We start from the raw sequence: 144,179 nt of genomic DNA, 5'->3' as shown, positions 1-144,179 counted from the left end.
CTCTCTCAAACCAGTGTCCTCCTTCCTTTAAAACAATGACTAAGAATAGCAATAATCCTGAGAGGCTGTGGATCTACTCAGTGCTTCAGACTTGTAATGAAGACCAGACATTAGACTCCTAGAGCTTTTGTAAGTGCCAGGTGGGGATAGGGGTCTGCCTGTGATTGCAGTTTGAGAAAGCAGAGGCAGGGTATCTCCCCAGAGCAAACTGGTTAGCAAGAGTAGCCATGTTTCACTGAGGGACCTTGCCTCACTGAATAAGATGAAAGACCAGTGGAGATTTGTTTCCAACATCACCCAGCGGTCTCCACATGCATACATGTGCACCCATACACATGCAAAGCATGCATGCATACAGAGAGAGAGAGAGAGAGAGAGAGAGAGAGAGAGAGAGAGAGAGAGAGAGAGAGAGAGAGAAAGGGAAGAAGAAAAAATAGGATAGCCAGGACTACATGTAAAGTTTAACTGATGATTCAATGTATCAACTCTATACTAGAAATACATTATTCTAGAACATAAAATCATTACGGAAATACACCTTGGGCTTAATATTTAGGGAATTTATTATATTTCCACACTCTATTGGTTTCATGTGCATGAGATTAAACTTCTCAGGAATCCAAACTTTGGTCTGGAAATATTTAGAATAATTATATATTCAAAGAAATAATTATGATTACAAATTTAACACCTATCTTTTTGTGTTATTCTCTATGACCACTCGGTAATAATAAGGATAAGCCAATAAAATTCATCTTTGGTAAAATGAGGTAAATAATGTGTATAGCAGTGCCTGATAGAAACATTTGAGAGAAAAATAATTGTTCGTACTACCCAACAGTAATCCCTGTAAGCAGCAATAATGATCAGAATTACAAAATATCTCATAATGTTCAATAGTGACACTTACATCTTGGGGGTGATGAACACTAATGTAATTGGGTTTAAGTTCCAATAAAAAAGGCATTCGTGGCTGGTACTGTCTATGGCTGGTGAGGCCATGAACCCTAGAAGAAAAGCAACTAGTACCACTTTATTAAACAAGTATAATTTCTAACTGCATTCTAAATACCTATCTTTATACTCAAAGATAAGTGTAGTTCACACATATCACCTCCATTTTTTTTGCAGCAAACAGAAACTATTAGAGAAGATCATTACTATTAAAAATGTAGAGAGCGGTTGGGGATTTAGCTCAGTGGTAGAGTACTTGCCTAGCAAGCACAGGGCCCTGGGTCCAGTCCTCAGCTCTGAAAAAAATGTAAAGAATAAATTACAACTCAACCCCAGTTAACTCAACAATACAACTCAGCACCTAAGGCCCAGGGACCATTGCAGAAGAGGCGACAGAAAGATTAGAAAAGCCAGAGGACCAGGATGGGATTTCTGATGTGAAGTCGTGTCTTCTATATGTGACAGGTAAGCTTCACACAGGAAATCCCAACAAATATGGTTGCCTGAAAAATAACACCACCTGACATGCCAGTGTAGACTCACAAGGCTTCATGCTTAGAAGAAGAGCTATAGACAATTAATGGATGCTGAGAGAGGAAGAATCACTTTTCTCCAAGGACAAGGCCACTGAAAGGTTAGCCAATCTCAAGATGTCAGCCCTAAACACATATGAGCAACAGTAAATGGTGTTAGCAGGTTTTATTTATAAACTTCTCTCTCTCTCTCTCTCTCTCTCTCTCTCTCTCTCTCTCTCTCTCTCTCTCTCTCTCCACAATTATAATTAAATAATTAGAGCCATGAATTTGAGGGGTGGGAGGATCATGGGAGGAATTGGATGGAGGAAAGAGAGAGAAATGTAAATACAGCTCACATTGATGAAATTCTCAATCATGAAATGAAATTATATATAAGGTAATGTTTGAGAATTAGCTTTTTACCTGTTTCAAAATACACATAATCATGATATTTTAAGTAAAAGAAGCAATTGCCAAAACATAATTTAGAAGCCATAGGAAATGTAGCAGGTGACCATATTCCCAAATAATATTTTACATAATTATTAAGATCACTATATTTTACCTTATTTTACCATTAAGATTGGAGGTGAAAAAATTAATTCCATGGCACATTTCTTATCAAAGACTAGAGAAATTCTAACACTTAAACCAACTCTTTCTTTAATACCACCCTATGCTGTGGGATGTTCTGTATGTCCTGTGGGAGCCCATTCTCGGGTTCCTCATGGCTTTACCCAGCAGGTCCACATAGAGGATGATTAGGACCACAATCCTGAGTGCAGGTGTCTGAGATGGTCTGCACTTGGCTATGCTGGGGAATGGTCTGTATGTCAAGTTGCTGTGATTGGTCAATAAATAAAACCTGATTGGCCGTGGCTAGGCAGGAAGTATAGGAGGGACTAACAGAGAGGAGAAATAAAAGAACTGGAAGGCAGAAAGAGTCACTGCCAGCTGCCGACAGGACAAGAAGCATGTGAAAATGCCGGTAAGCCATGAGCCACGTGGCAAGGTATAGATTTGTGGGAATGGATTAATTTAAGATATAAGAACAGATAGCAAGAAGCCTGCCACAGCCATACAGTTTGTAAGCAATATAAGTCTCTGTGTTTACTTGGTTGGGTCTGAGCGGCTGTGGGACTGGCGAGTGAGAGAGATTTGTCCTGACTGTGGGCAAGGCAGGAAAACTATAGCTACAACCCTACTGTGTACTTCACACCCTCCGTAATACTGAAATGGGCTTTTGTTCTTTTTCTGCTTATTATCAAAATCTGTGAATCTGAGTGATTGTCATAGGTTCTTTGGTACAGGCTAAATACATTACTTAAGAGGGTCAAAAAGTCTTGCAACAGAAGTACTTTTACCATGCCAGAAATACTAGCATTCAGGTCACCTCTTTGGATGCCAAAATCTCTCCAACTGGCTTCTACTAAAGGGCCTCGAAGTTGCCATGGTGAGGAAATGAGACCTGCAGTGAGAGCACTCATTAGTGTGTACATTAATTCTACCTTTGAAAAGGAGGAGCAGTGGGGCTTGAAAGCACATGATACAGAAGAACAACAGCTAGATAGCCTGGCATAAGGAACATGGCTAGAGAAGACACCGTGGTAGCACAGCAAAGGATGGCTGTGGGCAACCAAAATGATGCCTTGAGGACCGTGTTGGAGGGAAAGCCTGGAGAAAGAGCCTGTGACATAGATGTGGTATGCTGCCAACTGATCCCCACTACCTGTGTCAACTCAGTTTTTCAAGGTTGTATGCTGGGGATGTCTTTCTGTTGCTGTGAATGTGTTGCTCTGATTGATTGATAAATAAAACGCTGAATGGCCAGTAGCCAGGCAGGAAGTATAGTATAGATGGGATAAGCAGAGAGAAGAATTCTGGGAAGTGGAGGGCGGAGTCAGGAGACGCTGCCAGCCTCGGCCATGAGAAACAAGATGTGAGGGCAGAACTGGGAAAAGGTACCAAGCCATGTGGCTAAACATAAATAAGAATTATGGGTTAATTTAAGACATAAAAACTAGATAGCAAAAATCCTGAGCCATTAGGCCAAACAGTTTAAATAATATAAGCGTCTGTGTGTTTATTTGGATCTGAGTGGCTAAGGGCCTGGATGGGACTGGAGATAACTCTAGCTACAGTTGTATATAAGATGAATCTTAAAAGATCTTATTAATTAAAAAAAAAAAAAACCCTGGAGCCAGATATTGGGGTAAAAGCTGAAAGATCAGAGGGATAAAACAAGCCACAGCTAACCTCACCTCGCCAACTTCTCCTATTTCCATAAATCCTCAGACTGAAAGCTTCTGAGTTCTCATCCCCAAGGGTCTCAGTTGAACTGCTTAAAAGCTCTAGTTCCTGGTCCTATATACCTTTCTGATTCCTGCCATCATTTTCTGGGGTTAAAGCCATGTGCCCTTCCCAAGCAAAGACATGAGATCTCAAGTGCTGGGATTAAAGGTGTCTGTCACCACATCTGACTTTGTTCTCAGTGTGGCCTTGAACTCATAGAAATACAGATGGATCGCTGCCTCCCAAGTGGTAGATAGGCTTAAAGGCATGTGTGCCACCATTTTCTGGCCTCTGTCTAATCTAGTGACTGTTCTGTTCTGTGACCCCCAGATAAGTTTTTTAGGGCACACAATATATCAATGACAGTTGTATATTTCACCCGGATGCAAGCCCTCAACTACAATTCATGCAATTCAACTCCTGCAAAGGAAGAGGGCACAAGTTAAAGAGGAGTAACTGTGACTGACTTAAGGTAGCAAATGTCACTGTGCCTTTAGAATTCTTTTGCAATTCTCTTGACTCTATGTGGTTAAATTTCATATGTGTTAAAATAACTTGCTATATTATAGAACAAAAGTAAACTATGTCAAACACAAAAGAAGTAGTAGTAGGAGACACGCTCAAGACTAACCCGGTCATAGAGATGAGTGAGCTGCTGCAAGTCAGGATGGCCAGGAAACCTACATCACATATTGTTAGCTCTGTCACAGCAAGAAGGTAGCTTAAATTACTCGATTTACAGTTTCTTCCTCTACAAATAACTACAGTAACACCCACATCAGAGTACAGATATATAGGAACTGCCCAGCAGGGTGCGCAGAAAAAACGGCAACTTGATAAGCAGCTATTACTATGACTGCTGCATTTCGAGCACTTAGAGAAAGCACATATTTTGTGTATCTCTGGCACCTAAAAAGCACAGATTTTGTGACCCTTAGGACTGACTGAGAGTGTTTCACTGAAGAGACAGGGTATGTGATGGTGTTTGGATGTTGAGGAGATTCCTTAGGTGGAAAGAATTCTGTGCATGGAAGAAGGTCATATTTCATGAAACAAGATAGCAGATAAGAAGGTGGAAATACCCATGACATCTCTTAAAGAGTCAATAATAAAGTGATCTCACAAGAGATCCAGATTATATAGACATGGATAGTAAGGAGCCTGATATGTTAAAGTTTATGGAAGATAACTGATAACAGGTTGAGCTATCCTTAATGAGCTGGTGTTTGCAGAAAAAGGAGGCAGCACTTAGGGAAAGCTCTCAGTGCTGACATTTATATTTTAATTTTTTTAAAAAAATTGTGTGTTTGCATGTGTCTGTGTGTGGGTGTGTGCATATGAGTGCAGGTGCCTGCAGAGGTCACAGGGGATCATCAGCTCTCCTAGAGGTGCAGTTAAAGGCATTGTAAGCCACTCAACATAGGTGCTATGAACCACATTTAGGTACGCTGTAATAGCAATGTGTGCTCTTAACCTCTGAGCAATCTTTCCAGCCCCCAGGGCTAGCATTTTCATAGAATATCAAAGACCTATTCTTATAAATTGTCAGACTCTTCCTCAACATAGAATTGAGATCCCCGCTCTATTCTTCACTAGCAGAGCTACCTGCAGTAGGGACCATGTCTAGAAAAGATGGAACATGTGATTGGTAAACAAGAGAGTCTGTTGAAAGGCAAAAGTCATTGCTGAAGAAGATGCTCAGATATGTTGTTGACAAGTGATGGAAGATTATTTTTCTTTCTTTATGATTAAATACCTAACTTGCAAAAATAGACTTAGGTTTCAATCAAACAGCATTATAAAACAGCATTGTAAAACATAATGTTTACTGTACTATGTTACATAAATATTAAATGTCATATTTGCTGTTGCTTACTACGCAATATATTCATGCTTCAAATATTTTATTAAACATATTGCAATTGCATAACATTTTAATCAATTGACTTGGGACAGGGTGTCCTGGGTTTGATAATAAGCAAAAGAGATATCCTGCTTGTCAATATAAATATAAATATAAAACAACAGCCTCACCTCAAGGAAAATAGGTCATAGTTTATTCTGAGCCAACTATGAGTGACCATGGCCCAAGAACACACTTGGGTTGTTCAAAATAACATGTGCCAGTATAGAAACAGTTTCATTATGAGTCTACAATTACAGAGTAATAAACAAAAATCATAAACTAAGGCTCTTACTCCAGGATCTTGGTGGGAATGTGAGATAGGTAGAAAGTTACAACAGAATGGGATTTTCTGTCTTAGATTTCATATATTATCTTAGCTATGGGGCTGAAGGTTTTACCAGATAGTGATAGGATGTTGTGCCAGACACAGGTGAGCCATGAATAGTTATTTAAGAAACTAAAGATAGAACCTGTAACATTCCAGCTCTCCACCATTATGGAGTTCCAACTAACACTGTAGAATCCTTGATATCAGGGTAGTTTGTTTTCTGGGATTGTCAGTTCACATCATATCGCTTTGCCATCTGGTGCAAAGCACTCTGAACGTTTTTGTTGACAGATAACATCATTGATGAATGTAAGAAATTTATGGAAGTAAATTTTTCTGAGCTGTGGAATGTGACAAGCTCCATGTCCTATCTGAGCTAGGCCAACCTAACAGCAAAACTTCGGGGTGTCTCCCCTCCCCTTTGTTTTGTTTTGTTTAATTGTATGTGTTTAGCTTAGAGAAGCAAATACTCAGTAAGGGTATGTCAGTAAACCTTGAAAGTAACAAAAAAAGACTGGCATATGCAAAGTGGAGACTATTATTTGTAGTGACACAAGGTAGAAATAATTCTAGGAGTTGAACAAAGAAAAAGGCCAGTGCTATCTAAGAAAGCAATTTCAAGAATGAGATGAGAATAGCTAATCCTGCTTCATAATGATGGAAGATCATGGCCATAAGGCAAAAAGGAGTAACCAATTAACTACTTCAGTGATTTTTTTCTGATTTATATGCCAGCATCACAGGAAGATTTGCTAGAGCTAGGCTGCACCCAGAGTCCCACCTCACATTGATTCAGCACAAAGTCTAGCCATAAATTCCACAGACATTGACGTCTCTGTTAGGCAGCAGGATTGCAAAAGCAAGCTTAGCTATGGCAAGTCTTAGTGGTGCCACATCATCTTTCTTATCACTGAATAGGAGAGAGACACAAAATCGCTCTGGTAAGACCATGATGTGTTACTATGAATGGAGGTAATCAAATTTCCAGGCAGAAGAGACAAGGAGAAAGGATGCTGTGAATCTAGCTGCCAGACAACAGATACTTCCTTGTGATGAAAAAATTATTTTAAACTAGTAGTATGTAAGAAAATAAATAAATCAAATGCTCCAGCCTTACCTGTAACTACATACACCTACCCTGGTCTCAAGCGCAATACAACTTACACACTTCCATTCTATCTATAATCATTTCTCAAAAATTTTAATTATAAACTGCATCACACCTCAACGATTTCAGCCAATGAAATCAATTTCCCAATTTCCTCCCCTTTATCTTTTATAACCACGAACCTACTCAACAGGCCTCAAGTCTAAAGTTTTCCCTTAATTCCTCAAAAATGATTTATTGTTTTTTCTATTCTGCCTCCATAATGATTTAAAATAGCTCAAGAATTCAATTTATCTAATTTATTCTAATGAATTAACTACTTTTGTTACTTCTTCAAAAGAAAAATCAAACAGAGTGAGGAGTGTAAATCCATTGATAAACCCTTCCAAATGATAGAATATGTCTGTTAGAAAACATGACTGTGCACTTACTTAAATATATTGTACAAGTGTTCAAAAATCATTTCTGAAACTTTTGAAAAACTTCAAGCCTAGAATCAAGGATAGAGATTCAGGCTTAACATTTATATGCATCCAAACAACAATTGGTAAAGCTAACTTTTTTTTTTAGTACATTCCTCTACTTTATTTGATACCAGCCACATAGAAGGCACACTACTGTGTTCTAGAAGAGACAAAGAAAATTCCAACTGGATGATTATGTCTCTTTGGAGCTTTCACTCTATTGAAGACTGGATGAGATGATGAGAGTAATCCTCAGAGGCAGAGTGCTATTTTCAAGGCATATGGCCCAACATGGCGACTCTGGAGAAAGCTCAAATGGAGAAGGAGAATGAGGAAAGGATGGTAAAAAATAATGATGAAAAGTGCAAGAAACCAAAATACTATACCTTGTAAGTAGTTCTTTCAATCTAGATAAGGTTAGATATAGATTCTTCAAAGTAGTTATATCTGTGTAAGAGAATTTAATTATTTTTCCTTTCAATTCACTTTTTCAAATTTCTCCAGTTTTCCAAAATCATTTTTTGCTCATATTTTTGCTCTCTGATTGTTCTCTATGCTCATCTTGACATGGTTTTAGAAAGGCTATCTATTTCAGTAGTGCTTCCCAAGCTGTCAGCTTTGGATGGGGATGGAAAATGTGCTATTGAATCTGTGTGGGAGCATTGAGAAGTTTGCTTAACCAAATGCTGAAAACCTTTCATGCAAGAACTATATTCTAAACTCACAGTCCCTAGATAGAACATAAACCACATAACTGGGGATCTCAAGCAAAACAAAAAGGTCGATCTTCTTGTTCAAAACAAAAGTATTTCAAGAAATCTAAAGAAAAGCATTCAACTAAGGGACCTGTATCACTGCAGAGATCGTCTGTTCACATCAGCAGCTATAGATTTCTATCACTGCACAGACTGTATGTCCTGTGTAGACACTCATCAAAAAACTCAACACATCCATGCATGATGGTGTGAACCTTTAATCCAAGCACTCAGGAGGCAGAGGCAGTCAGATCTCTGTGCGTTTGAGGTCAGTCTGGTCTACAAAGTGAGTTCTAGGACAGCCGGGGCTGCACAGAGAAACCCTGTCTTGAAAAACAAAACAAAAGAAAACAAACAAACAAGAAACTCAGCAGCAGAAATCAACAACCAATAAGAAAGATTGTCTGAAGGCCAATCAGTCCAGCAGCCAGGCCTTCAACAGTTTAATTATCTGTATTAAACCTGAAAAACTGAGAACTTAATGCCAAATGGGGTTCACAGATAAAATAAAACAATCCAGTTAAATTGTTTTATGTATTTATTATGGGTTTTTTGCTTTTGAGCCAGGTTATTGCTATATAAACAAGACTGACTTTGAACAATCCACTTGTTTCAGCTTCTCTAATGCTAGGATTGTAGGTATGTGCTACAGTGATCAGTGTACATAACTGATTTTTATATTATAAGCATATTTCATAATTACATGAAATATTTGGAACATAATATTTGAAACAAAGTTATGCTAAACATAATTTCTATCTGAAATTCAAATTAAACAGGGAACCTAAATTTTACTAACTACAATTTTGATAATTTAGTTGCAAATTTATATCATTTAACTCTTTATAAAGCATATTGCTCTATATTGTAGTGCCTTGTAAGAAAATAACCTTATTAAATATGCTATGATAATTTTATAAGGTTATTAATAAAAATATTATTATTGCTACAATGAAATGCTCCCTTAGAATCCACACACAAGAAAATTCCCTCAGGTTATATTTTTACATATACTTATATTTCACCACTGTGTTAAAGGATGATTACCATGAGAGGCATTGATGCTTCTGATATTTCTCTTTGTTTTGGCTTCATAGATGGAGCTGTGGAATACATCTCCTGTAAGAACATATATATGGATATAGATATATATAGAGGGAAAAGGTAATGGTTTATCTAACATGGCAACCTTATTATTGGTTGTATTTTCTATTATCTCTCATTCACTGCTCTTTCTATCTGCATCTCAATATCCTCATGCATATTTTGTTTTATTTTTTTCACTTCACTCCATTACTTTATACATTTTTTTTTCTGAGCAGTCATTTTAGAGAATGAATAAAATGACCAAATGTACAATCATTACCAAACTGCCTGACAAATTTACACATCATTTGTAAGGTCAAGTTGCTTACTATCTCTATTGTACCATACATTTAATAATTTAAATGTATTCAGACTAAAAGTCAATAAATAAAAATACTATTAATCATCAAATTTGAATTTAAGGAAAGGACTTAAAACAAGATTGCATGTGGATTTTATAAAATTGCCAACCAAAAATGAGTTCAAAAAATGACATAAAGGCAAACACCATTTTTAAAGGAAGATGTTAACATGAAGTTTAGATGTCTAAAAAGCATTTTAAGTTCACAAAAATATGTATCTTTATACACATATTTATTTAGTAAATATTTTTATTTTATTAAAAGAAGTTTAAATTGAAAAGCATATCAAATACACTATGTAATTAAGTGAAAGGCATTCAATATTGCAATAATTTTATTGTTGATCATATAGTATTGTCTAAAGCTAAGGGCTTTGGTTCATTTGTTATGTGAAATAAAAATAACTCTTTGTACCAAGTGACTTATTACCTTGTCTTAATAAGACTGGTACAAATCATTAACTTTTTAATGGGGTTTTTCCTTCTTTGGCTCCCTGTAAGAGACAAATAGTATTAAGTCATACCTATTGGCCCATCTATAACAAATTCAGTGAATAGGAATGTTCACTCTTCAAGCAGATTTTTTTATAGTAATCAATATACTCTTGCTAGTTTTATTATTAAAAATGTTACCATCTGAAAAGATAATATTTAAAACTTTGAAATATAAAATCAAATCTTCAATTTGAATGAGATAATGGAGGTCTCATCATAAAATTTTAATACATTGAGAGTATATGAAATTTGTCATTAATTATTGGATTGGCAAAATTTTATCCATTACTATTTATTGTATTCAAATATGTTAGAAGCAGAAAGATATTCTAGAGTGAATTCACACAGTCAGGCTTTGTAAAATGAAGTTTTCTTTTTAGACGTATTCAACCCAGGGCAATATCTACAACACTATTTTCCAATAAATGCAACTCAGTCTCCTGGTTTACAGCTATTCTCCAAGGGAATTTCAGGTCACCTTTGAGAAAGTCTGCTCTGTAAACACAAACTGTGACTAAAAAATGTCCTCAGCCCAAAATTCAGGATGTCTCTGTGCAAAAGTAATATAATATTGATAATGTATTCCAAATAAGACATTTTGACCAACTGTATAATATCTTTACAGATAATATTATCTTTACAGATAATATTAAGCTAAAGTGTATTAGTAATTTTTGTGTAAAATTCAATTCACCCGTTATTTCTTGTAAATGTTTTTTTTTTTTTAAATTTTTCTCCCATTCCAATGTGGCAAGGACTGTATCCATAATTCAAGGTAAATGACAGACATATAAAGCAAATAAAATCTGAAAAGAGAGGCTATTTTCTGATAATGTGATTGGGTGAGAAGTCTTTTCTCTCAGTGAGATGAAGGGCTTCTGTTTTCCTGACCTACCCTGTGTGGTATGTGCTATTTGACTGGAATTCCTTTGCTATAGCAAATCCTCTTTTCCCACCTTGGAGTAAGCATGATTGTTTCCTATACAATTACACTGACATTTGAACATGAGAATTTAACATCACTGATTTTAAACATGAGGGTTATGTTATTTTCTTGGTACATAGAATTAAATATATGTGCTGATTAGGGGTTTTTGTTTGTTTGTTTGTTTGTTTGTCTGTTTTTGTCAACTTGACACAAACTAGAGTTACCTTAGAGGCAATCTTAATTGAGAAATTTCTTCCATCAGATTGGCCTGTGGGCCTGTCTGTGAGGCTTTCTTCATAAAGCCAGAGTGGCTGGAGGACACAAAGAAAACAAAGCTCTCTAATTCTGCATGATCTATATGCAGATGAACTGACAGAAACAGGCATAAACACAGGGCCAGCACAGGTCTAAAGTAGATGGGGTTCTAGAGTGAACAGAGAAGTGGACTCAAGGCCACAATCCTAACCAGAAGCTATCTCCAATAGATAACCATTTGTAAATGAAAAATTGGTTTTCTCAAAAGGAGTCTCAATGGGAGAACTACTCTAAAGGGTAGATTGTATGCCCAGCAGTAGATGGCCAACTGAAAGTGAACTCAAAGGCATTTTTGAAGGTTTCTTGTCTCATAATGTCATTTCAGGGCTTTTCTCTTTACTTTTTAAATTTTCATCTCATTTCTCATTTTTATTTTCTTTAGACATGTTTTCTTCTTTCTTTTTACCCTGCAGGTCCTTTGTGTGTATGCATAAGTATATATAATACCTTCCAGTTTAATGTTTTTATGGGATTCCTGAGTGGGTCTCTGATTCTTGGGCATCGAGGCTAAATGAAGTGTCCCACCATAGGGAATAGGTTCCAAAAAGCCAGCTCATGAGCTAGGGACAAATTCTGATTCCACTGCTAGGTGCCCCACAAACAGACCAAGCTAGAAAACTGTCATCCACATGCAGAGGGCCTAGGTCGGTCCCATGCAGCTCCCTAGCTGTTGGTGTAGAGTCTGTGAGCTCCCACTAGTTCAGGTCAGCTGTTTCTGTGTTTTTTCCATCATGATCTTGATGCCCCTTGCTCATATGATCCCTCCTCCCTATCCTCTACTGGTCTGCTGGAGATTGGCCTGGTGCTTGGTGGTGGATCTCTGTATCTGCTTCCATCAATTACTTGATGAAGGTTCTATGATGACAATTAGGGTAGTCACCAATCTGATTTTAGGAGAAGGCTAAGTCAGGAACTATCGCCACTATCGCTAGAAGTCTTAGCTGGGGTCATCCTTGTGGATTCCTGGGACTTTTCCTGGCACCAGTTTTCTCCCTAACCCCATAATGGCCCCTCTATCAGGATATCTCTTTTGTTGCTCTCCCTCTCCACTCCTCCCCCAACTCAACCATCTTTATCCCTTATGTTCTCATCCTCCAGCCCCTCCTCTCTTCTCCCCACCTCATCCCCAGTTTACACAGGAGTTCTTATCTATTTACTCTTCCAAGGTCTATCCATTTCATCTGACTCCACCAGAATGGCTAAGATCATGAAAAGAAAAGAACTGACAACAAATGAGGATGTGTGAAAGAGCAGCCATCATTCACTATTGGTGGGATGGTGAGGATGTGTGAAAGAGCAGCCATCATTCACTATTGGTGGGATGGTGAGGATGTGTGAAAGGGCAACTGTCATTCGCTATTGGTGAGATTACAAACTCATGCATCCCCTGCCAAAATCAGTGGGAACGATTTCCAAAAGGCTAGAAGGAAATCTACCATTTGACCTAGCTATAGCACAGCGTGGCATTTGTCCAAAGAACTCAACATCTTACTCCAGATACTTGTTCACCAATGCTCACTGCTGCTCTCTTCACAATAGTTAAGAAATACAAACAACCACTCAGTCACGACTGGATCATAAAAATGTGCTAGAGATACGTAATAACACACATACTCTTTTCAGCTGTAAAGAGAAATGAGATAATAAAATTCCCAAATACTTGGAAATATAAAATAAACTGACTGAGGTAACACAGACCCAGAAGACAAATGTACAGCAAGTCCAGCCCTCAGGGCCTGTTACTAATAGGCTGTGTATAATTTGTGGGTAATTCATGGCGTTTTCTAATCTATTTAATCCATTTGTCTTTTGTTTTCCTCTTGTAAGGCTGAGATAATAATGTTCACTGCTGTTTATAGAACATACTCTGATGAAAACTATTATTTGGTATATAGAATATTTGAGAGACACATTCTAATAAAACAGACATTTTCTGTTTTGCAGGTATAGTCTAGTTTCACTCTTTAGCTAAGTATCTCTATTTCTTTAGTAATCTGGAAAAGAAATAATGCGATTAAATTATGTGTTGGAAGTGATATTGTAAAAAAAGAGACAATGTGTCCTCTGTTGCCTGATGACTGTAAACCATGTACAGACCCAGAGGGAGGCAAGAAGCCAAGGTAGGCTTCTTGAACTAAAATTGTTGTTTCTGAAGGGTTTTCTGCACTCCTTCTGGGAGACCTCTGGGATAACCTGTGTCCAGATTTCTGGAAGTTTCCCACATTCTTTGTCTCGTAATTCCCTCTCTCTTCAATTCCAAAATGGCAGGGCTAGACTTTCTCAGGCTGCCATCTATGTATGTGTGTATGTATGTATTGCTTTCATCTCATAACTCTTAGAACTAGATTGTCACCCATCTCGGATAATGCCCCTGACAATCTGTCTCATCATTGACCCAAAATGGTGCCAGGTGTGCAGATAAGAACATGAAAGCCCCTAGGAAACATGATCTAACTGAACACAGAAGTAAAAAATTAAAAACCAAAGAAATAGAAAGTATATGAAAAATCTCAGAATTCTAATTTACTTTCGCACGTATAAACATTGTAAAAAATAAAGCTTTTCTTTCTGAAACTATCTTTTATCATTAATGAAGATAAAAATAATCTTGGCTCATGATTATTGGAAACCATACAATGAACTAAATCATGTGATTGTATGTAATCAAGAATGGCATCATTCAGGCAGCAAAAATACATAGAATGTGGAAATCTGCTTTGAGTACAAGAACGGCAACTGGATGCAGGAGAATCCTTTGTGCATTGTGCAAAGCACAACCGCTTCGCACTGGTGAGTGGCCCTGCACAGAAGCGGTGGTGTGAAAGCGGAAACAGTTTCTGCCCCTTTAGGGTTCTGTTTCGCTTTAGAAATAATCCTATGGCTTAAAGCTGCAGAAACTTTGCTAAAGACAAAATCATTTTAAGTATAAATGCAGTTTATATCATAACATTTTCAAAATATTTTTGAGAGATTTCCAGGGAATTTGATAACATATGTATATTTTAAATGTAAGGGTTTTTTTTTTCAGCCTCATTATTGATACCACTGTTGTCCTAGGTCTTGGTGTTATTATAACTCTTTATTTTTCCCCACTGTATGTCAAATTATCTTATTCTTTTAAAATGATGAGTATAATCTTTCTTTTGTTAAAAAGTACTTATTTGGAGCTAGATAGATGGATCAGCAATAAAGAGCACTGTCTATTCACCCAAAAAACCTGGGTTTGATTGTTAGAACCCACACAGTATCTAATAATCACCTGTAACTCCAGCTCTGAGGGATCAAATGCACTCTTCTGACCTCTTCAGGCACTAGGCATGCATTTGATGCACAGATATACATGCAGGCAAAGCATTTATACATGTAAAATATATTCTTAAAAAGATTTATGTTTATTTTATGTATATGAATATTTTGACTGCATGTACGTATATGCAGTACATATGTGCCTGGTGCTTGCTGAGGTCGGAAGAGAACATCCAATCCTCTGGAACTGGAAATCCAAAGGATTGCAAGATGTTCATACTCAGAAGTCAGGCCAGGTTCTCTGTAAAAGCAGCATGTGTGCTTAACCTCTGAGCCTTCTCTCCAGCCCTGAAATTATATTTTTACTGTTGCCTACTACTGGCCTTCTTCTGTTGTGGGATGTCCTGAATGTTGTGAATATATGTTGCTATGATTGATTGATAAATAAAACTGCTGATTGGCCAGTAGCCAGGCAGGAAGTATAGGCAGGACAAGCAGAGAAGAGAATTCTGGGAAGTGGAGGGTAGAGGCAGGGAGACGCTGCCAGCTGCCTCCATGAAAAGTAAGATGTAAGGTGCAGGTAAGCCAAGAGCCACATGGCAACTTATAGATTAATAGAAATAAGTGATATAAGATATAAGAACAGTTAGCAAGAAGCCTGCCACGGCCATACAGTTTATAAGAAATATAAGTCTCTGTGTGTTTATTTGGTTGGGTCTTGAGCAGCTGCAGGACTGGCGGGTGAGAGAGATTTGTCCTGACCATGGGACAGGCAGGACCAGGAAAATTCTAGTTACATTCATCAACTCACTACAGGGTTCCTAGGAGAAATATTGTAAGAATCAGCCTACATTGGTTGTCTTATTTTAAGAAGTACTGAGAGGATTTAATTCATATTTATTGAACATCTTGCCCTTTCTTAAGCAACATTCTATATATTTACAATTTGATACTCATCTAGTTGCCATTTTGACGCTATCACTGAAGGGCCACTGTTAACCTAATGTACAGATGAGAAAACTGAATTATAGTAAAGTTAAAATATTTCCTCAAGATTGGGTGGATGCAAGTACAATGCCAGGACTCGTGATCTGGGTTGCCTCTGTGAACCTAAGTGTCTATTTTGCTAAGTACACAAATTAGGGGAGTCAAACACATTTGTGTGTCCTGAGACTTATGAGAACTAGCACATTAATTTCAGTGTGTTCTCACATTCACCCGCCCTACAGGGAAGAGGAGTGTCTATCTAAAAGAAAACAGCTCAGGTAAAGAAAGAGGAGAGAGGAGAGGACAGAGAGAGGGAGGGAGTGGGGAGCGATGAGCCATTGTATGTGGTTCCCATCACCCAGGGAGGGAAGGAGACCAATCCTACACTCTAAGATAGAAACAGCAGCGTCCAGTTTTCTTAGCCTGGCCTTGTCATCCCTCTCTCAGCCAAGCAACACAAAGCTGCCAAGCTGTTTGTATAAAACACTTCTTACATCATCTTATTCTCCTACCCCAGAAACTAAAATGACTTCGTGATCCTTAATTGAGCAAGTCCAAACTACTCCATCTGGCACTGAAGAGCCTTGTGTGGATTTTTGTTTGTTTTGTTTACCCTATCATATTTACCTGATCATCTATTCCTTCCAAACACAGATCTCTAAAACCTTGACCTCGTCCCTGACTTCCTATTTTTCTGACATCCTGTAACCCATCTCTCAGCAAAGCCCACTCTCTCTGAGGTCAGATCATGCAAACCCAATCAGTTCTTAGCTTGTTTAATACCCTCCTGGAGCCAATACCTATCAGATCTGAAACACTGAGAGAGTTACCTAACTGGTTCAACTGCTCCCACACTTGTCCTTCCACAGAATCTTCTGTTTGTAAACCTGAAACATCTATGGCAAAATAGTTAACTGCCCTCTACAAAAACGAAAAAAAGAAAGAAAAGGAAAACACAACAAATACAGTATGTAAATGTGTTCACATCAACTTGTTTAGAACTGGTTGGATTCTGGCCCATGAGATGGTTCACTGGGTAAAAGAGATTCCCACACAAACCTCACAACCCCAGTTTGAGCCCCAGATCCCATAACTGCAAGGAAAGGATCTGTTCCTGAGAACTGTCCTCTCACCTACATATACATGCCCACAGTCACATTATAGACTCACACACAATTTTATTTTTAGAAAGAAACAGTCAGGTTCTTGTAATTGATCAACAGACCCAATATTGAAATTTAACATATTTGATGGGGGTGGAGGACTTCCCTCACATCTTGCAAGCCCTAAGTTTGGTCCCCAGAAACACTAAATGAATAAGCAAATATGTATATGTATGTGTGTGTATATATATAAAATTGTGCTACAATGCATATAAACTGTATCATTTTAACTATTTAAGTATAAAATTCATGAACATCACATACACTCACATTGCTACTATACACATTAGAAATGTCATCATCTCAAGTTGTAGCTGTGTAACCACTTCCCAATTTCCCATCCCTTCGTACCCAAAAAGCACTACAGTATTTCTGTGAGTATGTCTATTCTATAACTTACAGAATTGAGAGCATATAATATTTGTCCTTCAGCATCTGGCTTACTTATTTTCATGGAATATTTTCGAAGTTCACCCATGGTGTAATAAGTATTAGAGTATCATTTCTTCTGAATGGCCAGTAATACTATATTCTGCATGTATACCATGTGCTGTTTAATGCTGTCACTGTCTGGCTGTTGTGAATGAAGGTCTGCTGTGGGATGTTCTGTATGGCAAATGTGTTGCACTGATTGGCCAGTGGCTAGGCAGGAAGTATAGGCGGGACTAACAGAGAGGAGGAAAGAAAGAACAGGAAGGCAGAAGGAGTCACTGCCAGCTGCCGCCAGGACAAGCAGCATGTGAAGATGCCGGCAAGCCACGAGCCGTGTGGCAGGGTATAGATTTGTGGAAATGGATTAATTTAAGCTATAAGAACAGTTAGCAAGAAGCCTCCCACGACCATACAGTTTGTAAGCAATATAAGTCTCTGTGTTTACTTGGTTGGGTTTGAGCAGCTGTGGGACTGGTGGGTGACAAAGATTTGTCCTGACTGTGGGCAAGGCAGGAAAACTCTAGCTACAAAGGTCCTATGGATGTTTGTGTAAAATGACTGAGATTCTACTTTCAAATCTTGCATGTGCTACAAAGGGAACTGTCGGATTTCACAGTCCTTTATTTCCTTGGAGGAACTCCTACACAGTTTCCCATTGTACCTTGCATATTGTACAATGGTTCCATTTTATGGTTAAAGATGAGAGCTCCCAGGTTCCTGTTCCAGCCACGATATCTGCTGCTTGCTAACAAGCTTTCCCCAGCAGGGTGGACTCATTGCTCTGGGACGGTAAGCTGAAATAACCTTTTTCTTCCATAAGTTGCCTTGGTCATTGTGTTTTATAACACCAATAGAAAGGCAACACTCAGAAGAAAGCAATTTGAACAATTAGACATTTCTTTGAAAGATAGAAGAACTAAAAGCATGATCTCCAGTAGTGGTTAAGGACAGCATCTCTTAATGAGATCACAGCCGATAGACGTGCTGGGGAAGGTGTTGAGGTGGACACTGAAGCACATGCACATCCACAGCGGAGCAACGTGTGTTGATGGTCGGTGGATATGTGTGGTGGGAGAGAAACTGATGGCAGTGAAAAAGAGAGGCAACCAGAGGTAACACCAAAGGTATTGCAAGTATGCCCAAGGTGATGACAATGTGGAATCTAGGGGGAAAGAAGGCACATAAGAGGCAAGGACTAGTGTTAAAGTGAATACATTCCAGGCCAGCCCGGGAACAACTCAATGTCAGAGATTTGTTCAGAACAAACAGGAAAGAATGAAATTAGGGGTTAGAAAATATAGGTTTAGATTTAATATTATGGAGAGGATTTGATATTGGTAATGGCAAATTCAGGAGTGCTATCTGAGTTATGTTAGAGGCTAAAATGATTAGATGGAAGCAGGCTTGGCATTCCTAGGATTCAGAAAGCTGAATGATCATGTGTTTGAAATCTGGATTAACCATTGACAGCTCTGAAAATGGCAGAGGGTGAAAGATCAATGTCACACGTAATCTCAATTGACAGCACTGTTTGGGAGGGTTAGGAGGTGTGGTCTTGCTGCAGGACCTATGTCACTGGGGGTGGGCTTTGAAGTTTCAAAGCCTTATTTTATTTCCAGTGTGCTCTCTCTGCTTCCTGCTTGTGGTTCAAGATATGAGTGCTGGATTCACATAAAATTAGTTAGTCCTTACACTGAGTTTTCAGAACATGTCTAATGGATACAGAGGCTCATAAAGTTGTCTAGCTGCCTTCAACTGCATCTGCCCTGCCATCATGGACTTTAACCTCTAGGATTGTAAACACAAATAAACACATTTTTTTTTCTTGTAAGTTCCTTTGGTCATGGTGTTTTATCACAGCAATATAAAAGTAACTAATACAGAGTGAGGGTAGTAAAAAGATTCCTAAATCAGTATTTAAAAGCTTCCTGGCCAAAGTGCTAGAAAGTTAATACATGTAGACCCTGTGCTGGCCAGGCAACGAAACTAGGCATTAGAATGAAGGACTTAGAAGGAATTATCTATTGGTGATAGCAACTAAGAAAGAAGGAAAATAGGTGCCCACATTCCTCACGTCTTCCTTAAAATTGAATTCTTTCATATAACTGAATTACCAGAACCTTGAGAAATCCTGTATTTGGAATAATACTGATTCACTAAGCCTACTTTTCGTCAAGTTATAATATCCTAGTTAGGAAAGGAAAATGGGTGAATAAATATGTCACGTGTTTAGATATGAAGGATGTCAGTTCAATGAAGGAGACAGACAAGGGGCAAAGTGAAAAGGCTTGTCAGAAAATTCATGAAAATGAGTAACAGTAATTACCCAAGTGATGAATTGGTGAAAATGAAAGCCTTCTGGGCCATATATGAGTTGTTCCTGGATTCAGATAAAATGAGGCCCACCTCACACTGATTCTTCTGAACACATCTCGTGGACAGAGAGTACATAAAACTGTTCAAAGTGCACTGGGAGTTTCAGTGATACAGTGCTTTCTAATCCTGTCTGTTGGGTTACGTTACGATAAATCATGTCACCGGGAAGGTTCCTCGTGGTTAATATTTTTCTAGGGATTCTGTTTAGACAGCCATGCGAGTTCTGTTCTGCTTGGGACAAAGTAGTTCTTTCATGTCACATCCACTTGTCTGAGTCACAGATGCATGTCTTTAAAGTGGAAAGTCACAGCTGCAGCTGGAAAGAAATATTAGGAAACCAGAAGTTAACACAGAACCTAGAGTATACTTGCTGTTTTCTCTTTGAATTTAGTCATAAGATTTACTCTCAGAACTAGACTGGACTGTGGCACCATTGGGTGTTTTATTGTTGTTTTTCACATCTTTGTCTGAGGAGAAAGCCTTGACAAAATAGTACTTGTCAGTCATAATACTTCCTATAACAACAGCCAGTATTGAGAAAAAAAATGTGTTATCTTCTGGATGCCGAGCCTCAGCTCTTAAATTAGAATTGTGTTATAATAAAATCATTTACACAGATGCTCAACACACATTTTTGGCTTTGGTTTGTAGTAAAAATTTGCTCAGTAAGTTTTCGTTAAATGTGTAACAATATATGATGACATTCTCCTTTATCATATTTAAACAGAGGATAACAACACTATCTCATAAGATTATAATGAATATTAAATGATTCATGCAAAGCTATGAAATATGTAGATAACTTTATTATTAGTTATAATAATTATTATAAATATTACCTATAATAACTATTATATGTGCACAGTTGTTTTACTTGGGAACATCTTCTTCCAAAGAACCAGAACCCAGGGAAATTGAATTGAACTTACAGAAGCCAAGAGTGACCAAGAACTGTGGTTTGGCGCCTCAGAAGTCAACGGAGCCTGAACTAGGAGGATATTCAGAACTGTCTTTCCTCCTCTATTGTGAATGTCAACACACTTGTCTCATGTTATCATCTGCTTAATGACTCCTGCCTAATTACTTCTAAGGTGAAACAGTATTGTCACAGCATGTTGTAGTTCCTGTCACATGATACAACTATCTAGCTACAGAGGAGAGAAAATTTTAATTTTGAAGTTTTTAAATTTTAATTTTAAAGGTTTAAAGTTTAATTTTATTCAGTAATATTCTCCTGACCTAGGTAGTTTAGAGTGGGGGTGTGATTTTAAACTGAAGGCCATCCTTCCTCATAAAGCTTGTGACTGTATCAAGAGAAAGGAATACTTCCTGTACCAGGGGAAATTCCTACTGTATCTTACTCCTGATTTCTCAGCAGTCTTTCTTTCCATGGCTCTAAGGCCACTCTTCCTATGATGTTACTATCTGATTTAGGCATAACAAGGCACACTCTGAATCCTTGTACTTAGAGGAACTTGATCTTGTTTTTGAATCAGGCAGGTCTACTCAAGGTCCACTATTCTGTGGCTGTGTTTAAGGGAAATGATCCCCACTCTGTGCCATGTATACATCTGAGGTTGGGGCACAGAGAGAAATAAGAATATTCCCTCCAGTTGGTATTCCTTTTAGAAGCATGTGGACACATAGGGATAACGCCACACTGAGGAAAGCACTGACAGAATGGTCTTCCTGGCCATTACAATATCTCAACCCCACAGTGCCCAGTGTTTACATGGTGAGTACTTAGTAAAGGTTTCCACTGAACATTGTACTAGTTCCAAGCACCACTAATGATAAGCTTACTTCCACCCCAGATGATAACAGATCAACATCCTGTCTAGATGACACATCTGCTCATAAATATCCTGTGACTACATCCAGATGTGGTTCTCCATGATATGTTTGTTCTCTCAGATACTGAGAATCCACTATGGATGCAGGTAGGTGAAAAGCAGGGGGAAAGGTAGCTATAATTAGCCTGTTGTTTGCATGAGAAAGAAAGCCAGAAACACACATTTTAACCATAGCATAAATCATTTTCTATAAAATGGAATAGTGGGGATCTCCAGCCTGGTCATGGAGTAAATTCTAGGCCTCATATCTGCTTTTGTTTACTCTAAAATAAGGATATTCATAGTTAATTTTCCCCTTTGGATATGTCTGAAAGGGGCAAAGATAGAATTTTTTTTGTAGGGCTATCTAATTGCTTACTTCCTCCATTTCTGTTAATGTGATTTTAATAAACTGAATGTTGAATTAACAGTTGAGCAGTAACAGATACTTTTCTAGGCTTGAGGGGTCTCTGACAAGTCAAATATTCATTCCTTTGCTTGTTAATTTATTTCTGAGATCTTCACAATATAATAATCTGAAATATAAATCTTGGATCAAAAACAGTGAAACCTAACTGATATTTCTGCCAATAATTTTTCTTGGTGCCCTGCTGATAACTTTATTCCTTTATTGACTGGTTCCTGCTAAGTCCTCAACTGATGACAGGTGAATTCTTCTCTACTTTCTTCTGTAGCATCCCAGTGGGTAGTCCTTTAAAATACCTGAACAGAGAATCATCAATATCTAAATAAACACTAGTGTTTAATCTATATATCCATACCAATCTTTAATATATTATTTATTTCAGTTAACATATCATAATATTACTTATGGGGTAAAATATGCTATTTTATATTTTATATCATTATGTTGGAAGTCTTTAACTTATGATGATGAACGATTTCCAAAGTGCAATCATTGTATTTTTTCTGCTGATGAACTTGGGGGTAACAATGGGATGAAGAAGGAGCTTTTATTAACATGACCTACTGCATCCCTTCCTCCTGCTAATTGGGTGATGGAATGTTCTTCACAAAGTAGTGTTGCTGGATTTTTTCCTGTGTCCTGGCCTGCCATGGTGGGGACAAATCTCTCCCACTCTCATCCCCCACGTAAACACACAGAGGCTTATATTAATTATAACTGCATGGCCATGGCTCAAGCTTTTAGCTAGCTAGCTCTATGTCTTAAATTAGCCCATAACTATTAATCTATGTAATGCCACATGTTCCGTGGCTTTACCTGCGTCATATTACATGTTGCTCCTTAGGTGGCTTGCTGGTATATCCTCCACCTTCTTCCTGTTTCTCTCTTTGAATTTCCTGCCTATCTCTAAGCTGCCTTTATCAACCAATCAGAACGACACATATTCGCAGCATACAGAAAAACATTCCCCCATCAAAGTAGTAAAGAGAGAAATTGTCTTATTAGGGCTTCTATTGCTATGATGAAGCACCATGATGAAAGCAACTTGGGGAGGAAAGGATTTCCTTGACTATACTGTTCATCATTGAAGGAGGTCAGGACAGGAATTCAAACAGGACAGGAACCTGGAGGCAGGAGCTGATGCAGAGACTATGGAGGAGTGTTTCCTGCTGACTTTCTCCCTATGGCTTGCTCAGCTCGTTTTTTTTTTTTTTTTTTTTTTTTTTTTTTTGTAGAACCCAGGACCACCAGTCCAGGGGTGGTGCTGCTCACAAGAGGCTGAGCTGTTATCTTTCAATCACTAATTAATAAAATGCTCTACAGCTTACAGCCCAAACTTATGGAGACATTTTCTCAATCAAGATTCCATCTTCTCAGAAGACAATAGCTTGTGTCAAGTTGACATACAAACAGCCAGCAGAGGAAACAAATGTTAGGTGGCTGTTTTAACACTGAAGTTAGGGTTAGGGAGAAGGATTGGGTTTGATAAATGTGCAGTATTTGGATTCTCTATTAGGACTCTGTGTCAGTTTCCCAGTGCCTGCTGAATCCGCCTACTACACCTCCTTTGTTTCCTAGTTAATTCTTAGTAGACCTCAGATATTTTAAATTAGTGACCCAGGTTTTCTTATATACTTAGAATTTGAGTTCAGAGCAGGAAACAGCAGAATTACTGTAAGGCAACATGCTCCCACCACACATGCAGTTATTTGATGTTTTCTCACTACAACCTCAGTATTGGTAATCAGTTAGCCTAAGCCTCAAAATCCAGCAGCAGGTTCATCAAGGACTTGTTTATATGGTTGCAGAACTACCATTTTCCCTCCCTGCGGTGGGTGGGAAAGCTCTCTCTAGACTTGGTCCTCACCTGGTTAGCTAGTCCCTCATTCACTGAGGTTCTCTTACTTCCTGCCCATCCATCACTTGGTACTAAAATAGGTTATAAGTTAATGTTTTTGTTTGAATCTGAGGCACTCCCCCTCTTGAATGACTTTTTCTGAGTACACAAAGTTTTAGCAGGAACAAAAAGACTATATTGGGAACTGGACTACAGGTCAGTCAGGTTATATTTTGGCAAAGAATCTGGCAAAGATTTAACTCATGTCCTGATAACTTGGGTAAGGCTGAATTCAAAAGTAACCAACTAATTCTTTTAAAAGAGGAAATGTCAAGGCAGGACAATACTGATGTTATATCATGGTCCTTTTTGAGTGTTCTTATTCACCTCTACAGTGATAGGAAGAGAAAGCAACAAGTGAAACAAGAATTAACTTTTTAAAAGGAAAGGTGTGTGAGCAAGCTTAAAGCTGTGAACAAGTACATAGATGAAACATCTGTTCCTATAAAGGAGATTAGCACCATTAAAAAGACTCTTCCTACTGTCTACTAGGACAATAAGAAAGGTGTCCTGAAGGCAAGATCCATATTTGATTCCCCAGTTAGTGTTCTCTAGAGGAGCAGCTCTGATAGAATGAATACATACTGAAGATAGTATTATTGGATTAGTTTACACAATACAGTGTAGGTATGTAACAATGGCTGGCTCACATTGGTGATGAGAGCCTAGTAGCTGCTCACTCCTCAAGGATGGAGGCCTTAGAGGTCCCAATCTGGTGGGGAAGGCCTCGAGGGTTCTTGGAGAGCCACTGGTGTTCAGTCCATGTTAGAAGCCTGAAGAATGTGCCTTCTGCAATCAGCGAAGGAATGCAGCAGCAGTAACAGCAGAATAGATAAATTCGCAAACAGGGCAGATGAACTTGCCAGTGACAGGTGTAGGAAAGCACACAGAAAAGCAAGGATTTTCCTTTACTGTTGGCTTTATCTGGGCAATCACTCAGAAGCTGCTGTCCACATTTCTCCCACTTACATAAGCCCAATCAAGATCATCCCTCACACATATGCACAATGCATTTTCAGAACCAGTCAAGTAAACAGCCAAGATTAACCATTAATTACACGTATATTGCAATTTTGCAAATAGTAGAACAATGGCCTCAATACAAAATTCTCATCCACAGAGGAATGTCACACATAAAGCATATGAGAGACTATTAAACACAGCAAAAGAATCAATCTTTCCTTTCCACTGACGTGCAGGGTTTTCTGTGAGGATATGTTGAGTGGGGAGGACCACATATTTAGGAAAACATAGGAATAATCCAAAAAGAGAGATTTGATCAAGAGAAAGAGGTGAAATGGGGAAAAGAAAGACTTATATGTATGATTACCTTAAGGAAGGGGGCCTAGAGAAGTAGCTGAACCAAGGTGTTGGTGGGCCTGGATCTCAGAAGTGAAGGAACAAGGTGTAGGACTGGGCCAGATGAGGATGGAAGAGCCAAGGTAAAGCATCACACTGGCAAAATAATGCAATGGATGACAACTCTAACCTCAGAGCTATGCTTTACACTCTTCAACTATTTCTTCTTTCGTAAGTGAATGACTGCATGCTATCACTGGGCTAGTCCTGCAAAGCACACAACTTATATTAGGATCTAAGACACTGTGCCTGCCATAAAGGGCAATTCTCAGTCAATTCCAATTTTCTACTTTACTTTCTCTTCTCTTGTCTTGGCTCCTGTACATGCATATAGTTTGGTTTTGTAGTTCCCAACTTCCAGATTTAATGTCTCATTTTGATTTCAAGTAAATATATTGTAACCAGAATTTACAAAACAATGAAATCTGTTGATGACATATTTAACCTATACCTATAATTTTGAAAAGTGCTACATTTTACATGCAATGTCAATAACAGCAATGTATAAAATATTACTTTTGTAACATAAACATTTACATACAGCCATCCCTGAAGACATGATACGACTATAGATCAGTGGTTCTCAACTTCCTAATGTTGTGACTCTTTAATACAGTTAATTATGTTGTGGTGACCACCAACCATAAAATTATTTTCACTACTACTTCATAACTGCAATTTTGCTACTATTATGAATCATAGTGTAAATGTCCGTGCTTTCTGATGGACTTAGGCAACCCCTCAGAAAGAGTCATTCAACTGTCCCCAAAGGGGTTGTGACCCACAGGTTGAGAACCACTGTTGTAGATGTTTCATCTGCAAGTGCAGAGGAACTTAATCAGCTTTATTGACTCTGAAACACGTTTGTTAAGACTGTGATTTACTATAAAATATTGAAAAAATTCTTCACAAATGTCATAAATATGTACAGTGTGATGGAATTGGATTCCTAGAACTCAAAGCACATAAAACTACTAAAATGTTTAGTATTTGTAGGTAATCCAGGAGCCTGTCATGTAGATAATTATAGATTTGGTTCACCTTCATCATGCCTGGCTGTACGACAGAAGACATTAAATAAGTTTCAGCTGTGAAGGCCACATAATGGGGCTTGTAGTCTGCTATCCTCCAAACACCAGAAAATTCTTCAATCATTGGAACATTTTGTAAATACTGTGAGGTGGTATGCTGAAGGGCACCAATCAGACTGGAACTGAAAACCTGGGCAGGTTAAAACACACCAGAGAACTTCAGTAATAGTCCCAGAAAACAATGAACTAACTATCAACCGTCACACATTGTTGGCAGAGAGGTCAGAAAAGCAGGAAGTCTTACTCATTTTAAACAGAGTATGGTAGTCAAGCCTGAAACTTAACAATATAACAACACCTTCCTTCTTAAAGAAAGTAAGTGTTGACAGGAGACAGAAAAGGGAAGAGGGCAGGGTGGCATCTTGGACTGAAGACCCGCTGAGCAGAAGTGGCAAAAACTCATCTGCTTGGGAGCTGCTCCTCTGCAGACACTCCTAGAGGACACCTTTCCAGAAAAAGCAGTTGCCACTGGTAGCTTGCTGCTGCTCTTTATTTTCTTTGTGTGTGTGCAGTTCCTTTGTATTCTCTTTTAATTATCAGAGGTTTTTAAGACTTTAGCAAGTACTGAGTGACTCTAAGGACAACAGATATGAGCGTTGCTGATGCATTTCTGCATAATCAACACAACAGAAGATATTACTGGATGCCTGTTGCTCTGTTAGTCTTGTTGGTTGTCATGATTTTTACGTAGTGCTATGTTAAAAAACCCTTACGATGACCATTCAAACTTACAACAATGCTAAAAAGCTACTGACTTCTTGGAAGTTACATTTAATATTTTAATGCATATTTAAAGTGGGAATTTTTCAGGTCATTTTAACATAAGAATAATTGATATTCTTAAAAATCAAATAATTAAAAGAATAAATACTTTATATTAAATGTCTTCCTATGCTCACTCTAAGTACTGTCACTCCATATAATTATGTTATGATGTATTATACCAACAAACTGTGACAAGATTCTGAAAGGGGTTTATCCATATTATGAAAAATGTATGCAACATAACATTTTTTGTGTGTTTGGTCTATCCCAGAGAAAGAAGAAACCATTCACAGGAGCTAATGATTTTAGCCATTAAAAATAAATTATCATTGTTTTTTTCTGGTTTTAATTAAGTCATTTTATCCTTTGCCTCTTCTCTAAATTAATTTGTTAATATTACTTAACCTTTTACAGATGCTTGAAGATCAAAAAAAAATTCTCCAATGCTGTATTATACATTTGAAGATTGGCCACAGCCCAAACTAAAAAGTGTTTCTCATTTTTCCTAAAGGAATTTAGTGATGGGGGGTGGGGGAAATTAAGAAACGAAGAAATCCTTAGTCTTTGTATCTATTTAATCCTACTTAATTACATTTTATTCCACACCTCTTTTCAGAAATATTTTGTACCAATTTTTGGATTTTAAGTGGTAAAATTGCTCAGACATAAATCAAGGAATCAGACAGGGATTAAATTCCTAGAGGTATCATCTCCTGTTATCTAGACTGTTTTGTTAATCTTTCATCCTTACCACAACCAGAGCCTGGTGTGATGCCTTGCCTATAGAAAATTCTCAATAAATTTGCTGAATCAATAACGCGTAATAACTTTATGAAATGATTTAAATGTAAGAGGAACATGACATGACTGTGACATTGATTTAAATAATTTTCCCAGAAGCCTCCCATGAAGTGTAGTAACACTGTTAAACTGATGTGATGATTCATCCAGCAGTGGATTTTGCCAACACTGGTAGGAACTGTGCTTGCTAATCTTCCCCCCCCCCCCATTCCTATTGTTAAAGGTGACTTCTTTTTTTACTAATGGCTTTATCTGCCTGCCTACAAGGCCTTGTCAGCATTTGTGTGCAAATAATGACGGACCCCTGGTAAGCACATGGAATAGCAATTTATTACATGTGGGAGAAATTCTTAAGGGATTCATGTTTGTTGAAAGCAATATAATTAAAGCAGAAAATGTTATTCAAAACATAATCTCCTTTCTTCTCAGTAAGCTTCTTCTTCTCTCCTCTAGGACACCTCTTTCTTTTATTCTGTCTGTGTTCTGTATGCGTGTCTACTACCCCCTGGATTCTTATACTTCGTGCATCTATAATTTCCTCAATTAAAGAATAAGCACTTTAAAGACAGAAAAATCTCAAACACTGCTGTTCATCCCCCCTGTGTGCTTAGCTCAATATAGGAAATCCATGAACACTTGCTGAATATGATAGTTTCGCTGATTTGTTACTAGACTTCAGACTGAGCTTTATAGATGAGGTAAAACGACATGAAGACTGCCTTGCTTTTATTAGAGGTCTTATCCTGGAAACCCTTTAACCTGGAGCTCAGAGTTCCATGTCATCCTTTGACTTTCTGAGTATAACTTGTAAAACTCTAATTTTAGTTATCTTTGGTGAAAATGGATTAGGAAAGAAAAAAAGGAGAATTCTTTATGTATAGTGTTTACATGCAAAGACATTTAAGGTGGGTCCTGTTCACTTCCTTGTGTTTCTGGTACTTCTTTCCCAGGACATTTTTCTGATTTACTGATTACAGACGGTCCTGACACCTTGAAAACAATATGACACAGGACCGTGCTCTCATCTTATCCTTCTCCTTCCATTCCTGTGCACTTCCGGCCAAGATTTTTGTCTTCACTGAGCACTTAGGGCAGCCTGAAAAGCCATAGCTTCTTTTCCCTCTCCTTTGCTCTTACACCAAATCTGACTCAGTCATTGCGGTTTTCAGCCTCACTGGCTGAACATTGGTCTGTCCCTTTCCCCTTTTACTGTTCCTGTGCATGGCATGCCTTCCTAACTATAGACGGATATCAATTTTGGTCTCATTTTTTAGAATTTTTCAGGAAGGGAATTAAATGTTAGAATATGCAGATCACCATCAGTAGACACTAGTCCATATTTTTCAGCTTGCAAGGGGGAGGCCTCACTACAGGACTCCAAGTTTAACAGTAGTTGCTGCTTATTATATCCTTACCACATACATGAGGCCAGGATGTTTTACATATGTGATTGTTAATTCATAATTCTCATCACAGTCTTAGGGAATAGATGGTATTGAGTGTGAGGAAACCATATTTCTAAACTTACCTTCTGCATGGCCAGATTTGGTAATGGATTGATATGTTTCAGAAGTTGTTCTTGCTTTCCTGTTTTAACCTTAATTCTGCTTTTTCAGGACCTGGCCATGTGTCTCCTGCATTCTCCAAGGAAGTCTGTTTTTCAGCAACTACTCAGTTTAAAAAAGTTATGTCAAGGTCCATCAGTATTCCTTGCCTGCTGTGGTTATTTGAATAAGGATGGCTCCCAGAGGCTCATATATTTGAATGCTTGGTTCCCACTTAGGGAAGGATTAGGAGATAGGGACTTGTTGGAGGAGATATGTCTTACCCATGCCAGGACCTCTCCCTATTCCTTTGCTTACTGCCTGAAGATCAGACATAAGCTCTCAGCTACTGCTCTAGGGCCATGCATGCCTGCTTTGTTTCCATGTTTCCTGCCAAGATGGTCATGAACTCTAACTCTCTGGAATTGTAAGGCCTCAAATTAAATGCTGCCTTTTATAAGTTACCTTGGTCATGTTGTTATGTCATGGCAATAGGAAAGTAGCCAAAACACCTACTTGTAAGTTCCGCAGTAGGTGTGGCCAATTTTATACATCCCCTAACCAACTAAGGATGGAAAACACTTGAAATGGAGTCATTAATGGATTCTTTCTACTTGTATTTCCCCGGTTTTTATTTTCTTTTAAGAATTGTCACTCTAGCAGGTTTCCTTCTGTCCTTGCGATCCTCTTGATCTATGTATGCATGCTTATTTAGCAAAACTGGACTCTGCATTGGCTGATGGCCCCATTCTAATTTGTTTACTCTGCATATTCTTGTATTGAAAATAGGCTGTTCTAGTTATGTTTTCTATTATGTGATAAACAACTTGACGAAATGAATGTTGGGCAGGATAGGGTTTATTTGGCTTATAGATTACAGTCCATTATCAGGGGAAGCCAAGGCAGGAACCTGGAAGCAGGAATGAAAGCAGAGACTACAGAAGAATACTACTTATTGGCTTCCTCCTCATGTGCTAATCGACTTGCTTTCTCATACAATCCAAGTCCACTTGCCCAGACATGACATCACCCACATGGGGCTGGGCTTTCCTACATCAATCATTAATCAAGAAAATACTCAGAGATATGCCTACTAACAATCTGATGGAGGCACTTTCTCAGTTAAGTTTCCTTTTTCCAGATGAAACTAGCTTATTGTTGACAAAAACAACAACAACAAACAAACCAAGATGTAAGTTATCTATATCTCTACTAAGATAGTCTCAATGTGTTTCTTCTATACACATATAGCCTTCTCCCCAAACAAATGTAAAAGAAAATTACATCTTAAGGAGTATCTTGGAGCTGGGCATGGGGGCACAGGCTTATAAAAAGCCAATCATTCTTATTCTAGAGCACAGGGGGTAAAAATCAGTATTTCAAGGTCAACCTTGAGAGTTCCGTAAGGCTAGTTTGAGCTATATGAATCCCTGTCTCAAAACAAACAACAAAGAGTTGGGGAAGGAAAAGAGGAAGAGGAGGAAGGGAAGGAAGAAGGAGGAGGAGGAGGGAAAGGAGGAGAAGGAGAAGAAGACACCTTGGGGTTGGGAAGTAGCTAAGACCTTGGGTTCAATCCCCACATGAGAATAAAAACTCTGGAGTTATATTTGAAGGCAGTGGATGCATACTTGTCAGTGCGGACATGACTTGAGTCAAAAGGGGGTGCTATGTCAATAAAGATCAGACTGCAAAAACACATAATTATATATAAAAAAGAGATTGGCAGGAACAGAAGAAAAACTTCAATCTGTAAAGCAGGATAATTCTCTACATTCTCCTGAAGCAAGGAGGCCGTAGTGGTCAGATGGCACAAACCCTGATCTGTGCTAGAATTCACTCTGACTTTTGGCCTAGGTTGTAATGTCTCATCATTCTAGACTATGTAAGTTTCATCTTCCTGCCTAAACCAGTTCATTAGTCCTGGCCTAACTCAATTACTAACAGTTTAGTATTTCCCATAAAAGTCATTTAAAGGTTCATTCCATTTTTGTGATAATGCCAGAAGATAAAAGTGTTCCTGTCTTGACCCATTGATCTAGGCTGCATTGGAATATATATATATTTAGAGAGAGAGAGAGAGAGAGAGAGAGAGAGAGAGAGAGAGAGAGAGAGAGTTAGTTATCTGCCTGCATGTGTGTGTGTATGTGTACCACATGCATGCATGGTACCTGCAGAAGCCAGAAGAGGGCGCTGGACTCCTTGTATTGGAGTTATAGACGGTTGTGAGTTGTCCTGTCGGTGCTGGGAATCGAACCTAGGTCTTCTAGAAGAGCAGCCAATGAATGCTCTTATGGACTGAACCACCTCTCCAGCTCCATAGGCTGCAATTTTAACGTTGCCTGTGATGGTTGTATCTTGACTGCTTTGTGATTATACAGGTTACTCTTAATATTCATGGCATTAACTGAGAGGTAAGGGAATAAAAACTGTTTGGGAGGCCACCAGGCAGTGGGACCAGGAACTGTCCTTAGTGCATGAGCTGGCTTTTTGGAGCCTGGGGCCTATGCAGGGACACTTTGCTCAGCCTGGGTGAAGGGAGGAGGGGACTGGACCAGCCTACCAGGCAAAGCTGAATCCCCAGGGGAGTCCTTGCCCTGGAGGAGATGGAATGGGGGGTGGGTTGGGGGGAAGGCGGAGGGGGGAGGAGGGAGGACAGGGGAATCCGTGGCTGACATGTAAAATTAAATTAAATTATAAAACAAAAAAATTAAAAAAAACATTGTTTCCTGTTGTTTCAGTTAAAGTCAAATTGCAGTCTTTGCGTCCCCCATTGCTACCTGGAGCGAGTTGCTTGTATAGCTTACCTGCTTGTTTTAAACCCTGTCCTTTCCTCTCAAGTAATCAGGACAGTCGAAAACCCATATCCAAAATGATGTGTTTGTTTTTTTTTTTTTTTAAATCCTTTCTTTCAACCACAATTTCACCTCTGTGTCTTTTTCAAACCGGCTAGGGGTTTGAACTGCAGGCTGCAGGCTGCGGGCTGCAGGCTGTGGGCTGTGGGCCAGAGGGGCCCAAGCCTTGTTCCAAGCCTGGGGCTCCAGGGTGCATTCCAGTGTCCAAGAGCCAGACGGAAAGCACCCTTGTTCGGCTCAAAGGTCCACCTTCTTCCCAGGTGAGCTTGGCTTTTTCCGGGTCCTTGCTCGCAGCGCACAGGTGTCCGGACTTGCTCGAGCGTCCCAGCCCGGCGGGCGAGGAGGGAAAGAAAGGCTGCTGTGTGCAGGGCTGGGATTTTGAGTTCAGACAGGGCGCTCGGGCCGCGCGGGCTGCGTTGTGTGGCGAATCGGGACCTGTTGCAACTCGCCGCCCCCTGGTGACACGCTCGGCACCGCCCGGGAGGTGCGGCCAGCTCCCGCCCGCGCAGGTGCGCCTCCCTCCTCCCGGCTTCCTGGGCGCCACCTTCGCAGCGGCGGCGGTGGCGGCGGCGGCGGCGGCAGCGGTGAGTGGAGTGCGGGGTCCCGACTGGCCTGTGGAGCGCGGGCATGCTCTCTGGGCCTCTTCCTTCTTTATGGACTTGGGCAGAAAGAGTTGGAAAGTTTGGAAAGTGAAGTCTCTGACTTAGTCTGTGCCGCCTAGAGGACAGGCACCGCCCACTGGGATCGCTTGGTGTATTTCCTGCTGGAGAGACGGACCCTTGGAGAGGACTGGGAAGGAAGAGGGTCTGGGGAGAACCTGGCGGGAGGGTGGAAATGGTAGGGCCAGGGGTACCAGGAAACCCAGAGCTAGGCAGCAGAGAGCTCAAGGGCCAAGCAGAAGTTGAAGAGGAAGAGAGTTTTCTAGGATCCACTTTCTGCTGGATGGTAGACCAGTTCTTTTACGATTCCAGTTGGCATGCCTTGGGTCTGTGACCTCACTGAGCTCTCCAGATGATCCTGATACACTGGGAATCTGCTCCTGTAGGTTGTGACCTTAAGAAGAACGTGTGACTGCAGGAGATGGCTCCTGGAAGGGGTCTCAGAGACTTCAGGCCTGTTCTGTCTGATGGGTTTCCAGTGGTTGAGAGGGGCGGAGAGGGTGTGTTAGTTGCTGGAAGCAAGAGTATGTAAAAAGACAATAGCGCTTTTTAGGACAGAGACAGGAGGTTATGAGAATGCTGGTGGCATGCTGGCTATGCTTAGGGTGATAAGGTTATAGATTACAAGGTCTCTGATCTAGAAGAGGTGGAGACTAAATAAATACATATCAAGAGACCAGAACACTGACAAGAAGACACGCCGGTTGCAAGCAGTTGAAGCGGGACTGTAATTTCCCACAGCCCATTTTCAGACTCAACCAACTAAAATCATTTCAGGCTACGGGCAGGCACCTCCCTTCTTTCCCTTTCTCATCCCGACAAGCCCAAGAGCCCAAGGACATCTGACTGATGCTGAATCAGTGCTGACAAGCAACAGGGAAAGGAGACAGGTGATGAGAGGCGCTTAGCAGAGAAAGCAGCTTGTAGTTTTCCAGAGTCAAGAAGGAGGGTGATTGCAAGGTGGGGCGGAGATCCGTCTGTCTTCTCCTGGCTTCCACTGTTAGTTCCAAGCATGGTAGCTGTCCCCACACCTTCAGATTGCTAATTCCACCCCTTTGCTTTTGGGGCTGGGACATCAAGGGTGTAGACTTCTATTAAGGGTGCTTGGTGCACCCTGCAGAGCCTGCCTGAAGGGATGGGTGGATCTCTTTTTTTTTTAAGCCGGGCAGGTGGAGACTGCAGCTGCTCAGAATTTACTGTGGGAAGTAGCTCAGTTGAACAGTTGGTGGAAGTGATTGCACAGATGTGGAGACAGACCACACCCCTGGTGCTGACTCAGTGATGTCTTTTGCGATTATGCTCGAGTTTATTTCATAATTTGCAGAATTCTTGGGGTGGAATAATTAGTTTATATTATTTTTCCTCTTTGTCCCGCTGTTGTATCCCTTACAGTTTATGGTGAGGCTTGTTCTTTGAGAATAGAAAAGAAACTTTTAAAAGATATTGGATAGTGTGTGTGTGTGTGTGTGTGTGTGTGTGTGTGTGTGTGTGTGGTGTGTTTCCACGTGTGTGGAGGGGAGAAGACAGCTCTGGGGAGGTGATTCCTGAATGAACCCAGGTAGTCCAGGCTTGTACCACAAAACTTTTGCTAGGCTAAGACATCTCGTGGCCCTTATGAGTATTTTTCCAAGCTGACACTCTCACCCTGCAGCCTTCTCCTGCTTACATTCCATTCAATTATACTAAATCATAACAAGTTTATAACACGGAGCATTATTTTACATTGACCTACAGAATACTGACGAGAACCTTTGGTGTCAGTGAAGCAAAGGTGTCCCCAAGTGTCAACCTGGTCATCAGACACCTTTCAAAAAGGGCCCGCTTAGTTTAATTTGACTAATTATTTGCAAAGTGACAAGTTAGCCTTGTCTAGCTGGTTAGGTAAGTGTGCTTGTTTGCCCCTTTGCAGCTCATAAGATGTTGGTGTCTGCAAATGATATCTGTTAAATACAACACCATTGTTAGATGTGAAATGTACTTCTGTTCACCTAAGTTCCACTCTGTGTGAGCTGTGTTTTTGAGCTTGGTTGGTGAATTTATCGTTTGCAGATCAAAATCTATCCCTCCTCCTCATCAAACAGTTGGAAACAGAAAACAAGGCTTAAGGATGCTGTAGATAAAGTTTTGTACAAATATCACTTAAGTCCAATGAGAATCAAAGTCAACATTTTTTCTGAGAAAATACAAGAGAGCCTTCTTTTTGAGATTGGCAGTCTCTGTCTTGAAGTATCCCAGCCCCCATATGTAGGGTACAGTCCCCAGGGAAGAGGGTACTGCCATCCATTACCAGGCTGGGTCTATGGAAGCTCCAGTGGCAGGCGTTATGTGTGGAGGCAGCATGAAGGGAGAAGCTGGGAAGAGGTTGCATTAAGAAATCAGGAAGGTGAACATATATAGAGGGAGACAAAATGGGGTCGTGAAGGAAAAGGATTTTTCAGTGGCTGTGATGCTATGGAAGGTGTATGGGGCCAAAAAATCTTGTGTGTGCATGATCGTGTGCTACATTTTATCTTGCATGTTTCAAGTGGAGGATGGGAAAAAGTCAGATATCTCCCCCCCCCTTTTTTTTGTTTTTTTGAGACAGTTTCTCTCTGTAATTTTGGTGCCTGTCCTGGATCTCGCTCTGTAGACCAGGCTGGCCTTAAATTCACAGAGATCTGCCTGGCTCTGTCTCCGGAGTGCTGGGATTAAAGGCATGTACCACCACCGCCCAGTGGTATCTCCTCTCTTGATTCCCACCTTAGTTTTTCAGACAAGGTTTCTCACTTAACCTGAAGATCACAAATTGTGCTAGACTGTTTGGCCAGAAAGTTCTAAGGATCCCATGCCCCAGCATGGGGGTTTCAGGCATGCCCCTACACCTGGCCATTACTTTGGTGCTGGGAATCCAACCCAAGTCCTCTTGTTTGCTTGGTGGCAGGTACTTGACTCTAACCACTGAACAATCTTCCTATCACCAGGTGAAAAGACACTAACAGACAGGATATTCACTGGACATGTCTATGCTGGGGAATTGGTTCATTACATGATCATGGATGATTTGAGGAATATTTTTCTCTGGGGACATCTAATTATTGTGTGATTTTTATTATGTTATATTGTCTCATTGCCCTTAGAAGAGTGGTAAGGTACTCCCTGGGGCACATGATATTTATCATTTGAGCTGCATAGCCTATAATTTTCAGACTGCTCATCCCTGGTGAAAGTGAAGTAGAAATTAATGATCAGCTTCCTTGAACGCTGGTGTAGTGTCAAGGGTAGTCTCCAATCCTGGCAGGGATCTATTCTAAAGAGTTTATACAAACATGTTACAGTGATGATGATATCAAGTGCATAATATTTGTGCTCTTCACACTGTCCATTCATAAAAAAAAAATTATCCATTGTATTCCAAGCAGTCCATTCCCGCTGAGAAAAGGAAGCAAGACACCATTCTTGGAATCAGGACACCCCCAGTTGATAGAGCTGAGTGTGATGGTAAATACACACAGATGAATGTTTCAGGTCCTGTGGATAGTGTATGGATTCATTAATCACTCGTTAAACCGAACATTAGCAGATTTGGGTTAGTTATAATTTGGATAGAGTGCTTAGTTCTACTGACTTTCAGGTTTCCCCTGGTTGTGTAATATTTGTACCATGCGATCACACCTTCCTCCCCCTGTGCTCTGAAATTCTCTGTGATCCTTTCTCACCGTGAGCACACTAAACCATTGTGAACAGTCTCCCCAAAGTGTCACCAGGAAGCTCATGGTTTCCTCTTTTCCTGTCATATTTTTATTTCAAAGGGTGTTAGCTCTACTGTCTGCTAGCTTCTGTGGTGGTATAACCAGTATTCACTGGGGAAGGAAAGGGAATTTTTGGAACACCGAAGAGTGGCATCTTCCACCCCAGAGGTTGTGATAGACTCATTCATCCTGGGGTTTTTGTCTGGGCTGTCATTGATGTGCACACAGAAGTAATGATGACTTCAATGTTTAACACCACAGTGCTCTGCATAGTGACTGTGCATAGTCTCATCTGACCCCTTTAGCAGCTGCTTCTTGCTGTTTTGAAAGAAGCGTGTTTTCCTCAAATAAATAGAATTTCTGAATTATTTGCTGGGGAAATGTGTAGCATGGCTCTGTTGCTGTGTTACCTGTGGTTTGTTCTCAGTTGCCACCTTCCCCTTCCCTTCCCACCCCTCCCCTTCCCACTCCTCCCTTTCCCATCCCTCCCCTTCCCATTTTCCCCTTCTACTGTTCATTAAAAAAAAGCCTCTTGTCTTTCTCACTCCTTTTTTTCTTGCTCTGTCTCCTCTCCCATGCTTTCCCTGTTTCTCCCATTTCTTTTTTCTACCCCATCTGTCGTTTTCTCCCCTTGCTCCCTCTAATCTCCTATCTATCTATACATTTCCTTTTTTGTGCCTGCCTGTCTTCTCTATCAGGAAAGTTTCACCTTAATAAACTATAGGTTTCCAAAAATCCATAACAGTGTACAGAAGTCAAACGCAGAGCAAATTTTAGAAAGGGAACTTCAGTACACAGTACCTATAATTTATTATATAAAAAAGACAGCCTCGCCTTGAATGTTAAGTAAAATATTAAACAATGTATTTCTAGAATTTTACATATTTACAATGATGATTCCTTTCTTTCACAATAGAAAGTATGCACAATGACCTTCTGGCTAGAATTAAGGCTGTGCTTCATTTGGCATGGCCAGTCTAAATTGTTTTTAGCTTATGAGGTGAACATCACTAAAATGTGGACTTTGGTTTTTCCATTTCCCCCAAACTTAGAAGTTCACCTTGTGTTATAATACTCAAATAATTGTGGAAGTAAGACATGAACGCAAATGATAATATAGAAACAACATGAAACGCCGATAGCTCAGTGTGCAGTGAGTTCAAATATTTGGCAATTTAATTATATGAAAGACAAAGTATTTGACGTGTCAGTGTTTATGTGAAAGAGTTCAGTCTGTTCAGAGGTCATTTGCTAGGAGCTATTAGCTGTTGATAGCTGCTGTGGGAGGGAGATTCATTCTTTTTTGAACATGTGACCACTGGTAGATTTTCCATGTTCCAGTGTATGGCTCTGTACCTGGGTACTTACGGACAGCACTAACTGGACTTAGTGGATTGTCAAAAACAAAACAAAACAAAAACAAATGAAAGAAAAGAAAAGAAAGGGGGAGGTTGACAGGGGCCATTTTGAAGAAGATTGGGGGGCATTGGAAATGGTGGTGAGGATCAGATCATGTTTCATTTATGAAATTCTCAAGAATGAAGAAAAATTAATGTCTATGTACATTTTAAAAGTCTGACAAAGGGCAGTCCATTTGTATCTATCATTCAGCCTTCTTAAAAAAATCACAGTAGTAAAACAATAATGAAGTAGATTCAAGATTTGAATATGTATGTGCAATTTCTATGTCAAGCAGAAAGACAAGCGAGCCATCAGTCCATCCATGGGAAGTGTCATAAGAAGGGCTCTGGTGGAAAGCTCTGTTCTTGCCCCAGTGGGCCAGTTCTTACCCTCTGAGAAATCAGTCACCTTGATTTAAATCCAAAGCCATGACTCAGTTCTGCAGTTAATATTGGATCTTCCAACAGCTTGACACTGCATACTTTGTGGAGTAGAGTCACTCTCATTCAGCATGTTAAATCTTGTGTGTCAAAGAACTGCAATTTGAAATGCAAGAGAAGAAAAAATGAATGAAACCTTTCCAAGGTCAAGTGGTATAAAATGAAATTCCAAAAATGTATGACCAGAGCCTTTGAGCATCCAGATTACCTATGCCACACACACGTGACCTTGTTGTGAAAACAGAACTCTTTGAGTGGCCAAAAAAGTAAACATAAAAAACAAGACTTTAAATATTTCCATAAAGATGTATGCACCTAGGCAAGTTGTACAAAGCAGGCAGCAAGGATCCAGAACTAGAGAATGGTGTGGCCATGCTCTCCCCTCCATCACTGTCAGTCTGACCCGGGCCACAAGAATGGATGAAAGTGAAGCAGAAGCATCCAGATGTATTTTCGAAGTGTGGATGGTTTAAGACCTATGACCTGAGTCTATGAGCACGGGCTTTGTTTCAGCCCTACTTCTTAGTCTCCTGGGGTAGCTCTCTTCTTAGTGACTCACAGGCCTTGACATCCAAACCCAACACCAGTTTACATACTTAAAGACAATGGTTTACTGACTGACACCTCTGTGTGTGAGTAGACTATCAACAAATGAAAGGAACCAATAAGGTTATTGTGAAAACAAGAGGAGGCTGGTTTTCAGATTTCTGCTGACAGTTTCTCGGGGGTAAAACATAAAATAAAAAACCACTTTGATTCAATTATGGCATAGATGCCTCAGGAAGCTTGATTAGAAGTGAGTCCTGAGGTCAGTGACGAGTAGGGACAGTAGACCCTGGGTGATGTCCCTGTGACAAGCAGGATCATTCTCTCATGTTAAAGTCTTACTGTGGGAGGTTTAATATTAACATTTACACCATTCCTGGCTTTTTAGTTGGACAAAGGCATCCTTGCTGACATAATTTCTACAAAATTATACCTGTCTCAAGCTTCTTTTTAAGAGCCTGAGGTTGAGCTAGGAAAATAGCTCAACAGCAAAGACCTGGCTGATCTTCCAGAGGACGGGGGTTCAGTTTCTAGTATCCACATAACCAGTTCCAGGAGATCCAGGTCCCTCTTCTGTACTCTGCAGGCAACAAACACACATGCTGCACAGACCTACATGCATATGAAACACTCAAGCATGTACATATGAAATTTTAAAATAAGCCGGCAGTTGCTTTTTCTGCCCCTGCACATTTTGACATGTAATTTACAGGCTTTCATTTTTTTCATAGATGAGGTGCACTGCTCTTGCTAAAATTATTTGAAGCATCATTTTGAGAGTTCATGGGAGAGCACATATTTGCTATGCCTCCCTGCTGTGGGATGTTCTGTATACTAAATGTGTTGCTCTGATTGGTTAATAAAACACCGATTGGCCAGCAGCCAGGCAGGAAGTATAGTACAGCTGTCAGCCTGGACAGTCACCTAATGTTCCTCTGTAAAGTTGGGGCATCTGTCTTCAGCCCACAAGCTTAGAGTCTCTCAGTCATTTCACTCTGTGTCCTGTAGAACGTCTGGCAGTTTCCTCTGCAAAGCAGGAACCTGAAGGACCACAAGCAAAGTTCAGTGGTCACCTTCCTATAGGCCCTGCTTGTCCAGTCAATCAAGCAGTCCAGGCAAGAACAATTTCTTATCCAAATGGCTATTTTTGTCAAGAAAAAGATAAACTCCATATAGAGTGTCTTCAATGCCCATCCTCCTCTCTTAAGTAAATCGGTGCTGCCAGGAGCAGATGTGTTTCACTGTCCAGAAAGTCTAAATTTTTTAAAACATTGAAAATGCCATATTCTGTAGGTCTTTGAAGTATTTGAGGATTACTTATCTATCTGAAATATATCTATGTATACATAGAAAAATTAACATGACTATAATAAGTTTACAACCAATGAGAAGACAGAACAGAAAGTCAATAAAAAGACAGATACAGAGGAATTGGGTTTCTCTCTGAGGGGAAGGACGACAGCGGCAGCGAAGGGTAAGAAAGACTGAAAACTCTAGCTATACCTCCCTATATCATGTGTCTGTAAGTGCCAACATGTCCCCCAAACAACCTTTTATTTTAAGTAGACTCAAAAAGTGGGACCTAAGTGCTTACGACACATGTCAGATATTTTAACTTCTTGCCTGTGATGTTTTTGTTTAAATATGTTGTAGGTTTTGTTAAGGTTCTGACATTTGAGGAATGGTAGAGGGTGTTGTGAAGTGAGGATGACAGCCGAGGCGAAACAAGGTGGGAGGCGTGAGGTAGACTCCCAATTTCTGCTGGACAGCTGCACAGTGAACAGAATTGAAAGTTGTTATGTAAGAGAACAGTCCTTATCTATCTCTGACAGTGTTGCCAGCTCACCTGTAAGTTAGCACACACCCCTCAGAGGCTCTTAGAGAGCTCCTGTACTGGGGAGCCAATGCACATGACAACTGTCGCACACAGCACGTGCTACCTATGAAGTAAAGTGAGGTGATGAGAGTAAGCATGGGACGAAGATGGGTCCCCTTTAGAATGAGTGGTCTAGGAGATCCCTCTAAGCAGATTAGTAGTGGTCACTAAGAAAGCAGAGTAAACCTAAACATTTCAAGCACAGGGAAGAACTGGTGCAAAAAGAGTGATTAACTGAGTGATAAATAGAAGGACTCTTCGTTGGATGTCTGGGAAAGTGCCCACAGCCAGTAGACATGTGGATGAGGAGTTTAGCAGAACAGACAGCAGCAAAGATTCTCTAGTGGTCCATGGATCTAACAGTGGGTGAGGCTGTTCTGGGGTGAGCAACGAGGTGAGGGAAAACAGGTAAGCAGAACTCCTTCATCCAAACATTGGCAACTAGGAGACAGGTACATATGATGAGCTTTGAGGGAATTCTTAACCTTTTCCAGAACCCAGCATTAGGATATGAGTCAGTGGCTTTCAGAGATCTTCCACACTCGTGGTTATCACTATTTTAAAATCATTTCCCCACACCTCCAGTGTCTCAGGGAAAAAGTGTCTTCCCTCCTGTTCTCACTTTTGCCTACTTTCACTTTAGAGAAAGAGGCATGCTTCTCAACCCCCAAGCTAGGTTCATAACTGGAGGATTGATTTATTTGATCACTGCACTATTTCCTCAAGTTGCAACACAGTCTTTTTATGCCTTTCTGACAGTGTCAGTATATTGTGATTGTGTTCAATACCCATGACCCTCTAGTATCAGCCTTGCACCCTGAACACACTCCTTCATACCCCAGTAGCTGCACCATTAGAGACAATAACAATCCCTTCTCCGTCAATTGTCATTTGCTCCTCAGGAAAGGATGGGGCTTACTAGGCAGCTTCTCTATCAGTAGTGGAAGACTCATGGGCCCAATCCTATGCAGATATCCATAGCTGCTATGTGTTCATGGTTGACACAGCAATGTCATATCTGGATGATGGCTTTTCATGTCACTCTACCCCATCCTCTGGCTCTTAAATTCTGTCTGCCTTTTGTGCTGTTCACTGGGCCTTAGCATGGGGTGGTGGAGGGGTGAGTGTCCATAGAGATAGAATGCTTAACACTGAGCACTCATCAATCTCTGTTTCTTAGCACGTTAACCAGGTTTGAGTTTCTGCATTGACCATCCTCTGCAGAAAGGACTGCTTCAGGCTGAGAGTTGTGTTGTTCTGTGAATGTAAACATACATATTTAGAAGGTAGCGTAGCAGCAAAGCAGTTGGTTCTCTCTGAAAGGATCATGCCACTGCTGCACCAATAGCAAACTTTGCCCAGTGAGCAGCACTTGTTTTCTTCAGCTAGGCAAGATCTTGGATGAGTTTTCTGCTCCCCCAGCAGTCTGCATGACATCTTTGGCACCAGGAAAGCTAAGCCAGTAGAGGGTTTCCAGCTCTGTTCGTCTTCATTTCTCTGTGTCCTCTAACCAGTATGTGGTGTCAAAATAGAGTCTGAACTCTGATACAGTTTCCTCTAGTTTATGATACACCAAACTACGTAATTGTAATTAATTTTAATACTCACTCTTCCTTGTGAAATAAGTTTACACAGAAACAAAAACCATACAAGAAACAAGAAAAATGAGTCATGCTGGCACCTCATTGGAATCACTACTTGTATTAAAAACACAGTTTAGAACCTTCATTATGATTAACTTAAATGTACAACAGCTGCCTGCAGAATGACTAATGTAATTAAGAAATGAAAATACAAGACGTCAGGAGAATGCCCCCAAATATGCAATATCTCTATTTTTTTTCTGGCACGGTTCAGTTGAAACTATTACTTGCCTTTTGAGAGCGCCTTATTGATTGCTTTCGAGTGCTCAGTATGTTTTTGTTGTTCTTTTGGAAGCCCTGTGTTTTGTATTGGCACAACACCTCCATGTAATAGAAACAGCCGTGTGCTTGAATCTTGCAAAGTTCTGCATCAATGACTCAATTTTTCAACTAGGCTGCATTATTCTCTAAGGTGTCATACTTGAGTCGCTAAGGTAGTATATCATTATTATAGTATATATCATTAGCCTAGCATTGAACAGGTATATAGTGAGCATTAAGAATTTGGCTAGACAGACACAATTGTTGCCCTCATAAAGCACAGTGAGGAGGATAGTTGATGTATTGCTGATGTGTGATCTGGGTAGGGAGTGCTGTAGCAACTCTGCCCAGGTCATTTCTTGTTAAGTTCCAATAAAGTGTAGCCTGTAGCCTATTCTGTTCTGTTCCTTCTCTCCCTCCCTCCCTTCCTTCCTTCCTTTTATTCCTTGGGGTTGGTATATCCCAACGATAGCTTTAGCTTGTGGATCGTCTGTAGTGTTTGCATTTCTGTGTAAGGATTATTAAATAGCTTTATATGGAGAGTTCTGAATCAGAGATTGCCATCAGTTAGATGCATGGGTTAGCAGGGTGGCTAAAATTAAAAATAACTTTTTCAGTGGTGGCACATGCCTTTAATCCCAGCACTTGGGAGGCAGAGACAGGCGGATCTCTGTGAGTTCAATGCCAGCCTGGGCTACCAAGTGAGTTCCAGGAAAGGTGCAAAGCTACACAGAGAAACCCTGTCTCGAAAAACCAAAATAAATAAATAAATAAATAAATAAATAAATAACTTTTTTAAAATTTATTTTTCTCCATTGCAAAATAGTGTATATTCATTAATAAACTTTTTAAATTATAAAAAAAATGTGGAAAGAAGTTCCAAAAAAAAAAAAAAAATCTCCGGTACCACTTACAGAAAACCTCCTTTGTTGAGTTCAGTGTGTTGTTGCAAGTCTGTAGTTTTACAACATGGGAGGTAGAAACTGGAGAACCCAGAGTTCAAAGCCAGCCTCTGCTCAATAGCAGACTCTAGATCACGAGGTTAGCCTCAACTACTTGATATTAACTGAGCTAGGAACTCAACAGAGCACATCTCTGCCAGCTTTACAGATAGAAGCAGGCGCCTCACCAGGAAGATATCTTCCAGTCTGTGGCAGGCTCCCAGGACAAAGGTCCTTCAGGGAAGGAATGCTACTCCCACAGGCCAGGTAGCTTATCTCCTTATCTCCAGCAGCTGGTCCATACTGTTGATTCTGGGATGGGATCTTTGCTGTTACATGGAGAGGGGTAAACAGTCTACCTGAGTTTCTAAAGCAAACTCTTAATTCTTGGAGAATGACAGGCACTTAGGAACTTAGAGGCCTCAGATATTAAAGGGCTAAGGCTCATCCTTGGACTGTCCAGTGAACACACCTAAGGTGCCTTTCCACCATACCTCCCCCTCATAATATATTCCTTCCCCACAGGGCAAGGCACTCCCCACCCCCTTCTCCAAATGCCATAGTGCATACTTCCTCCTTTTTCAGAGTGGTCCCAGAAATTCTCCTTCTCCTTCCACACCCTGCCACACTCTCTGGCATGAACTAATCCTTGTTGTCCTAAGGAGCCATCTGGCTCTGTCCTCTATCATATGTCAGACCTTTCACATTAGACCCTTCCAAACAAACCAAAAACAAAATGAAAATCCACCTTCATTTTGAGAATTATTCATTAGGTTTTTAGAAAACTTACCTTCAATTATAATTATGCTTTTTTTTTTTTCATACTATTCAGCTCACTTGTTACCTGCGATTAGTACCATAGCAAGCTTTTCTGGGTGTTATTTGAAAGGACTTCACACAGCTTCTGTCCTTCCTGCTTTATTTTTGCATTCTGATGCTATGATGTTTAGTTAACATCCATAAACAACCAGGCCGGAAGTGAAACTATACTTCCTCTTTGGGAGGTAGTGACTTGGTAGGGATAGAACTGGGATGAGACATTACCTCAGGGCCTGGGAGCTTCTTTTCCCATTTTCCCTTATCTTGCCCTGTGTATCTCTTCCATTTGGCTGTTCATAAGTTGCATCTTTTGCGATAATCCAGTGTGAAAATTTTCAAGTTGATTTTAAAATACTTATGAAAATGTGAAAGGCCCAGAATGTACTAAACCATCTTGAAGGAGAAAAAAAGTGGAGAGCTTACATTATTTGACTTGAAGCGATAGCATCCAAAAACTCTGAAACTGACATATAGATCAACAAAGACATCCGTGAATGAGAAACAAACAAACTCAGAAATAGATGGTCTTTTATGCAGTATGGGATTTTCAACGGGCAGATAAGCATTCCATGCTTTGAAGAGTATAATGGGAAACATGTCTTTTCAATAGTCTTGGAACAAATGAATCTGCATACGAAAAACAAATGCACTCTTATACTATACACAAAAGTTAACTCAAGATGAAGCATAGACCTAAAATGCGGAAGCTAAGGCCATCGTCTGCTTAGAGGAAGTGTTCCACCCAGACATAAAACCCCATTCTGTGGAGTGCTTCAGAATCCTTTGCCCTTTGATCCACTTTCCTTGTCCTTGATGCCCTTCAGCTCATGAGGATGCCAGACCGGCTCATGTCATGGACAAAATTATTACATAAGCAACTACTATTTCATTCTCTAACTTGTACTGAAGTATATTGAGCAGGTCTTATAAGAAATCCAAGCCAGGTGGATCTCTGTGAGTTCGAGGCCAGCCTGGTCTACCAAGTGAGTTCCCAGGAAAGGCGCAAAGCTACACAGAGAAACCCTGTCTTGAAAAACCAAAAAAAAAAAAAAAAAAAAGAAATCCAATATTTATAAAATTCAAGAGAGTAAAAATCTGAAAAATGATCATTTGGATTCTTCTGGCTGTAAATATTCTGTGCATTTGTAAAATTTTGGAGGAAGTGATGCCTGCTGGAGGAATGTTTAAGGTCTAGGAGCAAGCAGATGGCTCGGAATCTTATCTGAGGTCATGGGGTTAAGAGGCTGTTGGTCTAGATTACAGGAGTATTGGAGCAGGACACAGGAGAAGGGATCGGCTGGAGGAGGTATAGCCTGGCCATGGAGCTTCACTGCACAGCACACCCAGACAACAGGGAGGATCCAACTCCCACGGTGAAGCTGGGATTGTGGGAGACATCTAACTGGTCCCTAACAGACCTGAGTTCTCACCCAGGATGAGTGATGGAGGTACTTTGATTTAGTGGCACCTACCAGGTCCCATAGAAAAAAAGAAAGGCCTTAGTAAAGAAAAAAAGTGGAGGGTGCCCATTAAAGTTTTATATAGATTAATTTTCATTTTACAAATATTCACTGTACAAGATGATGAGTTTTGTTATGACATTTTACTTTCTCTGTGTGTATCTGGGTGTGCATGTGTGATTTGTATATCTTTTTTCACCCACCACCACCACCACCACCACCACCACCACCACCACCATCACTATTATTATTGACAAGATCTCTTATTTGAAACTCTCCACAGAAGCCAGGAGGGCTTCCAGTGAGTCCCAGTGACCTCCTTGCCTTTGTCTCCCCAGGGCTGAGGCCACAAGCCAGGCTATCCTGGCTAGCATTTTTTAGCATTGTTTTTAAGACTGAGCTCTGACTGAGCCATCTCCCCAGTACTGACATTTTGCTTTCTTCTTACATGAAATTATTTCTTCGGTTATCACCTAACAGCTTTAAGCAGTATTTCATGGCAGGTAAAAAGGTGAGGAGTTGCGTCTCATTTAATCTTTATGGAAACTCTTTGAGGTTAAAACTGTTAAATTTACCCAATTTTTCCAGGGGGCCCCTTGAGCCTTCGAGCCTTTGCAACACTGACCTAAGGTCTTAGCAGAAGTCAGACCTAAGCCACTCTGCTCGCTGTGCCGCCTGTATTTTCTCATCTGGTCCTTAAAATAATTCTGATTCTTTATTTCATATAATTGAGCACTTTCTGCATTAAACATTTTTATTTTTCAACTAGTTCACATTAAATAATGAGCTACACAGCTAGTACAGGCCTGTATTTGTGTAACTTCTGAATGTTAATTCGCACCTCTGAATTTACTATACTTGACCTTAAGACTGTTTTATTGGGGCAAATGGGGACTTGTATATGTTATGCAAATGTTCTATTACTGAATTGAACTCCACCCCAACTCAGTACTCTTAATGTTTATTATTTTTCCATGTTAGCACCATTTTTTTTTTAAATTTTGAATGTTATTCTGGCACCTAGTTCCAAAGTTGTGTCACTATGTTTATATTTATCCATCCAAATGTTTCCTACACTTCCTGAAGACAGACAGAGAATGGCGTACTTCAGCATAGCACAATGTATGATGGCATCAGGACAGCCATGTTCCATTCATTGTAGCTGGTAGTACTCAGAGGTTGGTAGATAGACACTCAAGAATAGGCTGGAAATTGGTAAAAGGTTGATTTACCTTATTTCTATTCTAAACATTGTGTAGAGAAATCCTGTGTTCTCTTTACCCAACTGGTTTGTTCATTTATTTATTATATTTGTTTATTTATTTGTTATTATTATTATTATTTTATTTATTTATTTTTGGTTTTTTGAGACACGGTTTCTCTGTGTACCTTTGGAGACTGTCATGACAACTGGTTTATTGCTCTTTCTTTTTGTTTTTTGCTTTTCTAGTTTTCAAGACAGGATTTCTCTGTGTAGCCCTACCTGTCCTGAAACTTGCTCTGTAGACCAGGCTGGCCTCGAACTCACGGAGATCCACCTGTCTCTGCCTCCTAGGTGCTGGGATTAATGGTGTGTGCCACCACCACCTGCCTGCTTTATTGTTATTCTTCTAAATTACTTTGTGGGAATTCCTCAGTATGGACTTCCAAATAATGTTTATGCTTTAAAGGTATCACTGCTTACTAAAGACTTTCCTGCTAATATCCAAAATTGCTATATTAGACCAGGCATGGCAAATGTATTGAATAACAGCCAATATTAATAAACCCAGAAATGATATTGATGTGAAAGCGATATTGCTAGCCCATCTCCCAATTTAAAAAGTGAAAGAAATTAAAAAAAAAAAAAAACCAATTAGATGTTGAGTGGCTGGGGTTTGCTTGGGACTAATAAAGTGAGTCTGAGATGTCCTGGCTTAGCCTTCCCAGGACCTGGCTTAGCCTTCCCAGGACCTGGCTTAGCCTTCCCAGGACCTCAAGAAGATAAGGAATCCAATCTATTCATGGGATGTATGCACCCAGCACCTGTGGCAGAGCGGTCTCCTGTCCTGACTAACCTGTGCTTTTGAGCCATTTCATCGTCAGCATAATTAGGAAGCTGCTTTAAAATCGTAATAACACTGGATACCAGGAGTACCTATTAACTTACACTTGACAGCTTATTTTAATAAGTTTGAGATTTAATTGCAGCATCTTGAATGCTTTGCCATTCTAAATTTCTAGAATCAAATTTGAAAAGAAACACGATCCTTATAAATAAAACTTTATAGGTAGAAGGGATCTAAGTTTTTCTTTTTATTTTCTGTTTTAATATATAATTTATTGAATAAAAGACTATTGCTGGTTTTGACCTGACAGAAAGATTGACCCATATGAAATTTCATTCAAACAAAATTTGTACATGGAATTATACAATGCCAGGAATCATATTTTATCTATTACTATAAACTTTCTCTAACTATAATATGAAAATATTATTCAATATTACACTTAGAAGATGTTCTGTCTTATAAAGTTTTCAAAACTACTCAAGATAACCATTAGTATTAAGTTGTCAGGGACATAAATACTGATGGATTTACATGTATTAGTGGCTTTATATATTGATTCTAAATAAACTTTAACATAAATGATTCTAAATAAAGCTAAATTGTCTTGGGATTGGTTTATGGTTAGAATTTATTCAATAATATGAATGTATGATTTTATCCAACATTTTTAGTCCATACAGATATTTCAATTGCTTAGAATAAACTTGCAGGAGTTAGGACGAAGTCTGTCATTGGTTTTAAATCTACTTCTGTATCAGGGACAGGTTAGTGTGTTCTTGCTTAAAAAGTACATGTGCTCATGGTCTTTCCATTTCAGTGACACATCTCACTTGAATTCTCCTTCATGAGAGCTGTACAGTAGAGAGGGGCAGACCACACTGGCTTCTTTCTTTCTGTGTTTTCTCACACTGTCTTGCTTGTTTAACTGTGCAGTGTTTACCCAAGTGCTCCCTTCTAACTCTGAGCTCACACTTTATCGCACTCTTCCTAAACTTGCATTTCCATGAATTGTTTTACTTTTTTCGGCCAATAGATCTTCAAATATTTTACAGCATCTCAGAGCTATAAGATGGAAGTGCACGAATAGCTGCTATTTCTTCCCTTTCTGTCCATGTGCCTCTACAGGAATCTTACTAGCATGTGCCTGTTCATTTAGATATCTGTGCTTTTCCTTACCCCAGTTTTCTTCATCAGGACTCCCTCCCCACTTGGAAACCCCCACCAGACTATATACATTTCTTCCCTCAGTCTTTATCAAAGTGCTTCGTACACCACAGAAAAAAATAAAGCCTCGAAACATTGAGACATAAAGTCCAATTTCAACATTCGTGTTTTCTGTATTTTTTAATTGAAAATTCATGCATTGTATTCAGATTGTGGTTTTCCCTCCCTCATCCTCCCAAATCCTTTCACCTAACCACCCACCCAAATCCAAGCCTTTTGTCTTTTTCTCTTTAGAAAAAAATAAAATAGAATGGGGAGGAACATCATGAAAAAGCACAAGAAACACACACACACACACACACACACACACACACACACACACACCATAAAAACACAAAATCAGAAATCATAAAATGTAAGCAAAAGACCAGGAAGATTTTAAAAAATCCAAAACAAAGTAATATGAGACAAAATGTCTACAAAAAACACTACTGAAGTTCATTTTATCTTGGCCTTCTACAACGGGTCATGGGGACTACCCTTAAGTTTGTTTCATATAACTACTAAGATTCCATTGGAGAAAACTAAGTTGTTAGCTGGAGATAACATCTTGGTTAGGGATGTAGGATGATGGCCATTTCCACCTCTCAGTGCTGGTACCCTGTCTGTCTTGAACATGTGCAACCTTGTGTGTACTGCCACAGTCTCTGTGAATTCATATGTGTATCAGTCTTCGTGTGTCTGGAACACACTGTTTCTTGGTATCTTCCACTCTCTTTAGCTCTTAAAATCTTTCTGCCCCCTCTTCTACAAAGTACCATGAGCCCAGAGGAAGGGATTAGATGGAGACATCCATTTCTGGACTGGGTGTTCCAAGGTCTCTCATTCTCTGCATGTAATCCAGCTGCAGGTCTCTGTATTACTACCTATATATTGCAGGAGGAAGCTTCTTAGATGATGGATGAGTGAAGTTTTCTAGAACAACTTGTGAAATCTATTTCTATAGCCTTTGTAACAACAGAGTTTATGTTTTGAATTTCTATTTGCTTGCCATAAATGACTCTTTAAACTTGATATCAAGAGTATTTCTATTTTTTGATGCATATACTTTATGGGTGTTTTCCTAGAATGTATCACTTCACTAGCAGTGAATCTTAGTAGTTAGTTCATCTTTTATACCACTTTGAGACTTATTTTTACCACCTCATTATTTCTATGTTAAAAGAATACATGCTTCCTAGCTGTTTTAATCATTATTAATAAAGTACTCTTTAGTTTTGTGTTTAGAGTCACACCTAATTAAGTTTGTACTCTAATGAAGCTTTCTAAATGTTCATCAAAGCTCTTCAGAATGGAATCCTAAGTCTGTAACTAAACACAGGCTCTCTTTTGTTTCAGCATGCATTTACGGGAGTGATATTACTTTGTTATTCTAAGTTAAAATTTGTTTGTACCTGTTCCCTTCAAAATTATTCCTTGTAAACAGCTCTTCTGATAAACCAGTATTGTTAGAGCCTGTCTGGAGTATAGCTGTTACCAAAGAAGGATATCAAGCATGTTATTATCCCAAGTCTTGTCTGTAATATCAAAACTCATTGTTGGATATTCCACGTGGCTTTTGCACTTTCCCACAATGGCCTCCCACTTGGCATTTCACATGTAAATATTAGATTAACCCCCTAGCATTTCTCTTTCCAGATTAGTTCATAGTGTGGTTTTGTTCCTTTATGACTATCCTTCAATGTGAAGGCTAAAATTATAGTTTTCCTTTGTGGTCATCATCTTTTTAACATCTGTGGCTTCTCAGTGTACATATAGTCCAGCAATTAATTTTGAACAATTGCCGAATTTTTATATGCATAATAAAAATGAGACATGAATGATGTTTGTAAAGGACTTTATGTAATTTACTTTGCAAATGGGTAATAGGCATCTATAATCTCTAGAGATTTAAAAGTTAAATTTTAAGAGTTAAGTAAGACTGAACCTCAAACTGGATTTTTTAAACATGAACAAGTAGTTATCTACCCCTTCGTATAACTAAATGATTGATGGGACTTCTCATTCAGCCACCAGATACTCTTTCTACATGGAGGGGTCAAATTCGAATACTGCAACATAGAAACCTAGGAAACTGTAGTTTAAACATGCATTTATTGTGAAAACAATACTGTATTTCTTTGTTGAGTGGTATTTACCAAAAAGAATGTTAATGAATATTGAAAAAGTTATGAGTTATTGGCATGTTTTGTTGATTTTGTTGTTGTTGCTGTCACAAAATATCTGAATTAGAGCAATGCATAAAGACATGTGTTTAGCTCTCTTTCAGAAGGACAGAGAGTTTGGTTTCCTATTAGGGTCTCAAGCTGTGTCAGCTCTCAGGGCAAATGTAAAAAGGATTAGGGAATGTGTGGAGGGGGCAGGTATGAAGAGAGTAGGTTAAACTGGTTTACAGCAACCCATTTTTATGGTAAAGAACTATCCCCATCCCATCCGCACCCCTCTCATGATCAACTCAGTCTCTAGAGAAAGGCTACTCATTTTTTTCTTGCTTTAATTTGTTTGGTTTTCTAAGACAGTGTTTCTCTATGTAGCCCTAGGTATCCTGGAACTCATTCTGTAGACCAGACTGGCCTTGAACTTAGAGCTCTGACCACCTCTCCCTCCTGAGTGCTGGAATTAAAGATATTTGATGACACCACCACATGAGAAGTTTACTCATGGTAGTGTTCCTGTGACCTAATCAACCCTAACAAGCCCATCTCTTGAAGGTCCTAACACATTTCATTACTGTCATATTAAATACCAAACTTTCAACACCTGAAACTTTGAAGGGGGCAGGGAACATGTTCAAACTACAGAGGATGTATGAAGAGGGAAATGTGGCAACTTTTCAACTTCACACCATTGGCATTTTGTACCATGTACTTTTTATTGTGTGTCCATTCTGTGCCTTGCAGCATATGTAGAGGGATCCTTGATCTCTCTCCCACCAGATGCCAATAGCATCCCTTCCTGCAAATAGTTGTATTTAAAAACTCTTCTAGGCCGGGCGTTGGTGGCGCACGCCTTTAATCCCAGCACTCGGGAAGCAGAGCCAGGCGGATCTCTGTGAGTTCCAGGCCAGCCTGGGCTACCAAGTGAGCTCCAGGAAAGGCGCAAAGCTACACAGAGAAACCCTGTCTCGAAAAACCAAAAAAAAAAACAAAAAACAAAAAAAACTCTTCTAGATACTGTTATCTGGTGCAATTCTCCATTAAATACTTGAAAGAAAATGTGATCAGGAAAAAACAGATACCAACAATAACTGAGAAATTTATTAACATTTGCCATGTGTTTCTGGACCATGGCAATAGATGAAACCAATTTTAATGAAGGTGTAAAATAAACAAATTTTATTTCTCCATGCTATAGCCTTCTTTTCGATGGTTGGAATGAGATGGTTTCTAGTTATACCCCTGTAGAAGGAATATCTGGACAGTGATCCATCATAATAGCATCTGAGGCAGAGACTCCCTTCTATAGAGCTCAGATGCTGAATCATACAGAAAGGGTCCAGGAATAGTTCTGGTGGGCTAGCCTTGGGTTAAGGCATTACTCAAGCCAAAGGGTCTCCAGGAAGCAGTGAAGAGCATGCCTTGTTTTATCCTCACTCCTGCCCACAAGCTGAAGGCTGAGGATTGGATCCAGACCTTGAACATAGTATTGGATTGTGTCTCCAGCACCTGCTTCTTTGAAACAGGGCCTCACTGGGCACCTCACTTGACTTTAGATTCATGATCCTCCTGCTATCCCCTCTTGAGCTCTAGAAATACAGATCTACATAAGCATGGCTAGTCTGTTGTTTTAATTTATGATTAACATGTACACTTTGTAGGCAGAGTTTCTCTGAACAATTCTGAGCCCAGGTTTGGGGACAGGTTCAGCTCCAGTAAAATGAAGAAGTGAGGCATCCCCCCACCCCTCTCTCTCGATAGCTAGCTAGCTTTGTAGCTATCTCCTCACAGTGAAAGCCTCTGCAGATGATGGATCTTGTGAGCCTTGCTCATCAACAGACCCTATTGCCTGTTCCCTCACATCTCCTCAGGGTTTGGCAGAGTGGATCTTGAGTGAGTATTGTGAGGAAGGGTAATGACTTCCAGGTTTGCCTCTCACAGATTGGATTTGAACTGGAGTGGGAGGAAGATTGAAAGAGATGAATTAAGTGTTGAATGTTAAAGTAGGTCAGAACCACTGTCAAGGCCGCTTTGGTTAAATCAGCTTTGTAGTTCTTGGAACCCAGGATGCAGCTGTGTTGTGAGCCCCACAATGGGTATCAGGACTTCAAACAGCTGAGAAGCCCCAAATCTGACTGAGATGCAGCCTGGTGTCTCTTTCTGTGAAGCAGGAAACAAGGAGTCAGATGTAGAGCCTCCAGTTACAGCAGGACTGTTTTTACCATTAGTTTGGTGGAACTGCAGAAGTCTCCTGATTTCCACACCTGGCTCCATCAGTCCATCTTATCTGCTCAGCTCAGTCTCACACTCCTAAGAGAAACCTGTTTTCCCACATACCGAGTTCTCCTCTCTGCATCCTGAATACACTCTCATTTCTGCTCTGTTCTTTTGACTGTGTTTTGGCCTTGCCTGGAATGAAAGGATCTTCTGCTGGAGGGTCAGCTTCTTTCTTGTAGCCCTAGCTTCAGCTGCAGCATGCCTCCTGCTCAGGGCTGTACGTAGCTCATTTATTATGTACCGATTTCTACTTGCTTTTATTCTTAAACTAGTGAACATGGCATGATTAATTAATGAGCATGAATATTGACTCATTTGGCCCTTTGTAATGCATGGCTTATGGCTTCATTCAGAATAATAACTAATAGTTTTATATGTATGTCTTTCTATGTACTTCAACTAAATAGTAAATTCCTGGAAGACACATGTTCTGGGCTTTTTATATTTCATCCAGTATAGTAATATATTTGTATTAATGGCTAGCCAGGCATTAATCCTATTCAAGTACTATTTTTAATGTCAAAACCAGAGTGGCTCACCAAGCCCACTCTGCTCTCAGATTTAAGTTGAGTAGATATTCTGTATCACCAGAGAAGACAGATCCATTATGTCACACGAGACACTTTAATTTGGAATGCCTTGAATTTGTAAGGGAGATCCATTTAACTGACTGTGATAGATGTTGAATTGTGGCTCTATTAATGTCATTTTGGATATAAAGTGTATCAGCTTGCCTCAAACGGTACTTAATGTAAATGTTATCAAAGTGATATATGACATAGATGATCAATATCTATGCAAAGAATTCTAACTGACCTTAATTTTCTTATCACACACTTAGGTACCTCTTGCCTCTGCACAGATGAACATTTGAAAGTACCATCGTCAAACATTGGCAACCATGGAGACCTCATCAATGCTTTCCTCACTAAATGATGAGTACAGATCTGACAACTACATCGAGCCACACTACAAGGAGTGGTACCGTGTGGCTGTGGATGCTCTGATTGAACATGGGTTAGAAGCCTACCAAGAATTCCTCGTTAAGGAGCGAGTTTCAGACTTTCTAGCTGAGGAAGAAATTAATTATATTTTGAAAAATGTCCAGAAGTTTGCACAAAATACAGAACGTGGCTCTGAAAATTCCTGTGATGGTGGCTCGTCTTCGGGGACTTATTGGCCCAATGTGTCTGATGTGGAGGCTCCAAATCTTGATTTAGGCTGGCCATATGTGATGCCCGGACTCTTAGGGAGTACCCATATAGACCTCCTCTTTCATCCCCCGAGAGCACATCTACTTACAATAAAGGAAACTGTTCGGAAGATGATAAAAGAAGCAAGAAAGGTAGTAGTACATCTATTTTGAAATGAGAAATATGAAATGTGGACAAGTGCAGTGTTGTATATGATGGACATACATGTTAATTTAAAAATCTGTGGGTGTGGCTCATGCCTTTTATTTTCAGAAAATGTACCTGTAGACATATAGAAAGCTCACACACTCCTCATCTTTTTTAAGGTTCATGTGTGTATGGTGTGTGTGCCTGTGTATGTGCACACCTGTGCCCATGTATGTGGGTGCTCATAAAGACCAAAGAAGGTATCATATGCCCTGGAGCTATAGTTACAGGCTGTTGTGAGCTTCTCAGCATAGGTACTCAGAACTGAACTTAGGTCCTCTGGAAGAGCAACAAATGTTTTTAACTATTCAGCCATCTTCCTAGCCACTACATTCCTCATATCTGGTGTATATCTGAGAGAGTAGCAGTAGGTCCCCACTAAAGGACCTATTATGAGAAATTACTTTCTCTCATAATAGACCTATGAAGCCTTTTGCCCTTTGAGATGAAGGTACATGGCCTGGAATAAGATGATTTTTGACATATTCATGTGTTTAAAGCAATTCAAGTTTTCTTACTCTTTGAAAAATATATATATTGGTGAATCTTGGCTATAGAACTAAAATCAAATTCTTATTCTCAGAATGATTCATTCTATTATTATATAAACCAGAGTTATACTTAACGGTTTTCTGAATTTTACATTAATGTATAATGTAAAATCAATATTATGACAATTTTTTTCAGCCAAAGTTCTGAAGCACTTAGCAGTTTGGGGCCTTGTACTCTTTATCAAGTACTTATATTGCCTTATAAATCTTATAAAACTTACTTTAGAGTTCAGATAAAACTGCAGAAATATCCTTTCAATCAATGAAAATTATTACTAGTTTCTGTGTTTTTCCTGTGTTTGTTTAAATGTGATGATCACCATGGAAGATATTTTTAAGAGTATGACAACATTTCTCAAGTTTAAAAGATCTGGGCTAACTGGGGCATATGTCCATATTCTCAGTAATTAAGAGATAGACTCAGCAGGACCTCAAGGCCATCTTTGGGGCCATCCTGATCTCTATAGTGAATTCTGGACCAGACAGACTTAGTAAAACACTGACTCAAGGTTTTAAAAAAAGTAAAAAAAAAAAATGGACAAGAATATGATTTCTCAATTTATAAAGTATCTATTGGGTCCATCCTTGTATAATAGAGAAATTGAGGACAGTAAACAGGCTGAGGAAACTCACAAACATGTCCTCATTTTTTTCTATGTTGACATGACACAAAAGTACTTGAAAAATACAGTTTTATGAAGTGTAAAAAATAAGGACCTCAGAATTCTCAGTGGCATTACAGTTCGTAAGACACAACTAAATACACAAGGGAGACCGTCATTCGTAAGCTACTGTTGGATGTTGGCTTTGTGAAAGCAAGGCAACCCCCGAAGCTTTGAATTCAGATAACCTCCCTTGTTAGGAGCGCTGACTCTATTAGAGTGTTATGTTGACAAAAATGCTTATCTGTTTAAATGACTAAGCATTAGCTATCAAGTGAGGACATAGAAGTGGACCAAGCTTTTAGTGAATGAATTAACCCGCTAGTCGCGTTTTCTGAACTGATATTACTAGTTTCTTATGTCTTTCTTGTGTGTGTTTAAATGTGATGATCACCATGGAAGATGTTTTTAAGAGTAGGATGACATTTCTCAAGTTTAAAAGATCTGGGCTATCCTGGGCATGGTGGCACATATTAAAAACTATCCTTTCTTTTGTGTTGGGAACAAATGATATAGTTACATTTCATAAATCAAGTGAGAATAAAAAAAATTATAATAAAAAGTGCCACTTACTAATTTTTGCTAATTTCTATCAGAGGGCATAATATACCTTGAGTCAAAGTATTAAAAGAAAACTGGTGAGTACATCAGAATGGGTGCATGCACATTGATCGGCCTCCCCGTGAGCTGTGAGACTGTAAACATAACGCAGGTAGTAACGTATGTTCTTTGGCTTTAATATCTTCTTCTTCTTCTTCTTCTTCTTCTTCTTCTTCTTCTTCTTCTTCTTCTTCTTCTTCTTCTTCTTCTTCTTCTTCTTCATGTAGCACTGTGTATTTAATGAGCCCCTAAAATAATATCTTTATCTGGAAACTCCCACTTGAATTGGGGCTTCCAGAGGAATTAAAAGTCTATACTATAAAACAAGGTTATATTCTGCTTCCTGTCCAAACAATCAAAATGACATTAAACTAAAAAGCATTTCATCGTATTATATACATGCTGAGCTAAAGAGAATTATCTGCTATTATAGATTATTATATATATTATATAAAATATATCATAAATATTTTTCAGTTGAGTATAAATTACAGAAGATAATGTTTATTACTTCAGGAGATCAGATATTCTCATCTCTTCAAATGCAGTGATTATCAAGGTCTAGTCGGCTCCATACATAAAGAAGACTGCATCAGAGATACTGTATCTCAAGGACTTTAGATGTCCTTTCAGAAGTCACTCCACTTATTTACAGATTTTGAAAGGATTCAATAGTCGGGGAATTTTGTAATATTTCTATTTTTTTTAACTCATGTTTAACCCCATAACTGGCCAAGGTCTTGTTAAAAATTTCAATGTAAGAGCAAATAATCAGCCAGATATAGCATCAGACACACATAACACCCAGATTCCAGATACTGAGGCAGGAGTATTGTGAGCTTGAGATCAGCATGGGTTCTGTAGTGTGATGCTGTCTCAAAAGGCCAAGTTAACTAACTATACAATGAGAAAAAACTACTCTGAAAGTTGGCACATGGATGTTTAAGTATGAACTGTGGTCTTCATGCCTGTCATCTCTACAACAGGAAGTCATGCCCTATTCTTTAAAAGTCATGGGAACCTGCTAACCAGTAATAAACTTTGTTTTGGATTTCTTTCAGAGGATTAATTTTCTTTATTAGTAACTCAGTATATTGTCATAATACTGCGTTGGGATGACCTTTTATCTTAATGTTTTTGAATAAGATAGATTTAAGTGGTAGAAACAAATTTCTTGCTTTAGCACTTCTCAGGACAGTCTTGAGCCTTGTAAAATTTTATAGAAATGCAATACTAAATAAATAAGGCTAGGACAAGGGGCAGCAGAGCCAGGATGTGATCCTCAAGTAAGTTAAATCCATTAGTAACTAAGCTAAGACACTTGGGAAAATAAGTGTAGTTGTTTTTTTTGTTTGTTTGTTTGTTTTTTTGTTTTTACTCTTTGGGGGCCTGCCACCAAGCTCCCAAATAAACACACACATGGAGACTTATTCTTACTTAAGAATGTCCAACCTTAGCTTGGCTTGTTTCTAGCCAGCTTTGCTAACTTAACTTAATTTATCCTGTTTCTTTTCTACGTTTTGCCTCTGGGTTTTTTACCTTTCTTTATTCTATATGCGTTTCTTTCTTATTTCATGGCTGGTTGAGTGTCTGGGTGGCTGGCCCCTAGAGTCCTCCTCTTCTTCTCCTCCTCTGGCTCCTCTCTCTTCCCAGCCTAGATTTCTCCTATTTATTCTCTCTGCCTGGCAGCCTTGCCTATCCCTCTCTCCTGCCTAGCGATTGGTTGTTCAGCTCTTTATTAGACCAATCAGGTATTTTAGACAGGCAAAAGTAACACAGCTTCACAGAGTTAAACAAATGCAACATAAATGAGTGCAGCCCACCTTTGCATCATTAAACAAATATCCTACAGCATAAATGAATGTAACACATGTTAAACTAATATTCCACAACAAATAAGTGCCTGCCTCATTATGAAAAAATCAGACATTCAGGGAAAGAGTGTCAATTCTGTGTGCTTCAGTGTCCAGCAGGTAAGGTCTTTATTGGACACCAAGCTCACCTTCCCATTCTTGGACAAAGAGATGATACTTCCACTGTATCTTATCTTGTCTGTCTTTACTCAGAAGAATGTCTGTGTCTGTGTGTGACTGGGTGTGTGACTCTGTGTATGTGTGTGGAATATATATTTACACTCACCATTTATGTTGACTTAATTTTTCCATTTGTTTTGTGCTTGGGATTGAAGCCGGTGCCTCACAGGAAACTGAGCATGCACCTTCTGCCGTTGAACTATTGACTCCAGCTCCTCAGTGTTTTTGAATGTTGCTATTGAACTTTTCTTTCTAGCTTGTGATACAGTCTATGAATCACTTTGTTTTTCTAACTAGAATATTACTTTATAGCATTTAATTATCTAGGTTTTAAAAATTTATAAATATAATTTTTTACCAGTTATTGCTTAGAAGTTGTTTTATGGTCCCTCCACTTTATTTTATGTGCTTGCTTATTTTGTTCTCTGCTGAATTTTTCACCTTGGAAAAGCCAGCTGTAGCTATTCTCATACATGTCCTCTAAAGTAATGTATTTCAGTTTCCTAAGCTCCTCTCTGTGCTGTTGGCATAGTTACATGTGTATTGTCTTCATATATTCTGATAGTGTCTAGCATGACTTTTCCCAGGCAATTATTAAGATCTCAAGAAGTACTCCCCAAATTATATATGTATATATGCTAATTACTGTGAACTCCTCTTATGCAGCGCTCCTGCTGATTACTTCAAGAAGTTATCTTTGCCTGGAGTATATTTCTTAGTAATTCTGAGGTACGCATTCCGAGAGCTGTTACTTTTGATCAAACTGCATCTCAGTGTGTTCAAAATGCTGTTTGCATTTCTGCTCCCTGCTGCATCCTCATGCTAACCCAGCTTATTTTGTGAGATAAAAAAGTCTTACACCTAGGCATATGGAATCTGGAAGGCTCGTGAGCAGAAGTGTAGTTTGGGTTAGGGTGGAGTCATTCCTGCAGCACCACATCACCGAGGTTCAGGTCTCAGCTCCACCCTGAGTCACTGTTCCTGGGAGTGTTTGTTTGGCCTTGTTAGTTGTTAGCAATACAGAAGAACATTGCTCATCACTGGGCCCCACAAATGCAGAGGTAAAGGTGAGCAGATGATGGCTGCTTTTCTCGGGAATCTGCTGTTTGTATAAAATTAGTGCTCCATTAGGTAGTTGGTCACCAGGGCTCTGCACTAATTGTGACACCAGACAAGTATTGTACCTTTTTAGATCAATATCTTCACTTACTTTGTAAAAGATATAAAGCAAAATCTTTCTGGTGTATTTTTAAAGTCCACTATCCCTTTCTAAGCCTCTGACAGTTCTCAGCAACTCAAGGTTATTGTAATGTATCATTCTCCTGGCTGAGTTAGCGTACAATGTGAGTGAGTGTCATTGTGTCACAGAGTTACTCCCCTTTGCATCACTTTGCAAGCATGTCCTGTCTAGCTAAGAGACACTTACGTATTTATCCACACCTTCATTACTCTAGGATCATCTCTCTCTCAATGATCTCAGTCTTTGTTAAGAGTTTCCTTTCTGCCTCATCTCTGTTCCCACTCTCACTGTGAATCCTTTCATTGAGTTTGACTCAAAATTAGTTCCTTCCTGGAAGTGTATTTTCTTCGTCAGATTTAATGACATCATTATTCAGTGGCATTGAACTGAGTATCTTTTACTTGAGTGAAGTGTATTCTTTGGTGGCACATATTTATGTTTGAGAATATAAGTGAAAGAAAAATAGGAAAGGAAAAGGGATGTATTTTTTTAAGCAGGGTTTCTCCGTATATCCCTGACTGTCCTGGAACTTGCTCTGTAGAAGGCTGCCCTTGAACTCAGAGATCCACTTTCATCTGCCTTTAGAATGCTGGGATTAAAGGTGTGTGCTAGCACTCCTGCTTGCCACTACATTTTACAGAAGCAAATTTTAATCACTTTGCAAAGTTAGATGCTTTCATGATGATGATGATGATGATGATGATGATGATGATGATGATGAGAATCAATAAGGACAAAGCAGAAGGAGCAGGTGGCATTGCACTAGGAAATGAAAGAACATTGACAAAGAAGAGATAACATGTCCTGATTATGGGTATTCCCCTTTAAAACACTATAGATTTGATAAGCTAAAGACCTTTGTGTTCACTGAGGCTTCATACCAAAGGTTACTTTTCAGGCTGGGTGTGGTAGAACCATATGTCTAATGGTAAGTAGAGGCAAAATATTAGCCCCATCTATGTTGTGAGTTCCAGACCAGCAAAGGCTGCACAACTAGGCACTAATGCCCAAAACCACAAGAGCAGCAGCAACAAACAAAATGAGAAATAATGTTGTTGGCTTTCTTCATACTACAGGGGCATGGCTTCCTTTGCCTGCCAGTCTTCTCAGTGAGACAGAGTGGTGCAAGTGTGCAAGGGAGTCTTGGTGGGATGATAAATGTGCAACGCGACATTCTGTATTATAGGACTCTGCTATTCAGTTTCATCATTCAGCATATACTTTTGTATCAATTATTGGGATCTTTTAAGGAGTCACCCCAAGTGATCTAGAAACATGAGCCTGATTTACCATCAGGCTTGGAAATGACATTTTTCTAAAAATTCAAAGTAGAAAAATTATGGTACAGCTATGTGTGACAGTGTACCTTTTTAATCCTAGCACTCAGGATACCGAGGCAAAAATACTGACAGGAACTCAAAGACAGCTTGGTGTACATAGTGAGTACCAGGCCATCCAGTGCTATGTAGTAAGACCTTTGTTTCAAGGATAAAAAGTAAAGAAAATAATTTAAAAAATAGATAAGAAAGAAAAACATAATACATAATTTATGTAATAAAATGCCATGAAAATAGATATTGGCAATCTTATTAGTTCTATAAATGTATATATTTAAGATTCATATTTTCTCTTCATTATTTTCAGAATGCTTATATCCTCTATGGAAAACACTGAAAATATTAGTAAATGGGATAAGAAAATAAAATTTAGCCAGTTTCCAGGTGAAAAAATTTCTTCCTTGCTAGCTAAATAAGCTAATGTAAAAGCATCAGTATCCCCAAGTATGTGCTTGTGTGTGTGTGTGTGTGTGTGTGTGTGTGTGTGTGTGTGTGTATTTTAATGCCTTTCACATATCTTTAAAGAGAGTGTTCATTTGTTAAGTACTGGATCCATATATGTATTGTGAATAATATTAAACAACCACCTCTGCCTCTTTCCGCTTCTGATTTTGCCATTATAAAATGATAGAACCTCTGTGTAGTGATGCAATAATTTAACAGTATGGAGCACCCTGGGTACAAGTGATAAGGGCTTCCCTGTTGTGTGGAAACTTGAAAATTGCCGGTAATAAGGCTGCTTAGAAGGCCTCTGGCTTTTTATTACAGTGTAGCACTGTCAATTGAGAAGAGCATTAGTGATAAGGAGGCCTACTTCATCGCTGTTCCCCCACCCATCTCTTACTTATTAGTATCCCTCGCAATAATAGTTCTCAGATGAGAGTCCCCCGGCAGGATTCCTTTAGGAATGAGTTAAGTCTCCTAACTGTGCATAAGTGTTTGCTACTAAATCATTACTTGCCTTTTGAATTTTAAAAAGCAGAAAATGTGGTCTCCTTATCTTTTTTCACAAGGCAGGACTTTCCTTTAAGTTTTACTAATTTCCTACTAGTAATCGTTTTGATTTTTGCCTCTTGGATTGGAATGCAAGGAATCTCTTAAACAAGCCAATAACTGTGAAAGAAAAAAGCATTGCCATTTGGCTAAATATCAATCCAATATTCACTACTGAAAAATCCATAATGGAAACCATCAGCAACACAGGAGTCATATTTCAGCTGACAGAAACTCTAAAGTAATTGATAGTAAAATACATGATGCTTCTGTTCTCACAAACAGGCAGAGAGAGGTAGAGAAAGTCCAAAGTCTGAAGTCACCCAGCTGATCAATAATTATAAGTACTCACAGTAGCCAGGCTCTGGACTATTATGCATTACTGTGCTCTGCCTACAGAGTTCAGGCATGGCATGTTTATTCCTTTAAAAATGGGAAAAGGCAGCCTTGATCATGGAGTCCTTCGAGAAGACTCACACCTCTGGATCTTTTTACCTTTAAATTTTCTATTATTACTGTTATTATTATTATTATCATTATTAGATTTGTTTGATTCTGTCTGTATGAGTGTTTTATTTGCATGCACATGTGTGCACCAATGCATGCCTAAGAGCAACCATGTGGGTGCTGGGAACTGAACCCAGATGTTTTGCAAGAATTGCACCCTCTCTCCAGCCCTGTCCTCTGGACTTCTGATGGCCATGGTATGGACCATTTTAAGATGGTGCCCAAGACACCATCTGGTGATGGGATCTACCAGAAGACTACAACTTACACGGTTTTGTCACAAGCCACTAGTTGTTCATATGGAAGCTTTTGTCTGTGTGTATTTTCCATCCATTTTTTTTTCTCTTAGCTGTTGGTGATTTGGCTCAGTCTTCTCACATGCCTGAAATATCATAGTGCCTTTAGGAATTTAGTGTGGAAAACATGAGGGATTTAAGAACTTGACAGTTAAAGTTACGATAGATCACCCTGTAGATGTAACCAACCATCTTATTAAATAAGAAACACAGAACCAATGTAAAGAAGAAAGCCAAGAGGTCAGAGCTCAGAGCTAAAACCTTACCCTTCCTCCTGTGGTGGTCCTACCTCTCCGAAAGAGACCTACTTCCTGTGTGTATGTCTTTACATAGTCTTTCTGTTCTGCCTTCTCATTGGTTGCAAACCCAAACACGTGACTGCCTCGTCACTGCCTGTAAGTACAGCCCTCCAGGTCTTAAAGGTGTGTGTCTCCAATGCTGGCTGTATCCTTGAACACACAGAGATCCACCTAGCTCTGTCTACCAAGTGCTGGGATTAAAGGTGTGCACCAGCACCACCACCACCACCACCACCACCACCCACCACGCTCTTTCTATGGCTCTAATAGCTCTGACCCCCAGGCAACTTTACTAACATACAATTAAAATCACATTTCAGTACAAATAAAATACCACCATATTTCCCCTTTTTTATTTTAATAAAAAGAAAACAAGCCAAAGGTTATAACTAACAAAAGAAAAACTATATACAAAAGTACAATAATGATATACAATATATACAAGTAATAAATACCAAAACAATGTCTAGTCCATTTGTATTTGACAAATCAGAGAAAACAATTCCATTATCTATCTTATTTTGTTAAGTCCAAAATGTATCTAACTCACTTTCTATCCTAATTAATCTTCAACTATAACTAACTAACTTTCAACTATAACTAACTAATCTTCAACTCCTTCAGAGACCCAAGAAGGAAATAATACTAGCTAACAAAAAAAAAAAAATAGGAAGTGCATGCAAGCAACTTCCAAAAAATTTGTGAGTTGACAGAAACAGCCAGCTGCCTGGACAGTCACTTGAGGCTCACAGAGATCCCAGATGGATTTCTGCCTCTGGAATGCTAGGATTAAAGGCGTGTGCTACCACTGCCTAACTAGTGGCTTTTCAGTTCTCTGACCCTAGATAAGTTTATTGAGGTACACAATATTTGGGGGAACACAATACCACCACATTTCCTCTCTTTTTGTCTAAAATTAAAGAAAGCTTATAACTAATACAAGAAAAATTATCCAATAAGTATATACAATATATACAGCCAAAAATTACATTAATGATGTCTAGTCCATTAACATTTGACAGATTCAGAGAAAAACTCCATTATATATATTAACAATGTCCAGTCCAGTAACATCTGATAAACTCAGACCAAAAAATTTTCATTACTTATCTTATTTAAAACAAATAGTTCCTTTTTAAAAGTAGATTCCATAATCTCCCTTTTTATCTTATTATATTCACATTCTCTCTTTTTTCTTTTCATAATACATTCAGTATTATGGCTTAGCGTATCTGACAGACTCGTTTGTGAAGTAGGATGTACACAAGGTCAACAGTTCAACTTCACATTGAGTGAGAGCAGTCCATGTACCAGAAACACCTGAATTCCACTAGTGTCGTGTCATGATTCAGGATTTTAAATTCTGGAAATTGTTGATGGTTTTTTAATTCAGCTGTCCATTCTTCTTGGCTGTGTATATATGGCTTCATCTCAGCATCCCCTTCTTCTTCCCATCCCTCTATTAAATGCCAGTCTACTATTGAGAGGCGTGAGCTTAGTTACTCCTCAAGAATAACTGTTTCAGCTGCTGTTCCATTGCACATCAGAAGCCATCAGCCCACTGCCTGTTCAGCTGCCTTTGAAGAAAAGGGCACTGTACCTTTTCCAGATTGTGAAGGCCACTTCAGGGATGGTGCCATATTGTCCTGGCTTCAGAAGAAGCCTTTTGATAAAGCCATATCCACACTTGTTTTGGCAAGAATCAGTAGTCCTTTGTTTCATGTCCTGTCTGTCCATTTTGTCCTGTTGATTCAAGGATACTTTGTTGTCCAGTGGCTAACCTTTCCCACAATGTAAATTAACTCCATATGCAGTTTCTTCAATGCCCATATTTTCTCTGAAGTAGATTGGTACTGCCAGGAGCCAACATGTCTCAAAAAAGAAAAATTTCTAAGTTATTAAAACATTTTAAATGCCATATTCTGTAGATCTCTGAAGGATTTGAAGATGACCTGTCTATCTAAAATATATCTGCTCAATTTTTAAAATATATCTAATATTCCAGGCGGTGGTGGTGCACGCCTTTAATCCCAGCACTCGGGAGGCAGAGCCAGGCGGATCTCTGTGAGTTCGAGGCCAGCCCGGGCTACCAAGTGAGCTCCTGGAAAGGCGCAAAGCTACGCAGAGAAACCCTGTCTCGAAAAACCAAAATAAATAAATAAATAAATAAATAAAATATATCTAATATAACTACAAGTTCTATTGTAATGTCTAACTACTAGCTTTTATTTCTTTATATCCTAATAGTTAGTAATAACAACATTCAAGGATCAGAAAATTGCATTACATTGTTAAATGAATGGTATAAATACAATTAGACATATACATATAGCATTTTCTAATAATATCTATTTCAAATTTGTATACAATATAAAACAATCCAATCCAATGTAAAGTATTTAAAACTAGTAATTGTCTTTTTCTTTTCTTTTCTTTTCTTTCTTTCTTTTTTCTTTTCATAAAAAAAAAAACAAGAACCTTAAATCTAATCTCCTTTGCTTAGCCTTTTCCTAACTCTTGACAACAACTTGTAACCAACCCCCCTAAACAATGAAATTTATCCCAGACCCAAAACCCATTAAAAAGACCAAAAACCACCCGCCCCACACCACCTCTTTGGGAATGTGGGCATCATATTCTTAAAATTGCTTCCTGCTGGGTATGGGCAAAGTTATCTTTGTCCTGAAAGAAAAATTTTAGGTTAATTGTCAAATTCTAGGAAAGGTAACTATTATCCAGTCTGTGTATAATGCCAAAGTTCAGGGTTTGTCTCAAGTCCTTATTCAAGTAGTCTTTGAGACTGGACCATCTCAGCTGGTCATCTCAAAATTGCTCTGAGCACCTTGTAGTTCAAAGTTGATCTGTAGATGATGTTTGTCAGCTTAGTGATATTATTATTGTCCACGTGGAATTGTTGTTGTTGTGGGGTTAGTCCTCTGATAAGGACTGGTGTTTTATGATGCTGTCATCAGATAGTGGTCTACATCTATTTTTCCCTGTACCACATAAATGTAACCCTTCTGGGCTCTCACTAAAAGCCTAAATGTTTGCCAGAGTCTCCTTTTCCTTAGTATAATCATGACTGCAACTTTCAGCTCCCTAGTGAGTGTCAAAAGTGCTTTTAGGATTTTCACTTTCTCTGTTAGATCTGGTAGATTTCCTTCTTACTCACTGCGCTGTGTGGAATCTGGTGCAAGCTTTAACTGCCTAGACACTGATTTCATGTGGATTCCCTTTTCTGTGTGGTCAGTACTCTTCAGGCTTTTTTACTTTGGTAATTATGAGCTGATATTTTTTTTCCTCTGAGACAGAACGACAGCTCTTGACCACATTAACTGTTATGCCTCAGTGTCTTGCCCTGAATTAGCAAATGAGAGCTGTGGGAGATGAGACAGGGGCAGAATCTGCCCTTATCGGGATCTTGGTTCCACAACCCTTGGCTTTGACCTTATTTATTTTAAAAGTTGTTTTCTCCGCCCAGATCAGTTTTTCTATAAGACAGTTGGTCTAATGCAAACCATTGTAGTCTGAACCTCATGTGAATTTAATAAAAATGCTTCTATCTTAGGAGTTATTAAAAGGACTTAAAACATGAAAGTAAATTATCACTAGAAAAATTCACCAGACAATTGTCTAAACTTATGTTAGTACAAAAATGCAGATATTGTTCATCTAGGGAATCTTGAAGTTTGAGTTTATTTTACTCTCATGTTGAGTCTTTTCAACATTTGTGTAGATGGGAGCTGTTCTGCATTTTGTATTTTCATGTTTTTTTTTTTCTTTTCTGTAAAGACAAGGTCTTGCTGTATAGCCCTGACTTTCCTGGAATGTGCTCTTAGACCAGGCTGGCCTCGAACTCACAAAGATCTGCCTGCCTCTCTGCTGAGTGCTGGGATTAAAGGTGTGTGCTACTACCACCTAGTTTGCATATACTTTTCTAACTTTTTTTTTAATGTAGGGCACACGAGGAAACATATTATTTCAAATGTTGTCTTAATGAAGCTCTGTGAATCAGAATTGCATATGTTATGCTTCTGTGGTTAAGATGGCACTGCTAAGAAGGGGTATTTGGACTTAGGTCCTTCAATTTTAGTATCTTAGAAAGCCCACCAAGTCCTTGAAATGCACTGCGAAAGTTTAACTCTGAGAAACTTAACAGAGTTTGTGCACTTCTGAATCTAAAGATTTATTTATTTATGTTATTTATTTATTAAGTTTTGGCATGTGTATGTGTGTGTGGCTGGGTGTATGTATATGTATCATATGTGTGCAGGAGACTGTGGAGGCCAGAAGAAGGTATTGGGCCCCATGGCACTGGGGTGGCAGGTGGCTGTTAGCTGCCCTGTGGGTGCTAGGAACCAAACAAACCAAACAGGAGCCATGAGTTCAGTTAACCACCTGGCCATCTCTCCAGCCCCAGGCTTCTGTAGCTAAAGGCTAAAGCGTGTTTTCAAGTAACACTATAAAATTAAACAATCATGTGAAATTTAGTACCAGACTGTTCCGAGATATATATATTAGTATATATATATTAATATACATTAAATCTATTTATGTTAAACATGATTGCTAAAAAGTATATAAACCCATAATTTAAGTAAATGTGAAGATCAAAATGTATATCCATAAATGAAACAAAATACAAGAATCTTATAACAGCATATTAATTATAGTTGTTTTTCAAAATATTTTACTTTTGAAAAATATGTTTGAGGAAGTGCCATGTTAACCTTCTTGGACTATATGTGGATTAATTTTTTTCCATTCACGTGTCACATTGAAATTAAAAGTTGTCCATTAGAAGCTAATCACAATTTCCTCTTTCCAGTCACATTTTTAAGTATTTATTTCAGCTGCCAACAACCTGATTTTAAAAGCTCTGCAGCTCATTCCCAGAATTAAATATTACTTTGTCTGCTGCCTTTCCATAGTTTTGTAAAAGTAGACCAATTTTGATTCAGTCAGAAGAAGGGTTTTGGGATTTATTTACATAGTTTCTGAGGCATAATCCCTGGAGGTCAAAGCCACAGGTTTCCTTGCGCTTAGTTTCACATTCATGCATATCTCTACAGAATTTTATTTTTTTTAGGGTGATATCAAGAAATTGAGGGTCTTAACAATGTAACCTCGTAGGAAATGGCACCCAAGGAGAGTACTCACTAATGACAGTTTTCAGCAATCTTTAAAAGGTGGAGCCCTGCTCTTCCGGCTTCCTGTGGGCTAGGCTTGGTGACTCCTTTAAACTGAGTAGAGCAGGGAGCAGATGAGGTGAGCTTGGGACATAAGGCAGTCTCATCTACTTCTCTCTTGCATTTCACTCTGGAGGAATCCAGCCGCTACCTCATGAGGTCACCTAGCAGCTTACATAGTGTTCTTGGAATGAGGTGCTGAGGTCACCTACAAACTGCCATGCCAATGAACCATTTTTTTGGAAACTGCACCTCCTACCAACTGCAGAGGACTTGCCCTGGAGCCAGAAGAGCCTCCTAGCACCTACCAGCTTTCCCTTACATTCCTCATCCTCTTCAGCTATGAGATAAAGATGTTACTATTTTAAGTTTTGAGGATAATTTGTTGTGCAATAACAGATAGAAAATACAGTATATTTTCCAAGAAGTCTGGTCTTTCCTGGTGAGATAATATAACTCCTGAGAATGATTATTTTTAATCATTGATTTTTCTTAGAATCATAGTCTTTTCATATTGTAGTATTTTGTTAATATACTGAATAATATGCTATATCAATACAATTTTACAACTGTAAACTACCTAATAAATCATGTAAGTACACAAAATTTTAAAAGATTAGCAAAATTTTAGTTATCAACTTGGTATTTTAATGCTTTATATTTTAAGGTATTTACTGATATAAAGGTTTACCATCACATGACACCTAAATTTCTTATTTCTCATTCCAATATGTGTACAACATATACAGATACATTAAAGTACTAATAGTCTTTTAAATTAAACCTACAGTCACAGAAAGTACATTCCTCCACTAGTGTTCCACTAAGTACAGTATGATCTGTCTTACATTGTCATTTATATTCATTGCTAAAGGGTTATTTTTTCAATAGGGAAGATTCTTTCAGGACTTCTATTTAACATTGTGTATGATGCTTCAATCATGCATTAATTTGAGTCCCGTAAACGCTATTTGTGGCATGGTCTCCACAGTCTTACATGGCTTCCCCAACTGTTCAACATCCGACGTAAGAATAGATGTGTCATGAATTTGTAAGTGTAGCCCCCACCTCTTTGGACTGTGATCATCTGTTGATTTTATGTAGACTGACAATCTCAAAGGTAAATTAGGGGAAGAAAATCAGCTTTGTGTAATTTTAACATATGTGCATGGTGTCTGCCAAGAAGTGTATGCACACACATGCCATGCAAGATGTAAAACTAGTCTGTTCAGGTGTCATATTTGAGAGGATTCACTTGAAGTGATTTTAATTAAGAATCTAAGAAATACAGCTCTACAGGGGTTTGTCCTCGGCCATCTGGTGTTTAGCTTAATATTTTTGTGGGTTATTTTTCTGGAGTACAATATGAAGCCTGTTCCTTAGGTGTTTTATTTAATAAATGGCTCAGGAAAGAGTAGCAAGTCCCTAGAAATCAGGATTAAAATAAAATAAATGATTTGTTTGGTCAAAATGTATTAGAAATGTGCGGGTGCAAACTTGTTATTATACTTTTTAGAAAGAACTTTTAGCTCATACACAGGCATAACACCTAGATTCTGGGTAAGTTTACCTGATTTTGTGTCTTAGCTCTGCTCCTTAGCTTTATCATATATTGGGGGTGATGCTGTAAGCCTCAAAGAGTATTTAAGTTGACTGTTAAAATGTTGTGGGATTCGTGTGTTGCCTGAGAATGGAAAGTAAATCTCCAGTTCCGAAGGTTAGGATTTAATTCAGCTATGGCTGGTGCCTTTGAAAATGCTTCATTGTGTAGACTGTGACAGAGAAGGAAAGTAAGGAAACACAAACAACATCTGTGCTGGGTAGTTTTATGCCAACTTAACACAAGCTAAATTCATCGAAAAGGAGGGAACCTCAATTAAGAAAATATCTCCGTAAAATCAGGCTATGGGCAAGCCTGTAGAGCATTTTCTTAATTAGTGATTGATAGGGGAGGGCCCAGCCCATGATGGGTGGTGCTATCCCTTGGCTTCTGGTCCTGCATTCTATAAAAAAGCAGGATGGCAAGCCATGAGGAGCAACCCAGTAAGCAGCACCCCTCGATGACCTGCTTCTCAGTTCCTGCCTTGTTTGAATTCCTGTCCTGACTTCCTTCCATGATGAACTGTGTCTTGGAAGGGTAAACCAAATAAACCCTTTCCTCCCCAAGTTGCTTTGGTCATGGTGTTTCATCAGAGCAATAGAAACCCTACCTAAGATCGCATCTAAACCCTGATAAATCAGAAGGGACATTATAAAGAGGTATTGAAAAAATTACTACTCCTCAGCCTGGAGAGAATGAAATTGATTAAGCTGAAACAGTTGTGAGCTGAGGACCACAGAGGGATATTCCCGTGATATCTCCAGGTCTCTTCATTTTTACCAAAGTTACATTATTCTCCCTGTGCTTCCTTGAAACATGCACATCTATGTTTATATGTGAGTTTTTATACCCTTGGATAGCTGTGCCAGTTTGGCTCTTCCTGTGTTCTACTTTAATGTGTGTAAGTAGTGTGTGCTCAAACACAATCACTCCCTTGTGAAGCCTGAACAGTTACTTATTCTGAAAATAATCACCTGATGTTCATATTTTTACCTTCTGTTTGTGTGTGTGTGTGTGTGTGTGTGTGTGTGTGTGTGTGTGTGTGTTGTGTATAATGGCTGTTTCTCTAAGGAAGGCCTTAGAACAGTGGTTCTCAACCTGTTGGTTGTGTCTCTTTTCGCAAACCTCCATCTCCAAAAATATTTACATTATGATTCACTAATAGTAGCAAAATTACAGTTATGAAATAGCAACGAAAATAATTTGTGGTTGGGAGTCACCACATGAGGGATGATACTAAGTGTTGCAGCACTTGGAAGGTTGAGATCCACTGCCCTAGAATATACTGACAGTCCATGCTGAACATCTTACCACTGTCATCTCATTCTAGTACATTTTAATGACTCCTGGGTAGTAGCTTCTAGAAGTTGTGGAAGAGTAGTACACATTTACAAGCACTTTACATTAAAACAGAATGGAAATGGCAAAATATTGTGATACTTGAAATCTCATTTTTATTGTTGTCAGGGAAACTCATGAGGTTTGAGATTACATGTCAGTCAAAGTCTTTGGAACTTGTCTAATGAAAATTAGTTTGCTGATTAAACACAACAGAATCATAGCATTTCTAAGTTTTAGAAGTCATAGTGAAATAATAGGAATTCAGAGCAGTATGAAACACATTTGACACAATTCTGACTGTATTCATCAGAAAGCCCCTGTACTATTCCTTATCTGGATCCTTTGTTTTGGGGCTGTTACCACTGCCAGGTATTTTTATCTGAGACCCGATAGGCAAATCAGTACTTCTCAGCAGAGCTGGGATACTTTCCTGGCTAATCTTCTGTTATACTGGTGTTGCAATAGTCAATGGCCTAACTTAATAGGGGACATATGGATATAACAGATGTATACCCATGCACATACTATCTGGATAGTGGTGAATTCACAGATGGAATACAATCTTGGATATCATGATTAGCCACAAGTATTATAATCTCCTTGCTGATTATGAACATCATTATTTCTGTGGTTGTGTGTTCTGGGTACTTTAAATGTTACAAGCAGAGAAGTCCAGGACAGTTATCATATCACTACCTCTGTGTAGATGCAACATACCACTGGCTAGTTTTTATATTTCAGAGGAGTCAGCGAAGGAAATGGCTAGCCTTTGTAGTCATTTAGCATGTGTTTAGAATTGGGACAATGGCCAGTAAGAATGAGGCGTTGTCCACTATCTCTGTTCATGTCCAGTAGCTTCTATACATTCGCACCGGAGTGTCCCAGACACCTTAAACTTAATATGTTCTCAACTGAGCTACTTATCTTTACTTTCTAACTAGAGACTGAATTCCTTTTCTCTGTAGGATAATGTTATCACTATCTAACACACAATCAAATTACAAACCTTGAAGTCATTTGTTTAATCTATTTTCTCCCCTTTATCTTCCCATAACCTCATGTGAAGTTTTCTCAGGACTAATTAATTCTATTACTCACATATGTCTAATTGGTTCTGTATTCACTGTCCTTGTCACTGGAGTCATTAGGGTCCAAGCCTGGATCCTAGTACCAAAAAGTAGGCTCAGCTCACTCTCCTCAGTATGCCAATTAAAGAGACACTTTATAGTAAAAATCAGATAAAGGGGATTTATTCAATGTGGCCACACTAGGGAGAGGAATAAATACAGATGCTATTTTTCATCTGTGAAAACTGAGCTCCTTGTCTGTTGGATTTCTTCTACAGAACAATTTCAGGTGTTTTTGATAAGACCTGGTACCAGGGAATGCTCGAGGTGTCATGCTTTGAGCCTTATGTCATCCAAGCACAAAGTGCGGGGACTGTGTTACCAGCTAGCAAAGTGTACCCCCCCCCCCACCTCCAACAGCACCACCAGCACCCACAACTCCTGAGAAATGCATCTTGAATTACCCCACATCTTCAGAAACTAAAACCTGGGGGTAGATCACCAAGGTTAGCACTCAGAGTCCCCGATCACAATTTTCTGAGAATCTAATTGATGTTGCTTCAAAGTATTGTCCCCAACCAGCAGAGCTGACACCTCCCCCCCCAGGAACAATGGTCTTGAATTCCCGATCTCTATGCTTCTACTTGAGTGCTGTATTTTACCTGCTGGCCAGTATTTTAAAGTGTGTTTTTGATTAGATAAAATTTGGAAATAGCCATGGGTCCCATCGTAGCTGCACAGCACAATCATCTGGGAGCTTTTAAAGAATTACTAATGCCTGTCCTAATGGCCATGAACATGAGGGGCCTCTTACAAAGTTCTCACGAGAATTTGACGTGGAGCTCAGACTGTCTCATGCTACTGAACTTCAGTAAGAAAGTGTTGGAGGGAAGGGGTAACTGAGATCCAGGATCCAGGAGGCTCCAGCTGTACTCCTACTACCCTTGAGACAAGAGTTCAGTGGGGTGAACAATAAAGATGCCCCACAGTGAGCACAGGATTGGACAAGGATAGGAGACACACTGTCACATTTTCATATGTCAGAAGTAATGCCAGGCATGGCTTGATGCTAGCCATCTTCTTACTGTGTCTACTTGTGGTAGAAGGAGCCAATGAACTGCCTGGTGCCAAAATTTCAAATTAGTTGTGTACAAAGTAATGATATTTATAATTTCAAAAGCACAGTTCCAACTGCAAAGGGAATAACAGATCATTAATTCTAACACCAAATATGAGAGGTCATGGCCTAGCAAAGCCAATTCAGGTTGCCCCAAATAAAATGTTCCAATATGGTAACAGTTTTGTCAGCTTTGTATAGTAATAGGACAATGAAAGTCATAAAGCAAGGAATTTAAAAATACCTTAATGTATAGACCAGATAGACAGGTTATAGAAAAGCAGAAGAGCTCCCATAGAGGCCTCAGGTATTATTTGATGACATTCTTAGCTTTTGGATGGTGAGAGCTAGGGATCTATTTGCACATTCCAAATGGGATTTTACCCAATAGAATGAGAATGTCTACACAAGAGGTAGATAACAAATGGGTATTTAGTGAGTTAAATATGACACAACATAATATTTGTTGCTCACTAGCTGTGAATCTGTAACATTCCAGCTCTCCATAGCTGAAGTTCTAACTAGTCTATCAATCTTATAAAGACTTTAACACACATAGATGTGCAGCTTTTACAACATATATGAAGACATGAATGTGAAATTACTGCCACAGCACATTTAAACTTACTGAGGGGACTTTCCTTCAGTTATCTTTATCTAAAAAGCACACACTGGAGCAAGTGAGATAGCTCAGTGATTAACAGCACTTGCTCTTCTTTCAGAGTACCAAAGTTTGGTTCCCAGCCCCCACATCAAGTGTCTCACAACCACCTGTAAATCCAGCTCCAAGGGATTTAATGTCTCTGCCTCTCTGGACACCTGCATGCACATGGTGAACATAAACTCATGCAGGCACATACATATACACACATTAAAAGTGAATAAATCTTTCTTTAAAACAAGAACAAAGAGAATGGAATAGACTGATGAGAGAAGAAGGGGGCACTCCCAGCCTCATCTGACCCCATGCCAGAACACCAGAGTCTCTAGGGGCTCCCTATCAAATTGCTCCATCTCTTTAGCCTCAGCACAAAGATCACTTGTAATGTGAGCTTTGCCTGATGGGACTTTGCTCTCTCTGAAGATTATGGGGGCAGGGCATAAAAAGGTGTTGTTGAAGGACAGTCATTAGTTTATCTTTTATTTTATATTTATCAAGGATAAAATTGCTTTTATACTCAAAATGGAGTTCTTAAAACATAATGTCAGTGCTGATTATTCCATGGATCCTGTTAATCATTGGTGACCAAAGAGTTATAAAGCCCTGCTACAGATTCAAGTATGTCATTGACAAAACATGGGAATACACACTTATACAGACACACACACACACACACACACACACACACACACACACACACACACGCATCGATTGCTATTGCTTGCTTTAGGAAGACTTAATAAGTTCTTAACAGACTCTTCAGGTCACAGCCAAATATGAGAATCTTTTTTTTTTTTTTTTTTTTTTTTTGGTCTTTCGAGACAGGGTTTCTCTGTGTAGCTTTGAGCCTTTCCTGGGATTCACTTGGTAGCCCAGGCTGGCCTCGAACTCATAGAGATCCACCTGGCTCTGCCTCCCGAGTGCTGGGATTAAAGGCGTGTGCCACCACTGCCCGGCCAAATATGAGAAACTTTAACTGTTCCCTTAAACAGGGAAGTGAGTGATGCCGGAACTGAAGGATATGATAGGCATTCCCTTCTCCCGGCCCTGTGCTACTAGTAAGAAAGTACGTGAGTGTTGAACTGCAAGAACCGTAGCCACATGTGCAGCAAAGTACTTGGTAAGGGTGGTATGCTGAATATTGAAGGCAATATAGTTGTGTATTCGGACATTAAAAGGCAATCATAGGTCAAAATTTGCATTTTTCAATAGAACATGATGGTTCTTCGACACTGGAAATCTTTGTTGACTTAATGGCAATCTCAGGTATCCTTCACTTGAGGAAGACCTGAGTATCTTTCTATCCTAGCTCAACTAGGGTTCTTGAATAGTCTGAAAAGACCCTGAGGCTAAAGGTAATAAGTACTTTGAAATATACTTCTATTGGTCCTACTTTCAGGCTATCACCCTTAAATACTGTTACCTTCTTGGAATTTGTGCTCCATGTGTAGCTTCCCTAAAACTAAATCAATGCAGAGAGAAATCTAGTAAAGACACCATGTCCATGTAAAAAGTAAGAAAAGTGGTTCTCACTTAACAGTGGTTTTCATGTTTACAAATTTGCCTCTCTATGCACAATTTTCTTTTGCAACAACTTTTTGTCTAATATAATATGGTAAGTAGCATTTAGTCTTATCCCTTCTTATATTAAAGAATTTCCTAATATGTGAATAAAATGTATCATGAATCACATGTTGGCAGAAGAAAGCATTTTAAAATGCTGTGGTAACTCAGCATTGTATGATATAGAAATGTAATAGAAAGTAATATGGGGGCTCTTCTTAAAAATAGCCTTGCTTTCTTTATTCGTTCCTGAAAAACCAGAACAGAGAGAAAACAAAGGCAGTTGCTAATTAAAAGTAAACCATTGATATACTAAGCCTTTCCTTGACATGACCTGGGAGACAATGCATTTTGAGCATACAGATGGTTTTTATTAAACCATTTCTATATAGAGAAATAATGCGGGTAATTTTGTACTTTGACAGTTTGATATGTAATGACAGGAATATTGTTTTATGACTAGTAGATAACTCGCATACAGTTCTTTCCTCTAAGCCATTCTTTCCATCTTTTCAAACCTTTAGAAGTCAATTATCTTCCCATCCTGAATCTCTTTATTTGTGGATAAAACCTACTTTTGATTGTGATCAGTTTGGTTTTATATACCTGAATCACTTTCAGTAGTTGCTTTTAATTTAATCATTAGCAAAGAGATTAAGTTGGGGGGTGCTAAATACATTTCCTGTACTTTAGTGACATTGACATTGGGATCCATGTTGTGAGATTTACCACATGAGATGCTTTCTTATCTGAAGACCCATCATTACAGATTGTCTAGGCGCCACAATAGTCTTCAACTCTGTATTGATTAAAATATTTATAACAGTTCTGCTCAATGTCTCCTTTCTTTTGGAAGGTGACAGGTATCTCTCTTTGTTTTTAATTTGAGTGTTTTGAGAATTTCATATATAACTATTTACATCATTTCTAACTCTCCTTGACTCCAGCTGCCCTGTCCCTCCCTACTCCTTGTCAAACTCATTTCTTCTCCTATAACTTATCTATATCTACATCATCTATACCTATATCTATATTTGTAAATAGTCCATTTAGTGTTGCTCATCTGTATATGTGTTTGGCCCTGAACACCTGGGGTTGGAGAAGCTATCAGGGAATTTGACCATGGAGAAGACTGAATCACCTTCTCTCAGCAGCCTTGATCTCTTCATTTAGGGCTGGGGCATTATGACATTTCCCCGTCCATGCTGGCATGTGTTGATATTGTGCAGGTCTCAGTAGACCATGCTGCTGAGATTTCATGAGTGCAACACCCTGTCAGTTCTAGATGAGTCTATCTTTTCCCAGGTGTCCTGGTCCTCTGGCTCTTACAGTCTGTTTCTCTCTCTCTCTCTCTCTCTCTCTCTCTCTCTCTCTCTCTCTCTCTCTCTCTCTCTCTCTCTCTCTCTGATGTTCCCTGAGCCTTACTTCTGAGATTTCATGTGAGTCTGTATGTTTCATACCAATTTCTAAAAGGTAATGGATAGCTTGGTATTCAGTTTTTTGCTGTTGAGGTCTTATACTCCTTTTTATAGGTTTAATAGCCACATGTATTATTCTTAGTCAGTTTTCTCTGGGAGAACTAGTCTTTATTTTATTATTCTGTTAGTGTAAAACATTTTATCATAAGCAATCTAAAATCATCCTAATCAAAAAGTATCAGGAGGGCTGGGCGGTGGTGGCGCACGCCTTTAATCCCAGCACTCAGGAGGCAGAGGCAGGCGGATCTCTGTGAGTTCGAGGCCAGCCTGGGCTACCAAGTGAGTTCCAGGAAAGGCGCAAAGCTACACAGAGAAACCCTGTCTCGAAAAACCAAAAAAAAAAAAAAAAAAAAAAAAAGTATCAGGAGATTTCTGATCTCAATATTTCAGAGGCTGGTTCAGAAGAATTGCTGTGAGTCGTCCAAATATCCTCACTGCAGTATAGGGCCAGATCTCAAAAACCAAAAACCAGCAACAAAACAACAAGACTCACACTAATTTTTTTTTACTCTTCTTTACTTTTCTACATTACTTTCTACTCTTTTACTTTTTTAATTCCTGTGCCATACTATTTTATTTAACATAATACTTTTCAATAGGATTTTCTCTGAAATTTTCTGTATAGTCACACATACTGTTTTCCATGTAGACTTTAGAATCGTTGCTCCATGTGTCTATACACCAGATATGTCCACATGGGTAGGCTCTACTGTCAGTCTCAACAATCTCAGAGCCTTCACACAATGAATGCTTCGCACTTCTGTGTCATTACTAGGGGAGGGCTCTTTATTATCCTGGGTACTCAGATTGTTTTTGTTTCAATCTGACAAGTCAAGACAGTTTTCTACACACTTTAAGAGACTTTTGACCAACCCTAGTAGTTTAAACTCTGTTTAGATTTTGTTCAATACCTGATTAAACAATGGGTCAGTTTTTGTTGTTCTTGGGTTTTTTTGTTTGTTTGTTCTTAATTTACAAACAAAAGGTTATCTCTTCTAAAACACTCTACAAAATATTTCATCTTCACAGGTATTTAGTGACTTAGGAAGCAGTAACTAACCAAGGACATAGGCTAGCATGCAGCCATTTATCCAAAAGTTTACCTTAAAAAGAGGAGGAGTGGATTCGGAGAGGGGTCAGAGGGGAGATGGGGGGAAGGAGTGGAAGGAGAGGAGGGAGGGTAAGCTGCAGCCAGGATGTAAAATAAACAAATTAATTAAATTTTTAAAAAGCCTATCTTAGGAAAAAACATGTTTAAAACTAGTAAAAACCATCATCTTCCAAGAGTCCTAGGGTACCCTGTAAACTGAATCCATGGGTACCGCCTTCCATTTAGAAGTACTGTTGTCCAAATATTGAGCACTAGGCTAAGGTAGATCATTGCTACCCCCAATAATAACATTGAAGATAAAACACTCCTCTTCATACCTTTCCTGTCTCCAGCCCTGAACTGATACTTACACTGTCTGGCAAACTCAGTACATACTTTATCACTTAGCATCAGTTTGACCGGCTCATGCCTAGGCTGCTCATCACTCTTGTTTTGTGCATCAGTCAAGTCATCCTGATTGTTATAACATTAGACTATGAAGGACTGGGCTCTGTACTGTTACCACTAGAACAACAAAGCCAAGAATGTTTAAGAACTAGAGTCTGGCTGTAGCTGCACGGCTCTTGTGAAAAACCAAGTTGGCAGACTAGGATTGGGGGGCAAACAGTAAGAAACGTATGGACATGCAAATCAGTGAAGAAATGCAAAGTAAAATATATCCAAAGGATTCCCAGATGCAAAAGCAATGGGGTGAAGGTGGGAACCAGCTAGGCGGCTATGAAAAGTGGCTGAAAGCACCTGGTAATGACATGCTGTCTCCTCAAGAGTAAAGCCCTTTCTACTCTTCAAAGAGGGCGAGTCAGAGAAAGGGGTGCTGAGGAACCAGGGACTATTTACCTGCTGCAGGGAAAAGTATAACTATTGAGCTGATTATAACCACTCTTGACTCCTACGATACCTCTCAATAGCTTTCATGTCAGCGAGGTGCCAGGAACACTCTAATGGAAGCCAATTTGCCTTGCCCATGAAGTCCTCAGTGTGTTTCTGATTGTGCTACACAGACGTAAACAGAAACCTAAAACATTTTCAAGATGATATGTATTATGTATGTATACTTAAGGTATACAATGTGAGTTTTTTTAAAGTTGGAAAACATTTTATTACATTTATTCATTTATTTCGCGCTGGTGCATGTGCATGTGTGTAGTGTGTGTGTGTGTGTGTGTGTTTGTGTGTGTGTGTATACTCATATGTGCATGTCCTAAGGTGTGAAAGTCAACGGGTAACTTGCAGGAGTCAGTTTTCTCCTTCTACCAGGTATATCCTGGGGATTGGATCAGATGGTCAGACTTGGCAGCAAGTACCTTAACAAGCTGAGACATCTTGCCAGCTTCCTGTGTAATATCTTAACACATGTATTGTACAATTATTAAACAAAGTTGGTGTATATATTAGTTGCCTCCTATCCTTATAACATTTTGCACTGAGACTTTTAAACTCTTCTTCATAATTTATAGCATTGTTATAATAATTATAATACAATATATTATATAATAATATAATTAAAATTAAGAAACTATTGATAAATTAATAAAAATTAAATACTGGTTAAAATTTTAAAAATATGTTTTAATAATACACAATATTATTATTAAGTATAATCACTGTATTATACAGTAGATCTCAAAAATGTATTGGTCCTATAAAATATGAACTTTAGAGAAGCTGTGTAATGAGTTAAAGGCCAAAACTTACAAGAATGTAAGTAAGCAAGATAGATTTCAGATTACAGTAAAGCTAAAGCAATATCAAGATTTGATATAAAAAAAATCACAATCTTTCATCACAAATAATTCTTGCTGTTATGAACCTTGTTTACTTTATTTATTTGCCTATTTTTTTAGATAATGTCTTATTATGTAGCCTTTCCCTGTCCTTGAACTCAGTATGTAGATCAGGCTGGCCTGCGACTCACAGAGATCCACCTTCTTCTGCCCCCTGAATGTTGGCAGTAAAGGTATGTGCCACCACACCTGGCCACTTCTTCTTTTATTTGCACATATAAACATATCATTCATGTGTGTAGAGAAACAAATGCCTCTTACTCACTCTGTTTATGTTAGCCATGACCTTTACACTTTAATTTCATAATTAAGTTTTCTAAAAGGTAGCTTTTATATATTCCCATTCCTCTATTGTTTCCCATTTATCCCAATACACCTATATATTCTATCTCTCTATATATATGTGTGTGTTGTATACATATACTTATTGAAAGCACAGATGACATTTAGTGAAGAAAATGTTTTGTTTCAACTTGTCATACTACTCTATCTCTATAAAGAATCAAAATTCTAAGTAATTGAGTTTTAAAAAATCACAACATATTCAATGTCTAGTTTACTTAGAAATAGACGAAATATTTATAGTACTAAGAAAATATAAAAGTATCCAAACCTATAGTAGTGACCTCATATGGATAGAATATATGTAGTCAGTTGGGTTGGTGTTTGGGTATATATTTCATTCTAATTTTATCATCAAAATAAGAAAAATTGTTTTTCTTAATTAAAAATACAATTTAGTATAGTATGCTCTATAGTTAAATAAGTCAAGCTATTAAGTATTTCTTCGGTTAATAGTGATCTTAAACTATGATGATTTTATAAATAGAGGATATTGATCACAATTATATATAAATACTGCTACTACATTATAACTAAATGACAGCATACAGAAATAGACACTCATGGGAAAAGCTGGATAGTATAGAGTCTCTTTTATCTAATGTATATTTGTGAACATTTTTTGCTTAGACCTTCTTTGTGGTTCCTCTGAAATTCATTGGTTTATATTCTAATAGTGCAGTATGTTTAGAAAGATATAAATCTCAGCAAGTAATATGGAGAGAGTGTCCTCTTACTGTGTCCTATGGACATCTTTTCTCTGTTGCTCACACTAAATGACAGTTTAGTCTAAAACTCAGCCCCAGAAAAGCAAAATGCAAAAGAAGGTGTATGCTAGAAATATAATCCAGCTTTTAAAAATTGTTACTTTAAAAGAAAGGCATTGGATTTATCTTATATTTTTAATTGAACCAAGTTATTACTATCACTGTGTTATTTAATCAAATGGTATGTAAGTTATATTTTAATAGATAACAAGATCTCAATGGTTTGTATATGTTACCATTGGCAAGTAGCGAAATAACCAGAAAGCATTATTAATAATTGGTAAAGTAGAAATGTGTAATGTAAATTATAATGTAAACATATGTTTATCAAAGGGATCTAGACCCATAGGTTGAGAACCACTATCTAGAGCCAGCATCTTAGATCCTCTGATATTAAGAGACCTAGGATAATGATGATAATATTTTCAAAGACAATGTCTTATAAAGATTCTTAAGACATAGAATCATAGAATCAGTTTGATAGCATGTCTGTGGTCAAAGTTGATCTAGTTTATGTATTTGTTCAGTGTGTGATTTTCTTCTATTTCATGCAGGGTTCTAGGCAAACACTATAACATTTACAACATTTCAGAGAATATATTTTAATTTCCAGAACTCTCAATTTCTAATGCAAATGGTTTTAAATTGGCTTGATTTTTTTAAAAAAACCTAAATATTATACTCAACGATGAACATGTTTAGCTTGAATAAATCACTATATGATATGATTTTTATCAAATGAATGACACAAAATATGATATATAAACCTATGAAAAATTACATGAGCCTAAGACACACAAAGCTAACAGTACTTATTTAAAGCCCTTTTTAGGGAGCTGGGAAGATGGCTTAGTTGGTCAAGTGCTTGCCACACAAACAAGAAGTTATTGAGTTTGGGTCTTCAGAGTTGGGAAACACAGCAAACAGGAAGTGGAGCCAAAGTATAAAACATCAAGCCCCCCTTCAGTGACCTACCTCTTCTAGTGAAGTTCCTTCCCTAAAAAGGTTCTGCAACCTTTCCAAATAGCACCACTAGCTGGGGAATAATTGTCCAAATATAGGAGTTCTTGAGGGAGAGTTCATATTCAAACCACAGCAGTGTTAAACCAAGAAGAAAGGCATTCAGATTTTAGCAGATTACAAATGACATCGTAAGAATTTACGTATTATTTTGTATATTACTTTTAAATAATTGATACGTAGGTGAAAAACTGGAGATCTAAGATTTGGAGAGTAAATACTGTGTGTTTTCTCTCTAATGAAGGGAGCCAGAGAGATGGCTCTGTGGTTCAGACCACTTGCTAATCTTGAAAAGGCTGAGTTTAGTTCCCAGCAACACATCAGATGGTTCATAATATCATATAAGTCTAGCACCAGGGGATCTGACACATACATGCAGGCACACAGACACAGACACAGTACAGACACACACGCACACACACTGAAAACAATTTTATAAATGGAAGGCCTATGTGCCATGAGGACATCAGTGGGAAGGTGAAGGACAGGGAAGACTGAAGAGGTGTCAATATTATTGAAGTGCGTTGTACATGTTTGTGAAATATACCATGATGAAACCTACTATTTTATGTGATTATTATTACATGCTAATAATAAAACCAGTTTTAAAAACCAAGGCTAAGAGCTTTCTCCCTAATCCCAAGTAGCTATGAGAACCCCCACCCATCAGGATCATAGGTGGTTGAACCTTAACAGACTCATTTTTCCCAACATTTAATTTCTGTCACTGATGGTACCACTCATCATTTGACTACTCATTCCAGAAATCTGAAAGTGGTCCGAGAGTACATTCACCTCTGAACCCTTGCTGTCCCATAGACTGTCAAGTTTTTAACCATCTAGTTCCTAAACATCACTGCTGCCTATTATGTGCTCACAAGCCCTGGGGAGGTTTCTCTACACCCATGCCCAGCCTCAGGGTGGGGTCTGTATTTCCTATCCACCTTTCTCTGCCTTTCTTGAGATTTTGAAGCCCAGACATCGCTTTCCCTGGGGCTTGTCTTCCTACTGTGGAGAAGTTTTCAGGTGGGAGTCACCAGCCAGAGAGGAGTCATTTATTTGTTTTTCTTTGCTCTCTTTCTGATAAAGCACTAGAGTTCTCTCTTGCTGCCTTCCTTAATAATACACACGCTTCTCTAGATAGGTTTCTTTTTTTTTCATAAATGTCTCAACTATGAAAGCTGCTAGGAAAATTTGGATTCCTTCCAGAACTCTGAACAGCAGACTCTCCTGAACCAATTAGGTTTTTAATGCTCAGTTCTGCATATTTGTAACAGATTTTGACTCGTCTTCATCTTCATGCTGCAGTCTTTACACTGCTTTGTGGCAAAGTCTTTTCCACACAAGATCATTCCAAGAGTTTTTAACGAGAAGAAAATACCCTATAATGACAAATACATAACATACAGTATTATATAAAATGGTTTTAACCATATGAAAATGAACGCATACCAAAATGAAAGGGAAAAAAACATCATTCTTTGAGAAATTAGGGTTTTGTTTCTTTCTCTATATACTTTGCTCTTAATAGAATCTACATGCTCAGGAAGGAAGGGAGGGGGGAAGGACAGACTGTATGGTGAATATTAGAAGTATTTTTTAATAATATTTTTCATGTCTTAAGAATGTTACTAAGCATGTGCTGGCCTTCCTAGCATTGAAAGACATGCCCTATATTGACATATGAGGTTTGCTGTCCATGTTAAAAATAAACAGAAGGCAATCTGACATGGCATGAGGTCTGTAGCAGCAGTGAGATTCTCTTTGAACCTTACAGCCACTTTATGAACGGAGGTGGGATCTTTTACATGCTCATTAATTGTAATTTAGGTTATAACCAAATTATTGAAAATGATACAGCCCATCAGGTATTTAATTCACCAGAGTTTCCAGGCTCACTATTGCGTTTAATCAGCTCAATAATCCAAGTTAAAGGGTAGATCTCTTCCTGCAGTGCCTCACACTTTAATAATTTGAATCATTTTCCCTCTTCCTTGACTTCTTAACGCTTTCAAGAATATCTGTATATTTTTGTTACACCCTTTGATTTATTTGCCAACACATCTCAAATAACCCAAATTTCAGGCAAATTATAATTGCCTCAAAAATATTCTGCTTGACCAAATCAAGACTCCAATTTGAATTTTGCTAGCTAGAACAGAGAGAGCTTTTAAAGTGCTAGCTGTGCATATATATGAAAATTGAAATTATTCACCCTTTGGAAATTCACTTAGAGAACAAGTAAATTCTAAACTTGTACTTTATATCGCTCAACCAACCAAATTTGACAATTACTGCAAGATAATTTTTATAGGGATTTTCTTCCCCATTATGTCCTCATCATTTGCTCTCTCTTCTTCTTTAATAATCCGCCTCCACTATGTTTATGGCTTAACTGTGAGCTTTTGGTTGTTTATATGGATCATTTGTTTTCCAATAACATGAATGTAGAATACCGATGAAGGGCAATGCATATAGGCATACAATTTCTATAATTGCTTTTAATAAAACGCTATGATCTAATCTAATGAGAACATTTGGAATGCATGTTCTTATTTCAGTTTTTATTGGTGCAATTTCTACATGTAGAATAACAAGCAAAAAAAGAAAAAAGCCTTTTAACCACAAACATATTTTATGAATCAGCTGAAGGAAAATAGTTATAGTTTATAATTTTCTCAGTGTGAAAAAATTTAAGAATTGGACAGTGAGATTTTTGGTTTTTTATAATCTTGATGACCTGAGAGTAGAAGCTGTAACAGAGAATAAAATCTGCAACTTTCAGCTCAGAGCATGAGCTGTGCTCTGTGCTTGTGTGCTGCTTGCCTATAGAGTGCCTCTCATTAGATACTCAAAATACTGGAGATACTTGAAGTGGTGGTGGTGGGTCAACATTCTAAGTACCGTGGGTAAACTTGTCCAGTCTAGTTTGACGATCTCCTGAAAAATATTCCCCAGACTTCCTAGCTTTGAAGATAGCCTTCCCTCACCACAAAAGCCACACTCTCAAGTTCCAGCTACACATAATTTAAGAAAGCTGATGCTGTGAAAAATAGTACAAGAGATAATAGAGGAGTCAAGCAAAATACAGAGAAAATTAACTACATGTAAATTGCAGTAGTTTGATTGTAATTTTATTATAAAAATGACGTTCTTTTATAGTTCTATGAATTAATGCCTCACATAACTGTAGTCCTAGAGAAGACATGATATGTATACCCTGCATCTCAACAAAGTTATCAACATTTGGTATTTGCCAAGTATACTTATGTCAAAAGCTAGATATATCTGAGGAAATACAGTTTTGTAAATGAATTATTATTTGACCCAATGTAAAGATTTTACACAGAAAGATTTCACAAACTCTAAAATGATTTTTAAACTTTCTGCTTTTAAATATTTTTATCATAGTAACTTATTATCATATTTAATTTAATTCTAATTGTTTCTCATTTTAGTGCCATGTTTATACACATGATTAATGAAATTTTAATTGTTTGTTGCATTCTCCCCTCATTAATCATAATTTAAATAGATTTTTTGGTTCAAATTAAGGATTTAAAATTATATTCATTACAATATATTCATTTTCTCCATAATAAGTTTCATTTTAAAATATCACTGATGCAATTAAGTAACAAGCAATAAGTAAAGAAATTTTTTTTTAATTTTAAAATGAATGGTTTCTAGTCTATAAAAGAAATGATCTGTTTTAGCACATTACCTTATAGACTCTATGCATTCTCTTCAATTCTCATTGAAAAATATAGTTGATGACATTGTTTATCTATTTTTATTCTAAATTTTGATCCCAGATCATACTATTTATCTATAAAATTAAATAAATTACAACATTATAAAATATTGATGGTAGAGTATAGATTTGTTCTTTTAGTTTTTCTGTAGGTTTGACAAATTTAATAATAAAATTAAAAGCAAAGTTTACAAAGCAATATGTAAATTATATGCTGGGGTTCTTAAACTCTGTAGTGGGGTGTTGCTATAGAACATCTATTACCTCAGCCGTCTGTATATCTTGAGATATTAAAATATAGTAACGGGCACTGGCTTTGAAGAGCCATTAGTGTGTCATGATTTCCTGGTGATATTGATGATTCCTTTGGAGTGTGCAAACAAACTCAGCTTTCCCATTATCTTTTATATGCTGCTAGGATTTGACTAAATGTGGTCCTCATTCTTTAGTGCAGTACCACTGAAGAGACAGTTTTAGTTCTGTAGTTATTTAGCAACAATCCTTACATTTTAATTCTTAAAATTATTCATCTGTTATAGATAGACACAAACCTGTACATGTTAATGGAGTACTGTGTCATGTATACATTGCAATATCAAATTCAATTTATTGAACATTTATTACTTCACTAGTCTGAAAGCATTAAAAGTCCCTTCCTCTTGAGAAAGTAAAGCACATAATAATATCTGTAGTCACCCTACCATGCAATAGCGTATCAGCAATCCCAGGCTAAACACAGTTTAGTACCCACTACTGGCTTTCTCTATCCCTTCCTTCCTCTGCATTCTCTAGGCTATGGCACCTCCATAACTACCCATTTCTGTGATGCTAACTGTTTTAGATTCTGCATATATTAGCTGCTTTGTTGTAGTTGTTGTTGTGGTTGCTGTTATAAAACACCATGTCCCAAAGCAATTTATACAAGGAAGACCTTGTCTTTATTACTGTTTCCAAAGGAAAGTCTCCAATGACAGTGCAGGCATGGGAGCCGGCACCTGGAAAAGTGAGCTAAGATATCACGCTTTGGTCCACACATAGGAAGCAGATAGCCAGCTATCAGTGGGTTGAGGCTCTGGATTTTTAATGTCCATCCCTAGTGACATACTTCCTCTCGCCAGGCTAACCCCATAACCTCCCCCAACTTGTGCCACCAACTGGGGACCAAGTATCCGAGCATATGGTTGGCATTTCTCATTTAAACCACCACAATGCATATGGGTGAAGCCCTGCAGTGTTTATCACATCCAACCCATCCATGTTTTACAAGTAGACTTCATTGTTTTTGTGGCTGAATAGTATTCCACTGTATGGATGTACCACATTTTCTTTCTCCATTTATCAATTAGGGAACACTTAGTTTGTTCCCATTTCTTGGCTGTTGTAAATAGTGCTGCAATAAACATGGAGGTATAGATGCCTAAGAAACTGATTTAATTTCTTATGGCTATATACTTGATAGGGGGATTGTTAGATAATGTGGTAGTTCTACTTTTTCACAACCTTTATTAATTTAACATAAGACAATTTTATACACATTCTGGTCACACTCATTCCTTTATCCTCTCTTATCCTTTTCCGACTCAACCCCTAACCCTCACGTGTCCACCACATCTATCTGTATTTGTTTTAAAAAGATTTATTTATTTATTTGTTTGTTTGTTTAGCGTGTGTGTGTGTGTGTGTGTGTGTGTGTGTGTGTGTGTGTGTAACCATGCATGTACCACAGGCATATATGCGGGGATCAGAGGACAGCTTTCAGGAATTAGTTCTGTGAGTTCCGGGGATTGGACTCGGGCCACTGAGCCATCTCACAATCTCTACTTTCGTGTCTTTGGTTCTGGTTATAGTTTCACTTTGTGAATCACTGAGTCCCATCAGTTGATGAGGTGGAATCTTTTGTGAAGAATATCTATGAATTTTTAAACATGAATGGCCTTGTCTTTGGGAAATATTCTGCAATTTTATTGAAAATCCCATGCATTTGACTGCCAATTTTAATTCAGTTCCCATAATTCAAAGACTTGGTCCTTTCACATTGGGTCTAATTTCTCCTACATTTCCACTCACATATTTTAAACTTTTCCCATTGATTAAATGACCCAGTTATTCTCTCTTCTCTTCAAACTCTGATATTTTGTTCTCCGCATGATGTGATCGGTTGGTGACACTTTTCATGGAGGTTTTTGTTTCCATATCATTTAAGCATGGCTTTTCTTCTGAAGTTTCCTTGAGTGAAATCTACTTTCATTGACAATTTTGCATTGACTTCCTTATTTCATTCAGCTGTTGGTTTTTCATTCTCTTGGAGTCCTTCATGAAGTCTTTGTGTTGATTGAACATATTTGCTATGGTTCTTTTGTAGGGTTCTTTTACGTCACGTCATTTGAGTCCACTCCTATGAGACTGGTGCATTTTGGAGGCTAGGTTTGGTCTTGCTTTTTGTGTTATCTTTGTTTCTTTGCTTCTGCACGAGGACTTTTGTGTCTGGAGTCAGTGTTGCCTCAGTCTTTTTTTTTCCCTTCCTTCTCTTTCTCACTTCCATCTTCTTTTTAATTCAAGTTTCCCATTTTATTTTTTATATAGGGGTTTGAAGTGTTCAGGTGAGATCTAAGGTATGTTGGCCTGAAATGTTGATTTCCTCTGTGGAACTGGTATTTAGGCTTTTAAGGTCCATCATTAGTCTCTCCCCACCCCCAAGAATCAGCAAGTATCTGCAGTAACTATGAGTCATGTCCATGGATCAACACACCTCTGCCTGAACCTTGCTTTTGCCACCTTGGCTCTCCACACCTAGATGCCCTGCCCCAAAGCAACTCCAATTTGACCCACATTCCCACTGCCCCCAGCTAATATTGTTGGTCTTACATACCTGGGTGCATCATCATTACTTAGATAATAGTTTGCTCCCTGCTTCCTCAGCTTCTGCCACTTGTGAGTTCCTGTTCAGGTGGGCAATCCAACTTGGATCAAGACTCATCCACTCTTTGCTTCTCTATCTTCTACCAAGTGTTCTAGGCCCCTTGTAGTGCGAATCTTAAAAGTTCTTCTTAGTAAAAACAAACCTAGAGCCAGGTATTGGGGTGAACGCCGAATGATCAGAAAAACATAACAAGCCACAGCCAACTTGACCTTGCCAGTTCCTCAGCTGATCCTGTTTCCTCAGACTGGAAGCCTTTGAGTCCTCATGTCTGAATGGATCTCAGATGAACTGCTGCTATAACCCTAAAAGCTTAACCAGCCAAATGCTTCTAGTTTCTGGTCCTCATGTCTTATATACTTTTCTGCTTTCTACCATCACTCCCTGGGATTAAAGGCTCACTTTCTGAGATTAAAGGTGTGAGTCACCATGCCTGGCTGTTTTCAATGTGGCCTTGGACTCACAGAGATCCAGAGGGATTTCTGCCTCTGGAATGCTAGGATTAAAGGTGTGAGTGTCACCATTTTCTAGCCTTTGTTTCTAGTGGTTGTTCTGTTCTCTGACCCCAGAACAGTTTATTAGGGTGCACAATATTTTGGGGAACACAATACCACCACAGTCCCCACTCACCTGGAAGTGCTTGATAGTTCTATAATTTAGTCCTCTTTAATAAGAAATGCCACACTGTTTTTCATAACAACTATTCTGATTTACCTTCCCACTAAGAGTGTGTAGTATGTCGAGGTTTCCTTTCCTCCATATTCTTACTACCACTTGTTATGGTTAATATTTTGGTAGTAGTGATTTTTACTACTATGAGGAATTATCTCATTATAGTTTTAATATACATTTTTTGATCATTAATAATGTTGTGCAGTTTTTATACCTATTAGTTATTGATATTTATACCTATTAACTATTTTGTACATATTAATTATTTGTATTAATTTCTGGTAAATGATGTTTCATTCTGTTGCCTACTTTCAGATCAGATTATTTGTATTTCTGCTTTTGAATTTTGGAGTTTCCTACATGTTCCGGATGCCATCCCCTTCTCAGGCATGTAGTTAGCAAATATATTCTCCCATATTTTTGTATTATTTCTCCATTTTGACTTCATTTGTTGTACAAAAGTTTTGTGGAGTTCTTTTTATTTTTGATATTGTTTTAATAATACAGTGCCCTTTGCCCATATTTGAAGAGCTTCATTTTGACACATTAAAATAGGAGAACCAAGTCATATTTAGTATCTTGAAAACTTACTATTCGAAGTTGATTTGAAATTTGGGGGGTGTTGTCCAAAATCTCTTGCTCATTCTGTGGTTCTGACTTATTTCTGGTGTGCTTTCTTCTGCAAGTACTATATTTTGTGGCCTTATGTTTAAGGCTTCTATTCAATTTGACTTGGATTTTGTGACTGGTAAGAGAAGTCTATTTATAGACCACCCCTTTGATGCTCCTAGAACTGGCTTGCACACAGTTGGAGACATTTTAATTGACTTTTGGTAGGGCAGAATCTGCTTTGGTGTTTCCTCCTCTCCACGTCTGCCCCCTCTAGCCTTTGCCTTTTGACAGAGTTCCCTGTGAGCTTTGATAAGGCAGACTGTGTGATCACATAGTTAGATTATCTTGGTAGAAAATAGAGGTGGATGATATTGAGGTCAGCCCACCCACCCCCACCTTCCCACTTTGTCTAAGACTTCTGCTGACACAATTGGTTTGAGATCCCATGCTAAATCTACTTGCCACAAGTTTCAGAAAAAGCCAATTTGGAAGAAGTATGAAGAAATTAGAACATGTGACATGAATGAACTTTTGAAATCAAAGAAAGGACTATGGGTCCTTTGCTGTTTCATTTATTCTCTCTTTCCTCATAATTCATTTTCAAATCCCCATTAAAGTTATTTTCAAAAGCAAGGATGCTTATTTGTATAGAGCTGGTTTAAAAGTTTGCTTAAGTAAAATAAAGGTAAAAGCAAAAATCTCATGTGTATATTAAGTACTTTTGATCCTGTATTATGCAAATAATGTAGGAATTCCTTACTCAGTTTCTCCCGAGTTGCCATACATATGTATCACTTTTGTAAACTACAGCTGTTGCCATGGTGCTTCCTTTCCCTTTACTTCTTCTGTTGACTTTTATTATGTATTTTATATCTAGAGTTTTCTCACTTTTTCCAGTTCGTGACAGTTTATCCTTTTGTAAACAATGTACAATGTATCATGTTAAGTTATTAAAGAAAAACAAAGTATGTTTCTTTACATACTCTGGATCATTTGGACTATAGACATAAAGTTTGGTTTGAAGTATGTAAACCAATTTTGAATAGTAAGCTCCTGGAATCTCTAGGATAATTTAATTGTCATGTTCAGTATGTGAGAGTGAAGCTACCTGATATATATATCCTGTTTATATTATTTCAGTCATCATTATCAAGTGTAGAAAAGAGTTGCTGCAGCATAGAATTTTAGAATTTAATGCATTTAAGATCTTCTCTAATTTAGTTAATTTATTATAGAGAGAGTCATTTCAGTGACTTTTCCATTTAATTTATGACAAATCTAAGTAGTTGATATACAGTTACAAGCTATTAGTTCTTACTTAAGCTGTTCAAGAATAAGGGCCAGAGACATTTGTTCACCATAGCAGCTTCATTTTCTTTTTTGAAACCCATTATCTCATAATTTTTGACAGGTCTTTATAGACTTAGAAATATATATCCCTTAAGTCATCATTTTACTTGATCTCTGTTACTCAGTTCTAAGAAGTTTTCAGTTGTGGTCAATTTTATTCTAAATACTTTTTTTATAAAATCACAATTAATCTTTTTACCATTATAAATTATTTTATTTCTTCTGCCAGAAAAAAGTACATCCTGCTGTCTCACTTCAGATGATTACCAGGGAAGTCAGAATCCCTTTAAATGAAGCATCTGGAGAGTGGTGGCGGCCACTAAGTGGCTGCAGAACATTAACCCAGGCTACAGCTGTGTGTTATTAAGTGAATAGGTCCTATGAAAGTGTGTTGCCAGCAGGTTGTACAAGGGAAACCAAATAAGACTCAAAAGAAAATCCTGGCAATCATGGAGCATTTTTCTGAAAAAAAAAAAAAATTCAGGCATTTGCCTTCAGCATCATAGTGGATACTTTTCTTTCCAACATACTACCAAGTTTTCATTTCTTAAAATTTATCACTGATTTGCACTATGTATATGTAAAGGTTTGAATGAAAAAGGCCCCCATAGGCTGAAATGTTTGAATGCTTGCTCCCCAGTTAGTGAAACTATCTGAGAAGGATTGGGAAGTATGGCCTTGTAAGAGTGGGCATGTCCTTGTTGGAGGAGGTGAGTCACTGAGAGTGGGTTGAATCTTCAAAAAGCTGACAGGACCAGTCTGGCTTTCTCGATGCCTGCTTTCTGTGGATCAAGATGAAAAACTCTCAGATACTGTTCCAGTGCTATGCCTGTCTGCATCCCACCATGATAATCAACCTTCTAAAACATTAAGCATGCCCCCAATTAAACGCTTTCTTTCATACGAGTCGCCTTGTTCATGATGTCTCTTCATAGTAATAGAACAGTAACTGAGACAGCAGGCTTAGTCTTGGTACACTTATAAAGATGAACATTGTGATACCATTCATGAAGAAAGTCTTACAATCCTCCTTGCACATGAATCTGTAGAATAGATATTTTCAGTATGTGTATCACTAGTAGGCTGCAATTACCAGTATTCTCTTTTCAGAATTGGTATTGTATTTCATATCAAATCTAGATATAACATTTCTATACTTCTTTTTGATTATATGTAGTCATTGTGATAATTTTCTAGAGCACAGTGAGCATGCAGTACATTCAGGTCAAGTTGAGCATCCATCACTTGTGGTCAATGTTCCATATACCAAGACTAATCCCCATACAAATCAGTTCATGTTGTGTTGCCTTCTGCAGCACAGTGGAAGCTTTGTGGAGCTCATGTAACTTCCAAACACTGAGTGACGGGACAGAAAACAGATGTCTGGGAAGCTGCCAGACTTGGCTGGCTGCAGATAAGCTTGTTGAAGATGTATAATCTAGTATCTAGATCTTGACTTAGTCTCTTCTCTGTCACACAAGAAAGACTGGCATTTGTTCTGCTTTCGGTGTGATCGAATCATTCAGCGGCTGAGTGATTTCAATTACCTTTGCAAACAAAACCCTGTGAAATGAGCTTGTGATCATTTTCAAAGTCGAAAATAACTTGTTACATGATAGGTGCTGGTAAATTAAAATGGCTTCATACATACTGATTAAAAATATTATTTGGGATAGTAATGGTTTTTTTTTATTTCATTTATTTTCTAGCCAAAGAGTACTGCCACACTATGTCAGAAATATATTTTAGAATTTGTTTTAACATGAATTAAAAAAAAACTTTCTATCATTAATATTCATCAAATCACTTATTAAAGAACAGTAAATTCACAGCCATGGATGTGATTTGAAGACATCACATACTTGAGAGTGTGAGAAATACCCTCAAGACAACAAGTGAGATGATTTTCTCTTGCTTGCTTTCCTCTTCTTCTGGCCCCTCATGGCAGTCCATATAAAGGAAAGCAATGGGAGAAGCCGGAGCAAGAGAGTCTGCTTCCCACAAGCCTGATTGCAGTGTATTTTACAAGGGGTCTCAAGAAGGTCACCATCTCATATAACTTAAGGATGATCCAATGTTCTGCCTAAATGCTGTACAGGGTAAATAAAAATGCTTTCATTCTTCCATGGCTCTTCCTCAAGCTATCCACATGGAGAGCTGCACTTCCTTGAAAGCAAGCACTGTCTCTGCAGTTCCTGCCCTGAGCTGTCACACCACTCCTCAGTGTCAGGAAACCCTGATCCCTTATACCTACTGCTGCATGTCCTTCAAAAATGTCTTTCTACAGGTTAATGCAAGTTTTACAAGGTTAGGGAATTTTACCTTACTGCCTATCACATGATACGTTGTCAGTAAGTATGTTTGGCACTGTAAGTGCTAAGTCAATTAAGCCATTTTCTTTTTCTTAAACATGCTTTCACTCTCAGCCCTCCACCAGTGAGTAGTCCAGATGCACTCCAGTTTAGAGACCTGTTTTTTAAGGGTGTTTCTTTCTTAGTCATATTGACCTTGACTGTTGGGTTTATTGTTGTTGATTTTGTTGTTTTTGTTAATTTTTGATGATTCTGTCTGGTAAGCTAATTCCAGGTGCTTAGACATTCTTCACACCTGTTCTTCACACCTCTTTATCTCCTTCATTTCTGCCATCCATCCTTTCCTAGATATTCTTCTCTTCCAGTCTTTTAACATCTTCATTCTTCAACAATGTCTACAATCCCACCTTTGCCTGGATGCCTTCCAAGAAAAATTTAAAAACTCCCTTACAATCTTGAGTTTATAAACAGCTCTGGAGACTATGTTTGGATTTGCCTTTAATTGCAGAAATGACTGAGATGTAGATTTCCATTATCCTAGACTGATTGACTATTTCCAAGTCATAGAACTGCACATATTTTATTTTTATTTGTATTTATTATCATGTACTTTATAAATGACACACATGTTTATACATTTCTAAATGATGTGTTTAATTGCCTTCTGTTTTCTTTGATTTCTACTTAAACTTAGAAGTTTCATAATCTCCCATGTTTCTAAAACTGTCTCATATTTTTGTCTTTAACAGGTCATTGCTATAGTGATGGACATATTTACTGATGTGGATATTTTCAAAGAAATAGTGGAGGCATCAACTCGAGGGATATCTGTATATATTTTACTTGATGAGTCCAATTTTAATCATTTTCTAACTATGACTGAAAAACAAGGTTGTCAAATTCAACGTCTCAGGGTAAGAATTCAATTTTTCCTCAAGTACTTTTTCTTACCATTTTCATTTCTATTCAAATTTGAGTCATGGTAAGATAAGTTAGCCAGGAAAAAATTAAAAGAAGACGACCAAACAATGAAGAGAGAGTGATGATTAGAAGATTGGAAGACTTGTTTTTTCTGGAATGTGCTTCTTGACGGAGGATGCCTGGGCACTCTTTGGAGTTAGCTGTCACCAGGAATAGTTAGTGATTCTCTTTCACATATACAGCTTTGAAACCTCTGGCAAGCGGTCCTGCAATTTGATATGTGTTGCTTTGTCAAAGCATTTGAATTAGTGTTTTCAGTTATATTTGACTTATGAAAAGATTTTCATGCTATTATAATCAGAAAGTATCTCTCCCAGTGAAATCTAATATCATTTGTGAAACAATTCTGTGTAAACAGAAAACATGTCCTTTTAAGCTATGTTAAAAGTATTTTGAAATGGTTCTTTTTCTTGAGTATTTAATTTTAGAGAAATGCTTGCAAATGCTTGCAATTTTCTTTAATGAATTTTTATGTGTTTTAAAAGTTTGTTTCAAACAAGTGTTTGGGGCCGGGCAATGGTGGCACATGTGTTTAATCCTAGCACTTGGGGAACAGGGGCAGGTGGAGCTCTGTGAATTCAAGGCCAGCCTCGTCTACAAAATGAATTCCAGGACAGCCAGGACTGTTACACAGAGAAACACTGTCTTGAAAAAAAAAATATTGTTGATGTGTTTATATTGCTATTTATTTACTTTTCAAAACACCTCACTTCTAGATATAATTTTACTTTATATTTACATATAATTGTAGAACATTCGAGTACGGACAGTAAAAGGCCAAGATTATCTTTCGAAAACAGGAGCAAAATTCCATGGGAAAATGGAACAGAAATTTTTGTTAGTTGACTGCCAGAAAGTGATGTACGGTTCTTACAGGTAAGAATATTGCCTTTATCTTATGCATTTCCATCCATTCAAATAAGTTATTACTTTGAGATTTTAGCAGAATCAACTTAGCTGTATCTTAAAAATAAGAAGAAAAGAGACTGGAGGGGTGCTCAGCACTTGTTACTCCTACAGAGGACCTGAGTTTGGTTCCAAGCACCTGCCTTGTAAAGGCTCACAATCACCATTAACTCCAGCCCTAGGGGTGATCTAAGCCCTCTTCTGGCCTTTTCTAGATCTGCACTCAAAATTATAAACCCACATATAGATGCATACACATAATTAGAATTATTTTTAATTTTTATTTAAAGGTTTTCTTTTCTATTTTACATGCCAACCACAGTTCCCCTTCCCTCCCTTCCTCCTGCTCACTCCCCACCTTCTCCCTACCTCACCCCCCATCCACTCCTCAGAGAGGTTAAGGCCTCCCATGGAGAGTCCACAAAGTCTGGCATATCAAGTTGAGGCAGGACCAACCCCTTCCCCCCTGTATCAAGGCTGAGCAAGGTATCCCTCCATAGGGAATGGGCTCCAAAAAGTCAGTTCATGCACTAGGGATAAATGCTCGTCCCACTGCCAGTAACCCAACATGCTGCCCAAGCTACACAACTGTCACCCACATTCAGAAGGCCTAGTTCTGTCCCATGCAGGTTCCCCAGCTGTCAGTCCAGAATCAGTGAGCTCAAACTAGCTCGGGTTAGTTCTCTCTGTGGGTTTCCCCATCATGATCTTGACTCCTTTGCTCATATAATCCCTCCTCTGTCTCTTTGACTGGACTCCAGCAACTCCACCCAGTGCTTGGCTGTGGATCTCTGCATCTTCTTACATCAGTTACTGCATGAAAGTTCTATGATGACAATTAGGGTAGTCATCGATCTGATTACAGGGGAAGGCCAGTTCAGGGACCCTCTCCACTATTGCTAGGAGTCTTAGCTGGGGTCATCCTTGTGGGTTCCTGGGAATTTCTCTAGCACCAGGTTTTCTCCTAACCCTATAATGGCCCCCTCTGTCAAGATATCTTTTTCCTTGCTCTCCCTCTGTCCCTCCCCTACTTCGACCATCCTGTTCCCTCAAGTTCTCTTGCCACCTCCCCTTATCAGCCCTCCATGCCCCCAGTATACTCAGGAAATCTTACCTATTTTTTAAAAAATCCTTTTTAAAATTTGAAAAATGACTCAGAATCTATATATAGCATGGAGATTTGGAGACTTGGGCTTTGCTAACTTCTCTATGGTCCTCAGACTATTCACATGACTATGGGTGATCCTGTAACCTGGCTTCCTCCTGTTCATCAAAACAGTAAGGGAGTTCGCTAAGATTTAAGGTGCTTCACAACCCTAAAATAACAAAAGTGGATTAAGTCCTACAAAGGCAATGTGTAATATGAATCGAGAAACAATCACTTCGGTCAGTTTGGGTAGCATATGCCTGTAATCTCAGCATGCAGGAGGATTGCCACAAGTTCAGTGCCAGCCTGGTCTATGTGGTGAGTTTAAGTTTAGCTAGGGCTATAGCCAGATCCTGTCACAAAGACCAAAACAAGGGCTGGAGTGATTACTTAGCCCATAGAGGTATTTATTTCCAATCCTAATGCTTTGAGTTTGATCCCTAATACTCCCATGATAGAACCAATGCTAACAAGTTATCCACTGACATCCACATACACACTGTGGCACACACACACACACACACACACACACACATGCACACACACACATACACATGCACAAAATAATCAATGAATAAAATATAAATATCAGACACCCATAGAAACAAAACAATGTAAAAAACAAGTTATTCAAAAGAAAAAAAAATAGAAGTTGTTTAGCACTTTGAAGAGTCTACCAGGAGATGTACCTGTAGGATTGGTCAGTATCTGAGAAAACCAGAACTGCAATCATATCTTGGTCAGGCTTATCTGGAGTGTAGACATTGTCTAGTAATTGCTCAGTAATGTCCAGTAAGGCATCATTCCTGAATGTGATACATAGTGTATTGATATAAACGGACAAATAAAAACACCAACAAATACTTCTAAGCCCAGGTCACCGAGTTATTGTAGACCCACCATAGAAGACATTGGCATGACTCCAGTGAGCTGTGGCAGTGAACAGGCCAGAACAGCAGAGGCTTCGCCCTTTGACAAACTTAAACATCCATGAAGAAATAACATCTTGAAGTCTTGAGCAAGTGGCTTTGTTTATGTAAAATTAGGATGATCGTGGAACACACTACTTGGCATTTCTGTGCAATTTCACCTCCCAAACAACAATATTAGCTATTATTTCAGGACTTTCTGCTGGTGTTTGCTGTAGGCTCACAGAGCCCCCCCTCCTTTAAAGCCATTGGCATTCCAAATGAAAATTTGTAAAGACCGGAAATTACAACTAGTACTTGAAATTAATGAGTCATTTTAAGGTCTCATTATATATGTATATATTTGTTTGGACACCCTTAGTTTTAAAGAGTTTTTAATTAAGCTTTTAATTAAGATTGAGTTTACTTTACTTATACGTGGTGTCTCTTATTTGAGTACATCCCAGTTGCTCTTTCTGTTTTCACTCTTTGACTTGATGTTTAACAATATTTTCAATACTGAATTTACCTCTATGCTGCTGCCACTAGGATTTGACAGTTAAATGTCATGACGACTGGAGCTGAGCTACTTAGGTTGATATGTGTTGGTTTTTAACAGAGTTCTTACTCTGCGAGGAAAAGTCATGAAACACGACAGAATCCACTAACAAGAGTTTCTTTAAGATGAGGAGAGAGGGATAGATGTCCACAGGCCTGTAGAAAGACACATGTGTGAAGGGAGCCAAGGAATCATGGAGCCAGCTTATAAAGACTGAGCTGCGCCTGTGCACACAGGCCCACGTGGCTAGTCCACGCATGTGCATAGATCACATGGTCATGCTGCACACTTTGCACAATCACGTAGGACATTTGACCCGGAAATGACCAGGTGGAAATGACTAAGTGTCCTGCTGGGCATGCACGACTGGGCAATGAAGAAAGAAAGAAAGAAAGAAAGAAAGAAAGAAAGAAAGAAAGAAAGAAAGAAAGAAAGAAGGAAGGAAGGAAGGAAGGAAGGAAGGAAGGAAGGAAGGAAGGAAGGAAGGAAGGAAAGAAAGAAAGAAAGAAAGAAAGAAAGAAAGAAAGAAAGAAAGAAAGAAAGAAAGAAAGAGGGAGGGAGGGAGGAAGGGAGGGAAGAAAATTAATTTAACAAAAAAAAAGAAAAGAATAACCAAAACTAAATAAATAAATAAGCTAAGCCAGATCTAGAAAGTCTCTCTAACCCCAGGCCATGGGGAGGAGTGGAGGAGAATATTCTAAGAGCAGAGAATATTATGGTTCATCTGACCTTCTTTCTAGTAACTCCATTCTCTGTGTTATTTCAAGATCATTTTAAATACACATCTTTTAAAAATCGTTAGTTGTAAGCCATTGTCACTTTTTTTATTATTATTTTCCCTGTGTCATTTGTTGTCCAGGGAACTGTTACACAGTACACTCAAGTGTATGTTGTGCATGGAATGTTTCCTGTCTGTACCCTCACCTTGCCTTTAAATCATTCCTCACCTTCCAGTTCATTTCCTTAAGTGATTTTTTTCATTTCTTTTACTTGTTGAGATTATAACAAAATTACATCATTTTCCCCTTCCCTTTCCTCCCTCCAAACCTGCCAATATACCCTTTCTTGATCCCTTTCAAATTCATGGGCTCTTTAAAAAAAATCAGTTGTTATTGCATACACACATATGCACACACACACACACACACACACACACACACACACACACACGCACACACACTATTCCTAACTACATAAATACAATCTGCTCAGTCAGTCTATGTAATGTTATTTGTATGTGTGTTTTCTGAGCTGAAATTGAACAACCAAATGCTGTGCTCTTCCCTGGGGAAGGATGTTCTCCTGCTCTCTCTCAGCATTTTTTAGTTTCCTATAAATACTTTGTATAGGGTTGAAGCCTCATGGTTTTCCCTTATCCACTTCAGCATGTCTATGGATGACCTTGTTCTCCTCCTGCTGAACCAAGCTCAGGTACCTCAGGTGAGCAGTAAGGGTGTTTAACTGTTAAGCCATCACTCCTGTCATCCTTGGCTGAGTTTCATATTGTAAAAAATATCTCAAAAGTTCTTGTATAATAGTTGTAAACCACTTTGGTCAAAACCTGTTTCCTCCTTCAGTCGGGAGGTGGTGGCGCACGCCTTTAATCCCAGCACTTGGGAGGCAGAGACAGGCAGATCTCTGTGAGTTCGTGGCCAGCCTGGTCAAAAGAGTGAGTTCCAGAAAAGGCTCCAAAGCCACAGAGAAACCCTGTCTCAAAAAAAAGGAGCTTGAGTTCCGTATACTATAGCATCTCATTTCCCCATTTTCCTTGTGGACACCCTTGTATTTGTTTTCCTGTTTTCTTCCGTCTGCTTCTATTTCCTCCTCTCCTTTCCTTTTCTTTCCTTAGTTCTTTTTAGACAAAGTATTCCTTGATTGCCCAGGCTGCCTGTGAACTAGCTATGTAGTCTGGTTGCCCTTAAATTCCCAATTTTCTAGCTCTTGCGAGGCCAATATTGAGATTACAGGTGTATACCACCACACTCAGCTGAAAATGTGTTCTTTAATTGATACCCCCACCATAGAAGGCATTGGGTTATAAAGTCCCATTATTTGTAGAGATGCCTAGAATCTACAGTCTTCACAGCCACATGTCTATAACAGCTCACACAAAGATGGCTTATCAGGAAAACACAAGCATTTAATATATAAAACACACGTATTTTACAGTCAATGAGTATAAATAATACTTTGAATTTGGTATCCCCACCTGAAATTGTAAGGGACATTTTTGGAGATATTTATAAGTTATTTTAAATAAGTTCGACTCAAAGAACTTCTTGTTTGTTATAGACAGGGCCCCTAAATTGAGACCCTCCTGCCTTTGTCTGCTGACTGCTGGGGTTACAGATGTGAGCCTCTAAGCCCCACCGAAAAAGAATTATTGTAATCTCCTGCTTTTAAATATTAGGACCTCTGTAAAATTTGCAAGACTTTCCCTAAAGTTGGTGTCTCCAAGGTGCCATTTTTAATCAGGCTTGAAAATGGTCACATTTGAGATGCATGCTGCAACCAACATACTCTCACTTCTTGATCCAGTGACCTTTACTGCCTTTCCTTCTTAACCTCTGGCCAGGAACCCAGCTGCTCAAGTCAGTTTTGGTATGTGAATTAATAACTCCACTCAGTGGTTCATGACTGGTGCATGATGTCCTGTTAGGAGAAGAGAAAGTGTTTTTAACCCAAGTAAATCTATTTGTGTGTTTTAAAAATGTAAATGATATTAAAGACACACATTCTGAAGTGTACTTGCTGTGTTCCCCCTTTAGTTGCCCTTGGTCCTGGCCTTCAGATATACTTTTCATGACTAGCTCTTCTGATACTGATTCCAATATTTTTAATAATCTTATTAGGCTGATTTTTCCAATTCATGAATTTGTCACTATCTCTTCCTGTTTCATTGTGCCTGAGGTATATTTCCCACCCACCTTTGTCCACTTTCCTTTCTTATCCGGATTCTTCCAGTAGAGTACTATCACAAATTTCCGCTTCACAAGAAATCCAAGTTTACATTATAGAAACTGGGTCAAAACTGCACATTGCTGAAGTATTTCCTTTTCCGTCACAAAATTAATAGGCATTTTATTTTGCTTCATATGTGTGCACATGTGTTAGCAAGTTAGGTGCGGCAGCATTTGTAAGCCCAAGGAGGACTACCTCAGATGTCTTTCCTCTAGTGCCTTCCCTTTGTGTGGTTTTGGGGTGTGTGTGTGTGTGTGTGTGTGTGTGTGTGTGATTTATGCACACATCTATGTGGAGAACAAAGATCAATCTCAGATTCCATTCCATTGGGCTGGGAGTCAGCCTGTTTCTCACCTCCCCAGGACTTTCCAAAAGGCTTGGGTTGTTTGTTTGTTTGCTTGTATTTTTTTCTTGCTTCCTTGTTTTTCCCATTCATCGCCCTCTCTCCTACTTACTTACTGCTCTTGCTTTACAGTTGACTGCACAGTTTTCAGCACGTGAGTGACTTTTCCTAATGCTCAGTTACTGACGACAATGTGTTATGTGCAATCTAGGCTGGCGGGGCCTACGTCAGGAGCACAAGCTCGGGTCCCAGCATGGTCCACATTCCTGGTGCTCTGACCCATGTTTGCCTAACTCCCATTTTCCCGTGTTTTTCTTTCTCAACACTGGGAAGAATGTACATTCTGCTTTGCTAGACATTCTAAATGTTTCTGTTATGTCCTGTTGTTCTCTAATGTTTTTCAACTCTCTGTTTATAAATCCATTATTGAAAGCAGCTACTGTTTATTATATTTTGATTGTTCTCTTTCATAATTTACTTAATATACTTCAAAGATCTGATGCATAAATAAAATTTTATTATGAATGGTATTTACTCATTAATTATGAATGAGTATTATTGTGATTTTAAACACCATCTTCTCTCTAAAGTAAACTGACCCTTTTATCATCGTATGATGTCTGTCTTTCATAACGTCTCAGACTTCAAAGTCTGTTGTCTCTGATATCATGATGCCTCTTGTCCTTATCTTAGTCATCCTCTTCAAGACACTGCTTTTCTTGGTCCTCCGTTTTCAACTCCTGTCTGTCCTTAGATCTGAAGGGAGTCTTGAAGACAGCCAGTGTTTGGGGCTGGAATTTTTATCCATTCATTTGATTTATGTCTTTTGGTTGGAGAGTCAGAAATGATTCTTAACAAGAAAGTTACCATTGCCGTTGCTGTGTTCAGAACAAGCTGGAACTCCTTTCCCCTGACTGTTTTCTTTCTTTTTGTTGACATCTTTGTACGGATGTGTCTTGATTCTCTTCTTTCTTTTCTCATGTCCTACAGCTTTTTTTTTTAACTTTGTTTCATTTTGAGACAGGATTTCAATGTGTAATCTAGCCTATCCTGGAGTTCATGGAACTCCTGCCCCAGCCTCCCAAGTACTAAGGTCTTAAGCATGACCTACCACCTGAAATTGAGTGTGTATCATAAGATTCTAGGCTTAAATTCTATTAGTTCATTATTATTGCCATTCAACTTATACAAACATCCTCTGATATAGTTCCCACTTCACCATTAGTTTGGATCTTTTTTTTTTTGTTGTTTTTGTTTTTTGTTTTTTGATTTTTCAAGACAGGGTTTCTCTGTGTACCTTTGCGCCTTTCCTGGAACTCGCTTTGGAGACCAGGCTGACCTTGAACTCACAGAGATCCGCCTGCCTCTGCCTCCCGAGTGCTGGGATTAAAGGCGTGCGCTACCACCGCCCGGCGGATCTTTTTTTTAAATGTGTTGGGGTATTTTTCCCAGTCTGTGGCCTTTCTTGTTATAATTGATACCTTTTAAACAGTGTATAAAGAAGAAAAAGAAACCAATGTGTACAATAACAGATTTAATGAAACTTATATTCTTTCTGCCAATATAAACATTTCTGACTTTTAATTTTTTACTTCGATAATAATACATTTAATTTATCACTTCTTATTAAATATTTTATGTATCTTCAGTGTACCATACCCAAAGATATAGATATCAACAAGCTATATGGGGTCCCTGTGATAAATTTTATGATTGAGGACAAAAAGAAAAAAATGTGATTGAACATCTTAAGCAAAGGGTAAGCTATCCAGAAGGAACCCGAGAAACAAGCTGGGTGTTGTGGCCCTTGCTCTTAACCCTAGTGTTCTAGAGGATGAGTCAAGAATATCCCCAAGGCCAGCCTGGGATAAAAGCATATGAGAGCTTTCTTTTAGACCAGGCGAGGATTTGCATGTTATTTTAAGTAAATTAGAAAATCCTATATTGAAATGTAATATCTATATTAGTTAACAAATAAGGAAATGAAGAAGCAAAGATTGAGATTAGCTTATGACACTTTGACTTGGGTGATGTAGGATTTTGAGGCTTTTTGGAATTCACTGATTCTAAAAACATCAGAATCTGTTTGTTTTTATTAGTTCTGGGAGCCAGAATATTCAGAGGTGATTCCTTGCTTCATGTGGACCACTGAAAGGATGCTTGAAAGAGTGATTTAAGTAAGATTGAGGTAGAAAGCGCCTTGTGTGGGTGGAATGCCTAAAGCTGTACTTGAAACGCTGTCTCAAGTAAGAATGAAACAATGGCAGGTCTGGGAAGGATGGGTTGGGATGAAGATTCACCAACTGGACACAGTAGTCTGGCGAGGCTGGTTAATGTTGCAAGCAGACACTGGACATTGAGTCTTCACATACAGAGGAGCTCAGTACTAACAGTGCAGATCTGTAGCTTTTGCCTTGTAGATGACACAAGTTACCTAAAGGGACAGAGAAGCACAGGAATCCCTCCCAAATCCTGCAGATGCCATATTGGTCATTTAGATTCACCTTTGAAACACTCAACTGAACATCTTACTGTAACCTGCAATTCATTACAGCGTTCCAAAGGAAACTTTTTCCAGTTGTCTTACGTTATCAGTTTTCTAAACTCAGTTCTTGGGGGTTATTTTATTTTATAACCTATAGGGTTGTACTTTATTCTCATGTTCTCCTCTTTATAGTAAATTCGATCCCTGATCTGTCAAGTGTGTGCTATAAGCAACCACTAGGAAAATGACCCCCAAACATTTCTTTCTCTTATAATTTAGAATTTGGGGACAAATCCTAAACAACAAACTTTCTGCTCAGCTTTCAACTTACCTACACACCTCACAAGTCCCTCATATCACTTCTTTATACCAGATAAGTATAATCTGGTATGTGTGTGTGTGTCTGTCTGTCTGTCTGTCTGTCTGTCTGTGACTAAACAGTGGCAGTTTCTGCTTTTCACTATGTTTCTTCCAAACAAACTGCCTGCTCCTATCTTTTTACTCCCACTTTCTCTGGGGAACTCAGCATACCTGCTAATTTAACATTTATTCATTGCTTACTGTTCCCAACATTGCTTTATTCACAGCTTCAGTTTGACTGAAAAAGAAAAAATTATTTTTAGTTTTCTACTTCTGACTTCACATTAAGAAAATCTCTCTTTCTTCCTTCCTTTCTTTCTTTCCTTCTTTCTTTCTTCCTTTCTTTTTTTCTGAGACAAGGTTTCTCTGTGTAGCCCTTGGATGTCCTGGAACTTATTCTATAGACTATGTTGGTCTCAAACTCAGACATGTGTCTGCCTCTCCCTCCTGAGTGCTGAGATGAAGGGTGTGCACCACCACTGCTTGGCTTCCCCAGAAAGTTTCTTTAACTATTGATTTCCATTTCATTTCTCTTTAAGTCATCCTGCCGGCTCACACATTCACATGAAGAGTACCTAGTAAATATTATTCTTATACCATGAATTCATGGGCAGTAGCATACAAATTCAAGCATACAGAATGACAAATCTCCAAAGTATAAAGTATCATTTGTGATATTTTATTAATTTTTAATTTATTTTAATAATTTTATAAACATTCAAGAAATGTTTGTGTTTGTTTTCCCTATATAAATATTGCATATATAAATATTACATTTGTTCAGTATGGAGCATTTGTCTCACTTTGTTTTTCAATGAACTCCAATATGTCATATATAGTCTTTGATATAGAGAATATCAACAATTTATTTTTCAATTGTTAAATTGTGACTCTTTCTATTTAGTTTAGGTATTCAAAGGCCAAATTCAGAAACTGATATGAAATTTCAAGATTTTCCTCACTTCAAAAACTATGTAGGATTGAAAGTTGTATAAAATACTGTGAAACCATTATAAACCTTAATTTTTTAGAAGGTGTATGCTATATTCAGAAATCCTGATTGTTTAGAAGGTGTATGCTATATTCAGAAATCCTGATTGGCATTTTAAATGGCATGTTTTATGAGGGACATTGTAATCCTGTGTGGATTGAGTACGGTGAAGTCTGCCCATCAATAGCCGAGGCAATTTCTCTGTTTATACCTCTCTACATCCCAGATTACATAGAATAACTCACAGAGATAAGAGTTGAAAGGAACTGAGGCTCAAACTCCATGCATTAGCGCAGACATTTTGCACATTATGACATGTTAGGGCATTGCCACGGTGATGCCATCCATGTCTTCAATGTAAACAAGAGGGAAGTAGAGCCGGCATCATGTGGACATGGTTGTGCAGAGGCCACTCAATTCTCTAGTGTTTCACTCGAATCCTGGCTTTTCCCACACCCTGTTGGTTTGGAATTTGTGAATTATAATGGTTTTTAACTCCATAACATCTTGGTAGATGTAGATGCAAAATACACAACCACTTTTCCTTCAACTTTTGGAAAATAGTATAAAAATTTTTGAATGGACTTAAAACCAGAAGTCAAGTTGCCTTGTTACTTAAGAAGATGTACATGTATTTATTATTGGTATGTAATAAAAATATTTTAAATTATGCTTGCTAAGAAAAACAAGAACAAGTATTCTTCTGTCATTTTTAAAATGACATTTACAGTAGAACTGTATGGCACCATTAATCTTTGACCAAAATTAAGTTTCTTGTTTTTCTTCTGTTTTCAGCTACATGTGGTTATTTGAAAAAGCTCATCTCAGCATGGTTCAGATAATCACAGGACACCTTGTAGAGTTATTTGACGAAGAATTCCGAACGCTCTATGCCAGGTCCTGTGTCCCAAGTTCTTTTGCTCAGGAAGAATCAGCCAGGGTGAAGCCCGGCAAACCTCTGTGGGAGAATGGCGTTTACCAGCGCTCCATTTCTTCATTAGCTTCTGTTTCCAGCCAAAGAAACCTTTTCAGTAGACAAGACCAAATGCACACACTAGACTCTAGTTACTTCAAAGGCAGAGGGATGTATACCCTAAACGAACATGACAAACACAGCATGAGAAATCACGGGTACAAGCCTCATTTTGTTCCAAACTTCAATGGTCCAAATGCAATCCGTCAGTTTCAACCCGGTCAGATCAATGACAACTGGAAAAGGCATAGTTACGCTGGTGAACAGCCGGAAACAACGCCATACCTGCTGCTCAACAGAGCTCTGAATCGAACTCATAATGCTCCTGGACACTGGAGAAGGCCTTCAGACAGTCTCAGTGTGGCCTCCTCATTACGGGGAGGCCAGGCGAGCCAGAAAAACATCCCTGCGCAGAGTTTTGCCGATCGGCTCGCCCAGAGAAAAACAACAAATCTTGCCGAAAGGAATTCAAATGTGCGGAGGTCATTTAATGGGACAGATAATCACATCCGCTCTTTACAGCAGCGGATGCCAACCCTGGAGAATACCACAAAGTCTTTCCTACGAAGCTGGAGAATTGACTCCTACTTAAGTGATAATTCAGACGCCCCACCTGACTCAAATGGGTCCACCCTGGGTGACAGATTTGAGGGCTACGATAATCCCGAGAACGTGAAAGCCAATGCGCTCTACGCTCATTCGAGGCTTCGTTCCTCATTTGTGTTTAAACCAACTTTACCTGAACAAAAAGAAGTCAACAGCTGTACAACTGGCTCCTCAAATTCCACCATCATCGGTTCTCAAGGAAGCGATACACCTAGGGAGGTCCCAGATAACTCCACAAATGCACTGCCCTTGACAGAAAAACCCTTGCCTGACTCAATTCCCAAGCTCCCAGCACAGTCAGAGGTACCAAAAATACACAGCTTGCAGGTTCCCGAAAAACAACCAGCAATCATGAACCAAATAACCAATGGCCGAGCAGAATTAAACAACTGTATATATACAAATCTGTGTGTAAATAAGCAGACAGAGAACATTAAAAACCAGCAAAGTGAGAATCTGCTCAAAAGGCGAAGTTTCCCATCCTTTGACCACTCAAAAGTCAATTTGGATCATGGAAATAGCAAGAATTATGTGTATAGTACCCTTACCAGAAATCGAATTAGACAACCAGAAAAACCCAAAGAGGATGTGCTGAAGAGTTCTAAAAGCATGCACAATGTGACCCACAGTTCAGATGAGGAAGAGGAGGCCATCAAGAGAGCCCCTCCAAGTAGCTCAGCCACCAAATCTATTTCCATTGCTGCTTTGCTTGAGGTGAACAAAGAGGAACCCAGCAAAGACCTCACTTCCAAGAAGGAAGTTAAAGGCTCCCCAAGTTTTTTGAAAAAGGGGTCTCAGAAGTTGAGGTCCTTACTTAGCCTCACTCCAGAAAAGAGAGAAAACCTATCTAAGAACAAGGCACCTGCGTTTTACAGAATGTGTAGTAGTTCTGATACTTTGGTTTCTGAGGGTGAAGAGAATCAGAAGCCCAAAAAATCCGAGCCCAGGGTTGATTCATCTCCTAGAAGAAAACGTTCCTCCTCATCAAATTCTCAAGGCAGCATCCACAAGAGCAAGGAGAACATAGCGGTTAGCTCATCTCCAGGGATAAATTCCCAAGCAGAGGACTGTAGGAGAATAGCTCCTTCTCCTACTCCTGTTGAAAGGAGGCTTTCAGAGAGAGCGGGAGATGCCTCTGCCCCAAGATTTAACACCGAGCAGATCCAATACCGTGATTCGAAAGAGATCAACGCGGTCCTTGCCCCTCAAAGACGGCCAACCTCTTCTCCAGTGCTAAAGTCCAATGAGCTCCTGAGATCTCATTCAACCAACCAGCGAGTTTACAGTCGATTTGAACCATTTTGTAAGATTGAGAGCTCTATTCAGCCAGCGAGCAGCATGACAAATACACATGTCAACCGCCCAGAAGTCAAATCCTCAACTATGGGCAGTAGTTACGGCAGGTCCAGCCCGATGCTGAATTACAAGACTGGTGCTTACAATTCATACGCCACCAATGAAAACAAGTTCCGAGGATTCATGCAAAAGTTTGGAAACTTCATACACAAAAACAAGTGAAATTACATTCATTTCAAATTGCAATTGAAATATAAAATGAATGTGACTGTAAATATTTATCCAAAGAACACTGCCCGGATTTTTGTGCCATGCCAAGAGCATTCTGTATTGGAACTGGGGAAATGTGTAGTACTGTACAGAACAGTTCATCTTTTGTGGTAAAAATTAGTTGTACTTGGTTAGCCTACAAAGGACTATCCCAGTAAACACATTAAAAGGTTGTTTTTAAATGACAATAGCTTTAAAAAAAGAAGATGGGATTATTGTTTTCTATCTCCTAAAAATTGTAAGTGTTTAATTAGAAGAAACTTCAGGGAAGAGACTACATTTTTTTTTTGATTTTTCATTCCAAAGTCTTCATTTAAAAACACTTCCTATTACTTACCACTGGTGCTGTGTGATATACTTTTACTTTTTTTTTTTCATATTTTTAGAACTATAAGAAAACAGAACAAAGCCTTCTTGTTGATAAATCCTGTAGAATAGTGGTGTACTTTATTGTTTTATTATCTTTCCTATGCAGCATTGCACACAAAAACATATCCTTTGTATTATGGAGGCCAGCGTGTTTTATTGAACCCGAAGTGTCTTTGCACTGACATACATCAGCCTTAAGCATCAGCCTTATGTAGTACACACACACACACACACACACACACACACACACACACACACACACACACAGGCTTTATTTTCTAACTTTTAGGAACTAAACATTGTTCTGCTTTGCACTTTTTTTCCATCGGCTGTCTATTTTTTATAGTCATGCCTTAATTAAAATTTAAAGTAAGTGAACACAGTAGGGAATGCCCCCCCACTTCTAACTATAAAACCTTCTAAAACTGTAAGATTCCGCTGAATCTTATGTTAGATTGGCAAGCCAAATGCAGAAATGCTTTGAAAATTGTGGACTTGATTTTTTTTATTTTACTTCTTTTTACATTTTATTTTATTTAAAAATTCTTTTTCATTTTACACACCAACCACAGTTCCCCACCTTCCCCTTCTCCCGCTCTCCTCCACCTCCCCCCACCCTACCCCATCCACTCCTCATAGTGGGTAATTGTTCACTTTTTTAAAGTTTTGGTTAATATAGTGTGGTGACACACTCTTCCATGAGGATTAGATGTGGCAGTGAGAACCAGGACTAGTCTTTCATTACCTTATAGCCAGGCTGGATGGAAAAATTTCCATAACTTAGCTTGAGGGCTATATTTAGGTCTTAAGATACCATTTGCCATTCTTAAAAGAGCAAAAAGCTTCCTGATTATTGCAGAAACATTAACATGGATTTGTTTTATGCACAACATGTAGAATTCAAAAATCAAAAGATAGTGTGGGAGGAATGTTTTAATTTTTTGAGACAGTTTCTCTGTGAAACAATCCTGACAGTCCTAGAACTTGCTTTGTAGGCAAAGCTGACCTCAAACTCACAGAGATCTGTCTACTTCTGCCTCCCAGGTCCTAGGATTAAAGGTATGTGCCACCACCTCCCAGCTTCAAATATCTCATTTTATATTTTCAAGATTGCTACACAGAACACTGTATTATTGTCTTTTTAAATACAATATTCAGTTGATACTATCAAATATCAATGTCTATGTTGTTGAAATAATTTGCCTTAGAAGAATCCTGACAGGAGAGACTATGGAATAGAACACCTAGGATTTCCTGAGCATATAACTACAACCAGGCCTTAAAAACATGTTGCATCACGTGGTTATGATAACATTGCCACTGTTATTTATACATTATTGATATTTCAGTTGAGATATGAGACTTAGAGATAATGTTCCTAGTCACATAACTAATGGCTGTAATTAGAACATTTCTGTATGACATTCTATCCCAATTGGTTCAATACCTGCCCTATTGGAATTGAAGAAAGCATTTACTTCCTAACTAGGAATCAAACCAGGAAAAGTTTAATTGAATTTCACCAGACCACAGGGCACCCTGGGATTAAAGGCTTATAGTAGGTCAAGTTAGGAGAGGAAGAGGAGAATCAGTTCTAAAGGACTTTGGCAGGGCCAGTTTTAATTGCTTTGTGGCATTTTGTTCTCCTGGTTGGCCTCTGACAGTGAGGGCAAAGGAGAGGAACCAGAGTGAATTGTAACATTTGGGCTTTGGGGAAGAAAAGACTGCAGGGGGAGGGAGGGAGGGGGAGGAGCCTGATATTAGATATTTACAATAATCTTAGGAAGGACATCCATTTAAATAAAACTACAGTTCATGAAGTTAATGTACTTTACAAGGTGTGTAGGGCACTGCAGCCTGTAGACTGGATGTCAACACAGAGCTCATGTTCCAGTGCAGCATCCTGTGCCTGGTCAGCATCCTGTGCCTGGCTGCTCCTTGTCTGCTTGGGTTTGAGAGCCTGCTTTGGAAGTGTTAATAATCACCTCACTCTTTTGCTCCTTCTCTCACTGTAAACTCTGCAAATATGCCAGGGTCTAAAGAGGAATGATAGTTTATGAATAAGAATTCAGAATAGATGCTCAGTTTCACACCATTGCAAAAGTAGCTCTATAACCTCCCATCATAATTGAGGAAATTACCAAGTTTTGCGATTCTAGTCTGATTCTGTCAGAAATGGAAGTGTGATGACCTTGAAACTATCCATACTAATAATAATATAAAAAGAATGTTGAGAACAACCTTTTTCTCGTTATGAGAAAGAAGCTAATTCATAAAAACTGTCTTCAAAACAAGCTTTTAGAATACATATTTCCTTATAATCAGACCAGAGTTTCACATGCAAGAGTTCAGTGACACCTAATACTGCAGCTCCCATAATTTCTGAAAATACAGTTAGATTGTAGAAACATTTTTTAAATTGTCACTGATCTCTTTCCTCTATGGGAATAGGGAGTGGGGGTGTGTGTGCTTTATTCCATCTGCCTAATGGGTAATTTAGGCTTTTGCATGGCAGATTTATTCTCCTTAGTTTTTTTCTTTGATTATCTCCCATCTAATATCTTCCTCTGAAAGTACCCTTATGTCTAAAGTTTCCCAAAATGTTTTCACTGATAAACTCCCCACAATTAAGACTGAGAAAATGCGTAATGCATTAAAAAAAATTAGCCATTGTTACAGCTTTCACTAAATATTGCCCAGGTTTGGTAGATATAATTTCAAACAATGTATTTTTCTCTTTTACTTCCCATATTAATATTGATGGAAAGATGTTACTTAAATGTATTTTGCTATTGAACTTTGGCAATACACTTCTCCCTCTACATAAGGATTTAGTTTCTAAGCAGAAACACAAGGAACTGAGTATATTCCTAAGGGATTCTAGGCAGGTGGTATGATAGCACAGGAGATGTATATCCTAATATGCTTATATCCTTCTGCTCTGATGGCATAGCCAGGCCCTGCCATGGTGTGTTAAGCACGGGTACATGCTGTCAGTCTTCGCTTGTGAATAAATACAGACAAGGGCTGAATTTTGGTTGCGTTCGGTTTCACTTTACTCAAGAACTATCTTTGTGCCACTATTTCTCAGATATTTTTGGTTTACAGATACCTGTTGGCTCTTAATGTGCCTTCAGCTAAGGGGTTTAAAGTAGAATCATTGCTTTATATTAACTAGACTCATGATTAATGTGGGATTATGTTTAAAATTTACAATTTCAGTTTGGTTCTGGTACATCTGTAAAAAGTGATGAAATTATAAACAAATCAACTTATTAAATTTTATATACAAAGACTATTACAAAGAAATATTATTCCAAATTAAATTTTTGATTAATAAATGAATATTAAATAATTTTGTACAAATAATATATTGTTGAGTTTTTTATCATTATACTCTAGATTTCTTTATTCAAGTGTTCTCTTTAGACATTATAATCAGGGATTTAGATAATATATTAAAAATATTTCTTAGTGGACAAGGAGATGGATCAGTGAATAAAGCACTTACTGCACAAAAAAGTGAGGGGCAGAGTTTAGGTCCCCACTACCCACATAAGAGTCAGAAAGGTGTAGTGGCATGCCTGTAATCTCAATACAGGAAGAAAGAAAATCTAGGAGGGTTCCTTGGGCAAGCTGGCTAGCTAGACTTGTGCGATTGATGAGCTGAGAGTGATCTACGAGACACGGTGTCAACTTCTGACCTCTACAGGCACATGCATACATCATTCCATGTGCATAATACATATCTACAGACATGAACTCACTCGTACACATGCAAAACAACAATATTTACCTCGACTTTAAAACCTCTAAAATGCATTTGATAAACACATCTTTCATATAACACTTTATCCATAATGGGTACACAGTAACAGTACTCTTCACTTTACATGTTCAGTTGGTCAGCAATGGACACTGTGCATGTGCACTATTGAACATGCAGCTAAAAGTCCTATTGTCAAATGTTTACAATATACTTTTTCTATATATAGATGTTTCTGTACACCAAAGCGAGTGTGTACAGTTACCCACTCACTCAGTACTGCAAGATGCTGTACAGATTTATATCCTGGGTGCTATAGGCCATGCCAGGAGTCTAAGTTCACTAAGACAATCTTACAGTAATGAAATACCCTAAATGCATTGCTAGCATGTATCTCCATGACTACAAGATGCATGATTCATCCTCTTTATTTCCATTTCTACTGGAAGAGTTACTTTAAGTAATTTTTACTGTAAATTCATAGAATTTTTAAAAGCAATTTTTGAAATTTACATACATTGTTAACATTTGGCTTTGGATAAAATATTCTACCGCTGTATTTGTATTATAGCATTAAATAGCCTATAATCTGAAAAATTGCTTAAAACTCAAAATTCCATAGTTGGAAAAAATGACATATCAGATTACAAAACACTTGAAGTCTATGTATTATAAGTTAAAAGTTGTGTCCTGTTAAAGGCAAATGTTATTTGTAGTTACTAAAGTACAATTATAAAGACAAATTACTAATAAATGCTAAGATCTGAACAATTCCCATTCACTTAGGAGCACAAACACACTGGCTTTAACTTGGGATCCACCTCAAGGATATTTCAAACAGTCTGAATTGCTTTGCAGAGTCTAACCAAGGCTGTCTGAAAGCATCTGTAGATCAAAGGTTTTGTGGTTGGGTTGGTGTTCATTTTTCTCTTTTGGTAGCATGCTAAGTACCTTCCCATACAAAAGACATTAGAACATAAGGGGGAAGGATCTGTGCTGGCACTAGCTCATCCTTTCCATGTTCAATGAGTTTTGTGGGTGTTGTCTTCAGCAATGGGGACTTGCTGTCGGTTCATGGAGAGCAACCTATTATCTTGCCAACAGCCTGGGTTGTTTGGAGATTTCCATGGGGCCTCTTTGGCAAACAACTCAATTGGATGTAATCCAGTCCTGGTACTGGAAGCTTCATCTGGTAACGAGATGGTCAGTTGGAACTCCATCTCCCTCATTATTTGGAGACTTCATTAGGATCACTTTCATATATTTTAGGAAGTTTTCATTGCACTAGGTTTCCACACCACCCCTCAAATGCCCCTCCACTCTAGCGGCTTCTCCCTGCATTTCCTTCCTCAACCCCATCTCCTCTCCCTCCCCCACCTGATTCTTCCTTTCCCATCCTTTTCACCCCCAGTCCACCCATTAACTCTATTCTATTTTCTCCCCCCAAGGAGATCCATGTGTTCCCACCACCACCACCAAGTCCCTTCCTCTATACCTAACCTCTCTGGATCTACAGGTTATAGCTTGATTATCATTTATTCTACTGTACTCAAAGATCAGTGCCTTGTTCAGCCATCATCAGAGAAGCTTCCTGCTGTAGCAGATGGGAACAAATAGAGAGATCCACATCTAGACATTACACACACACACACACACACACACACACACACACACACACACACACACGGAGGGGGGAGATCTTAGAATGAATCTAAATGAGATGTCTCCATCATATCTCTTCCTTCATAGCTCAGGGGATATCATGGAAGAAGAGTCAGAAAGAGTGTGGGCACCAGAGGGGATGGAGGACACCAGGAGAAGAAGGCCCTCTAAATCAACTGAGCAAAGCTCATATGAACTCACAGAGACTGGAGAATCTAGCACAAGGCCAACATGGGTCTGCTCCAGGCCCTCTGTGTACATATCGTAGCCTTCAACTTAGTATTTTTATGAGACTCCTAAGTGTGTAAACAAGTGGGTCTCTGATTCTTGTGCCTTTTCTTGTGGCTCTTTTCCTTCCATTGCTTTGCCTTATCTGACTTTATTGTGATGGTTTTGTCTTATATTTCATTTTGTTAAAAAATAAATATTTGTTTAAATTTTTTTCTTATGAAAAATTTTTATTCATTTTACAAACCAACCAAAGATCCCCCTCTTCCCTCCTGCCCCTCCAACTTCCCCCTTTCCAAACCACACCCCATTCCCTCCTACAAGAAGGTAAGGCCTCCCATGGGGAGGTACATTTAGTCGAGGCAGGTCCAAGCACCTCCCCCTGCACCAAGGCTATGCAAGGTGTCCCATCATAGGTAGTGGCTCCAAAAAGCCAGCTCATGCACCAGGGATGGCTTCTGATCCTATGCCAGGGCCCCCCCCCCAAGCAGATCAAGCTACACAACTGTCTCACTATGCAGAGGGCCTAATCCAGTCCCATGCAAGTTCCACAGCTGTTGATCAGAATGCTCAATTACACTGCAAGGACACATGCTCAACTATGTTCAAAGCATCATTATTTGTAATAGCCATAACAAGGGAACAGGCTAGTTGCCCCTTAAATGAAGAATGGATTTTTAAAAAATGTGGTACATATACACAATGGAGTACTACCCAGCAATGAAAAACAGTGACATTATGAAATTTGCAGACAAAAGGATGAAACTAGAAAACATCATCTTGAGTGAGGTCACTCAGATTCAGGACAAACATGGTATGTACTCACTAGTAAGTAGATACTAGGTATAAAGCAAAGGAAAATCAGACTGCAACCCACAGATTCAGAAAATCTAGCTAGCAAGGAGGACCCTAAGAGGGATGCATGGGAGAGGAAATAGATGAGATCTACTTGTTTAAATTTTTAAAAATGTTTTTGTTTGAGATACAAGTCATATGAAAGCAGAAGACTGACACTGGTTGGAATATAGTAACCCACAGGCAGATCTGTCTGTATTCTTTGAGGCACGGATAGGAATCAATCTATCAGGCACAGAGACACAGTTCATTTCCTCTTATTGAAATTCTAAACATTAGTTTGAGATTGGTAAGTTTTATTAATTTTTAAAGAATCTGCTAAGTTATTTTTAAATTACCTCTATTTCATGTCATGGACTTATAAAAATGTTTGGGAGTCTGATGGAACACCAACTTCAAAATGTCATACTTCTGTTAAGTTAATACAATACCTCTTTTTAAAGCATGGCAGCTATTATAGTATGCAATACTATTAGTTACAAATACTTACACATTTGGCTTCATATTGACTCTTTCAAATCATTGTAAGGCATCCTCTAAAATTAACCAATCTCTAATCATACAGAGCCACTTATAAGTCAGGTTTTGCAAGCTTGCCCAGTAAATCTCTTTTCTGACCTAGACATTATCTTGCTTATGTGTTCCTATGTCAGTGTAATAAACTGAGGATTTAATTCAATATTCACATTATTAAATTTTCACTTGGATGGGTGGCAGTGGCTCACACCTTTAATTCCATCACTTGGGAGGCAGAGCCAGGTGGATCTCTGTGAGTTCAAGGCCAGCCAGGTCTACAGAGCAAGATCCAGGACAGGCACCAAAACTACACAGAGAAACCCTGTCTCGAAAAACAAAAACAAAAAAAAATTTTTTACTCATGTATTAAACAGTATTTTCCACATTATAGAATTTAGTATTCAAGAATCTTACAACATTTTAGTGGAGATAGTGCAAACACATAGGAATGATACAAAAAGGAAGAAATTATAACAATGTACATGCTTATATATTTAATTTTCATACCTCTTGATTATTAAATGAAGTAATGTATATGAATACCTATTGCATCACTCTAAATCTATAAAGTTTGTCTCTATCAGGAACTTAACAGAATGTGTTTTTTTCAATATTTTATTCTTTGACTCATTCAGTTAATTTAGGTTTGAGGTTCTCACTGAATTGAAAGCAAATGACAATGAGTGGCTGATGATGAGTGCATGGTATTCAACATTATTATTAATCTGAATATCAAAAAATATTGTTTGCAGTTGACACTCTCCCAGAGGGCCTAATTTGTGCCATAGAAAATAAGATATTGTTGGTAAATAAAACTACTTAGAAATGCAGTATATCATTCAATTAAAAGTTAAGAAAAGTCTGCACAATAAAATCCAAGGAATGAATTTGGATATCCAGAGAACCCACAGAAGCCAAAGTTTCTCTTTCACAGTCACAAAGTTACATACTAAGAATGTGAAAATAGGATGACCATCAAAATAAGCACAACTGTAGATGAATGTACCCAGGACAGAGGATACACTCATATTTATGGTAAGGTAAAAATTTATTTAAATGATACAACTTATTTATTTGAGCCACATTTTTTCAAAAATAGTGTTCTGTTCAAATATATAAACTTGGGAAAAATATAATGTTATGTATTGTCCTTCATAGGTCATACCTTGTTTTTTGTCTCTTTAGACCAATTTCAGAAAACTTATCTCAGGTTACTTTATGACAAGGGCCATATAGCCACTTTAGAGCAACACCAAAGTGATTTTTTAAAGTCTAGGAGCTTTTGAAACCATTAGTATTTAATATAGATTATAGACAATTGATTTTGTAGGCATTTGACAGGTCAGAGACTAATATATGAATTATCCTATTGTATAAAAATAATGTTTGAAAATAAACCTGAAACAATGTACACTTTTCATTGTTGGCAGGCTTTGGAAAAAAAAAAGGAGAGAATGGAATGAAAAAATCTGAGCCCTCAAAAATTAACTACCTTTTAACCCATTGATGAAACTGTCTTGCTGGAGAGTCTTTTATACTCTAAAATTTCATGTTACTTGGAAACAATTTTAGGGGTAACATCTGTTTTTATTATGTGTCTCTAAACTCTAAGGACTTTCTCCCAATGAATTTATCTTTGTGTTATCAAAATTAAAAAAATGTTTATTTTGTTAGTGTATGATCACTATCCACAGTGTGCGTAAAAGAGATGTTTCTGAAATTACATGCAGGAATTGACTTGACTTAAACTAGGAGAAATTTCTAAATAGTTTTTGACTGAGAATATAGAATAACAATACTGTCAGCTTTGAGACTAGAATCAATTTTTCTTCCCACAGCAAAAGAGTACATAGAAACAAATGTATCTTTCAAATGTCTTTAAATGTTATTTATTTACTTTTTGTATATGGGTGTTTTACCTGTATGTCTGCCTGTGCATCACATGCATGCCTTGTAGCTACAGAGGTTAGATGAGGGTTTGGATCCCCTGGGGCTGAAGTCACAGATGGTTGTGAGCTTCTGTGTGTATGTGCTTAGAATTGAACCTAAGTCTTCTGGAAAAGCAGCCAGTGCTCTTAACCACTGAGCCATCTCTCCAGCCCTCTTCCAGATCTTTAGGTCTTTGCACAACTGTGTGTGTGTCTTTGGCACATTTCTGCTCAAGGATTTCTCACCTTTGCTGCAGCATCATGATGCCAGTTTCCAGGAATAATTGTTTCCCACAGTGCATAGAATTCACTCATTTGTTCACAGGCATTAAATGTCTGTTATTGGGTAGACACAGAAAGTATACTCAGCTCCTTCCCTCCAGGAGTCAAACAACTAGTAGGCCATGTGAACAGTCACAGTGAAGGTACCATGTTTAGGGAAGACACAAGAGAGTAGGCACTCAAGTATGGAATATAAGAATAAGTATATCTTATACAATGAAGATTGGGGGTTGGTTTGCAAAGGAGTGCAAAGAAGAAGGAAGAAATTGTTAGAAAAGAGGTTTCAGGGCAAATAATGAAGGACATTTTGGCAGAAGCCAGAGTTTACACTCATCTTGAAAGCCCCCAGGAGTCTTTGACAGATTTTATGAATGGAATGATCTTCAAAATTGTGGAGGTAAACTAAATCTCAGGAAGTGATACTTAATGACAAACGAGAAAGAATTGCAGAGATTTAGGATCTACTAGGAAGCTGGTGTGGTATTGCAGTTTACCAAGGCCTTTTTAATGGGTAATAAAACAGTATATTTACATTATAAGGTGACTGTGAATGAGAGCCATAACTATTGCAGAATTGGGATAAAATTGATGTGGATAACTATATTTGTCTATCATTTTACATATATTGACACATAATAATTGTGAATATTTATTGTGATGTTTTAATTTGTATCAATATCGCATAATGACCAGAGTGAATATAGTTGACAGCAATGATCATGTATTGTATACATCATCTTGTTGAAGAAGAGGTTAATGTCAGCTAATTCAAAGACTATCAGCTTTGAAAACTGCATAATGTTTCAATTCATATAGGGCACATAGGGAGTGAGGTGAGGTGTGTGCCTTTGAAGGTGACAAAGGTGTCAATATATCTTGGAGTTTCTGTAACCAGGTGGGGGTCCGAAGTTTGGGTGAAAAGTAAGACAGGCATGGAAGTAATCCATACTGAAGCATGTGAATGAAGTGGGTAATTACACCCACCAAGTGTCCATGGAGAAAAAGAAGGAGAAAAGAAAAGGAGTGAAAAGTTGAGAACAAAGAGAAGAGCAAACGGTAGATTTTCCAGTCTTGTGTTTTCCACTTGCATACATATGAGAAATGAATCTTCTCTGGTTGCTTTGCATGGTGAAAGCTTATACTCAAAGGTGCAATGATTTCAAAGACGATCTTCCTGCCTAGCATTGTTTTCTGATGATGTTACATATTTCACATCAGAGTCGGGCTTGCAAAAGGTACCTGTAGCAGAATTAGGTAGAATGATCTAGAATGTAGACCTAGAACAAAAAATGGCTCCTGACGTATTCTGGATATAGTATAGTTACTCAGCTTGAGATAATAGGGAGACAGAACTTAGGGCAGTGGAAGTATATCAGGAGGCCATAAGAAATGATCCAAGTCAGAATTCAACATTTGAAAGTTCCAACAACAACAAAAAAATGAGTCCGCAAAACTGACAAGTGGCTCCATGTAAGTGACCTGCTGAGTTTACTCACAGCAGTGGGCTCAGAGGTGTGCCTTAAAACAGGAGCCACTCTGTGCCTCCTGCGATCCCCTGATTAGAATGTGTATAACACACTGGCACCCATTCCCTTGCTCCTATCAAAGGTAGAATGGAAAGTGGTGGGAAACTAAGAATCAGAAGCAAGTGATCCTTCCTTCCTGCCCTTCTTTGCTTCACTGTCCTATCCACTCCAACCCTTCCAAACCTCCAGCTTTCTTGGCCTACCCAGTTACTCAGTCTCTGACTTGACTCACTTGCTTAATAATTATTCCACTCTTATAAAGTGTAGGAAGTAGCCAGAGGCACATGCTTGAGTGGACATTTGATCCTTTGTGGAAATTAAAAGAAATATGAGGAAAAAAAATCTTTTCCAGAAACAAACTTACTCTCACAACTTGATAAAGTATATCAAGCCCAGACAGTGGATGTGACCTACAGTGTAGAACACAATATGGTGCTCTGCACTGTGGACTTGAGATTGCCTTGGGCATATCTTACTATGATCAAGATCACTTTCAGACAGACGCCAAAATAAGACTGAAACAGAATTTACTGAAGTGTAGATGTAGGACAAACATGATACTGTGTAAATTACTCTCTAACTTAGCTGAAGGAACAAAATTAACTCAGAGAAACCAGTATTATTTGGAAAATGTATCTCTCTTCATCTCTCTAACTGTCTGCTCTCTGGTTGCCTGGCAGATTTGCCAAATTTCTCCATTAGTGTGGAGGGCTTGGTGAGTCCAGAGGCTCTAGAGCTTAGGCATACATCTAAAATTGCTTGGAGAGCATATTAAAGCATAGACTTCCACATCTCAGCTCCCATTCTCAGCCAGGAAGTCTGTTGGGAAGTCCAACAATTTGTGTTTCTAGTAAGTCGCTGAATGGTGCTCTCAGGTAGCCTCGACATTTCAGTTTGAGAGCTACTAAGTACCAAATCATTTAGTGATGCTAAGAAAATTAGCCTTAATAATTCCAGGAAAGGATGCATTACTATAGTAAATGTTGAAATCATAGCATTTAACTGGAATAGATTTCACAAAGACAAAATAAAATGTGCTTCTTTGAAGTAACATCACTCCTTTTTCAATATCCTATATTGTCTGTGCTTACACGCACTTACTACGCATGACATAAGCTTTCTTTGACTAAATAAGAGGTGATGTTCTCATCACCTCTCTCTTTCTGATCTCTCTCTTCTTGACTTCCTCCCTCACTTCTAACAATGTCTAATTAAGTAGTTCATACTCCTGCCAAAATACTTTTAAAGTTGAATCATCTTTCACTAGATCAATTGACTGTGGTTCTAAACATGGTTATTAACCACCAGCTCTGTTCAGGCCTGATTTATCACCATAAATTAGAATAGAGAATCATATTTACCTATCTATATCACCAAAATTAATTTGACACACTTAAGATATAAAATATAGATATGAATCCCAGCACAATGTCCTGGATATGATAAATGTTTAATAAATATTAGAAATGGAGAAAAAGAATAGTGTGCTCATGTGCCACAGATCCATCTGGACAGATCGGTTCAGACTGGGCATCCCTCATGTTCCTTTGTTCTTTACAGGCTTATCCATTCTACCTTTCTCTAAAGTCCCCTTTTTCTTATATATTTTCCTCAAATCAATATATAAGTGATCAAACAAGATTTCCTTCCTATTTCATATTTATCTTCTCTTTGTTTTCATGAAGGATAGATGCAAATCAGAGATAAAAATGGACTATTGTTTGAATTTAACACTCATGCAAACACAAATTCATTTATTCTGTCAGAGAAAAAATTGCATTGTCCTCTGTATTATATATTTCTACCATTAGATTCAAATAAATCCATTTTCATTTATCACATATATAAATGAATGAAGTTTTTTTATTTGTTATGATTTGGTACCTGCCTTAAAAAGTTTAGAGGAACACAAATATGGATAGATAACTGATATCATAGAAGAAGCATATGTTATAAAACACAAAGAACACTGAGATGAGAAGACATAATCAGATGAACATCCTACTTTAATTTTGTTTAGAGGATTGCTTAGTTTTGAAGTGATTTTTTTCCAGATAGTAAGTTGAAAATACTCAAAAGCAAAAAACTATTTAGGAATATCTGGTTTACTTCCAATTTCAAGGAAAGAATTTACCTTATAAATTTACTTTCTTCACTGGAGATGAATATTAGTTAAATTAAGCAAGTTCTCCCAGGGTGAGTTATTTGCCCACACCATCATGCCACAAAAATAGAAATATTGTAACCCATTATAATATTAATTGCAAATGAAGTCTTTGAAGTGGATAGCAATGAAGTAAATGAATATAATCCATTTTTTTAGTCTTGTGATCCTAACATCAATGACAATTTATTGCATATATTAGTAAGTTATGAGTTTGCTAGTTCATAAGTCAACATAAAATCACAATACTAATTCTTAGCTTGCTCCTATACCCTAGTCTATGTATCTTGACATAAATGTAAAAGCATATCCTGGGACAACAGCACTCTCACACTAGAGAGGGAAAAAAAGACTGTACAGCTGTACAGCTGTTTTAAACTATTATATTTGAATTTAAAAGTCAGCAAAGGGAAATAAAAAACACATTACATAGGCATTTAATAGTAAACCTGAAAATGAATATCAGGTGTAAAAATTGTTACTCTGAAAGCTTGATTCTGACAATGTAATAATTTCAGTCATTTAATGGACCAAATTTTCCTGCCACAATTTCTGGCTGCAGAAACTAGGAATAAATTTTTTTCTTACTAGCGATTAACTGAATGTATAATTTTGAATAATCATTTGTAATTATTTCTTGGACATAGTCCCTATACCTTTCATCCAATTCTAGCATATGGTCTGTGCTTTTGAAGTTAGATTAGAAATGGACGTTCATAATACGGGAGTTGGCAACTGTTCCACTTGGAACAGGATCAGAATTCCCCTGGGCCACACAGATGTCAGCTAAACAAAACACTGTCCTAAAGTCAACAGCACACCACTCTACAGAAGTGCTAGGCGTCACCTTTCCCAAATCTTTCTGCAGTAGTCAAGACAGAAAACATGACCTGCAAACCACTGAAACGATTTACTTTCCAGTTTTTATCTGCATAGATTTCATAACAAAATTGTAAAATCAATTCACAGTTGTTAAAATCTGATCATAATACATGATAATTTGACTTGGATGTTATATTTTTCCAACTATTTGGGTGTAGCCTTGGGTAGGTTCAAGAAATAGCTGAACTATGACATCATCTATAATGCCAGTCAATGTTTTCAGATTCAAAATCTCTTCAGTTTATAGTTCAGAGTCTGCAGAAGCTATTCAAGTTTCACAGAAAAAAAATCAACCATCAATAATATATGAACAAACTTGGCTATGTTCTCATAAATTCTATTTATCCTACAATTTGACATTCATATAACTTTTATTTCTTTCCGGTCTTGTAACCTCTTCACCTATCAATACAGTGAAGTCTTTTAATCATCGAAAACCTTCCCTGATGTGTTTCCCTCTAGCTTTTATCCTTTCTGCGATTTGCTCATTCAAATTTGCCCAAGTAACATCTATATTAGCTAAGTTTCACAATGGCAATCACTCCAGAAGGTAGGAAATCTGCTGCTGTAAAGACCAGCTTTCCACAGCTCAGGAACAGAAGGGGAGGTGCAGAGTTGGCCAACTAATCACTCAATTGACTTTTTTATCTGAGGGAGTAAAACTCAATTTTCTGGGGCCGGTGAAAAAGGGAAAAGCGTGTGTGTGTGTGTGTGTGTGTGTGTGTATGTGTGTGTGTGTGTGTGTGTGTGTGTGTGTGTGTGTGTGTGTGTGTATGTGTGTGTGCGCATGTGTTTGCAGCAATACTAGGAAAAAGTCAATCACTATTATTGTAACAATAACGAGTAACAACAACACTGGCCAGTAAGGGGCTAGAACCCCCCTTAGAGTTTTCATACAACTCATAGATTAAGAGGGACATGGTGATTGTGAGGGCAGTAAGCAGAGCTATGCTCATTAATAGCATGAGGTCCTCAGGACACTGGGTACTGGGCTCTGCCTCTCCAAAGCTCACTGGGGGGTTTTGCTGACCCCCAGCCATGTGTAATCAGTTCCAGTGCTGCCTGTTGGTCCCCTTGCATGGCTCCCATTAGAAGTCTCCCTTCATACATCAAGGACTAAACAGGGGCCCAGAGTCAACATCCAAGGGCTAAGCAGCAAGCTTTTAAAATTCTACCGCATTTCTCTGCAGGATTTGATATTTGAGTCACACTATATATGTCTCTTCAATAAAGCTCCAAAATAGAGAAGAGTAATGTGAATTTCAAATAAACAGGTTGGCATGTGTATTCTAAGGGTTTTAGTTGTGTGAAACATGATTTTCTGCTTAACTAAAGAGGGAAGAAATTGACACTCCTGTGTATGAGTATGTATTTCAGATTTAAATAACTCGTAACCATTTTTTTTCTAAATTCCTAGATTTCTGATATGCATGACTCTATTTCATTAACTTGCCTCACTGCCTCTCCTCACTGACAGTAGGATTAGAATTGCTGGGATCATTCTGGAAAGCATTCCCAGTGATTCAATTCTGAGAGCCAAAGGGAGCTCCTGCCCTCCCCAAGCAGAGTTCTCTGCCCACCCGACTGATGGACCTCTCAGCTCTCGGACACCTCAGGCTGAGATAAGGAGGATCATAAATTTGAAATGTCCTGGCATTTGGGCTTCTCCCATAATAATGTTCTTTAAATATTGTAAATCAAGCACTAACTATGAAATGATTGTTAATTAAAGTTATAAGGATGAATGAACAGCCTTGGTAAGGAAGAAGTGCAGAAAATAGGCTTCTGCCCAGTAGATGGAGAAGTAGATATGAACTAGTGCACAATATTAAAGAAAATGGCTAGATATTCTGAAAGGGCAGAGCAGAGGGAGCTAAAATCCTTATACATACTGTTTCATAAACCATGTTTGAGATACATCACCTTCTGCCGGTGGCATATGGTTAGAGATTGATTTCTCGGTGTGTCAGTGACTGTGTGGTGTAGCCTGCAGAACATCAAAGTCAATGGAATTCTCATATGTTATCTAACTGGGTTATTTAGTTTTCTCTGTCTCTCTCTACATACAGGGAGAAAAGAACAAAGCATAACAACAAAGAGAGAAATGATAAGACCCAGTTTGAAGGTTCTCCCCCTAAAATCTATTGAAACAGATAAGCCAGGGAAATTTACAGTATAAACTGTTTTTTTTTTAATCAAGAAAAAGAATGTACTCATGTCTTATTCTTGACTTATTTTATAAGAAGGTACTTTTACCAAGTCTCTGTGCTGTTATTATTATTTTGGGGGTGTTTTTGTTTTGTTTTGTTATGAGACCACTACTTCTTTTCAAGATTTGTTGGTTTTCATACAACCAAGTTGACTGGATTCCTAAAACTGCCATTTTAGAGTAAATACATGGAGAAATGAAACATGGCACCCAAACGAGGTCTTAGTTGTACATTTTTATTAAATATATTAGTGTCATTCTAATCCACTAGCCCTAGTTTACCAAATGCTGTAAAAAAAAAAAAAAGCTGTAACAGTCCCAGCATTCAAGCTCTTCTGAGGTCTACTAAAGGGCCAGAAAGTGCAACCAGAGATCTGGTCCAGGTAATTCATCTTGTCATTTTCATTCCTCTGACAGCTGTAACTTTAAGAGGGAATGCTTTTGACTCAGGGCTTTAGGGGTTTGGGCTCATAGTCAGCTTGTTTCATCTCGGTGGGCCTATGACAAGGCAGAAGACCAAGGATACACATCTCTTGGTGGATAGGAGGCAGCGAGCAAATGAAAGTAAGGACAAGCTGTCTAGGACATTCCCTAATGGCTGACTGTCACCTAGGCCCACCTTCTATAGTCAAAACACCTCCAAATAGTCCACTACCTAATGAACTCATCAATGGATTATCAACATTGAAAATTATGCCCTTGTATCCAATCATTACTTAATAACTCCATTTGCTGATAAATAGCTTGCTAAATATAAGCCTTTGGGGGGGGATTTTATATATAAAACAAAGCCAACGTATACTTTCAAATCATTCTGTGCTTCATAATGGTTCTGTGCTCCCCTTGGGGAAATAGCTTGAGGCTGTATTAGACCCTCCTTTTTGCTGTGAACAAGGAAACTCCACCCAAAGCAAAGCATTTATAAGAAATGACTTAGCTGTATAGCCAGTCCCTTTGTGTCTCGGGATTTGGGTTTCAGAATTCCAGCAATCACACTTAAAGATACCCAACTTAGCGTGTTGTACAGAGTGGCAAGGGTTATTCACATCTAGATACTCAAGTGCAAAAACCATCCGAGCATCTTTGTGACAAATGCATTCGGAATTAGTTCTGAGCAGAAACTTTCACAAGGATTTAATTTACCAGGGATCAAATATGTTTAACCTTGAAAATGGAGTATAAAATGTACAGAATGGGAATTGACTCTGACTGGGGCTTGGCACAGACTTGGATTTCCAGTGTTTAACAAGACATCCTGCTTGCCAGGTTTGTAACAGCAAATCTGCACTGGTGGGAAATACAGGTCTTGATGAGTTCAGGAGAGGAGAAGGACCATGGTGTGCCATGATCCTGACACTTCCTACACCGTGAAAAGGGCTTCCAGCCATTCCAGCCATGCTCTCTTAGCACCTTCTCAGAGCAGTTGCTTGTCCTAACACTTTTCATAGTTACTGTGAATGAGGAGATGATAACATCTTCAGACACACAATAATGGAATGTCCCTAGCCAGGGAAATGGCTCCTTTGAAATTGTGAAAATCTAGGTGACTCTGAATACTAGCACTGTCCTTTGCCTTCAGGACTTGGATTCCTCCATGGTGTCCTATTGGCTAACCTTCTCCCAGGTTACCAAAACAGAGAAAATGACAATGGCAACACAAAGGAGCAGCAATGTTCTGTCCTATCTTACGAAAAAGAATGGGGCTTGACTCCAAATAGACTCGGTCTGATTCTAACACTTGCTATTATTATGAAATTGGAATAAAACCTACTGTGCACTATCGAGTAGAGACTAAATGAAGTATTGTATGTGTGAAAGACAGCACAGTGCTCAGCTACATGCTCTCCATCTCCTCGGGTTGTGGTCCTAGAGAAAATGGTCGAGCTGAGCTGGTGACGAGCACTGCAGTTCTCTCGTGGCTTCTCTTTGGCAAGAACACAGTTGGAGCAGATTTGACGTTACCAATAAAGAAATTTGGCACATGCACCAGAGATAGATCCTTTTCCCACTGTCCGCCCCCCTCAAACAGACCAAGCTACACAACTGTCTCATCCATGCAGAGGGCCCAGTCCAGTCCCATGCAGGCTCCACAGGTGTTGGTCTAAAGTGTGTGAGTACCCATTACCTTGGGTCCGTTGTCTCTGTAAGTTTCCCCATGATAGTCTTGTTGTCCCTTGCTCATAGAATCCCTCTTCCCTCTCTTTGACTGGACTTCCTGAGCTTGGCCTGGTACTTGGTCGTGGTTCTCTGCATCTGTTTCTATCAGTTACTGGATGAAGGCTCTATGATGACAGTTAGGGCATTCACGCCCCTTGCCTATGGTGGGACACCTTGCACAGCCTGGGTGCACAGGGAGGGGCTTGGACCTGCTTCAGCTGAATGTGACTCCATTCTTATAGCTAGAGCCTAAGACATTTACTAGATATGGCCAGATATGCCATCTCTTGATGTCTCATCTAAGATTGCATAGGGATAATAATCATTCCCATTTTGTAGATTTGCACAGATCATTAAAATAAACCCAAATAAAAAGGCTTGGAATAGTTTCTGGCTTAAATGAAAAGATCAATAAATGGCAGCTAACATTTCAGCCGAATCTCATTTTGTGGCTTTTGTCCAACAACCTATGAAAGCAGGAGCTGATTTCTCATTCTTTGAATGTTGACAATGCTGGTAAATTTTGCATTATAGGATTCTAAGTATTAAATAAGAGAGGGAAAGAGAAATAGTAGGATTAAGTTAGAGCTGTGTGGAAAGAAAGGGGAAGATGCTCAGTAACAAGCAGCCTGAAGGCAGCTCCACCATTATCCAAGAAAGTGCCCACTGAAGTCTGCACAGTAGGACTTCATGAGGTGAGGAACCTTTCTAGGTGGTTACTTTCCCAAGGCCCCACAGATACAAGCCCACACTCGGATGTCTATGAGTCATTGTGTCAATAAGTTAGTCAGAACCATAACTCACACCGTCCTGTTCGCTTACTCCCTGGGTGAGAAGGAAGGAGGGAGTGGGTGGTACTCAGTCTGCCAGGCACCTCTTGTGTGTAAAGAGCATAATAAGGATTGGAAGCCTCGCAAGCACCTTGTAAGGAGAAAAGAATGTAATTTTGTGTTCCTGGGACAAAAACTATTTTGTAAATTCAAGGCAGCCTTGTATCTCACTTCCTTTCTGACTCTTTGTGAAAACTGAAATTGAAATAGGGAAAGAACAAGGAGTTCCCTGCCTCGCGCTCCATTTAGAGGAAGCATAGTTAATAATTTACATTTTGTTGAAAATTGTCTGTCTGAATGCGTAGTTAATGGTAAAAAGAAAGACAAATTGTTTTGACATTATTGCATGAAATACACATAGTGGCACTACTAAAGAAAAAGCAAATATCTTATGTCTGAGGATGAGGTCCATATTGTTTGTTTGGATGCCTTTTTACTATATCATGTAACCAGCAATTAAAGTGCATTTTATTATAACAACTATCAAAGCTATGATTTTAGCAAGTGTATATCTTCTAACAAATATATACTGGCTATCTATCTTCTCTAGTAAATTAAAAATTACAGAAAGACACAAATTTTATATTTTAATAGTACAAATATACAGTCAACCGCACATTATTCTATTGGGGAAGCATACTTAAACCATTTTACTCACTGGGCATTTTTCCATTCCAAAAAGCAATTCAATTTCCAAAGACAGAGATAATTGTTTCCTTGGAATACAGAAAAATTTTAAATTATCTTTTATTATTATTTTTTTTGGTAATTTCTTCCTGTACATAGTTTGCTTTTGATTGTTATAACTAAGTACCTAAATATCAATCAGGGAAACTATATTGCACAAGGATCCTTTCTAAATTAAATAAATTTATGATTCTCAAAACTGTGGTATGACTTCACAGAGAGAGAGAAAGACATTGACAGACAGGCAGACAGACAGACAGGGCAAGCACGTCTCATACAAAAAGTTCAAGAGAAGCTTCCTTATCATCTACTGCCCAGTGTGAGCTCTTAGCAAACACATTTTTGTCTTTCCTTCTATATTTTGTTTGACAGCGAAGCATTATCTGCTTTTCTTGCATAGAAAATCAGTTTGATGACAAAGTTGGTCATATCTTTACTTTGTTTCTTACTGAGATCCCTGCAGACTTTGCATTGTTTTATGAAGTTTTTCAATAGTTAAGATAGAATTATAAATCAGGCCAAATTTTCCACAAATATGGCAAAACCTTTCACATAAAACAATTGTTCTATGGCATGTGAATCTTTAAAATTAAATTTACTATTTATGAAATCTTCTCTTTAAAGCCATACAGGTATAAGAATAAAGAGAAATCAAAATGGTCCAGGTAGAAATGACTGTACTTTGAATGAGGAGGATGTGAGAAGACTGTGTAGAATTCTTGTATCAGTTGAAAATGAAGAACCTTCTCATAACCCTCAAAGTTTATCTCCATAAACACTATACCCTTGGAGGCTTTAACAAGGCATAGTTTTTGTTTGTTTGTTTTGTTGTTTTGTTGTTGGTTTTGGTTTTGTTTTGTTTGGGTTTTTTTTTTTCTTTTTTGGTTTTCGTCAATGACCTCAGTACACTGCTCTCAGTGGGCTCAGATTGCCTCAGACTTCCAGGCAGAATCCCAACACTGTTCAGGGGGCAGAGTGTTGGAAGGACATGTCACATTACAGCAAGAATTTGATATGCCCAGGTTGTCAAACTGCCACTTACTCTACCCTTACTCATCAAAACATAGAGGTTTCTGTGACCCCTTTAAGCCTCAGTTTCTACTTTAAACTCATTCCCCTTCTAGACTCAGTGTTGACACCACTTGCCTGTGATGCTATGTCCTCTAGAAACCAGTGCCATGAGTGACAGACAAGTTAAATCGAGTAAATGCCCAGCCTGGGTACAGACATAGTACATTTCAACATTGTCATTTGATTTCTGGTTTGCAGTTGCTAAATCAGGTCCCATCGGCAATGGGACACAGAAAGCTTGGGTTCCTGTCTTTTTGTTCTTAGGAATCATCAGCTAAACCAGAGATAGCAATCAGTTTGATGACAAAGTTGGTCATATCTTTACTTTGTTTCTTACTGAGATCCCTGCAGACTTTGCTATGTCCACCTCAGTTAAAGATGTGTCTCTTTCATTACACAGGGGTTTTTACAATAATCTTGTCAAGTACCTGACTTTTATGTTCTTACTCTTTCTGCGGGAACCATGAAAGAGACACAAATTGATCTCAAACCTATTGCTAAAGCTGACTTCACCTTATAGCTCTCCTTAACTGCTATAGCAAAGGAGGACTGGCAGATCAGACAAGGAAAGAAAAAAAAAAACCTTTAAATCCCTAAAACCTATTTTCCACATGAAGAGACTTTTATCCAGACAGCTCTTTAAAGAGCATTTAGACACCTCTGATAAAGCAGTGAGACACAGCACAGGGATCAGAGAAAATGGAAAAGGGGCAGGACCAGACTCTTAATAACAGTGATATAGCTTAAGACAAGTCTGTGGTTAAAAGATCCAGTACAACTCGGAACAGCAATCCTCTTTGCGGAAAATTAAGGGTGACTCCATTCTTATAGCTAGAGCATAAGACATGGGGGAACATGCCAGAAAATTTGGAATATAGACCTGCTAAAGGCATGTATTAATGTCTTTAATTCCTACGGTTCTAAGTAAGATAAAACTCTCACAGGTACTGCCTCCACTTCTGACCTGCTCCAGGATTCATCTACTGCATATCAGTTCTGAGCGCAGGGATCCTGGTGCTCTCACAGAAACTGAAAGGAAACAATGAATATCTTTGCAGCTGTCTCATTGCCAAAGCTGGCCTGTGGGAGAGTGAACTCTTTCCAAAGTATAGATGCTTCCTGACTTCATTTGCCATACCTTGTGATTTTCCACTGGCTTGCTTTCTTCCCTTCCCCCTTCCTTCCTTCCTTCCTTCCTTCCTTCCTTCCTTCCTTCCTTCCTTCCTTCCTTCCTTCTTTCCTTTTTCCTTCCATCCTCTCTCCTTCCCTCCCTCCCTCCCTCCCCCTCCCTCCCTCCTTCCTTCTTTCCTTCTTTCCCTCCTTCTCCTTCCTAACTCAGCCTTCTGCTGGCTTTCAATCACGGTTCCTACAGTTTACATCTGATAAATAGAGCGACCTTATTATGCTCATAATAAAAATACAATGCAATCAGCAAACATACACTGTTTTAAAAAAGAGATTATAACAGTAGAAGTGTAGACTTAACTATCATCCTTTGTTTAAAATGTTACACAAGTCTTGAATGGGGTACTAAGAGACAAGTTCTTCAGTGATAACTACAGATCAAATTTCGTTAACTTTCCATCCTATGACAAGGGAAGGTAATCACAGGGCAAGGGCCTCAGGGTCCATTGAGATTTTATTATAAGAATGTCCCATAACTAATATTTTTACTCACAGCTCCTAGCATTTTAGGTCTCTGCTGTGCTTACTTCACATTTTTCTAAGTCTTACTAACATCATTTAAGCAGAGTCCCCTAGAAGATACCAAAGCTGTCATTGCAGTGGCTTACGATGTCGAGAGTTCAGGGGTTAAAGCTGGCTTTAGCTTACATGTAAGTGTAGCTGAAGTTTTCCTGTGTCTACCTGGCTCCTATGGCCTTGCTGTCCCCCAGCCACTCAGACCCAAGTAAACACACAGAGGCTTATATTAATTAAAACTGCTCGGCCATTAGCTCAGGCTTCCTACTGACTAGCTCTTACACTTAAACTCAGCCCATTTCTGTTAATCTATACGTTGCCACGTGTTCTTTACCTGTGTGCCATTACATGCTGCTCCCTGAACGGTGCACTGGCATCTCCTGACTCAGCCTTCCTCTTCCCAGAATTCTCCTTGTCTGCTTATCCCACCTATACTTCCTGCCTGGCTACTGGCCAATCAGCGTTTTATTAAACTAGTGTACAAAAGCATTATCCCACAGCATGTGAGTGGAGAACAATGAGGTCAGGAGGGAAGCGAGTCCCATCACATCAGGGCCCAACGATCTTCATCTTGCCACCTCTCCAGCAGTCAAGATAACAGCATATTAGAATCTTGTCCTGATTTCAGGTTTGGTCCCTCAAATATTTGCTGTAAATAAACCCTCTATTTCCTCAAGTTTGAGAAATAACTTTGGCACAGCTGTCGTTCTGTTCAGTTTTATTTGCATGAGTGTATAAAAGAGTATCAGAAACTATAAGTCAATGTGAAAGAGAATATCATTTACCAACAACCACAAGTGTTTCTTACATAAATATTATTAAAAATGAATGATGCCATTGCAATGGTCTGGCAGAAATGAAGGTATTCTAAAGAGACACTTTATATCGCTCAATCAGATTATCAGACTATTCAAATGATGTACCCCAAATAAATGAGAGTTACCCCAAAAGTCTCCTGCTGGGAGAGAGAAATAGCACCAGTCAGATGGGGAACTTGTCTCCTGGAAAGAGATTGCAAACAGTTCTAACAACTTTTCAGACCACCTTGTAAGATGAGACTGAAACCTAGATAATGTTTGGTCAGTGGTGGATGGGATCACAGTGTGACCAGGACCACTTAGATGAGCAAAACTTGACCCACTATTTAAACTTTGATCTCACTTTTGGACCCTGAAGACACACTTGAAGGATCTGCTAGGTCTCTCTGTCTCTCTTCATAATAATGGCCATGGAATATTATTTTTTCTACTTTCTATTTTTAATTGACCTTTTTAGGAGAGTATCCAGACCCAACTTGAGGCATAGATTGTGACCCTCATAGTCAATAACACTATCATAAATATAAAAATGCAAATGATAGAATTCTTGTCCTTAATGTGATAATAATCTGTTTAAACAAATTAAATAACACTATATAAATGATCTATAAACTACAAGAAAGTATTACTATTAAAAGCATAACCTCTATGCTGCATTTAGTCACAGGAAGTGAAAACAGCATTTATTTTCTTACATTTATTTCAAAGGACAAGTAAGTCAATAAATGCTTCTTGCCCAGGTTTAGACTTGTTTCCTATAGAGTTCATTTGTATGTCTGTAGCCTCTCACTCCACTCCTACAGCTCACACACCATGGGCTGGCAGGACAGACATAACAAGCATCTGTCTTACAGTGATAACAACTAGACCTCTCTATTGTGAGCATGGGCTAGATGCACAGTGCCCACTCCAGACAGTGTCTTGGGGAATTCTGTTCCCAGTGTATGAGGCATGTCCAGTCTATCCAACCTGTTCTAAAGGTAGAACTTCTCATGGTTGCAGTAGATTTATATTTCTGACCCTTTTGGCTTTCTACTTTATCACCAGGTAAATTCTTGGATGGACCTTGTACAGCAAATGAGGCATGCATTAACAGTGTATCATCACACAACACCCAAACTTAAAGCAAATGTCCCACCAAAAAAAAATCCACCATTTCCCTTATGATTTCTTTGCTTAAAACTGGGATGACATCCTGGGGAATACTCCTTTAGGACTAGATGTCTTTACCATATAAGAAAGAAACTTCAAGGAGCATTTAAAGAACATTTTGTTAAATAATAATAAAACTACCCATTCTTAATTATGCTAATAACAATGAAGTACTGAGAAATAGGTAAGAAAAATGAGAAAATACGTAAATTGGGGCATAGCTGGCCATATAATCTTGGAGGATATTTTGAACATAAATCAGCAAATGCCTCTCTGTTTTGTTAAGAAATTTAGACATTGCAAGAAACATATGCCGTTGGGACCCTGTAGGTAGCATTTCTCTGAATTCAGTATCATGAAGATGAAGGGAAATAAAGAATCTGCAAGAAAAATAAAAACAGTGTCTTGGGAGAGAAACATCTCATTTATGATTGTTTTAATTGCATTCTGTTACTGTGATTAAAATAAAAAAACCACTGGCCAAGGCAACATACAGAAGGAGAGGATTTATTTGGATTACAGATTCAGGTCACAATCCATCATCAAGGGATGTCAAGGCAGAGATTCAAGGCAAGAATCTAGAGGCAGGAACCATGAGGAATGTTTCTTGCTGGTTCACTCACTGCTTGTGCAGGCTCCTACTTGGCTAGCTTTCTTATATAACCTAGGACCACCTGCCCAGGAAATGATACCACTGGGCCCTTCTACATCAATTAAGAAAAGACAATCTCTCACAGACATGCTGATAGACCATGCTGATAGTTATTCAATTAGCACTAAAAATAAAATAAAATAAAAAGGTGGTTCTAAGCTTTGTCACGTTGACAGTTAATTCTATCAAAGACAATGATTTCATACCATGCTGATAATTGTCTAACTATGAATTTTAGAGACCTTTTGGGATATCCATTTTATTTGAGTTGTATTTAGATCTAAGATTTTTTTTAATAATAAATCTTTATTTCAGTGAAAATAAAATAGCATCAAAATCCTAATATAGTCTTGGCTTGGATATAAGAATAGACTTATTTTAAAAGAGGAAACTTTACTCATAGATATTCTATTGAGAAGAGTAGTCAGGCTTACAAATGCAAGACACAGCTCTGTGATTTGAGACTGGCAAAAGTTTACAATGTCATAACAGGTCATTCTGCTGCAGCCTGAGAGTAAATGGCCAGAAAAAAAGAGGAAAAAAAATCACTGTCCCTAAAGAAAACAGAATTTTTTTTATCAGCATAGTGCCATAGAGTCATGCAGGTGTAGTAGCTCAGCCTGTTTGTTCTAGAGGACAATTTTTTGGAATTAGTTCCTACTGGTGGGCCCACAGAGCATGGAGCATGTCAAGCAGTTTGTACATACTGAATGTGTGAACAAACTAGAGTATATTACTATGAAATTTAACAATAAAAGTAGCACTAAAGAACATTCATAACATATAGCAGAATGCCATTTTTTATAAGGGTCAAGGGTTTCCAGAAGAGGAGGGGATATATAATCATTTATTGCACCTAAGTTTCCCACTTACTGATTTTCAAAATTAAATTAAGAAATCACACTGAAGATTAAATCTGTAACTTACTTAATGAAGTAATGTCTGGCATCTCTAGCTGTTTAGTTCATCTTACCAATTTCCAAGAACACTTATGCTGCCATATTTACTATATAATTTTATTCCTTATATATTAAAGGCAAAATTTGGAAAGAATACAAGGAAGCTGACTCTGCTTCCATGCTACTCGTTTGTGCTTTGCAAGTATTACTATTGATTCCAAGAAGGTTAATCTGAGCTACCTCCCACAATATTAAACTAGAGGGAGGGACTGAGAGGATCACGAGACATATGATCCAACCGTGCACTTCTACAGTTTCTCCAGGATCCAAAATCTGATCTACAGTTGCCTCCATTGTACCAGAATTCCAGTTTTGCGCTCTCTGTGTTAAATGAGATAGTTAGTTACTTCTTGTCTGTGATAGGATTACTGGGGATGTTGAAAAGTAGCTTCCAGGCTGCCACTACTGTTCAAATTCAAGATATTACTGTGCATTAATTAACCCTACTCTGGAACAAACTCTTTTCTATAAGGGAATTTCCAGTGAGTTAAGAACGTATCTTTAAGCAATGACATATAAATGCAGTGCATTTTGACAACTGATAGAATTAAGAGAGATGTTTGAAATCATCAATATCATTGAAGACAGGTTGTATCTGTGTCATCAGAATTTGGTAGTCAAGAATATTTTAAATTTTGGTCTCTCAAGAACATGTGGTGAAAACTCTAGTCCCTAGTACCACTTAATGTGACCTTATTAAAATTTGGCATTTCAAGAAACTTTTTCATGAAACAAAACAAAACAATAACAAAACAAGTGAAGGAGGGTTGGGTGTGTAGCTCAGCACTGGAGCACTTATGTAGCATATGTAAGTACTTAAGTCAAATCCCAATGCCACAAAATAAACTTATTTGTAACACTAGCTAACACAGAAACACTGTACATATTAATATTGTAACACGCATAAAATATAATATTCAAATCATATTTCAGATATTTATCTTCCCTTCACTTGCCATTTCTTCATTATAACTCTGTTAGAATCCTTTCTTTTCTTCTCCTTCTCTTCTATTTTTTATTCTTTTTTTGTAATGTATGGCACACTACTGTCATCTACGGTTACCCTGCTGTACTATGACACACCAGCACCTCTCATTCCAACCCAACTGTAATGCATAACATTACATCAACCTTTGATCACCCCCTTCCTTATCCTAGTTCTCGTAATGAGGTTATTACAAATTCCTATCAACTGTTTTTAGATTCTACAAATGAGATCAAGCAAATCTTATCTTTCTACATGTGACATACACCCTTTAACATAATGATGACTAATTCCAACCATTGGTCATGAATAAGATGCTGTTCATTGTTATCCATGAATAATAGCCAAATATTTACACACTTTTTCCCTCATTATTCAGTTGATGGACACTTAAGTTGCTTCTATTACTTGGCTAATATGAATAGTGCTTCAGTGAACACAGGAGCACAGATAGCTCTTCACCACACTGATTTTATTTACTTAGACATATAACCATACTGAAGATCGATAAATCACATGGCAATGTTACTTTCAATGCATGTTTTATGAGCTCTAGGCATTTTTCTACATACCAGCATTTCTTCCAAACTCCTGGGCTGCAATGATCTCCTTGCCTTAGTATCTACCAGCTAGAATAGAAAGCATATATCACCATAACTAGCCTTAATTTTATGAGGCTATTTTCATATTCTTTTCCATAATGGATTTATTGCTTTACAAACCCAACAACAATATTCAAGAATTTCCCTTTCTCCACATCTTTTTCAGTACTTACCTTTCTTCTCCTTGACAATGCTACTTTTCATGGAGGATTTGGTGTACCATGATAACTCTTATTTGCATTTAACTGATGATTGGTGATGCTGAACACATTGTCTTTTTTTTTTTTTCAAGACAGGATTTCTCTGTGTAGCTTTGTGCCTTTCCTGGAACTCACTTGGTAGCCCAGGCTGGCCTCGAACTCACAGAGATCCACCTGGCTCTGCCTCCCGAGTGCTGGGATTAAAGGCGTGCACCACCACCGCCCGGCGAACACATTGTCTTATACCATTTGGCCATTTGAATGTCTTCTTTGAAAAATATGTTTTGGTATTTTACACATTTTAAATCATATACATAGGAATATTATTTATTATTGAGCTTTTACAATGTATATGTATATTATTATGCAGCTTGTAAGTTTTGTGTGTATCATACAAATGTTACAGATATCAACTCACTTTCAGATATATAGTTCATAAACATTTTTCTAATTTATAGGTTATCTCTGATCTCTGTTGATTGTATCCTTTGATATTCCGAAGTATTTTAGATTGATGTAATTCTGGGTTTTTTTTTTGCATTTGTTTCCTGTACTGTGAGGCCTTATTCACCTATTATTGCCTATTCCAGCATAACACAGCATTTAAGCTATGTTCTGTTGTAATAATTTCTGAGTTTCAGATCTCATATCTGTATCTTTAACATATTTGAGTGGACATATTTAAAGATGAGGATGAGACTCCAGCTTTACTCTACAATGCATCCAATTTCCTCATCACAGTCTATGAAAAGACATTTGTAAGCTGATGAGGTTCACAGCTGAGTCAGACTGGTGACTACTTTTCTCCTCTGGTAGTGTGCATAGCACCTTCCAGTGCTCTGAAAGCTAGCCAGTAGTGATGAATATCCCGGAAAGTACCGACTTCATTTTCCATGTTCTGTGACTCAGTTTCTTAGTTACTGTTCTATTGCTGTGAAGAGACACCATGACCACGGCAATTGTTATGAAAGAATACATTTAATTAGAATTTTGTTTACAATTTTAGAAGATTATTCCATGATCATTATGGCAGGAAGCAGATAGGTATGGTATGGGAACAATAGCTGAGAGCTTTACGTCCTGATGACAGATAGCAGGAAGAGAAGGAAACACTGGGCCTGGCATGGGATTTTGAAAACTCAAAGCCCTTTCCCAGGGTCACACCTCCTCCAAGAAGGACACACCCCTCATACCTCCTCATACCCTCCCAAACAATTCCACCAACTGGGAAACATATGGGCCTATGGGTATATGTAGTGTCTGTCCTCAGCAGCTATATCTTACCATCGAATCTGGGGAATAACCACAGAATTGGCAATGACCAGTAATGTTTGAAGGTCTACCAGACTTTACTGACAAACAATTCCAAAAGAGGTAACCCACTGAGCCACTGAGCTTTTTATTTGTTAGCCTGTGGTGTCTAGTAGGGATATTGTTGTTCCATTACAGGGCACTCCACCTGTACAGAAAATTATATCATTGTAGATATATAGATTTGATTTAAGGCTCTTTATTTGTTCTTTTAACCTATGCATATATATTCATGCAAACACCTAAACTTCGTACAGTATGTTGAAGTTAGGTAGCACATATGCTTCTACTTCATTCTTTTTTTCTCAAAATCTATGGCACACAGCAACATGGGATTTCTTGTAGGTCCATATAGGTTTTAGGGTTGTCTTTCCGGTTCCCAAAGGCTTATTGATAGAGGAGTTACTTAATCTGTCAGTTTATTTTCATAATGTAGATATTTTAATGAAACTTATTCTTCTGATCCATCAGCATGGAATGTTTTTTCATTGTGTCCTCTTTATTTCATCAATCTTTATTCATTGGGTTAAATTTGTTTCTAGCATTATTTTTTATTTTCATATTTTGTAAATGAAACTGCTTTCTTCCTTTGGGGTTGTAATAGGAGTACAGCAACATTATGGATTTTGTGTGTTTATTTGGTACCCTATTGGCTAGTTGTAAATTGCTTTCATTTATCATAAATTCTATTTTTAGTTAAAATTGTTCAGCATTTTTATCATTGAGCAATGTTGAACACTATCAAGTTCTTTTGATACTGGTACTTAGAAAATCATGTGGGGCTTTGCTTTTTTAATCTGTTTATGTGGGGTAACATGTTTACTAATTTATGCATATCAACTGTCTTTGCAATCCTGGGATGATTCTTTGGAATGTGTTGTTGGATTTGGTTTGCTAATATTTTACTGTAGATTTTTTGCAATTCACTGGGAATATCAGCTTGTAATGTTCTTTTTATGTCTTTGTCTAGTTTTGGTATAAGTGCATCATGGTGTATATTTATTTCCCTTTTAGTTATTATTTTACTTAAGGAGGGTGATATTAGTTCTTCCTTCAATGTTTAGCAGAACTTAGCAGTGAAACAATCCAGTCCTGGGATTTTTTTTTTTTTTTGAGGTGGGAGACATTCATTACTGATTCAATCTCATTAGTCATGATTAGCCAGCTCATCATTATGGATCTGTTCAGGTGTTCTCTTTGTTCTTAGCTCAGTCTTCATAAGTTGTATATGTCTAGCAAGTTGTCCACTTTTTCTAAGTCATCAAAATTATTGCTATGCAATAGTTCCTCTCATTTCTGTGTGGCCAGTTGTGATGTCTCCCTTCTGATATTAATTTCCCCCTCAGTTAATCCAGTTAAAGTTTTGTCTATTTTTTAAATTATTTTTATTTTATATGTATTGGTGTTTTTCCTGGATGGATGTCTATAAACCACATGTAAACCTTGTGCCTGTGGAGGCCCAAAGAGAGCTTTAGATCTCCTGGAGGTTCAGTCAGCCAATGGTAGTGAGACATCTGTAAGAGTACTTGGAACTGAATCCTAGTCACTACAAGTACAGCCAATGCTCTAACTGCTGAACCATCTGCCCAGACCAGGTTTGTCTATTTTATATTTTTAAACAAATATTCCTTGTACCCTTGATCTTTCAGATTTAATGTCTATCATCTCTTTCATTTATATATGATCTGGTACTTACTATTTTCTTCTGTAAATTCATTTTGAAATTTGTGTTAATTTTCTAGTTTCTTGAAATGTGGTTCTGTTTATTGAGATTGCTTCACTTTTGATATAGGTGTTGATTCTCTCTTTTTAAAATTTGCCAGCCAGTTTCCCCTCTCTCCTCTCCTCTCAGTTCTTCCTTGCTGAGTCCCCTCTGTTCCCACCCACCAATCCACTCCTCCCGTTTCTGTTCAGGACATATCAAGTTGCAGTAAGATTAAGCACCTCCCCATGTATTAAGGCTGGGCAAGGCAACCATTGTGAGGAATAGGGTCCTAAAAGCCCACATAAGTGTCAGAGACTGTTAGGAGTCCCAAAAGAAGACCAAGCCACACAACTGTAACATATACAGAAGGCCTAGGTCAGTCCATGGTGGCTCCCTGGTTGTCAGATTCAGAGACTTTGAGTACCTATGAGCCCAGGTTAGTTGATTCTGTGGGTTTTCTTATAGTGTCCTTGACCCCTCTGGTTCCTACAATCCTTTCTCCCCTCTCTTCATGGGGATTCCTCAAGCTCGGCCTGTTGCTTGGCTTTACTGCATCTGTTTCCATCAGTTGCTGGATGAAGCCTCACGATAACAGTTTGACTAGGCACCAATCTCTGAGGATCGCAGAATATTGTTAAGCCTCATTATATCGACATATTTTTTTTCCTCCAATCATGTTGTGTTTGGTTCTATCCTAGGTCTCTGGCTCATCCAGTCTCTGGGTCCTGGTGCTCCAGACAGTATCAAGGCTGGGCTTACTTTCCTGACATGGATTTTAGCCTAGAACAGTCATTGGTTGGCCACTCCTTTGATTCTTTTAAATTTACCTTGTAGACTGCTTTTACTGCATAGTATTGGTCTTAGTATGTTTCAAGAAACTTAATTTTCTTCATTTTTCTTTCATTGTTTTTATTATCATTTTATTATTTTGTGTATATGAGTGTTTTGTTCACATGTGTGTCTTTCCATTACATGTTTGAAGTAGCTGGCCTTGAAGCCCAGAACAGGGCACTGGATCCCTTGGGCATGGAGTTACAGACAGTTGAGTTGTCATACGATTTCTGGGAATTGAATCCAGGTCCTCTGGGAGAGCAGCCAGTGCTCTTAACCACTGAGCCATTTCTCCATCTCCCCATCATTTAATTTAGTTTTAATTAAATTAATTGACACATACTTTTATAGTTTCTAAATCACTTTTTGTTGTTGTTTGCTAGTTTTATTGCATTGTGGTTAGAAATGATAGTCATCCAACGTTATTTCAGTTCTTTAATGCTTGTTGACAATATTCTTGGTGTCTGTCACACCTCTTCTGGAGAGTCTTTATAAGCTAAGAATATACATTAGGATGGGGTAGCATGGACATGTTTATTAGGACTATTTGACCTAGGGAATATTTTAATTTCCCTGTATCAGTTTTGTTGATTTTTCTTTTTGTATAATCTGTCTGTTTCTAAAATTTTAGTATTAAAATCACCTATTATTTTTGTGCTTTCTCATCTACCTCTCCACCTAGATCTATCGGTTGCTCAGATATGGAGTATATACACATTTGGAATTACTTCCTTTTACACAGTTGGTTCCTTATCATTTCATAATGATGTTTTTGTCTCTTTTTACATTTTATGATTTCATGTCCATTTTATATGAGCTAATGATGGCTATTTCCGCTTTCTTTTTTTATTCAATTTGTATAAAATCCTTATCCTTGGAAGTGTTTTTCCTGGGAGGTGAAGTAAATCTCTTTTAAGCACTATGTACTTGTATAAATTTTAATTCATTGAATTACTTTATATCTTTTTATTGGAAAATTAATCAGATTTACACAGAATTAAAATTACACAGAAGAAAAGGCCTTACTGCAAACACACTTTCCATATTTGATAGTTTCATTGAAGTTTGTGTTTTAATTAAATATGATTTAATAAGTATACTTTAGATTCACTTGCTAAAATATTATTACTTTTAAAAATAATGTTTTTTTGTTTGGAGGAACATCTTGGAAGAAGGGAAAGAATATGATCAAATATACTCTATGAAAAATGTACTGAAGTTTGCTTTTGTTCTTTATCTCTTTTTTACTCTTGTCCTTTGTGATGAAGTAATGTACTCTAGCAATATATTTTGATTCCTTGTTTATTAAGTTAGGTTTGCTATTATCAAGTTGCTATTATCAAGCATGAGGACTACAAGAAACATATTTATATTATAATAAGCTACCTTGAAATGATGGTAGTCTAATATGATCATAAAAGAAAGGAGGATGAAAAAAGCTTTTCTGCACACCAATAACAAAAATTATTGAGAAAGAGATTTGGACACCTACCTAGTCACAATAGTATCAAAGAAAAGAACATATCTTAGCATAATCCTAACCAAGGAGATGAGGGACCTCTACAATAAAAACTTTATATCTGAAGAAAGTGATTGAGAACAATACTAGAAAAATGCAAAGGCTTCCTATGCTCATGAATTGGTAGACTTAATATCATGTAAGGGACCATTCTACCAAAAGCTATTTACAAGTCCAATGAAATCACAATCAAAATACCCACAGCATTCTTTCCCAGAAATGGAAATAAATAAATTCTAAAATTTTTCTGGAGCCACAAAAGACTTCAGATGGCCAAAACTATACTGAAGAAAAAGACAAATGTTGGAAGAATTACAATTCCAGATTTCAAGATACATTATTGAACTCTTCTAATAAGAACAGTATTGTATTGGCACAAAAACAGACTTGTCAACCAAAGGAACAGGAACTACTGACATCTGATATGTGAGTGTTAGGTTTCAAAGCTAAGGCAAATGTCTGAGATGCCTATTTAACACACCAAAGTGGACCTGGCTGCCAAGCTCTCCCTGCAATCCTTCAGTTCCTACCTGTTACATGTCACTTCTGGCTAGCATAGCTCACTCCTTACCCTGAGTTTTCCAGCCAGGGGTTGGGCTGCCCTTTCCATAGCTGCCCTTTCCTATATAATCCAACCATTTTGGTTATCTGGTCTTTTCATCTACTCTTTTGGGCCTCCTGGTTCCCTTCTCTCCCCTCACCTTTCTCCTCTCCCCTCCCCTCATATGGCATGGCTCAGTCTGGTCCTATCCACTCTGGACTCTCCTAGATGTCTCTGCCTCTGGCTATGCTCTCCCACAAATCTATAATAAACTTTCTCCTAGACCATACTTAGGAACAGTCATGTCCATTCTTTCTGGGAAAACTGGGTGTCCATATATAGAAGAATAAAACTTGACTCTTATCTATCACCTTGCATACAAATAACTCCACATGGACCAAAGACCTAAATACAAAATCTGAAACTGCTAGAAGGAAACATAGCAAAACGATCATGAACAAAAAAAACAAATGCTGAAGGAATTACCATTCCAGTTTGCAAGATAACCTCTGAGAGATGCAGATTAGCAAAGGGCTTTCTCAAGAGCACTCCATTTGCTTAGAAATCAGCCAAGTACTGATGAGTGGGACCTCATAAAACTAAAAAACTTCTATACAACTAAGGAAACAATTAATGAGTGAAGAAGAATCCCACAGAGTGGGAAAGAATCTTTGCCAGCTACACCATCTGACAGAGGACTAATATCCACAAAATACAAAGAAGTCATAGTCAAGAAAACAGTCCAACTAAAAATTGGACCTAAGTAAAACCTGAACAATTCCAACAGCAGTTGACACCCTAATGCAAATGAGAGAAATCTTTTGGGGCTCCACACCAAAATGAAGGGCTACAAGGAATTATCAACTTAAAAGAAAGGGAGAATTAGTCTTCTCCAGGGATGAGCCCCCTGATTCATTATCTAATACCAAGTGGTCAGCTCTAGAGACAT

At 38.3% G+C, this 144,179-nt stretch overlaps 1 protein-coding gene across 1 annotated transcript; it reads left to right on the top strand.

Moving 5' to 3' along the window:
- Window positions 1-32,776: 32,776 nt before the first annotated feature.
- Window positions 32,777-112,519, top strand: Fam83b (family with sequence similarity 83 member B). Its single transcript, XM_076576702.1, has 5 exons — window positions 32,777-32,863; window positions 54,603-55,106; window positions 95,086-95,250; window positions 96,069-96,193; window positions 106,773-112,519. The coding sequence occupies exons 2-5, from the start codon at window positions 54,663-54,665 to the stop codon at window positions 109,072-109,074; spliced, it is 3,036 nt and encodes a 1,011-aa protein (XP_076432817.1). The 5' UTR covers window positions 32,777-32,863; window positions 54,603-54,662; the 3' UTR covers window positions 109,075-112,519.
- The last annotated feature ends 31,660 nt before the right edge of the window (window positions 112,520-144,179 follow it).

The sequence above is a fragment of the Peromyscus maniculatus genome, chromosome 7 (assembly GCF_049852395.1).
Source record: "Peromyscus maniculatus bairdii isolate BWxNUB_F1_BW_parent chromosome 7, HU_Pman_BW_mat_3.1, whole genome shotgun sequence".
Classification (NCBI taxonomy): Eukaryota; Metazoa; Chordata; class Mammalia; order Rodentia; family Cricetidae; genus Peromyscus; species Peromyscus maniculatus.
The sequence above is the reverse complement of the archived record's forward strand: the minus strand, read 5'-3'. Positions and strand labels throughout refer to the sequence as shown.

Excerpts from the sequence above, each read along its gene's own strand:
- Fam83b (XM_076576702.1), top strand. The coding sequence starts at position 54,663 with ATGGAGACCTCATCAATGCTTTCCTCACTAAATGATGAGTACAGATCT. Across the intron at positions 55,107-95,085 it reads TGATAAAAGAAGCAAGAAAG|GTCATTGCTATAGTGATGGA; the intron begins GTAGTAGTACAT and ends TGTCTTTAACAG. Across the intron at positions 95,251-96,068 it reads GTCAAATTCAACGTCTCAGG|AACATTCGAGTACGGACAGT; the intron begins GTAAGAATTCAA and ends ATATAATTGTAG.